Raw genomic sequence first — 131,756 nt, forward strand, 5'->3', positions numbered from 1 at the left:
TTTTCTCCCAGTTTTGTCCATTTCTGTTTTATGTATTTGGGGGCACCGTTGTTAGGTGAATATATATACTTGCCATATCTTCCTGATGAATCCTTTCATCATTATCAAATGCCCTACTTTAGTATCTTTTGTTTGTTTAAAAGCCTATTTTTTTCTGGTATTAATATAACCATTTAGCTTTTTTATGGTTGTTATTTGCATTTCTCTTACATCATTTTATTTCCAACCCACTTCTACCTTTGAGTCTAAAGTGTATCTTCTATGAATAGCAGATAGTTATCTCGTTTTTAAATCCAGTCTGACAATTTCTGCCTTTTGATTAGATTGTTTAACTCATTCACACTTAATGTTATTATGTATATAAGTTGGAACCACTGTTTTCTGAATACCAAATCTTCCTTTTGTTCAGTTCCTCACTTTGAATTTTTTTTCATTTGCAGGAGAGCTGCTTCCAGTAAATTTCTTATGGCTATATGTGGATAATACCTTTTCTGAGTTTTTGAAAAACTGAAAAATTTGTCTTTTATTCTTATGCACAAACAATAGTTTGAAAGGGTATAGAATCCTAGAGTTGCAATCATTTTTCCTCAGAACTCTGTAAACTTTTTGCCATTGCCTTCTAATACTCGCTATTGAAGGGTAACAATCTAATGCATCTTTCTTTCCTCTTTAATCACATTTTAACCTATCGAACTGCTCTTACTACGTTAACACTGAGGATTTATAAAAATCCACAAAATACATCCATGTACAGACTTTTTTCCAATTAATTCTGAGGATAAATCAGGAAACCCTCTTGGCATAAAGATTTAAATATTCAGGTCAAAAAAATAAATAATTTTCAGGTCAAGTAAATTTTCATTTTTTCTTTGATTATTTTTTCTCCTCTGTCTTTCACTATATATTTTTCAAATTCCTTTTACATAAATATTGAATCATTCTATCTAGTTTGATATCTTATTTTGTCTTTCAGGATTGTTGTTTCTTTGTCCTTTTTAACCAAGTGCTAGAGGAGCTTCTTAAATAGAGCTTTTTAATTAATTTAATTGTGCTACTCTATTTTTTCAATCATGTTTTGTACCTCCAAAAATTCCTTTTGCTTTTCTGATACTACCTTTCCCTAGTAGCCTGCTTTTACTTACATCACTGCCGTATCCTCCCCAGTCTTACTGCTGCAATACGGCTTCACGACATGGCACTTGTTTTGAATCCTCAGAGACTCACTCTGATGAACTTTTTCATGTGTCTAGAGAGCTTTCTCAGAAATAAGGTGAAGACAGTTTAATGCCAGTAGCTGAGGGAGTTTCATTAATAATTCCTCACAGTGATGAATTGTGAGACCAAAGGAAAAGGAAATTCTACATTAGACTGTTTGTTTATCTAATTGACCTCAGTTACAGAAACTTGAGATAAATATACCTCTCGTTTATGGCATATGACCACCTTCAGGCCATGAAAATCCTTCTTATTTTATTTACGCATATATATAGGTAAATAGAGTGCCTGAAGAACTATGGACAGAGGTTCGTAACATTCTACAGGAGGCAATGACCAAAATCATCCCCAGGAAAAGAAATGCAAGAAGGCAAAGTGGTTGTCTAACAAATAGCTGAGGAAAGAAGACAAGCAAAAAGCAAGAGAGAAAGATATATCCAACCAAATGCAGAGTTCCAGAGAACAGCAAGGAGAAATAAGAAAGCTTTCTTCAATGAACAATGCAAAGAAATAGAGGAAGACAATAGAATGGGAAAGACTAGAGATCTCTCAAGAAAATTGGAGGTATCAAAGGAACATTTCATGCAAGGATGGGCACAATAAAGGACAGTAAAGACCTAACAGAAGCAGAAGACATTAAGAAGAGATGGCAAGATTACACAGAAGAACTATATGAAAAAGGTCTTAATGACCCAGATAACCATGATGGTGTGGTCACTCACCTAGGGCCAGACATCCTGGAGTGTGAAGTCAAGTGGGCCTTAGGAAGCATCACTACAAACAAAGCCAGTGGAGGTGATAGAATTCCAGCTGAGCTATTTCAAATCCTAAAAGATGATGCCTGTAAAGTGCTGTACTCAGTATGTCAGCAAATTTAGAAAACTCAGCAGTGGCCACAGGACTGGAAAATGTCAGTTTTCATCCCAATCCAAAGAAGGGCAGTGCCAAAGAATGTTCAAACTACCAGACAATTGTTCTCATTTCACATGCTAGTGAGGTTATCCTTAAAATCCTTCAAAGTAGGCTTCAGCAGTATCTGAACCAAGAACTTCCAGATGTATAAGTTGAGTTTAGAAAAGGCAGAGGAACCAGAGATCAAATTGTCAACATTCATTGGATCACCATGAAAGCAAGGAATTCCAGAAAAACATCTACTTCTGCTTCATTGACTATGCAAATGCCTTTGACTCTGTGGATTACAACAAACTGTGGAAAATTCTTAAAGAGATGGGACTACTAGACCACCTTATGTGTCTCCTGAGAAACCTGTATATGGGTCAAGAAGCAACAGTTAGAAACTTACAGGGAACAATAGGCTGGATGAAAACTGGGAAAGGAGTATGTCAAGGCTGTATATTGTCACTCTGCTTATTTAACTTATATGCAGAGTACATCATGTGAAACACTGGGCTGGATGAATCATAAGCTGGAATCGAGATTGCCAGTAGAAATATCAATAACCTCAGACATGCAGATGACACCATCTTATGGCAGAAAGTGAAAAGGAACTAACACCTCTTAATGAAGGTGAAAGAGGAGAATGAAAAGCTGGCTTAAAACTCAACATTCAGAAAACTAAGATCATGGCATCTGGTCCCATCACTTCGTGGCAAATAGAAGGGGGAAAAGTGGAAGCAGTGACAGATTTTATTTTCTTGGGCTCCACAATCACTATGGACAATGACTGCAGCCATGAAAATAAAAGATGCTTGTTTTTTGGAAGAAGAGTTATGACAAACATAGACACCATATAAAAAATGAAAGACATCACTTTTCCAACAAAAGTCCATATAATCAAAGGTATGGTTTTTCCAGTAGTCATGTATGAATGTGAGAGGTGGACAATAAAGAAGGCTGAGCACTGAAGAATTGATGCTTTTGAATTGTGGTGCTGGAGAAGTCCCTTGGACTGCAAGGAAATCAAACCAGTTAATGCTAGAGGAAACCAACGCTGAATATCCATTGAAAGGACTGATGCTGAAGCTGAAACTCTAATACTTTGGCCACCTGATGCAAACAGCCAACTTGTTGGAAAAGATCCTGATGCTGGGAAAGATTGAAGGTTAAAGTAGAAGGGGGCGACAGAAGATGAGGTTGTTAGTTACTACCACCAACTCAATGGCCATGAATTTAAGCAAACTCTGGGAGATAGTGGAAGACAAAGAAGCCTGTCATCCTACAGTCTACAAGGTGGCAAAGAGTCAGACACAACTTAGCAACTGGACAGCAACAACAGCAGAGTCTAGTGTACTGCGGCTGACATGTAGAAGGCATTTCATAAACATTTGTTGAAAGAATGATCAAATCTTCAGCAAACACTGGGCAACCACGTGGAATCTATAATGAAAATGGAGGGCTGCAGCTGATCCCGCAGTTCCATCTTTTGACCCCGAGAGCGGGCACAGAGCCTGGCTGTAGATCATCGCTTCCTAACGCTAGTGGGACCAGGGGTCAAGGACTAATGTGCTCCTGCCCTGGCAGGCTTTGGACAACAGACCTAGAATCTGAGTCGGTTGAGAGCAAACACGAAGATGAAACAGGAGCTGAAGGAGTGTGTGTTGCAGTCGTGATAAATGCTGTGTTGGGGTTACTTGGAACTAGAGAGGCATTTGATAGGGACGTTGGAGGAGGGTAGAAGTCAAGGAAGACTTTTCTGGTACTTGAGAAGAGATTAATATGGATCAACTAGGTGACAAAGAGAGGGGGATATCCTATTCTTTCCTTCTTCATTTCTTTTTCTTCTCCCTCCTCTTTCTACTCTTCCAGTCCTTGTCCTAGAATTCTGAGTGTGCCAAAGTTGTGCCAAAGGAAGCCTATGTCAGTTACGGAACAAAGACCTAACAATGTGATACCTTAAATAAATTAACAGGCTTTTATTTTCACACAATAGTCCGGAGCTGCAGGATTGCACTGCCCACCCCGACGTGTGGCTTCCATGTCTGCTCCCAGGGCCAACCAGCAGGAAGGGGGAAAGAGAGGAAGAGGAGGGCAACCTACTTCCTTTTAAAAGATGTGACCTAGGGACTCCCCTGGTGGTCCAGTGGTTAAGAATCTGCCTTCCAGTGCAGGAGATGTGGGTCTGATCTCTGGATGGGGAATTAAGAGCCCACGGCAAAGCCCTAGTGACACAGCAAAGAGCTGGTGCTGGTGCTTAGTTGCTCAGTCATGTCGACTCTTTGCGACTCCATGGACTGTAGCCCGCCAGGCTCCTCTGTCCACAGGGATTCTCCAGGCAAGAATACTAGAGTGGGTTGCCATGCCCTCCTCCAGAGGATCTTCCCAACCCAGGGATCGAAGCCAGGTCTCCCGCATTGTAGGCGGATTCTTTACCAGCTGAGCCACAAGGGAAGCCCAAGAGTACTGGAGTGTGTAGCTTATCCCTTCTCTAGCGGATATTCCCAACCCAGGAACTGAAGCCAGGTCTCCTGCATTGCAGGCAGATTCTTTACCAACTGAGCTATAAGTTTACTGTCTGAGCCATCAGGGAAGCCCCAGCAAAGACCTAGTGCGGCCAAAAAAAGAAAAAAGATGTGATCTGGACATTGTATATACCACTTCTTCTTACACTCTTTCAGCCAGAAGTTAGTCATGTGACCATACCTCCTTGTAGGGAGGCTGGGAGATGCAGCCTCTGGTAGCATAGAGAAGGGATAATGCAGAACAGTTGCCTGTATCTGTTTAAGATCTGTATCTGGGTTGAGATCATTAACCCAGAGAAATCAATTCACTTCTTCAATGCCTCTTAGCACTTGATTGGGTGTTGACAGAAGTTTCACGGGCCAGAGCAGGGAACCTGGTTGGGCCCTGGCTTGGATGAGGGTCAGATCAGATCAGATCAGTCGCTCAGTCGTGTCCAACTCTTTGCAACCCCATGAATTGCAATTAACCCTAACATTGTGTTCACACTCATCTAAATAGATAAGGGAGGCAAAGGGGATTTCTTTTGATCAATTGGCCAAGCAGACAGAAGAGGATGTGTATCTTCCCAAGGCCATTCAGCAGGCCAACAAGCTCCTAACTCCCTCCCCAAAGCTCCAACTGCACAACCTTCCCCACACAGCTCAAGGCCAGGTCACTGAGCTCCAGGGCCTGTCCTCATCCACTCACCTTGGATGAAGATCAGGGAAATCCAGTTGCTAATCCATTTAACACCAAGCACATACATACTTTACACACATGACATTGAGGCACTAAAAAAAAAAAAAAAAGTTAAACAATTTGCCTAGGGCCACAAATTTGGGCCCTAGGGCTTCCTTTGTGGCTCAGCTGGTAAAGAAGCCACCTGCAACGCGGGAGACCTGAGTTCAATCCCTGAGTTGGGAAGATCCCCTGGAGAAGGGAAAGGCTACCTGGTTCCAATATTCTGGCCTGGAGAATTCCGTGGACTGTATAGTCCATGGGGTCACAAAGAATTGGATGCAACTGAGTGACGTTCACTCACAAATTTAGGGCATGGTAAAACTGACATCTGAACCCAGGTGGTCTAGCTCCAGAATCCATGATTTTAATCTGTTACATGAGACCACCCCTGCTGCAGAGAGGAGGTGGCCTCTCCCGTCCCTGTGACCTCAGGTCAGAAAGAAGCCAACCTCAGATTCAGAGCGAACAAATATGTGTTGAATGTCTCAACGTGCAGGGAAACTTTGACTCTGCCACTCGTGGAGGTTCTGAAGCAACAGACACTTAAGCCTTCCCCACTCCCCTCTCTGCCCCTTGCCCCCTGTTTGCCAGGTTCTCCTACACCAGAGCCTCGCCAGAACATCTCTGCCTCATCCTGCCCTCTGACCACCCACTGCCCACCTTCCTCCTCTTTCTCTAAGCCCAGGATGCTTCAGCCAAGACTAATCAAGTGGTCACCCAGCTCTGACCACAGCCACTTCTGTTCCGCTGGGCTGGGAGGAGGGTGAGCACAGACCAGACACACGGTCTGAGCTACTGTGTGAAGGCAGGCTCTCTGGCCTCAGCCCATGGGGAGGGTCTGGCTGCTGAAACCCCATTAGCCCAGACATGCAGGCTTGGGAGAAGGCGGTCAGGGAACACGAGAGCGGTTGTTAAGTAGAAAGCACCATGCATGTTGCCCCCATTATTCCCTTTCTGCACTGTCACTCTGACAAGCTCTGACACAGGGGCATTAATTTTTCATGCCACTCTGCCACAGACACATAGATTTGTTTGGAGCGATGACAAACGAAATGCAAATGTGGCTGGGAGCCCAGGGCTGAGATGAGGAGACCACGGGTCACACCCTGCTCTGGCCTCACCCACCTGTCCCGTGACACCTGCAGCCGCCACTTTGCATCTGCCACATCCCAGTGGCACCGAGGAGCCAAAGGTGACTGGCAAGGAGAGGGCACACAACACTCTCAGCGGGTAGCAGGCAAGTTGATTAAGAAAAATTCACTCCCTCAATACGGCTTCTGATCGCGTGTTTATCTTCATTTGAACCATCCTGGGTAGATGTGTTTTAATTGCAAGCCACTTCCATTCTTTTTCCAGAAGCAGGCAGGGCATAAATTATAAAATAAATAAATGATTAAGAAACATCTAATTATTGTTATTAGTTTCTTACTTGAAGGTACTTCTAAGCTGCTTCTTATTAAAGTCATTCATCAAGGAGCCACTGTGCCCTTTCTGGAGGCGCTGCTCCCAGGACCAACTCGAGGCTCGCTGCCTCCCGAAACCCACGCTGCTTAATAAACACGGGAATATTGATGGCTGTGAATTCCTCCCTCAGCCTAAACTCCAGCTTGATGGATTGATGCTTCCTCAACATGGCAACTATTTCTCCGGCCATTCATCAGCCCCACCACAAATACAGGTGTCAGCCCAAACAGACGTCAGCCTCTAACTGCCTCCCCCAGAGCAGACGTGGGGAGAAAGCCTGCATTTTCCCACACAGGGACCTCATCCATTTTTCATGTGCTGCAGTCCCTTGACTTATTAAATATTTATAACAATGTCATTATTTACCAAACAAGCTACCAGGCTGTGTCCGAGGTCCCCAGAGCCTGGCTCCTGCGTGTACAGAGCAGGGCTTCCCCCCGCCCCAGCACCCCTTTTTCCTCTGGAGAACCTTCTCAGTAGAGGCCATTGGGTCTGGCAGACAGGTTTCTCTGCCTTCTTGCATGAATGCCTTTGTAGGTTCTCCCCAGGCTTGCCTGGAGGGGACAGAGGGGCTGGAGGTGCGTGACCCTGCTGGAGACGGACGGATGAGGAAGCTAAGGCGCTATGAGGAGGGGACTCCCACGGGGCCCCCCTTGCCATTCCGCCATCCTTGCCATGCTGAACTCACCAATCCCCTGATCCACTCCCCACGTCACTCTCTTCTGTCTGGGACCACCATCCCAAGCTCTAATGCTTCCAGGTCATGGCAGATTATGTCTCCAGCCAAGAGACAAAGAACTCACAGGCTCCACAAGGATTAACTGAGTGCCTGCGGGTGTGGGGTGCTGCCCTAGGTGCCAGGGACATTGCAGTGTGGCAGACACCAGGCTCTCTCCCCAGCACTCACTACCTCCCCTAAGCTGCTTCTCTGCTGGAGCCCGCCCTCCCACACCTCCCCCCAACACTGGCTGGAAATGGTGGTTAGTCACTTCCTTAGCTTTCCCTGTAGTTTGGCCATGGGCAGGTAACTAAGATCCTGGTCAATGGATCTGAGGGGAGGGTTTCAGAAAATGGTGACGGGTGGGGCGGGGGGCGGGGGGGGCGGGGCGGCGGATATGAGAAACATTCCCCTCCCTGCACTCTGGTAGAGAAAGGCCCCATCTTTCTCCGCTGGATGTTGTCACTGAAGGCCAAATCTGAGGACCTGCTGAGAATGGCAGAGAGAACAGCCTTGGTCCAGGCTGAGGCACTGAGCCAGCCCTGCACTTTTCTGCTTCTGACCTTCTTATTAAGTGAGGTTTTTACCATGTCTTTCTTTCACCACTAGAGTACCCCCATGGCCTCCCTGGGGGCTCAGTGGTGAAGAATCCACCTGCCAATGCAGGAGATGCGAGTGCCGTCCCTGGTCTGGGAAGATCCCACGTGCTATGGAGCAACTAAACCTGTGTGCCACAACTACTGAGCCTGTGCTCTAGAGACCAGGAGCCGCAACGACTGAAGCCTGCGTGCCCTACAGGCTTGCTCCACAGCAAGAGAAGCCACTGCAGTAAGAAGCCTGTGTGCCACAGCCAGAGAGCAGCCCCTGCTCGCTGCAACTAGAAAAAAGCCCACACAGCAAAGACCCAGTACAGCCAAAAAATTAAAAAAAAGAAACCTTCCTTACAAAAAAGAAAAAGAATACCTCTGCAATAAAAAAGTTGTTGCAGGTGAGATCCACTGGTGGATGCTGAAATTAGTGGGCCACAGGAGGAGAGACGGGACAGTTGCATGACCTAACGTTACCTCCCCAAGACATTTATTAAGTCCATAGGGAAAAACAGCACCTTTACAGTGGAGAAACCCAGAAGACATCACCTTAACCAAATGGCCAGTGTTTTACCACCACCAGTAAAAGGACATTATCAGTCACCTTCTCCCTCTGATACGTTGCTTTTGGAATATTGTTGCCAAACAATGAAAAATCTCAATCTGACCATGACAAAGCATGAAACAAATCCAAACTGAGACACATGCTATATAATAACAGGTTAATACTCTTCAAAATTGTTAAGGTTGTGAAAGAGTGAGTGAAAGTCGCTCAGTTGTGTCCGACTCTTTGCGACCCCATAGACTATATAATCCATGGAATTCTCTAGGCCAGAATACTGGAGTAGGTAGCCTTCCCCTTCTCCAGGGGATCTTCCCAACCCAGGGATCGAACCCAGGTCTTCCCACATTGCTGGCGGATTCTTTACCAGCTGAGCCACAAGGGAAGCCCAAGAATACTGGAGTGGGTAGCCTATCCCTTCTCCAGTGGATCTTCCCAACCCAGGAATCAAACCAGGGTCTCCTGCATTGCAAGCAGATTCTTTACCAACTGCACTATCAGGGAAGCCCCTTGTGAAAGAGTCAGGTCTGTTAATTTGGAGGAACTAAGGGGACACGTCACTTCAACGTAACATGGGATCTCGGATTGGTTTCTGGAACAGGAAAAAAAAGACATTAGTGGAAAAACTGGTAAGATTCAGATAAAGTCTGTAGTTTAGTTGATAACATTAAACCAATATTAATTTTGAGTTTTAATAAGTATTTTGGTTCTGCAGTATGCCGACATTAGGGGAAGCTAGCGAGGAATAGCAGCGGCTGTGCTTTACTGGAGCAGCCATGAAGAGAGACCCCACGTCCAAGGTAACAGAAACCCAAGTAAGACGGTAGGTGTTGCAGGAGGGCATCAGAGGGCAGACACACTGAAACCATACTCACAGAAAACTAGCCTGCCGGGAGCCAGCACGGGAGTCCCCACCCATGACAAGGCCATGTGGGAGAGTTCTGGTGGGCAAGGCGAGCCAGAATTCGAGGGGTGCCCCTCTGGGCCTGCCTGAGCGTCTACCCCAAAACCAGAGTCTGTTTTACTATTTTACAACTTTCACCAACTCTTCTAACATTAACGGGGGGCTATCCCCGACCACCTTTCTCTGTAAGAAAATCAACTTAAAACTCTAGTTAATAAGTCTCCTGGACATAATAGGAGTGTTTCAATTCAAACTCCTCTGATGACTTTCTAGCTTGCCTGACAGGTTTGTTCAGATTCACAGCCTCCCAACCACAAGAGGCACGGGAAGCTTAAGATATTCTAACAAGGCAGAGCTTCTCAGAGAATAGAACTAGTAGAGGATTTCTTTGTTGAGCTAATGCTTGCTGCCAAGTTTCCATATCCCTTACCTACTGTGTCCCTGGGAGTGTATTGATTAATATAGTTGGTGTATAGCATTAAGCAGTAGCTTTAATGTTTGTAACCTTGGACCCTTGAGTTAATTCTTTTCTTGTTATAGCCCACCACACTTTTGCCCTATAGGAATGCAACTTTATCTAACGCTTTCGGAGGGTGGCGCCTGACTTTAGAATAATCACCTTTAGAGAAAAATAAGTTTTCTGAAGAAAGGGTCATAAAATGTTAACAGGCCTCCTGGCCAGAAGATGACGTAAATCACCTAAAGCTTTTGCATATGATAAGTTTGCAGAAAGAAAGGCTGGCTTCGATAAAGATCAAAGACTGCTGACCTTGCATGACTCCACACCACCCACCCACCCACCCTGCCCATTATCCTCTATGCACAACTTAAGGTATAAAAACTACTTTGGAAAATAAAGTGCAGGCCTTGTTCACTGAAGCTTGGTCTCCCCATATCGTTCTTTCTCTTTCCTTTTCCTGTTCAGGCTGATTCCATGGAGCGCAGGAGCTCTCTGCGTTCACTTTCCTGCCTGGGCTTCTAAGACCCACTCAAGAAGGTGCCTAAGGTGGGGCACCTTCCTCGATTCGAGAGGGCACCTGTGGCCTACGTGAACAGAGCAAGTCCCGTGCTGGGGCTTTATTGGCTTTCTGTGTAAACCAAGGAATATCAACCTCTTTTCTTTCCTCTATTTTCTTAACTGCAAAATTCTTTCCTTATCTCTTTATCTATTCTTTCACCGAAGTCGTCCTCCTGAGGGAATCCCTGGATCCAGCAGGGGCTGGACCCCGGCACTACCCAATCAGATCACACGAACCGCTGCTGCTGCTGCTAAGTCGCTTCAGTCGTGTCCAGCTCTGTGTGACCCCATAGATGGCAGCCCTCTAACTCAATGAAACTAAGTCATGCCGTGTGCGGCCACCCAAGACAGGCAGGTCATGGTGGAGAGGTCTGACAGAATGTGGTCCACTGGAGAAAGGAATGGCAAACCACTTCAGTATTCTTGCCTTGAGAACCCCATGAACAGTATGAAAAGGCAAAATGATAGGATACTTAAAGAGGAACTCCCCAGGTTGGTATGGGTAAACTCCAGGAGTTGGTGATGGACAGGGAGGCCTGGCGTCCTGCGATTCATGGGGTCACAAAGAGTCGGACACGACTGAGCGACTGAACTGAAAGTGAAATGAGGGAGGAATATATGGGAATCCTCTGAGCTATTTCTACAACTTTTCTATGAGTCTAAAATTAATTTTTAAGTTTCAAAAAATTAAACCAATGACACTCTCCTAAACTGTGTTTCCAAAAAGTAGCAATTTCCCCACTTCTGGAATTCGCTGTAGTAAAAATTTACTCAGAGATTCCACACAAAAGAGGATTTTATACAGTGTAGAAGGATTCCTCATCTAGTAACTGCATTACTAAATGCAGTTGTATAGGTTGATTATAAAATTTCCTTAATAATAGTATAGAGTATTGAAGTAATAATGAAAAAAAAGACAAGTTTTGAAGTAGTGGGGTATGTTTGTACCCACGATGTACCACGTAGACTGGTGTGATTGTTAGGTAAGTTATTTATTCTCTCTGCACCTCAGCATACATGCATATAACACTGAACTGCTGCTGCTGCTGCTGCTAAGTCACTTCAGTCGTGTCCAACTCTGTACGACCCCATGGATGGCAGCCCACCAGGCTCCCCCGTCCCTGGGATTCTCCAGGCAAGAACACTGGAGTGGGTTGCCATTTCCTTCTTCAATGCATGAAAGTGAAAAGTGAAAGTGAAGTCGCTTAGACGTGTCTGACTCTTCACCACCCCATGGACTGGAGCCTACGAGGCTCCTCTGTTCATGGGATTTTACAGGCAAGAGTACTGGAGTAGGGTGCCATTGCCTTCTCCGAACTAGCACAGTCTAATTTGGTTGTACACTTTGTTCCTTAGAGCTGAAAACACACAAAATAACATAAGTAACAGCAAAGACAAAGACTCAGCTTTCACGGTGACTATATTCTGCTCGGGAAGACTCATGATAAATTAGTGCCAGTGAAGAAATAAGTAAGAATATCACAGACTGGGATGTGCTATGAAAATACAATAGGCTAATGAAATAAAGAATGAAAAGAATTAAAGAAATGAATATAGAGGTATTCATTTTAAAAAATGACTGCACACTCAGCTGACAATGACTCTGGATGTGGGACTCCATTTGGGAAGAGAAAGGACTTGCCATATGGACATGCAAGGGAAGAACATTCCTGGCAGAGGAAACAGCCAGTGCCAAGGCCTTGTGGTCAAGACACTCAGGTGGCTTCTATGCCTGCAGTGAAGGAGAGTGACATAAGACAGGATTGGAGACGTGGACAGATTTATTTAAGAGGCTGATGCAGAAGCTCAGTCAGGAGACTATAGTGACCTGAAGTCAGATGTCATCAGTGGAAAGAAAGGTGGGCAGATTCAGTACATAATTGGGGTTGATTTTGTAGACAGTGATTGTAGCCATGAAATCAAAAGACACGTGCTCCTTGGAAGAAAAGCTATGTCAAACCTAGACAGCATATTAAAAAGCAGAGACATCACTTTGCCAACAAAGATTCGCATAGTCAAAGCTAAGGTTTTTCCAGTAGTCATGTACAGATGTGAGTTGAACCATAAAGAAGGCTGAGCACCAAAGAACTGATGCTATTGAACTGTGGTGCTCGAGAAGACTCTTGAGAGTCCTTCAGACAGCAAGGAGATCAAACCAGTCAATCCTAAAGGAAATCAACCCTGAATATTCATTGGAAGGACTGATGTTGAAGCTAAAGTTCCAATATTTTGGCTGCGTGATGCAAAGAGCCAATTCATTGGAGAATACCCTAATGCTAGGAAAGACTGAGGAGAGGAGAAGCGGGTGACAGAGGATGAGATGGTTGGATGGCATCACTGACTCAATGGACATGAGTTTGAGCAAACTTTGGGAGATGGTGAAGGACAGGGAAACCTGGCGTGCTGCAGTCCATGGGGTTGCAAAGAGTCGAACACAACTTAGCAACTGAAAACAACCAGGCTTAGACAGGGCTTGCAGATGGATTAGATGTAAAGATAGGGTCTGAGGGGAAAAGCAGACTCAAGGATGGATCCCTGGTTTCTGGACTGATCACCTGGAGTGGATGGTGATGCCATTTACTGAGCCCTAGAAGCAGATGGAAAAATGGGTCAGAAGCAATATTTAAAGAAATAATGCCTGAAAACTTTCTCAAGTCTGATTCATGAAGTGCAGGATAGAAACAAACCAAAAAATAACCCCACACCAGGCCCAACGTGATGAAACTGAAGAAAAACAAAGAGAGGCATCTTCATTTAGAAAATAAATACCCACCTTCAAAGGAACTGACTTATCTATAAAAGCAAAAGACCATGGAATGAAAATGCAAGAAAATAACTTCCAACATAGAATTCTATCCCCACTGAAAATACCCTTCAAAAGCAAAGGCAAAATAAAGACATTTCCAATCACATAAACACTAAGAGAATGCATCATTAGCATGGGCTTAAAAAAGAAACACAAAAGGAATTCTTCAGGAAGAAGGAAATTGACCAAAGAAGGAACACTGAAATGCAGGAAGGAAAGAAGAGCGATGGAGTGTAAATATCTTGGTAAGTCTAAGTGAATACTGGATTCTCGTATCAATTATGATAATGTCAGTGAGGACTTCCTTGGTGGCACAGTGGATGAGAATCCGCCTGCCAATGCAAGGGGCACAGGTTCGATCCCTGGTCTGGGAAGATCCCACATGCCAAGGAGCAACTGAGCTACAACTACTAAGCCTGTGCTCTAGAGCCCGGGTGCCACAACTACTGAGCCTGCCCACTGCAACTAGAGAGGAGCCCCTGCCCCCTGCTACTACAGAAAAGTCCACCCCAAAGCAACAAAGGCCCAGCGCAGCCAAAAATAAATAAATGCAAAAACAGGATAGAAAAATAAAATAATAGTAATGTTAGTTGTATAAGTTATATATACAGCCATCTCTCAGGATCATGGGAGATTGGTTCCAGGACCCCCACCTCCGCCTCGTGAATACCAAAATCCAAGGATGCTCAAGTCCAAGGATGGCATAGTACTGTCAGTCCTCCATATTCACAGGTCCCCCATCTGTGGATTCAACCAATCACGGTGTAGAACCCACAGAAGGGAGGGCTGACTGCATATATATGTTAAATACACATTGAATCTGAATACACAACAAATAGCAAATAGCAGAGAGGGTAAAATGGGGTTAAAGTGTTCTAAAACCCTGAAGGGGTAAAAATTACTAGTTTTTCTTACACTCTGAAAAATCAAGAATGCATATTGAAATCACAAGGATAACCACTGAAAGAAGAGCAAAAGAATGAATAACAGAAGTGAAAACTGGAGTTTAAAAAATGGTTGATTGATCTAAAAGAAAGAAGGGGAAAAGAAATACAAAACAGATGGTGTAAAACTAAATACACTAGTGATCATATTAAAAGTAAATAAACCAAGCACACCAATTAAGCCTCCCAACCATCATATAGATACTGTTGGCAACAGCTTACAGGTAAAGAATTTGAGGCACAGAGAACTAAGCTGCCCAAGATTGTCCAGCTAGGAAGTCATGGTACCAGGGTTCACACCTAGCAGCCTGCCCCCGAGGCCTGAGCACGCCACCTCCTCTCTGTTCACCCAACACTGCTTTAGGTCAGCCCTGCCACAGGACTCTACCCAGATGCCTGTAACAAGTTCCTAACCAGGGCTTGCTGGTGCCACATCGTTGCCATGGTGACCATGCTAAGTCACAAAGTAGATCTCATCTCTCCTCCAAATTAAAATCTCTTCCTGGATTCTCATTTACTTCACGACAAATGCACATGGTCATAAAAGGTCCTTCCAGATGAAGCCTCTGGCAAACTCCCTCCCCCTTCATCCACTGCTTCCTGCTTTCCTGCCCTACATTCCAGGAAGACCAGACTCCTGGGATTTCCAGAAAGCACAAGCAGTTTCCCCAGCCTGGGATGCTCCGATGCAGTTATGCTTCTATGCCTGCTCCTCTGTAGAGGTCCCCTGAAGGGCTCCTCCCCATCCTGTGCCACGCCCCGTGCTGAATGCTTAGGGCATCTTTCCCGTTTAATTCCATGAAGTACCATCACTTTTCATCTTCTAGACAGAAAGCCAAATGCAGAAAGGCTAAGTGGATTATCCAAGCAAATCCACTCCTCCAGTTGGTAAATATTTACTTAGTAACTACTTAGTAGTTACTTACTTGTGCCTGACACTCTCCTAGGTGGTGGGAAAAGAACAGAACAAACAGCCCTGCCCTCCTGTGAGCACACAAACTATTTTAGGTATACACACTGTATCCCACACACAGCTCTAATGGTAAAGAACCCGCCTGCCAACGCAGGAGACCCAGGTTTGATGCTTGGGTGGGGAAGATCCCCTGGAGGAGGGCACGGCAACCCACTCCAGTACTCTTGCCTGGAGAACCCATGTGGACAGAAGAGCCTGGTGGGCTACTGTCTGTAGGGCCATGGAGTCAGACATGACTAGAGCGAGCTGGCACACACACGACTGTATGTTGCATATATAATGTACAGATAGTGGCTGTTGGTACTAAGGGACATGAAGCAAAGTAGGGAGGAGGGAGAGAATGTGAAGCTGGCTGCACTGTTTTAAAAGGTGGCCAGGGCACACCTAGCTAAGAGGCTGACATCTGATGAAAGACATTAGGAGATAAGGGAGTGAGCCGTGGGGCATCGCAAGAGAAAAGGCTTCTGAGCACAATAGCAGGAAGTGGCTGGAGATGGGGTGGGAATGTGGAGGTGCCTTGAGGGAGGAGAAGCAGAAAGTATATGCTGAAATCTTCATTATCTATCCACCAACCTGACCCCGACTAGACAGCGAGTTCCTCGGAGAACGGTCCTATCTCCAGACAGGAGGCGTTGCTAAACAAAGAAAAGTGAAAGTGAAGTCACTCAGTTGTGCCCTACCCTTTGGGACCCCATGGGCTGTAGACTGCCAGGCTCCTCCGTCCATGAGATTTTCCAGGCAAGAATACTGGAGTGGTTTGCTGTTTCCTTCTCCAGGGGATCTTCCCGATCCAGGAATCGAACCTGGGTCTCCCACACTGCAGGCATACTCTTTACCATCTGAGCCACCAGGGAAGCTTGGACTTTAATTTTGAATCAGACAATTAAAGGGGCGCTTTCCCCGACACACCCTTTTATGGATCTGGAATCCTGAGGCTGGGGCTGACCACACAGCATCATCGCCCACCCTGTGCCTTCCCTTCCCTGCTCTCTGGAGATGAGGACTCTGACACAACGCCCCTCTGTCCTGAGAACTGGATCTGTACACTGCGGGCCTCTGTGAAACCTTCCTAAACCAAGGAAAGCTACAGGAGAGCCTGCCGGCAGCAGGGAGGCCCAATTCTGACCGCAACACTGGTTTCACTCATGTTGTCTTCCCACTTTCTTAAAGAAAAACTGAGCTGTTTTAAATCCAAACAGCAAGTCAAACTAATGTCAGCCTCCTGCACATGCTAAGAAACGGGGTACCAAGCTGATGGGTTACGCAGCATCAGACAAAAACCTGTCTGGGAGAGGAGAGCTCTGGTCCTCTGTGCGGAAATGTGGGGAGGGGGTGAGAAACACGGCTGAGGCCAGACCAAGTCAGGACTGAGCTGCAGAGGGTTCTAAATGAGTAAGACCCAAACCACCCAGAGGGCACACCTACCAAATAACCCGTCTCAGACAGAGAACAGAGCCACGAAAAGAAAACCCGAGACGTCCACCTGGGAGAATTCAGGAGGTGCCAGGGAAGAAGAAAGGGCATCCTTGGGGCTGAGGGGTGGAGGGTGGCTTCAAGCCACACCCTGTGGAGTGACAGTGACCTGGAATCAGTCATGGGACCCACAGGAATACGTGGGCCAGGGAGAGGGAATTTATCAGGCCTTTGCTTCTTCCAGGAAGACCGACACAGAAGGGAAACGTGGGGAGATACTGATCATTCAAATATTTGAAAATCATCTTCCAAATTCTAAGGAGACAGTGATCTTTCAATACTCGCCTTATTATCAAAATGACTACAGCATCTATGTATTTTACAACATGTGAACATTTTCAGACATAAAGACGCCTCTCAAATGATCAGTGTACTACATGGTTACACTCTCCCCTACAACCTAAAGCGCAATCTTACCAGTTAAAATTAGGTTTATGGTGCTGTACTTTAGGTTTTATGGTTCATTCATCCTTGGTTAGGAACAGCCTAACCCTAACCCTAAACCATAATGCTGTGCCATAGGAAAATAAGATCTGTCCTGTGGTCTATATCCAACAATTGTTAGGAAAAATAATGGCTGGTGGTACTTATCTAAATTGAAACCCCTGTCCACTTACAATGCTCCTCAACTCATATCAAATAAGCATTCCCACATAGGCTATGAACCTGAAGGACGGACTTGTAAAACACCTTTGATAATGGTGATCTCTAGTGCCCCCAAGTGGTCGTAAGTGATGTGACATCCTCAATAGGGAGTCATCCTGAGAGGTGGCAAAATCTTTGCCATCGGGGCATTTTTATCACAACAGGATGGCTGAAAAAGAAGGTATCAAGGGCAAGAGGGTCCAGAAAATATGGTTCCTTTTATACCGCTGTCACCTCCTATCATAAAATCTTGGTAGAAGAGAGAAAAAATACAAAAGTTTGAAAGCCCACTGGAATTGAGTTAAAATGTGAGTTTTTATCTACTTCCATGGCCCAGGAAAAACTGCCTCTTGAAGGAAACGGCTGCATTTACTCTTGGTTATGAAGATTAAATAAGCATGGATGTGATTTTTTTTTTTTTTTGCTTTAAAATGTTACTTACAAAATGTATGTATCCTTCTGTAACTTGTTTTCACTTAATACTACAACTTTAAAGCATTTTGTATACATCAGCATAATACAAGTACCTGTTTAATTTCCAAAGTTAGTTAACACCAAAAAAAAAAAAAAAAGTTAACACCAAAAATGTGGAGGTTGGCAAGGGGAGAAAGAGGAATATGGCTTGAAGAGGGCATCATGTAATAAATTTATTATATTTCATTACATTTTTCCACTTTTCTCTTAAATTCCAACTGTATACTATATAATCAACTGCTGTTCCAGAAATAAAACATTTTAAACATAAAAATATAAATTTTGCTTCTTAAAAGTGCATACACTTTGAATAATAAAACATACAAATAAATAACAGAAGTCAGTGACACATCTCATGCACTTGTTCTAAAATAATTTAAAATGTATGATACACTTTGTTTCCAGCCTCAAGGAAAGACATCCTGCCTTCCATATTACTGTACAACTAAAAAAGAAAATCATACACAAATCACTATGAATGGTGCATGACCACCACCAAAGCATTTTGTTATACAGTGATATGACATGCAGCTTTTAAGACAACTATAGAAATTCCACTGTAAAAACTTAAGAGTTCAATCAAGAAACTGCTTTTGTAATGGGGCTTGAATTCAATTTTAACCAGTGGTGAGAGGCACAGTTGGTGAGCAAAACCAAAGGGAACATAAATGCATATTTGAAAGGCCTACAAAGAGAACTTCAGCTCCAGAAACACAGTAACTGCTTCCCATTTGGTATAATGACACCTCACCATTTAGAATAGCACCTAGGGGATTTCATATTGCATTTTCACCATTACAACAGGTATCACTGCTCAGAGCAGCCTTTCTAAAGGAGCATTTCCAACTTGGGTTTTTACTTCTAACTTATTCCTTGAAATGTTGAAAACCTCCAGTAAACTGTGTTTTCTTTTTCTGTAGGCAAAATCATGCTTAACAGGAAGAAACCACCTGAGAAGCACAGCAGCTTATTTTGAATATATTCATAGTGCATTCAGCCCACCACAGATTAAAACTAAATTTCATTCGCCTCCATAGGTAACATGTACTGCCAAATTTTTGGATGCATATTCATTTTTTTAGTTACATGAAAAAAATACTGAGGGTTACTCACCCACCCACCCCCCAAAAAAACCCAAATAAAATGCTTCACATTCATTAAAAAAAAAAAAAAAATCCTGAAACTACATTCTGGATAGTGAGAGAGTGAGCTAAATATTCCTTAACAGGAAATTGGGCAGCAGCCTCAGGTTTGCTACTATAACTATTACAGGTGACCATGGTCTATCAGAATCAGGGACAGGTTTTGCAAAGCCACTGGAGGCTTTACTTTAGCATTTTCTAACTCAAAGTGACCGTCCTGCTCCCTGCCAAGGTCTGGCCCTGCTGTGGCCTCCGGCGGAGAGGCTGTGGGAAGGAGGCAAGCCCCACGCGACACCAACTGCTCCAGTGAACTAAAGACCCCCAGCTCCCACCAGACGGGCAAGGGCTGAGGCACACGATGCTCCAAGCTCCTCACATCAGAAAGGCACCCCCCCCTTATCTCAAACAGGAGGTTGATCAGTAACTCTTTTTTTTTTTTTTCCCTTGTCTCTCCAAAGCAACAGAGGACTCTGAGTCATTTGTGAATACTTCACACGGCAGTGATTCTCGCCATAGTTCTCACCAAAGGGAAGGTGTATCACAGTGCTTCTCAATTCTGCAAATTAGAAACACTTCAGAGCTTTAAATATATTGATGGTAGCTCCTGGGACCTGCCACTACACTAATTAGATCAAAAGCTGAGGAGTGGGACTGAGGCATTTTTAAAAGTTCCCCAGACGATTCTAGTGAGCGCTGGGTATCCGAACCTCAGACAAGTTCTTCACAAGAGGCTTGATCGAATTCGGGAGAGTACGTGAGATCTGAAAAAAGCCTCCCGAGTCTGGATCTCCCTTCTCCCTCAACTGGGAAACACCAGTCTTAGACGACTGTGAGCAGCTCTAGAACCTAACCCATGGTGGATGCTACTGTACACCTCACAGCTCAGTCTCATTGTGACCAGTGGTGGGGAAAGCGCCAAAGCTTTCCAGAACAGCTCTAAGTCTCTACAAAAGTGTCTGAAAATTGTTAGCACTGTTAGGAGTCACATTCTTTCCCTGTGACCACGATAGAACCCTAGAAGATATAAAAAATTAAGATCTATAGAAAATGGCAGGTTATTTTTAGAACAAAATACTTTAGGAAAGTCTTCTGGCTAAATACAGTATATAAACCACTGTGTGTTCAACACACCCATTTCCACTCCTGCTTGCAAAATACTTATTTTACATACAATCTTGCCAATGATTAAAAAAAAAAAAAATCGGCAAAGAGAAACACATGCAAAGCAAAACAAAAAATCACATTCATGCTTTTCAATACTGATTATAGAATTACAAATCCAAAAATAGAGCTCCATAATCTAAGAGATGTCTTCTTTTTTTCAAACTTACACTGAGTGTAAGTAGTCTGTATTTTTTCTTAGTTGTTTGCATAGGTAGTAAGAGCATGCTTTCTGGGTTAGACGGAGGCCATGCAAAATTATTTCCATTACTTGGGGGAAAAAAAATGATTGGTCATGCTCAAAATGCAGATGCAAAAACACTTTGAGAGTTGATCAAAAGTCAGTATGGACTGTTCATTTGAATAAAAGCATGGGATTTCCCCCCGAAAATATGGAGTTAGCAATAACATTACCCTTTAAGAAATTGAAGACAGACAGCCTGCACAGTAACAGCTATTTTTTGTGTTTATGTTTATGATATAGGCACTGGTTTGTCCGCAAATTTGCTCTTCTCAATTCCAAGTAATACAAAGTTCAGTGTGCCTCATAGAACACGTTTTATTGAAACTGTGCTTGTGATTTGCATACTATCTCAAAAATCCAACCCGGAAACACTAATAATCTTTGCATCCAATAATTATTATAACCTACACAGGAAAACAGTATCTCCAGCTGCTCAGTAATTTGTCAGAATGAAATTTAACGTCGGATGTCAATCTACTTTTTAAAACACGTTTATTTGAAATAGATGAGCTTTGTTCACAGCTCTTCTGTTCCTTTTTTTATAAAGGCTGCCACTTCTGTTTCCTTTACATTCTGTCCTGTTTTCTTCACGATAGGTTATTTTAGAGGGATGACCATTTTTCTCCCCACCCACCCACAGAAATCCCCACATCCACCTCACACAAATGCAAATGACCAAATTCTAATGAAGAGTGACTTCAGATCGGATTTCCAACCACTAAGTAGTAGAGACAGCACAGTCTGAAACAGAGGATGTGACAGTAAAGTATCTCCAAAGATGAAGAAGGGCACTTTTGGTTTCCAGCACAGAACAGACTTGTTCAAGAGGCCCACAGGCCTCGGCCGATCACCAGGATCCACCTGATCTTTCTGCTTGGAAGGACTGGCACCCCTGGTTCATCAGCTGTGCTCCCAGGGATCCTCAGCTACAGCAAACTCCTGAAGCTCTCAGCTTGCCTTTACAAGCAAAGCAGGCCCTCAACGAATGTTTGCGGAATGAATGATGAAAGGAGGATTACAGAAGAGGTCGCGGCAGCCTCACAGACAATAACAGTATTTTGCTGCACCACAAACACCCCCACACTCATTTCTATTGGTCCAGTGGAGCACTACTTCCTTTCAGTTAGGCTGCTTTTAGCATGAGAAAATACACAGCAAAGGTGGGAGATGGTCTTGAGGTGCCACGAGCTTAACAGTCTCTTTGTGCTTCCACATTGCATTAGGGGTTTTACAAAGGCAAGGTGTAGGTAGGGCTGTTGGAAGGAATGACGAGGACTCCGCGCACCCGATGTTCACAGGAAAAGAAATCAAGAATAAAGGTTTTAAAACGCAAACAAACACGACAGATGCAGCACTACTGTCAGTGGTTATTTTGTGCCTATCAGGAAATACGGCTGCTCTAATCGGGCCCACCTGGTTGTCAACCAGGAACCCAGGGCTACCATCGTCAGCAGATGATTTTTAACCCCCAAACACATATAAGCTCACTGTGCCAAACATCACTGAGAAGAGAAAAAACAGAACACCAAGTCCCTAACTCCACCAAAGAATTGAACTGAACCAAGTGTAATTTTTCTATAAGATACTTCACACCACAAAGAGCATCTCCAAACTTTTAGGCAAAACATCCTTTTTCTGTGGCTTAAAGGTTGCAACCTAATAACTAAGGATGAAATTTTCATTGCTTACCAAGATGCCTAGACAGTGCCATACTTCCTGATTATTTTTACCATTAAAATCTGAAACAGGAACTAAATTCCATAGACATACAGTTTATAGATATGCAAAGTTTATTTTTAGATCCCATGGAACTTTAATATACTTCATAGATTTGGTTTTTTTTTAATTATAAAGACACTAAACACAACAGAAAATCCATTCTTGGAGAACTCCGGAATAAAAATATTTACCACTGGGAAAATTAAATTACATTCTGTTAATGCTTAACTGTTTATATTCCCCACCTCTCCCCCCAAAAAAGTGTTATTAAAACACTGAGTAGTCCAACTATGATTCTAAGACTGTTTCAGAGCTTCAGATAAAAGATTTCAAATGAGATTTACCTATTAAATAACGATTAGAAGTTCAAATTAGACAAACACTCAATTCCAGATAATGACAACCCCACATCTGGTGCAATCTTTTTAGGAAATCAAAGTGATACTGGAAAACTCACAGTGGCTGAACACTGATGGAGCTGTCAATGTGCTGCTGGAAGCAACAAGATCAAGATGGAAGGCAGTCACAGCCCGGCAGGGGAGAGTGAGGCTGCTCTGGAGAGCCAGATGCCTGCACGGTGAGATGAGGACTCCTGGCAGAGTGGTGGAGTCAGGATCAAGCACAACAGGCTCAGAGTAAGTGGATTTCACAGAGCACTAGCCTAACTCTCACAAGGCCAGATGTGTTGTCTTAAACATGGCAGGGGTCTACAATTCCAGCTTACCCTCAACACACATGGCCTCCAGACTTGCAGGTTAACCTGCTCGTGCTCAAATTAGCAGCAAAATAAAGCAACCTACTAGAAGCATTTTCCTAGAGGTATTCATAGCAAAGAAAGGGGAAAAAAGAAAAACAGGACAGTGCAGAATCCATAGCTATGCATGTAATGTATGTTCTAGTTACTTCACACACGGCAATACTGAAAAGGGAGATTATATAAATGGATCTGTGTACAAGGTGTTCAGGAAGAACCTGAAGAGTCCATGACTTAAAAAAAAAAAAGTTAATATGTAAACGCATATAAACTTAGCATGCTCTATTTCACAGCAAAGTGACAAATGCTATTCAAAGAGAATCAGAACCATGACTCTCTTCGACATTTTTTAAAAATGGAAAAAAAAAACAAGGCTAAAAATCCCAGAACACCTCCTAAAAGCTTGAAATAATCTATATACATATCTTGCTTATCTGTGAATTTCTTGAGGTTCCCTTTTTCTCTAAACAAGAAATGGAATTTTCACTGACAATGCCAGATGAAGCAGGCTCCATCCTGCTTGTGAGTTTCACTACATCTTCAGCACAAAGAAGAAATAAATGCATTCCTGAAAAACAATCCCAGCGAAGCCTGACAGGCAGACATTATGCACATAACACTGTCACACATCGCTCGAAAATACCATCACCGGCTGCTGGCATCAGGCAACTTCTTTCCTCTCCAAGTTACAAGACGAGGAAACACAGGTGTGCGTTCTTGGGGCAGCATGGAGCTTTCAATTTCTAACATAGGAAAAAAAGCCACACCAGAGAAGGAAATGGCACAGATTTTTGCATCCAGTCTAGAATTCATTTCTTTTTTTCCAGGAATTTTCTCTAGTCCATTTCAAAACCGCAGTGACCTTAATGAGCAAATTTACAAGGGGAAAAAAAAAAATTTAACTACTAGTGACTGGCTTTCTGGCTATCCGACTTGCCATCTCTTAGAACACATCCCACAGGTCAAGACAGCTTATGGCAACGCACGTCTTTGCAGATAGGAAGGTGGTGAAAGACTTCATTTCTACCTCTAAAAACTCTCTGTGGCAGTAGGAGAAATGACAGCAACCCACAGGCCACCTTCTTTGATCCTTTCACGGATGCGCAACCGTCCTACACTAGCTGAGTATATACCTGAGAAACATTAGTGTTAAAATATTGCCCTTGACAAAGACTGGTAAGATGGGGCCAAAGTGCAGAAAGCGACAGTTTTTCCCTCGGTTTATTTCTCTGTTAAGTGTCACAGTTTATAAGAGTTCCTGGTGCCACGTGACAATCCACAGTTGACGACAAATTCCGCTCAGATGAAACGAGAGTCAAGTAATTCATCCTTCTACAGAGCACACTAGTGATAGCTTAACTGGTTTCACAGGTTTCAAATCCCTAGTGTCCAATGAAAGTCGTTAAGAGTTCTCTAGAAAGAAATATGTACAGTTACTAAAGGGACCATCCAGGGTATCATCTATAATTATTTCAGTTAGCTTGGTGTCAATGCTTTGCCTATGGCTGTTATTTGGTTCAATGGCAGAATAAGGCGACGCTTTTAACAATTTGCAATTGAATTCTCCACATACACACACGCACGCACACACACCACACAAACACACACACACACACGGCAGGCACATGACCCCCAAAAAATACAAAACAGAAGCATAAAGGGCTTTGGTGGGAGGGAAGGGGTTCTAAATAAATTAACATCTTTACAGATAAAACACTTGGACTGCAGAAGTATCACTGAGGTTTCTGAGAAGGCCGTGCAGAGGTTTGCATGCTAGAAGGTAACTTTTTGGAGGATTTCTCAGCAGACTGCCTGCACCCAGGAGACGAGGGCGCTGCAGAATCGAGCTGGGAAGTCTTGGACTTGCGAGTGGACAGCAGGGAATGTTTACCAGAAGAGGGGTCCTTGGAGGCAAGCGGCTCTTTCCCAACTGCAATGGCATTTGGCTGCTGGGAGCCTGGCGCCTGGGAGCCTTTCTCTGCCTTGTCATCCACCGCGCTCTTACAGACTGACTTGACGGACCCCCCGCCCGCCTTCTTGGACAGCAAGCTGGTCTTGCCCAGATCCGTCGACCGCCGGGTCTCCTTCTGTCTCAAGGCCGACTTGAAGAAGGACAGCCCCTTGTCCTCGGATTTGCTGTCCCTCTTCAGGCCGGCCCTCACGCTCGTGCTGGGGGAGCGCAGGCTGGCCATGGAGGAGCTCCGCACGTGCCTGCTGTCTGCCCTGCCGTCTCCGGCCCTGGCCTGGCTCACGCGCGGGGAGTTGGGTTTGGAGCTGGAGGTGACGCTGGCCCTGTCGGAAACCAGGCTGTGTCTGGAGCCCTCTCGGCTTAAGCTCCTGTCTGAAGTCCTGCTCTTCCCAGGAGGGAAGGGGCCCCTCGGGGTGGGGCCTGAGGCTTTCTTGGCAGACGTGGAGGAAGCAGTATAAGCGAGGGAAGAAGCCGACTTCTGCTTCTGGAGCGAAGGGGACGACACAGACTCGTGGGACTTGGGGGAGGACTCCTTCTTTGGGGCAGGGGCAGGGGAGGAATGCTGTCCACTGGCCCTGGAGGAAGAATCGGCTTTGCTTCGGGAGCGGGAGGGCTTTACGGACACTTTCACGGGAACGGGAGAAGAAGGGGAGGTACTGGAAAGAGAGGACTCCTGGCTGGCCAAGGCTGGTCTCCCCTTCCGCAAGCTTCGCTCTGGCTCAGAAGCGCCTTTGGCGCTGGGGGATCTCTTGGTTGTGCTCTCTGGTTTCTTTGCGAGGGAGCCTGGGTGGCTTGGGGATTTCACCTCTTTGACGGGAGAGCTGTCTACAGAATCGCTCTGATCCACATAAGCAATCTGGTTATTGTTATCAAATGGATCAGAGACGGGGGGCAAGTGATCCCCATGTGCTGAGCTTCTGCTCTGTGTGTCCGCCACGCTGGAGTTCAACTTGCGGGTGTCCGACTCGTCTCTGAACACACCTTCCATGACGGCCAGAGGGGCCCGACCCACAGCCTTGTGCTCCCGCCGACTGTGACTGTCGCTCGAGTCCTGGTGGCTGCTGGACAGGTTCCTCAAGCTACCGAAGCAGGAGATGGAGACCTTGTCATCCATGGCCTCCCCGATCTTCTCCAGGGTGGATGCAGAGGTGTGAATTGGAGAGTCCCCTGAGTAGCGGGAAGGGGAACTGGAGCGCATCTGCAGCTTGGCAGACAGGGACCAGGAAGGCCGCATGCAGTTTTCATTGACGGCCAAGGGGCTGGTGACAGACGGTCTGGATGACAAGCTCTGGCGCTGGACACTTCTCACGAACGGACGAGTTGAGAAGCCTCCTGAATGCAGCAAAGAGATTACCGTTAAGCCAAGCCAACAAGATGTGCTAGTAACATCTACAGAACAAAGGCGGCCAGCATCAGGGGATGACGGGAGTGTGACCTTCAGAGCCAGTGCGTCTGGGGTCAGTGAGTCATCACGCGATTTTAACTTTTCTGAGCCTTCACCTATAAAATAGGGGCATTCTAACTTGGGGACCGGCAAAGCACCTTCTTGCTCAACATCAGGGCTCAGCAGACTTTTCCTCTAACGGCCAAGACAGTAAATATTTTAGGCTTCGTGGGGCAGCTGTTCAACTCTGTCACCTTAGTGCAAAAGCAGCCACAGGCAACAAATAAACAAACAGGCATGGTTGTGTTCCAACAAAACTTTTTTTTGTTAACAAATAAAGACAGGGGCCATATTTTGGCCTGTGGGCCATAATTTCCTGACCCTTGTAACTCACAGAGCTACTAGGAGAATGAAATAAAATCTTCAAAGTCCTGTGCCCAGCAAGGTACCTGACGTTGCACACTGCTCAATAAACGTGAGCTACTTCATTTACGGCTTCTTCATCTTACTAAGGACACTGGGGCCCACAGCAGTGAGGTCCGTGCCCATGACCACACAGGTAATTAGAGGCAGAGCCAGCACCAGAACCACAACCCCTTCCCCCAACTCAACATCACAGGCAGGCGGGCTGTGATCGCTGACTGTGAAAGCCATCAGTGGAAGGAACTAGAGACAACACGCTTCTACCCTGAGTGCCTTAAAACTTTCAAGAAAAATATTCATGATTAGAGCAGTAAGTGACTTTGAACTTCCAAAGAAAATATTCTAAATGAAATTCTCCACACACTTGCTACTGGAGCTGTGGTATCAATACAACTCCGTCTGGATGAGACCCTGAGAGACAGGCCCTGGTCCGTGGGCACCACCCAGCACGACTGTATGATGATGACCCTGAAGAGATATCGATTCCCCCGACTCCACTATTTAAACAGACTGGGCGCAAACCATATCTAGGCTCCCTGTTGAAACAACAGTGAGCTCGAAGTTTAAAGGCTTTGCTGAAAACCACCTCCAAATAATAAACAAGCCAAGGGGCACTGCCAGTTTTTCACAAAATGTCAGGAGTGCCAGCCAGGAGCTTGGTGGTTACAGCCCAAGACTCTTACGCTACAGAAGACGACGCAACAGTTGGAAGAAGGGGCAGAGCTGGAGGTGAGACGGAGCTCTCCACGTCAGGCCTTCCTCCCGACTCCGGTTTTCTTCCTGCAGTTTTCGTTCAGGTTTACCATCACCCCTAGCAAGCAGCACTTTACTAGAAGCGATGGAAATGCCGCCCACAGACTGACTGAGCCCTGCCGGGGTGAGTCACCGGGCTCGTTGTATCCCACAGAGGCTGAGCTCACCCTCTCCCCCTCCCAACGCTCAGGACTCCAGCTGCCTCATCGCCTCCCCCCAGCTTGGGTCCCGGGTGGAGCGGGGGGCTGTGTTGCCACTAGTCCAGCAGGAGCTGAAGGCAAAAACACCAGAGCTCAATTTTTATCAGCTCTGCCAAGCTTGCATACTGTGACTGTTTCCCAAATTCCCCAAAACAGCTTTATGCAAAGGCAATGGCTTCTGTTCTAGCTGCTCCTGCACTCCCCAAGCACACACCACAAGTCCCTCCAGGGAGGCAGTGTGGTGGGAAGGTGAGAAGCCGAGCAAGTCAGGCGCTCCCACACCAGGCCCCGCATAGCAGCTCATCCCCAGGCAGCCTCCCGCAAAACCCTCAGCAAATTGCAAGCTCGCTGAGTCCCCTCATAGCTACTCTGAAGAGTTTAAAAAGCACTCTGATTAAACTGTACCAGTTACTGTACAGTTAAAGCTCTAGCCTCCACGTTTACACTTTAAAAGTGAAAAACGACAGTGGAAGGAAAAAGTCCTGGATCCCAGACGAGAAGCAAAAGGCCCGGTGATATAAAAGGTTACGTGCGATGGTGACCACAGCCTCGCAGGCCCCTCACTGTCACCCACTTTTATGTCCCCCCACTTCCTTCTTGGGACTTGGCTCCTCAACACGAGGAAGCCTGTGCGCGTGTCCACGAGTCACTGTTTCGGAAATCTGTCACCGAAACCCAGACCCACCGTCGTCTTCACTCCTCTCCCCGGTCATCTCCACAGACTCTGACAGCGAGGCCAGGGAGGTGCGTCTGGAGGAAGCCGCAGAGGTCACGCTGGCTTGCTTGCTCCCCGGGAGTCGGCTCACCCAGTGTTCGCACAAGGAGGAACTCGTGGAGCCTGCAGGAAAGGAAGCGGGCACCGAGGTCAGGCCAGAAGCCCGGGGACCTCACTGCCGGGCCAGCGCTAACTCCCAGACCCCACACCATGCCCACTCGAATGCCCCCTGTGAGGATGAAAAAGAGGGCAGACTCCCACTCACGTCTGCAGCTGTAAAATCCAAGTACAGGAATGGACACTTCATAAAGCAAAGTCTTAAGTGCCGGCAACAGAATGAACAGACACAACTGTTCATACCTTCCATCCACCCTATACACGTTTACTGAGCACGACAGCCCAGAGAGCGTTCTAAGCACCTGCAGTAATACTCCAGACAGAGAGACGAAAGCAAGCAGCGGTGTACTGTTACTTTCTTGGCCTTTGGTGAAATTTTTAAATCATTTAAACCACAGTCTTAATATACAACAAGCAAGCACACATACACAGGGCCACGTGCCGTTCTGTCTTCTCTGTTCCAGGAAGGCCCTTAAATATGAGTTAGGACAATAGAAGCCACTCCTGAGATGGACAGCGTGCAGCAGCATGACTATCTCGAGGACACCTCAAGGGGGTGTCAGGTCCGAGCACATCTCAAACTCTGGAAAGCACTGCGGGACGGCACTAGAGCCCTGGAGTTCCCGCCTTCCGTGAACGAAGAGAGCAGCTACAGACTGAGTGCTGTACTGCGTGGGGCGTGATGCACCAGGGGTCTCTCTGCCTCAGCGATGCTTCCTTTGAGCGGCTTCCGGCTTATCCCTCACAAGCTTCGAGGGGTGCAGGGATGAATAACTGCTCACACACGGCCACGTCCCACAACTCTGTCCTATTCTCTCAACTGCAACGTGGCACTAAGACGCCTTCTCCCCGTCTGGATTCTGTGTGGCTGCATCAAGTGTGGATACTGTTCTTGTGTTTGTTTAACACAACAGAGTAGATCTCCTCAAACTAAACCCAAGCCCTCTAAGATTAGTACAGCCTTCAATCCTTCCCCTAACAGAACAGGCCAACCTTACTGGAAAAAAAGAATAATTTGTAACGGTGCTTTACCCTTTGCAAAGGGCTTTAACCCAAGTTCACCTGATCTGCTGGACACAACGACCTCATGAGACAGGTAGCATTATTACACCCATGTTACGGCTGACAAATACGTGGCTTAGATGGGACATGCTCCACGATAACCCGAGCAAGGGGTGGCAAAGTCAAGTCTGGTTCTGCTTCCAAATCACGCGGTCCCTCTACTCTGCAAGCGCCTGGTGGTGCTCTTCAGCTCCCTCGCTCACTGACTCCACAAGTAAACACACGATTGTGCTCTGAGCTGGGCTCCACTCTACCTCCATGCCAACTCCTGGTATCACAGTTGCTTGCGCATTCCAGCCCCGTTTCCTTGACTGCAACCATTCTGCCTTCCAGATTAAATGCAAATGTGACAATTAACCTGATCCAACCAGCAGAATCAGAGGACCTTCTGGAGAAGTCCTCTGGATCATCAAGCACCACCTTCTGTTCTCAGAAAAACCGCACCTGGAGTGGAATGGCCTTACCCGCCACCGAGCTGTTGGCCGACCACGACGGTATAGCCGTCCGCCTCTGGTAGAAGAGGATGTACGCCGTCTGCGTGCAGACCTCATCTTCCGACAGCTGCTGCACGTCACTGTCGTCGAAGCAGTACCAGAGACCGTCCACGGAGTTCTTGCAGAACGCTGCCAAAGAGAGCCCACCAGCCATCAGTACTGGGGTGGCCACCCTGGCCGCTCCGCTCCACCCACAGACACTGTTTCCTTGCCTCACATAATTCAATAACTTTTTAAGGTCGCAGGTAGTAATGCAGAGAAAGCGTTAAAAAAAAAAAAGCCAAATTCCAAATCATACACAGGCAAGATGTTTCATGAAATTCCAACCTATTCCAAATGGATGAAATTCTACTTAATCTTAGAAAATGAGTATTTAGTTAAACCAATGGCTTTCAGACAGAAATGCTTTTGCCCCAGGGGACACGTGGTAATGAATGGAGACCTTTTTGACTGTCTCAACTTGGGGGGCGGCAGGGCAGGTAGGATACTAGTGATGAGTCGGGGGTAGAGACCAGGGCTGCTGCTGAACATGCTACCGTGCACAGGACAGCCCCACAATGAAGAGTCACCAGCAAACATGCTAATGTGCCAGGACTGAGCAGCTCTGTTTTAAGGATGCTGTAACATTTTAGTCTTTCGGGAACTAGAAATAATGATATTAATAATAGCAGCAGCTAATACTTGTTTAACACTTGTCATGTATCTCATTTGATCCTATGAAATTTGTTCTATTATTACTCCCATTTTACAGAGGCTCAAAACGATTAACCCGCCTGCCCAAGACCACACAGCTGGTAAAGCAGGGGGCCGAGTTCGTTTCAGAATTATCTAGTCCTTGAGCTTGTTCTTAGACCCCCACCCTACCCTGCCTCCCTCAGAGGCAGCAGAACGGTGCCTCATGGAAGTCCCCAGGCAAACTGAGAACGGGGGCTCGTGAATGCATGCGGCCTTCTCTCCAGATCAAATTCTAAGCCTGAGATAAGAATCAAGAGCGCTGAAGCACCAGCAAGGACAGACAGACACAGCTTACTGTGCTGGGAATCGATCAGGGAGTGTGATGAGCTGGATCCGGAAAGCTGTGTGCGTACCAGTGCTTTCTGACTTACTGGGGTGGGCATAAATGAGTGCTACAATATTTGGCTGAACGCCGGGACGGACTCAGTAGGGCCCCGGGGGCAGGACACATAAGGTCCCCGAGTGGCACCAGGAGTGACAGCCTTGACAGGCCACAACCACTGGGTAAGTGTGGACTCCGAGGAGATGAAAGGGACCCGGCGAGGCAGGGCTACACCAGACAGTGCCAACAAAGAAGAGCAGGTGAAGAATCTATGACTGCAGGGTAGGAAGGCGTCTGCAGCTGTGGACTCACTGGAACCAGAGGGGAAAGGCAAATGGAGCTGGTAAAACAGCAACTGTTTGGTCAGCGGCGCGGTCAGGCTTGATGCGCTATGGCCCAGCTGGAGAGGGGATGCGGTTCGGGAGTGGGAGAAGGGGTGGGAGGAAAACGGTACAGAGGAGCGTGCCTGAGAGAAGGTGGCTGAGCAACCGTGTACCAGCTCCAGTCTGCTTCTCCTCGGGATGCTCTGTCCTCAGCCACAGCATGGAAACTCTCAGGGGCTCACCAACGGGTTAATGATGTATTTATAAAATAAGTCTGTGTGCTTTTCTTCCCAGCGCTGTTTTCTAAATTGTTTTCTAGACCAGTGCTATGCAAATTGTGTCTCACAGACTGGTGCCAGTCCAAAAGAGAAGCACCAAAACGGGGTAAGCATTTAAAAACATTCATAGTAGTCTGATGTTTTTATTGCGTTTTTGTGTAAGTTCTGGCTCGCGAAGGATTGGAAATTTTGAAAAAGATTTAAGAAATCTTTTAAAAGGTTCTTCATTGCAGATCGTTTAAGCAGCGCTGTTCTAGAATCACTACAAGTCAGGCTTACATATACCATGTAACTATAGGCAGAACCAGTGCAAAATAACACATTAAAATAAACATTCCAAGTGAAAGCTCAGAAGTAATATCTTTAACTTAACAATGCTCAAGTACTTAAATGTTCTTATGAGAAAAGCAGTGGTATGGTCTAAGCATGGGAAGTAAAGTAAGTCAAGTCAAGTCACTCAGTCGTGTCCGACTCTTTGCGACCCCATGGACTATAGCCCACTAGGCTTCTCCGTCCATGGGATTTTCCAGGCAAGAATACTGGAGTGGGTTGCCATTTCCTTCTCCAGGAGGTCTTCCTGACCCAGGGATTGAACCCGGGTCTCCCGCATTGTAGGCAGACGCTTTACCATCTAAGCATGGGAAAGGGGAAATAAATGCAGAAAATATCTGAGTCACTCCTAGGTACCAGGCCCCAAGAAGCAGACATGAGCACTTTCAGCTCCCTTGCATGGCCACCAGGTTAGAATAAGGTTCTTCACCTAAGGTCACAGAGCTAGGAGGTGTGTCTGGCTTCTAGCCCACACTCCTCTAACTAATTGTACTGCCTCCAAGGTAGCTATGGTTTCCAGGCACTTTCCAGTCTGTTCCATAAACAGAGCAACACTGTCCTATTTCCTCAACATTTTCTAGCTAGAAACCACACAACATGCTTGTCCATATTTTCCTGAGAAACAGTCTTCCACATTGAAGATTCTTTACCAAAGCTGAAGCTACACAAACACCAACCAGGGATGCTGGACAAAGTATTACTTCACCAGCTAATGAGTGAAATTAAATTCCCTCTAAGTCCCTTTCAATTCTCAGAGTCCCTGAGTATATAACTCTGTGACTTAGTATCAAAGAATGGAGATATGACCAGGAATGCCCCAAGAGGAAAAATCCAACTAGATACACAAAGTGGTTCCCATAGAATATAAATATAAAATATGTAAGATACAAAATCTAGTATTAAAATCTGCCTTTAATAGATTTTTCAGTAGATCCTCTATCTCCTTCTTCTCCTATAAAGTGCTTCCTAGGGCAAAGTAGAGGCCATCCAAAGCGCTCCACTGAGATACACTCCAGGTTCCATCATTCCTTTCACAAGTGACTGCAGCTTGCGGCATCTAAATATTGAAAGAATTTGAACTTAATGGGTTTCAAGAACAAAAGATTGTGTCCAGTCACACTCAAGCTCTTGCCTCCTGGAGGAAGAGCAAGTTAAGAGAGGAAGTGTGCAAGGCCAAGGAGGGGGTCTAGGACCCGACAGGCTCATTCACCGTGTTATGGGGCTAACTGCCAGGGAGGAGTCTCAGAAAGCCTGAAAGACCAACCGGCAGGGCCAACCCTCCTCTACCTCCCCCCACGTTTACGAACCAACAGCACCCTGTTGGGGCCCGTGGTGGAAACCACTGAATTGAGGATGCAAGAAAGTCCCAGAGAAGTGTTTCTGCCAAACAGGCTGAGTGGGAAGGACATAGAAACCCGAGTCCTGGCCACCTATACATCAAGTTCCCCCATACACAAATGTCCAGGCAAGAAGCCCCCAATATACGTGCCTCCCCAGCATGCATGCATGCCCTGAACCCCATCACTCCATTTCTGAGACTCAATCTCAAAGAGATACAGAATTAACACAGAGAAAAGGGGACGATGCACAAAGATATTCACCAGTGTCATCTTCAAAGGACATGGTTATATATCAGACTAGAGTTTCATCATCAGAATATCCTGCAGTCATTAAAAATAACGTTTACCAAAAGTTAAGTGTCTGCCCCGTGAGAGTAGGTGGCAGGTTACTAATCGCAGCTTCCCCTGACCCTCCAGGAAGGGGGTGCTCTGGCCACTCTCTTCTCGTGGCCCCTGTTCTACCCACAGTCCACACTTCAATCACAGAACCTAATACACACTTCGCTCTTTCATATTACGTGTGCCTACGCTGTCCCAACCACTTGTTTACACTCTTGGAAGACAGAGGCTGAGATTTTTTTCGTTTCCAACATGTCTCTGATATGTTATGGCCCATGGCAAGCAAGAAACAGAGGAGGTGCTCCATAGCGGTTCACCTGTACAGAGCACATCAGCACAAACCACAACAGTATAAAGTAACGGCCAAAACGTACAGAAAACATTGGAGGTTAACACCACTTATCGAAATGTTGCCTACTTACAATGGGATATTATTCAGCCTTAAAAAAGAAGGACATTTTGACACACAGTACAACATGGGTGACTCCTGAATACATTACGCTAAGTGAAGTAAGCCAGACACAAAAGGACAAATACTGTATGATTCACTTACACGAGGTACCCAGAGTAATCAGTTTCATAGAAAGAACGGTGGCTGCCAGGGATGGGGGAGGGGTCAACAGGGAGTTACTGCTTAATGGATGCAGGGTTTCAATTTGGGAAGATGAAAGAAACTCGAGATGGACAGTGGTCATGACTGCACGAAGATATGAATGAACTTAATGACGCTGAACTGTATGCTTGCTGCTAAGTCACTTCAGTCATGTCCGACTCTGTGCGACCCCATAGACGGCAGCCCACCAGGCTCCCCCGTCCCTGGGATTCTCCAGGCAAGAACACTGGAGGGGGTTGCCATTTCCTTCTCCAATGCAGGAAAGTGAAAAGTGAAAGTGAAGTCGCTCAGTCGAGTCCGACTCTTAGCGACCCCATGGACTGCAGCCTACCAGGCTCTGCCGTCCATGGGATTTTCCAGGCAAGAGTACTGGAGTGGGGTGCCATTGCCTTCTCCAGAACCGTATTCTTAAAAATAGTTAAAAAGGAAAATTCTGTTGTGTGTTATTTATCACAGTTTCTAAAAATTTTTTTTTTTCTTTTAAAGTTTTTGGCCATGCCACAGAGATGTGGGCTCTTAGTTCCCCAACCAGGGACTGAACTCTCACCCCCTACAGTGGAAGTGCAAAGTCTTGATCTCTGGACTCCAGGGAACTCCCACCACCATTTTCTGAGTAATAATCTCAGGGATTATTTTGGAGCGGCATCCTCATGGGTTGATGGTACTATTCTTTTTGCCTCTTTCTAGTCTCTAAATTTCAAGACGAGCACTACTGCTTTGACAAATCAAAAAAATTAATTTGAACACAAAGCAAAAAGAAAACCCCTTACAAGTCACTTTAAAGACACTATTAAAAAAAAGTGGTCCACAACCACTCCAAATCAGGGAGATGCTAGGCCCTGAAGGAAGCAGAGCAGAACCTTAAATGGGGCTGTGCAGGTGAGGTCAAGAAGGCAAGTCCTGGGTGAGCCAAATGAGGCCACCCCTCTGCACAGGCCACCACTCTCCCTGCTCGGGTCAGAGCCTGACCAGATGAGGCCAGGGAACAGAGAGCTGGAAGGTGAAAGCTGCCCTCGTGGTCGGCACACTTCCCGCTGGAAGAGAAAGCAAGGTTCTAAAGCACAGCCACCCTGTCGCAAGCACAACACGTCGGGGGGATCGTCAGCACAGGCGCCCGGCCTCTCGCGCTGCAGACCTGTGTAGTGCCCCCCTTGCATGGTGCCATGATGATTGCACACGGCATACAGGTCATAGATGTAGTCCTCAGGGTCCCTCCCGAGTCCGTAGGGCCGTCTCCATGGAGACCAGTGGGATGGCAGACTCCAGCTGCTCTGGCTTCGCTTAACCACGTGAGGTGTCATGTCCAGGCCGGTCAAAGGGAACTTGACCATGTTCTGAAGTTTCATACGCTTGTCTCCTTCCTGTTGCAAGAAGAAAAACAAGTCCTGATGGCACATTCATGCGAGCAGAGGGTAGGCCAGTTCAGCGTGAAAGGCAGACTCTATTGGCTAAAGTAGGTTTGAGTTTCCTATCTGATGTTTCCAAAGACATACGACACAGGGAACAGATTAATACTGTTAACTACTGGGGTTGGCCAAAAAGTTCATTCACATTTTCCCGTAAGATGCCATAGACTAACCTGAACGAACTTTCTGGCCAACCCAATACCTGGAGGGTTTTAATATCACCAAAAATGGAACCCACGATTAACTACATGTAAGAGGATAATGAGCTTTCTGGTCCTTACCTAATAAAAGTTTTTAACGTGCAAAATGACAATTTCCGGTGGTTCATCCAGAGGCATGAAAAGGAATGGAGTAACAACATATGTCAAGGGACAGCATGGTGTTGGCACCAAACTCACGGAACAGGGCCTCTTCCCGGCCCTTCCTCCAGGAAGTACATTCAAAGTTAACAGTGACTCAGCTTGCTACATTCACTGAGCTGACAACCTTAGGCAACCTGGAAATCTTGCCATCAGATGAAAGATATCTACTGAATGTTTCCTGTGTCTATAGTGAAAGTCACTCAGTCATGTCCATGGAATTCTCCAGGCCAGAATATTGGAGTGGGTAGCCTTTCCCTTCTCCAGGGGATCTTCCCAACCCAGGGATCAAACCCAGGTCTTCCACATTGCAGGCGGATTCTTTACCAATTGAGCCATAAGGGAAGCCCTCCTGTGTCTATGGGGGCTTTAAAAAAATGAATCAGGTATAGATAATGCCAATTCTAAGGGAAAAAAAAAGTTTCTAAGAGAAAGGCAGGCGGTCCTGCAGGATCAGGCTAAAGAACCTGGATCCTGCTCTGTAGTCAAGGGGGAAGCTTGGGGAGGAAGCTTGGGGGAAGTCAAGGGGACGCTCTGAGGCAGGACATGATGTCATCAGAGCTGCCATGAAGTAGTGCCCAAAATGTGCTCCAGAGGGAAGAGCAGCGTAGGTTACAAAACCAATAAAAAGACACCGCAACTGCAACCTGCTGGGAAGGAGCAGAAAGTTGGAACTGGCAGGATGACAGCAAGAATGGGGAGAAGAGGACACATCCAGAAGGAAGTGGGGAGGACAACCAAGCCCAGGTGTTAGAGACAAGAAAGAATAGCCAAAGATGACACTACAGTTTTGAGCTGGGGCGCTGGAGGCGTGACTATATGTCTTCAAAAGAAACAGAAAGCAAAGGACATCAGTCTGTGTGTGTGGAAAGAGACAGAGGGCTGGGCAAACCCTCAACAGGCCGTCCACCCGCAGACCCCAATGGAGGCGTGCAGCTGGGACACTCAAGGCAAATGCTCACTCCTCACTAGCACAGGGGCTGGACTCCAAACCTCCATGCACTAAGCCCCGCCCCGGCGACCTTGTGTGCGCCCCCAACATCTTCACTTCATCAGCGAATCTTAGCCATCTCCCAATCTATCCGGGTCTCTCCACCTCCGCTGCCGCAACTCCAATGCCAGCCATCAGCCGGGCCTGCCCTGGATAAACGGCCTCCTTCAGACCTCCCTGTCTGCATCCTTGTAGCCTCTCTTCAAATCACGCCTTTGGTCATGTTGCTTCAGTGGTTCAGAACCCCACTCTGCCTACCAGGCTTGGATGGCCAGCCACAGCCGGCCTCTTCTACTTCAACTCTCGCCTTTCTCCCTGACCCCCCGGACCTCCAGCCACACTGGCCTCGGCTCTCAGCCCCCTGCCCTGCTCTGCACCCGCTGTGTCCAGGCACTATGTGCGTGCCCCTCCCTCACCTGCTGCAGGCCTCCTGCTGATCTTTCAGATCCACACGTTCTTGCAGCCAGGCTCAGAGACTCCTCCAGCATCTACCTTTCATTTACCTCCCTTACAAGGGGGCCGCCCAGGACAGCTCTAACCTCAGGAACAGACAGCCTTTTTGGGAAAACTGACTCACAAAGCCATACAATGCAAAGCAGATTTTCTTCGTATACATGTATGACTCATCTCCCCAACTGTACAACAGCTCCTTGGAAGCAGGACAACACCCGTTATTAATTTAGGTAGAAAAAGAATTCTTCCCGCCCCCAGAGAGGAGCTCAATTTTTTTTTAATCCCAAGGCACACTTACATGAGCACAACATTTACAAATCTAAAGCAAATCCTCAGGAACAAAGTAAAATATCTGCCGTATGAACTAAAATGGTTGGGATTCAAAGGTCACAGGACACTTGAACTTTGCTTTGGGAAAGAACAAAACAGGGCCCCAAACACAGGGAAAATGTGGGTCTGTAACAACACAAGATCGTGGGCTCTCACGGGGACACCAGAGAACCATCCCCAACAGCCCGCCAGTAGGAGGCGTAAGACACCTGGTCACAGCGCTCTTCCCTGGGCCAGAGGCTCTCCTTACCTGTCGAAATCTCTTCAGATGGATAATCAGCACGTCGGGCAGAGTCCAGAGGCTCAATGTAATGCTGCCTTGTTGCAGCTGCTTACAGTGCGGGCACCGCCAGGCGTCGTCAGGGGCGAGCTGGAAACAAGGAGCACGACGCTGTTAGCGACATTTAAGCAGGACCCCTAGAGGAGAAAGCCTTGTCTCCTCACTTCTGGGCCAAGGCATGGCACAACTCTGAATCCCTCTACAAACTACGTTTAATGGGAGTCAATGGAAAAACACAATCAAAGGGCTACGGTTGGCACCCAAACACTGGCTGAATAGCTGCTGCTGCTGTTGTTGTTCACTCGCTAAGTTGTGTCCGACTCTGTGGCCCCATGGACTGCAGCACGCCAGGGTTCCCTGTCCTTCACCAGCTCCCGGAGTTTGCTCAAACTCAGGTCCATTGAGTCGGTGATGCTATGTAGCCATCTCATCCTCTGTTGCCCTGTTCTCCTTTTACCTTCAATCTTTCCCAGCACCAGGGTCTTTTCCAATGATTTCTGAATAGACTCTCTCAAAAAGGAACGACCAATGAGGTAAATCCTATAGAAAGATGTTAAATGTCACAGAAGCTCGTCATACTCCCAAACTCGTCACCTTTCTGTCAATACAGTTCCCCTTTCTCCTCCTGTGTGTCCTACCCCAGCAAATATCACTACCACCTGTTAAGAGCAGAACACAGGAGTCATCCCAAAGCCTCAAATCCTTCCCTCTTCCTCCACTCGTCCATCCAAGATAACACCCCTCTAACATTCCTCACACCTGTCTCCTTCCTTCTCCATCCCCCTCAACCCAGCTTAATTCAAAGTCCTCATTCACTCTTATCCCTTCTTCCTCTAGTCTCTTATCTCTTAATTGTTCTTCCTCCCCCAAACATCAAACTGCTCCAGACAATCCTCCCCCTCCTGCTTACCACCAAGATCTTTCTCAACACCAGTCTGAGGCCTCAAATCCCGGGTGTCCCATCTGCAGGGAAGGATTTCAGGAAGGGGACATAGAAGTGCTAACAGGACATGTCTGGTGAGAGAGGTTTTTTAAATTTCATTCTGGATTTCAGAAGATGCCTCAGATCTGGAACCATTAACATGATGAAGTGAGGGCAGCCATGGGAACAGAACAGATAGCCATGCCCTCTGAGATGTCAGAGAAGCCAAGGACAGAACCTGGGGCGATGCATATTTTTAAGGGAAACAAAGATTGAGAAATCACCGAAAGCTGAGGATACAGTCAGAAACTCAGGCAAGTCAGCAGCATTTCTTTCATGCAGACCAAGTTAAGAGTGGCAAGAACAGGCTGGTTATCAGAACCACATCCCATGGAAAGAACTGAATGCAGACTGAGCAAAGGCCACTGAACTGAGCCCAGGAGGGGCCCAAAGAATCCTGGACAGCTGTCAGAAAGCCAAATCAGAGAGATGACGAGGGATCTGGGAGGGAGGAAGGAGAACGCGCTGAAACCACTAATGATCAAGTTGGGCAGAAAAGAAGAGAAAGACTGGCAGGACAGCCTGAAGGGGAAGCAGAGGTCAGGGGATTTCTTTCATGAGAGGAAGACCCAGCTGTGTGTGCAGGAAAGATGTGGAGGGACAGGCGTCTGAGTGGCTGGAGCTGAGTGAGAACGCTAGACAGGAGGGACCTATGCTGTCATCTGACAAGTCCACATCTTGGCAACATGCAAACTGTCCACCTAAGTACATGGCCACCCAGCCCAGCACTCCTGGTAAAGAAGCAGGCTGTTTGTTTTTTCATTTTCAACACATCGTGAACAGATACTCTTTTATAAGATACAGCAAGAACGTCATGACAATGTCCAATAGTTTTGATAGTTTCTACAGCAACGCTCTGTTCCTGTACTGAGCGCATCATAAACTGCCACAAAGCTGCCAGGTCTATGGAGCACAGCTGGAGCACGGCCGGCCTCACGAACTCCTGGCAGGGAAGGCGCTGGCTCAGGAGGCAGCTGCTCCACTTTCAGTCTGTTATAGAGTTCGTCCTCAGATTAAGATGAAATTACTCTCCCTGCAATTTCCAGTCTCTAATTCTGCTTTTTAGTTAAAAGAAGTCCAAATCCTCATCCACAAGATGAAATGGATGAAAATACCTATCAGATCTTCACTTTAGGTCTCCTTTGTCAAAACACATTCAGCCGTGCCAGGATTTCCAGATGCACCATCCACAATCCACACTCTCTGCCTGTGCCCCTCGATGTCAGTCTCTTAACAGTGAACATCCAAGGTGATGAGGAGAGAAGGGCTGTCACCACCTGAGACCTGGACACTGTTTCCAAAGCATCCTTAGGCGGCCAACAGCACTGACATTCGCAAATGCTGTTGACCATCACTACTGAGCTTGCAGACAGCCTGACCCCAAAATTATCACCACGCAGCCTAAGTTTGACCTGCTCCTCTTTCCTATCTGAACTGTTATTTCTGGACCCAATGACTGAGCTTCCCAAGGAACACTCACTCATTCATTGCAGGATATATTTATTGAAAGCCTTCTATGGAAGTGCTGGACCCTGCAGTACTTGCTAGGGTTATTTTACGACCAGGACAAAGTCTCTTACCTGCCATGCCCCACCACATCGGCCTCATTTCTGTTTCTCAACCTTTCTTCTACCCCACGGCCTTAGCTTCTTTATTTACTTGTTTATCCCCACTACACTGTAACAGCCTGAGGGCAAAAATGCTGTCTGTCTTGGTCCCTGCTATAACCCCAGGCCAACCACAGGACCTGGCACATAGTATGCACTCAACAAACAGGTACTGAATGAACAAATCCTGATTACAAGATCAGTGAGATGTTTTGTAGAATACCAATGTTGTCATCTGGGCTTCCCTGATAGCTCAGTTGGTAAAGAATCCGCCTGCAATGCAGGAGACTTGGTTCAATTCGTTGTCATCTAGTGAAAGTGAAAGTGAAGTTATGTCCAACTCTTTGCGACCCCATGGACTATAGCCCACCAGGCTCCTCTGTCCATGGGATTTTCCAGGCAATAGTACTGGAATGGATTGCCATTTCATTCTCCAGGGGATCTTCCCAACCCAGGGATTGAACCCGGGTCTCCCGCATTGTAGACAGATGCTTTACCGTCTGAGCCACCAGGGAAGTCCCCATCTAGTAGATCTGCCCAACTTTAAGCTTTGCTGCTGCTACGTCACTTCAGTCGAATCCGACTCTGTGTGACCCCATGGATGGCCTCCCACCAGGCTCCTCTGTCCCTGGGATTCTCCAGGCAAGAACACTGGAGTGGGTTGCCATTCCCTTCTCCAATGCATGAAAGTGAAAAGTGAAAGTGAAGTCACTCAGTCGTGTCCGACTCTTAGCGACCTCATGGACTGCAGCCTACCAGGCTCCTCCGTCCATGGGACGTTCCAGGCAAGAGTACTGGAGTGGGGTGCCATTGCCTTCTCCGACTTTAAGCTTTGAACATCTCCCCCACCCCCAAAAAAAGGTAAATAGGATAAGGGGCTACACAGAGCATGTAATCAGTCAGGTTCAATGTCAATCGTTTTATATACGCCTAAGATTAATATGTCTAATGAAAAAATAGTAAAGGAACTAGCTATTAACTGAGTGGAGGAGAAAAGGCTTAGTAAGAAGATGAAAACTATTTTCAAACATCTGAAGGATAAACAAGTAGAAGAAAACGAAGACCCGTTCTCAATTGTTCTTAATGACCTGAGAGTTTGCCTGTGCGTTGTAGCAACTGAGGATGTATTTCAAGGTAACATCAGTCACCATCAGAGATATCCAAAGAAATAGTGTCTCTGACAAACGGCAGCTGGACAATCATCTATTTGAAATTAGCAGAAGAACTCAATCATTAGAAAAAAGCTTTAAAGTCCCCTCCAACTCTGAAATTCCATGATTCCCTACATGCAAGAATGAGTAGTAACAATCAGTAGTTGGAATTATGATCCTAAACATCAACTCAAAATCAGATGAACTCTAAGTGCTCTCATCAAGGTTTCTCAAGGTGTCTAAACCTGAAAAGGCTTAAAAACCACACAGCACTGTTGCATGGTGAGCAGCAAGAGTGCTTCAGTTCCTTGGTTCTGACTGCTACTGTAATGTCTGTTCTTTTCCTCTACACTGAAAGGGCTATTTATGTATCCTTTTAAAAGTATTGAGAAAGTCAGCACACTATATTAGCTGCATGAAAGGGTATGAATGATCCAGAATATCCCTCCATAAATTTGCTTTATCATGAACTACAGTCGCACCTAACTAAAGATCTCCAAGTTAGTGGTAGTTTTCTAACTGTGTGTTTAATACAGGGTTTTGATTCCAGAATAATAACAGAAGGATTTTTACAAAACTGCAAAGGAAAAGGCACTTTAGCTTTGTCAACGAATCAAAATACACAAAGAGATGGACAGGGAAACACTGACACGGCCAAAACATCTCTATATACTAAGATTCATGCTAAACTTGCTGATGTTTTAACAGAAGCAGCAGTAGATTCCTCTTGGTCATTAACAAAAAAGATAAACACAGTGACCCCTTCATGGTTGAGATCATGGAGATGAAACATAAACCTGAAACTATGTAAGCTTAACCAGAGGTCTTGTTTTGGACGATGGGACATGCCATCCTGACGTGGAAAAAGAAAAGAAAAAGATGCATATATCCTTATATGCTATGTGCCATTAGAATACAAAAAATCAGAAGTGAATTCTGGCTTTTTAAAAATAAGAGTGCAGGGGAGAGAGAAATTAGTAAAGGCTGAAAGAAAATTCACTAAAGATGGAGTTTTAAAAGTAATAAAACTTTACAAAATAGTGTGGCTGTGACTTAAAGGGTGTACTATTGTTAATCAAAAGGGAACTGACTCCTTTGCCTTAAATGCTCTTGCAAAAGAAGGCCGAGTAGCTTTGCACAGAGCTAAGAGCAAGGTGGAAAAGCTGACTCTGGCCTGTGGTGGGGTAGCTCTAAATTCTTTTGATGACCTGAATCCTGACTGTTTGGGACATGCTGAACTTGTCCATGACTACACACTGGGAGAAGACAAGTTCGCCTTTATTGAGAAATGCAACATCTGTGACATTACCGGTCAAAGGACAAAATAAGCACACACTCATGCAAATCAAAGAGGCAATAAAAGATGGCTGGAGGGCTGTTACAAAGGCTGTCGATGATGGCTGTGTCACCCCCAGTGCTGGTGCAGCGGGCGTGGCAATGGCAGATGACAGCCTTGATTGTGTACAAGTCCAGTGTGTAAGGGGCAGGGCCCAACTCGGGAGTCCAAGTATTGCTGATGAATTGCTCACTATTCACGAGGTTCCTGCTCAGAACTTGGGTTTTGACCTTCAGGAAACACCAGTTTAGGTTCAACCAGAATATTCAGAATCAGGTCAGTTTGTGGGTGCGGACTTGAACGCAGACGAGTCAATGGAAGGCATATGAGATGACTGCTATGTAAAGAATCAGCTTCATCACTCCTGCACTGTAACTGCCACCAACATTCTCCTGGTTGATGAGTTTATGAGAGCTGAGATGTCTCCTCTAAAAGGAAAGTAGAACTGAAGCTTCCCTTATATCATCTGAATCATGAAGACTCTATAGAGTGATCCTAAGAATATAGGTATGGAATTTTGATCCAAGCCTCAAATGAAAGGAATTTTCTTTTTTCATTTGAAAAAATAAGACAACACCGGCACCTATTCAAATTCTGAAGTTTTGAAATTACAGTGTATTTTAAACTGCTCTGAATTATACACACATACAGCAGGCTATATTTATCCAATGAACAGGATGTTTAGCTTAACTTAGTTATATAAAAATGTTAGATAAGCATATGTTATCTACCTTGCTATTAAATATTCCTGTTGAAAACACACACACAGTCAAGGGTCCCATCCACTCTCTCAATTACCGAATCCCTATAACCTGCAAAGCACCATGCTAAGTGGTCTAAACCATGCTGTTCTACACTGTGCAGATTTACATCTGTATCTACACTGTCCAAAGCAAGAGCAACCAGCCACAGTGTTTCCTGAGCCCGTGAAATGAATTTTCAATTTTAATTAATTTTAATAAGTCCTGGCATCTATGTTCTCACTACCAAAAAGTTGAGAACCACTGATCTAGTTACAAAGGAAAATAATTTAATGTCAAAGTTAAAACAAAAAAATAACTTAATCATTAACCATTAAAGAGGAGGGAAAAAAAGAACTATACAAAGGTTTGTGTCTAGAGCATTTTTTTCCAGAAATTCCAGAAATTTATACTGCTTTTTGTTAAAGTCGTAAAAGGATTAACACTAAGATGCACATCACATGTGCAGAACCTACATAAACGCAACCACTTCCTGAGGCCTTCTCGGGCGTAACCTGTCCTTCTCCAGGGCCATCCCACCCTGGTGCCTCCCTACTACCCCCATCACCCAACGGACGCTGCCCACCCTTACCCGCTCCTCTTTGGTGTAGAGTTGGAAACACTGGGATAAAGTGCAGGTCTGAGGCTGGTGGTGACGCTCCTTCTGCAGCCGGACGCTCTCTGCATCAGGGATATACTCATCCTCAGTATTTACAAACAAACTGCAATGAGGGGCGGAAGAGCATGTGCCAGGCGGTCAGGCGAAACTGACACAAGAACAAAATTAACGGCTTCACGGCACGACTCTAACTCAAAACTGAAAAGATCACTATGTAAGAGAGCAAAGGGGCAATCCAACTCTTCTAGGATCCAAAACGTTCTTGAAAAGTTCTCAATCTAAAACATCATTTTCAAGAAATAATTTGCAGTTGGTTTTTCTGGGCCTGGCCACACACTATGCTGATTAATTCATATATTCTTATCCTTTTGTATTAAAGGGCATGCCTTTGGTGTAACTTGCTAGAGTTAATGGGCCTGTAATAATAATCAAAGTAATTTGAATATATACCTTCTGTCTCATTAGCAGTAAATAAATGTTCTAAGATTTGGGGATCCAGACAACAGAATGTATAGGAGAGAAATAACACATTGCTTAAATAAAGGATTAGCAACACACTTGGATAGTTAGCTAAAGAAAAGAGAGGTTTGTGTTTCAGCTAATTTGAAAGCTCAAACGTATGCTATTAAAATAACCATCAAGACAACTGACTATATAAACACTAAGTCAGAAAATACTTACAAATCTTTTGTCTCCTTGTCCCATTCTACTACTAATTTCACGTGAGCAGTACCGCCTGGTCCACAAGATTTTAGTGCCCTATAGGATAGAGAAGAGAGTCACACATTACTTTCTAAATAAATGATTTTAATTAAATATTCAAACCGTCTGAAATTAGTGTGATTGCTGAAAATCTTTGTCATTGGTTCCCATCAGAAAAGGTTTTATAACCTCATATTTAATGATCTGACTACAACTGGACTGAAAAATCCTTAAATTAAAATATTCAACATGGAAATAAAGATACGGCAAGAAATTTAGTACCACACTATAAGGGTTATCCATGTAACTCTTAGAGGGTATGACCTTTCCAATTTTTGTCTAATTTTTCATCAAACCAGAGACTAGACAACAACCTCTTTGAGAACCAAGTCTGCCTCTCTCCACCTCCCTCCATACACCGTGGCTGGTCCCGGGACTGTGCCCACACCGATGTAAACTGTGCCTTCCTGCAAGGGACCCCTCAAGTTTTACCTCATTTATTGCCCCTGAGCTCCTTGGCTCCTCAGTCATCTTCTGAAACACTCAGCATTAACAGTCAATATTACTTCTCAAGTACTTTTTATTTTTTGCAATGTTTTAGATCATTATATAATCTATTAACTCTAATTTCTAAAGCCAAACAGTGAATTCCTTTCGAACAGAACTATGTTGTATACTTTTTTGGAATCCTGAAATGCAGGCACTTCAATATTTATTGGAAAAGGCATTATAATAGAGGCAGTACTGTGTTTTATATGTATCCATATATGTGTAGTGTGTCTATGTACACATATGTCTATTATTTTATTAATACAGTAGAGTGTTGCAAGAGGACAGAAGTGTATAGAAAGCACAGAAGTAGCACGGGGAGAGACTAATTCTGGGGGCAAACAGGGGGAGGGGACAGTGTGAAGAGAGGCCAAAGGGAAGGAATTATCAACAGAGAGGCTGCATGTGGGAAGGCGCATGTAAACCCGTGCTGTTACGTTCAATCAACCCTCAGCACTTTGATGCTGCCGAAGGTCTGAGACAGTGGGGAGAAGGATGAGGCCTGACAGAACAGAAGCAGTCAGGGTTGAAACTGTAGAGAAACTGGGCTTATCATTTAAGGATTTCAAGGAGGAAACTGTTATGATTAGAATTCTACTTTGGAAAACTTCAGTCATGGTGAATATGCAAGTGTAATTCATCTATCATCCTGAGACTTAGACCAATTTAGTTTCCTAACATAAGTATTCTAGGTTTTCCTGATTCTAAAAATGATCATAAGACATATCCCACTCAAATATGAATCAAAAGTAAAGTAAGGGTTTACTTTCTAAATGAGCCTGAAGAACCTACCACTCTTCTACGGAAATTACATCAGACATCACTAGAAATTTACACACAAGCATACCTGAAATCCTAGAAGGTAATTTTTTTTTTTTACCTTTCTACTGTCGGGTGGCACAGAGGTTGCTCCTCCTGGGGCAGCAAGTACGTTATTCCCACAACACTGACCACACGCAAACTGAACGGACACACCTGCATCAAACGGCAAAGGCGAGTCAGGTTGGGTTTCTCCTCCAGGGCATGCGATTCACAGGGGCATTTCCCAACCAGGTTAGCGGGAAAGCAAACTGTTCTACAAAACACTTCTCTGCGATATTCCGTGAGGCTGCCGAGCCACTCTAACATACTTTATATATGACTGACCCAAATGCAATTTACATATCAAATGTTATGCAAGACAAGTAACATGCTGCTTTAGCTTAACATTAAGTTTTCCACAGATACCTTAACAAAGTAGTCAAAATTTTGAAAATATATAGTTTGTCTACAAAATCTCTCTCTCTACAAAAGCGGATCACGTGCTAAACTTTATTAGACAAACGTAAAGGAATACCCGGCAGTTCACAGAAAACCTTGCAAGAGCCAGCTCCCTTCATAAAATGAGGGATAAGTTCTCAGTCTGGAAAACCTGAATGTAGATTCTGCTAAGGAGCTTTTCTCCGGGGCTCCCGAACACTCCAGCACAGTGGCTAGTCTTCCCTAAGGTCAAAGGTCTGAACTCCCCATCTCACTGTGGTGACTGTTTCTGCAGGGGGTACACACACGCTGTTCTGGAGTGTCAAAAGGCTTACACACCTGAATGCAAACTGTGGGCCTCAGGAAGTACTTCATCTTCTCCAAGATTTCCTTCTGCAGAAGGTCCCATGCTATTGTCTTCTCTAAGTGCAGCACAAAAGGAAGTCCAAATCTGACATACATAAACAACTGTCATCACCTTAAAAAGTATGACAATTCTCTCAATACTGTAACTCCTTTTTCACGATCTTTTTAAATAGAATCACAACACAATTAGTTTTAGGGCAGTTTTCAAAAGAAAGCAAATAGGAAATTTAACACTCTTAAGTGGATGAAAAGAGTCAGAAGAGAAACTGAGATTTGTAAATGAAATTTAACAACTTATACACCAAAATGCTTCCAAAAAAGTATGGTACCATGATATTAGGTAGTAAGATGACAGAATTAGTGGAGACAGTGAGGAAGGCAGGTGGGTGTGGACGTGTGTCTGGCAAATAACATGGATCAAACGCGTAAGGGGTTAGGTGCCAGAGGAATAGACAGAGAGGGCTGGGAGGTCTAGCAGGGACGGCCATATCCTGGTGGTCTGACGAGGAAGACACTGGCAAGCAAGTGACACTAAAAGTCAGCTCTAGTCAAGGGGAGAAGCCACGTGGCCCCTGCCAGGTTTCCTATCCCAAGCTGAACTCACAGGTGTTAGAGAATGAGAGATAGAGCTGTGGTTCTCAGCCATGCGTACAGGCTGGTATCAGCAAGGGAACTTTAAAATACAGTGATGCCCATGAGATTCTGCTGTAATCACTCTGGTCTGTGGTTTAAGTACTGAGACTGTTTTAGGGCACCCCCCCCCCAGGTAGTTCTAAGATGCAGCCACGGTGGGGAGCACTGGTCTAGCCTTAACTCTCACCCAAGCCTCAGCCATTGATCTACTTGCTGTTGCCCTGAATGCATCCAATTCACACCCTGAACAGGCAGTCAATTCCCTCAGCCTGGAAAAGCCTTGTCACTCTTAAGCTATTTCCTACTCAACCATATAAGGACTCAGTGGCACCTGTGGCTGCATTCCCTGAGCTCTGTGGACCAAGCACTGCTGCTGCTGCTGCTGCTGCTAAGTCGCTTCAGTCGTGTCCGACTCTGTGCGACCCCATAGATGGCAGCCCACCAGGCTTCCCCGTCCCTGGGATTCTCCAGGCACTACTGCATTGCAAATACCACCTGCTTATTCTGCCTCCACCAACAGACTGTGTTATCTGATAGCAGGCACTATGACTGACTTATCTCACTAGCCCAAAGAGCCGATGCCTAGAAAACAGTAGATGCTGAATGAATGAATGAACAAATGAATACACAGACTGACCCTGACTTAGGCCAAAGCAGAGGTGCTAATGTCACTGAGAAACCTGCTCCTAACAAGTACCAGTTTATTCACAGTAGTACTCAACAGTAAGCCTACCTGCCTAAAAACAACTGTGATGTGAAATACATTATAAGCATGATGTGTAAATCGGCAGCCATATTGTTCATATGACGATGTCTCTACTTTTAAGAGACCAGCATCATGAAAGGGATTCCATAAGTCCTTTATTTTATATAAATCTGATGAGCTGCCTTTCCTTCTGTCCTTAAACATGCCAAGCTCCTCCTAATCTCAGCATCTTTTCAAAAAAATTTTTATTCCAGTATAGTTAATTAACAATGTTGTGTTTCAGGTGTACAGCAAAATGAGTCAGTTTTACATATGCATATATCCACTCGGTTTTGAATCCTTTTCCCACATAGGCTAGAGTATTGAGTAGAACTCTGTGTTACACAGTAGGTCCTTATTAGCTATCTATTTTATAAACATATTGATAGTTGTATGTGTATGTCAATCCCAATCTCCCAATTTATTCCTCCCCTTCCCTTTCAGCCAGTAATACCTGGAGAAAACCCTAATCCAAAAAGATGCATGCACCCCAATATTCATTGCAGCACATCTGCAATAGCCAAGAATGGAAGCAATTTAAATGTCCATGGACTGGATAAAGATGTAGTATATGCATACAATGGAATATTACTCAGCCATAATCTCAGCACCTTTGTACTCAATGTCCCCTCTTCATGCGATCCTTTCCCCAGAGGCTCACATAGCTCACAACTTCTCACTTGGCTTGGCCCAGCTACCGCCTCCTCAGGGAGGCCCTCCCTCACTTTCCTCATTAATGTAGTTTTGCCAGATGGCACCCCACTCCAGTACTCTTGCCTGGAAAATCCCATGGACGGAGGAGCCTGGTGGGCTGCAGTCCACGGGGTGGCTAAGAGTCGGACACGACTGAGTGACTTCACTTTCACTTTTCACTTTCATGCATTGGAGAAGGAAATGGCAGCCCACTCCAGTATTATTGCCTGGAGAATCCCAGGGACGGGGGAGCCTGGTGGGCTGCCGTCTATGGGGTCGCACAGAGTCGGACACGACTGAAGCGACTTAGCAGCAGCAGCCAGACCCCCACCAGTGCATTCTATCATACCAGCATGTTTTAATATCTTCAAAGTAACAGTGACTGTCTGAAATTAAATGCTTACTTGTCTTTAGTGGCTCTGTCCTAACTAGGTTGCAAGCACCAAGAGAACACAGATCCTGCTGTACCCCTAGTGTTTAGAATAGTGCCCAACACACAACAAACACTGGCTAATGAACATCATAAATATACAAATCAACACATTTTGCATTTATGTTATTTTCCATTCTTAAATAAGAAACTTATTTCAAAGCAACATTTTAAAAGGTTAATATAAATGCTACTCTAATATTAGAAACACTGTATCCTTCCTCCCTGAAACACATCCATATGTTGTTATTACTCAAGTTACATTACTAGTGTGATAAAGTTACTTTAAAAAGACAAGTCTAAAACTCCCATAAATCCTTAGAGAGGGAAACAGATTTAACAGAGATTTCTAACTTCCAAATGTCTGACTAAATACAGCTGAATGAATAGTGGTGCCATTTGCCGAGACAGGAAATGATGGGAGGGGTCAGGTTTATAGGCAAAGACAATGAGTTCAGCTTGGAACACAAGACTGAGGTGCACATGCCATCCAAGCAGCTTGGTTAAGATTTTTTTTTAAGCTGTAAAGAAAGTAGCTGGATACAGGTCTAGAAGTCTAGAGCTCCAGGAGGATCTTGAGCTGAAAATACAGATAAGAAATGTGCCCCTGAAAACTATGTGAGCTTGAAAGCCATCCTAACTCAGATCTTATCATCCTAATTTTATATTCTCCCCGTGTCAACCCCTCAGATCAGGTCAACTTATACACATGCTCTTCCTAAAATATCAGAATCAAAAATTAAGTACTCAAGAGTAAGGATTTTTTAATCCCTACTTTATAAAATATTTGAAAATGTTAGGCTTTTAAAGTCTCAATACTCATTGGAAAGTAAGTTGCTTGTCACCTTTTCCCTTGCTGCCCCGTGCAGGCTCGGTTACAGACTAACAGAACGATCTTGTCGCTTCCTGCTCTTGAGGGGGGCAAGTCCGCTTTCCCCTGCTTTGCTGCGGCTTGTGTAGAAGACAGTCTACAGTGATCCAAGCCAAACTTCAAGTGGTTTAGGTTGTTGTTTAAGTGAATTCCTAAAATAAAATGAAAACTTACTTTATCTCTTCAAATGTCTTTATTATTTCATTATAAAAAATTTACGCATCAGAGAAGTTAAGTTGTCATTATGTTATTTACACTGCAACTGAATGAGGAACAAATGATTGACTTTGAGATTACTCATCCAGCCCTTAAAAAAATTCTTGGCATCCATTATATCATTTAAACTAGCCTTACCTACCTTAAAAACTGAAAATTAAAATGATTCACTCCAGTGAATATTGGTTTTAGAATGGCAAGTCTGCAGGATGACCCTCCAGGACAGACTTAAAATGAGTCCATACAACCAGCAACCAAATTTTTTTTAATAAAGACAAGTATATGTGGAACAATCTTCAATATTCCAAAGGTAGTTCCTTTTCTTTGATTTAGACCCAGGCGTCTAAGGCTCACAGCCATTATAGAACTTTAATCAACTAGACTGGATTGACCTACAATAAAGTGAACAAAAATATATGTTTGACAGGCACAGTGCTGGCCTGTGCAGGTCTTCAAAATCCAGGTCTTCGAACATGCCACAAGGCAGAGCTATCTGTCAATCAGAGGTGCTAAGGAATTTAGCATCTAGCCAAGGTCTTACACTTAGCTCAATAACTGCTCATTTCCTTAATCCTCTGGAAGGATAGCCTAAGGAAATGATACACCAACTGGAGAAAAGAAGCCCTCCACTGCCACCACACCAAAGAAATAACAGTATTACCAGAAGGAGAATAAAATAAAAGCTGCTTTACACAAAGGTATTCATGGCAAAACTCCAGCAATAAGCTAAATACCCAGCAGTAAGCATTCAACAAATTTATTTTGGTATTAACTATGCATTTGTTGAATCTAGTTAATACCAAAATAAATTCCAAATTAATTAGAGAACATAGAAACTAGAAATAAGGAAGAATTGAATCTTCACCAAGCTAGTAGAGGAAAGAAAACCTTTTAAGCTTAAATACCATAAAGAAATCACAAAAGAGCAGCAGGTTTCACTTCATAACCATTTTAAACTTTGGTATGAGAAAATACTGAATTTGAGACAATTAATGGGCTCATTTCCTAGGTTCTTAGCAGAGGTAAGGTTGGGAAGACCTATTCTGCTAAAAGTGATCAGGATTCCTAATGAGATGAGAGGAAACACTCAGCTGCTGAAAAATCAAGCTCCACATTCAAAGTCTAGGCCCACCATTACCAGCTGTGTGACCTGGGCCCCTGACCTTACCTCTCTACGTCTCAGCTCCCTCCCCTGTAAAATGGGGAAAAGAATAGCCTCGCAGGCATCAACGAAATACTGATGAGGCCTTTGTAAAGAGCAGAAGCTTACCAAATTCACTAAGTGCTATACTCTTCCAACAAAGGCACTTATATAACCATGGACCTCACCAAATTCACTTATAAATAGAAACAGTGTTAACCCTAAGCAACTGGGAGATGAAGGGGGATTTGGGGATAGGCTCTGACCATGTATTAGGAATTATACTCATCTTTCTCGGTACAGAAAGATGAAGCAAAATACAGTCCCAGCTACAAAGAATTTCACAGTGTGGTAGGAAGGACAGAGAAGAAACCAGCATTTCCACACAACACGCTAGTGTCAGAGATTAGCAGAAGCCACACTGGAACACGGAAGAGCAGGAGTCAGTCAGCCAATCTGGGGTTGGGGAAGTGAGGACAGGCTTTCAGCATTTTACTATAATGCAATTAAAATTAGAAAACAATTAAAAAAAAAAAAAAGCATATGCCTGAAAATAAAGAGAGAAAACTGGATCCTAAGCTGGCAGTGGGGAAAGCTGAGCAACCCACAATACAGAATCACCACAGGTTCAGAGACTAAAGGCCCCAGAGACCTGTGGAAGCAGAGCTGAAAGAAAAGAGGAACAAGAGAATCGCCAACAGGGGCGCCAAGGCGGCTCAACAGCAAAGAAAAATCTCTGCAACAAATGGTACCGGAGCTACTGAACATTCACACGCAAAAGAATGGCACTTCACACCACACACAAAGATTAACTTCAAAAGAATCTAAGACGTAAATCTAAGAGCTAAAACTTTCTTAGAAGAAAACAGATAAATCTTCATGGTCTTGGCTTTAGTGTTGGATTCTTGGAAACGACATCAAAAGCAAAAGCAACAAAAGAAGGAAAAGAAAAACTAGACTTCATCAAAATTAAGGACTTTTATGCCTCAAAAGATAGTATCAAGGAAGTGAAAAGATAACCCACAGAATGGGAGGAAATATCTGCATCATGTATCTGACAAGGGTCTAGTACCCAGCAAACATAAAGAACACATAACTCAAAAACAAAAAGGTAAGCAAGCCAAGTTTAAAGGAGGGAAAGGTCTTGAATAGACATTTCTCTAAAGAAGAAATGGCCTAACGCTGCATGAAAAGATGACCAACATCATTTATCATTAGGAAAATGCAAATAAAAAATCACAATGACGTATCACCTCACACTCACCAGGATGGCTAAAATAACAACTATTGGTAAGAATGTGGAGAAACTGTAACCTTCATATATTGCTGGTGGAAGGAAAAAATGATGCAGTTTCTATTAAAAACCGTCTGGCAATTTCTCAGAAAGTTAAACACAGAATTATCATATGACCCCGCATTTACACTTCTAGGTATATACCCCCCCCAAAAAAACTGAAAATAGGTATTCAAACAAATACTTGTACACGAACGGTCACAGCAGCACTACTTCATAAAAGACAAAAGGTGGAAATTCAAATGCCCATCGACAGACGAATGGATCGAGGAAATGTGGTATATACACATAACAGAATAATATTCAGTCATAAAAAGAACTGAAGGACTGATGTATGCTATAATGGATGAACCTGGAAACATTATGCTAAGTGAAAGAGACAAGTCACAAAAGGCCACGTATTACATGATTCCACTCATATGAACATCTAGACTAAAAAAATCTACAGAGACAGAAAGCAGAACAGTGGCTGCTTAGGACGAGTGGGATGAGGAGATCGGAATGTGTGCTTAGGGGAGACAGAGAAGGTGTTAATGAGAGCTGCAGAAATGAATTTTCAGCAGAGCAAACAGGAGGGAAAGTATAAAAGCATGTGGCATGTTCAAGAAATAAAGAGTAAATCTGGATAGGGTACATGGAAAGAAGATGGAATATATTAGGTTGGTGCAAACATAATTAAGGGTTTGTAGCATGAATTTGCAAGAAGGCAATGGCAACCCACTCCAGCACTCTTGCCTGGCAGATCCCATGGACGGAGAAGCCTGGTAGGCTACAGTCCATGGGGTCGCTAAGAGTCGGGCATGACTGAGCGACTTCACTTTCACTTTTCACTTTCATGCACTGGAGGAGGAAATGGCAACCCACTCCAGTGGGCCTGGTGGGCTGCCGTCTATGGGGTCGCACAGAGTTGGACATGACTGAAGTGACTTAGCAGCAGCAGCCAACAGCAGCATGAATTTTAAATCATTATAACTAGGCTCAAACATATCTTTATTAGTCAAAATAGGAACCATTATAATCAACACATTTTGCCAACAAGAAATAAGTTTGTTTATTCTTGTAGCATAAAAACTCTTGGAAAGCATTTTCCGCATCCTGTTGGTTGTGGAAGCATTTTCCCTGCAAACAGCTGTTGAGATGCTTGTCGAGTGGTAGCTGGTTGGCGAGAGGTCAAGTGAATGTGGTGGATGAGGCAAAAGTTTGTAGACCAATTCGTTCAACTTTTGAAGCGTTGGTTGTGCAAAGTGTGGTCAGTTGTTGCTGTGGAGAAGAACTGGGCCCTTTCTGTTGACCAATACTGGCTGCAGGGATTGTAGCTTTCATCAACTGCTGGGCATACTTCTCAGATGTACTGGTTTCGCCGGGATTCAAAAAGCTCAAGTGGCTCAGATGGGCAGCAGACCACCACACAGTGACCATGACCTTTTTTTGGAGCAAGTTTGGCCTTGGGAAGTGCTTTGGAGCTTCTTCTCAGTCCAACCACTGAGCTGGCTGGTCGTCACCAGCTGTCATTTACAATCCACTTTTCGTCGTAAGTCACAATCTGATCAAGAAATGGCTCGTTATTGCTGTGTAGAATAAGAGAAGACAATACTTCAAAACGATGTTTTTGATTTCCAGGCAGCTCATGAGGTACCCACTTATTGCACTTTTTCACCTTTCCAATTTGCTTCATATGCTCAATGACCATAGAATGGTCAACACTGAGTTCTTCAGCAACTTCTCATGTAGTCGTAAGAAGATCAGCTTTGATGATGGCTCTCAATCGTCACTGTCAACTTCCGATGGCTGACCACCAGGCTCATCTTCTAGGCTCTCATCCTCTTTGCGAAACACCTTGAACCACTACTGCACTATTCATTTGTTAGCAGTTCCTGGGCCAAATGTGCTGTTGGTGTTGCAAATTGTCTCTGCTGCTTTACAACCCATTTTGACCTCAAATAAGAAAATTGCTAAAATTTGCTTTTTGTCTAACATGCTTTCCATAGTCTAAAATAAATATAAAATAAACAGCAAACAAAAAAACACAAAGCAAGAAACACATATTAAAATGATGTATAAAGTAACCACCACATTTATTTAGAATGTATTCCAATTTATCAAATGGCCAGTTTCAACAATGCAAAAACTGTGGTTACTGTTGCACCAACCTAATAGTAGAGAGGCTAGAAAAAAAGCAAAGCATTCATCCAAGATATTTAGATTTAAATGCAGACAAAAGGGACCAGGCATTCTTCCAAGGTATTTAGATTTAACTGCAGACAAAGGGGAACCACTGGGACATCAATAAGCATGTAACATGATCAGAACTCTATGTAAGAATAAGCCTGGTAGCACTGTGAAGAAATAATTGAACAGGAGAAAGCCCAGGGGTAAAGAAATTTCTAGAAAAGCCCAGTTGAGACTGGTCTACACTGTGTCAGCAGCAGTAGAATGAACAGGAAAACTACAGAGTATTTGATCAGTTATGAATTTAAGTCAAAATCCAAGAGAAAAGTGCTTGGGCCAAGCTTGGGTGAGAAGGAGGACAGTGATACTCCACAGAAAAAACCCAAGAGGAGCAAGAAAGAAATGCTCAGTGTGAGATGGCCGTGGGCTCCAAGCAGAGATTCCAGTGGGCCGCTGAAAGTTAGGGTACGCAACCAGAAGATAAGTAGGGGCTAGAGGAGAGTTTAGTTCTAAAAATCACCAGTGCAAAAAACTGGTAAGACTGGGTAGAGCAGCAGCTCTCCAACTCTCACCTGCACCAGAATCACCTGTTAACTGACTGCCGGGCTCTGCCCCCAGCGTCTGTCACTCAGTAGGTCTGGAGGGGCACCTAAGAATTTACATTTCTCATCAGTTCCCAGGTGACACTGATGCCTTGACAACCACTGGAGTAGAGTAAAAAGAACAGAAGCCCTAGGAGCTGAAGAACCTAAGGCCAGGAACAAAGTTCTTTTCAAGAATTACCTTCTTCCAGGGAAATATGTAACCTAAAATGGATACCATCATAAAAAGATATGTTAAGTGTATTTCACCACAATTTCAAAAAATTATACCATCATACAATAAGCTAAAAGAGTAGACAGTTGTTAAACCTGCAAACCCAGGTGGTATTATGGAAACAGATGCTCATTTACCTCTTTGACTGAGAATTCCTTCAGGCCTAAATATTTCTGGAGTCTCAAAGGCAAAAATGCAGTCACTTTCATGGACTGTTTCCAGGTCGTCTGTGTCACAAAAGGAACGATGGAACCCATCATAGTACATTTCTGTTAACACAATCTAAAAACGGGAAAAATGCAAATAGTTGGGTAACTGGAAAGTCAGTAAGAATTGATCTCCTAATCCAGCTGTGAACTTCTCCAGATCAGCAGGCCTGCAGGGGAGTTGAGGGCTTGGAAACATCTCATCACGCCCGGGCGATCTGCCTTTAATAAGAGAATCTTGGAAGCACAATATCCTCTGTGGTTTTATAACAACAAACTGATTTCAGAGTGCTGGGGCACTAAATCCAGCTTTGGTGAAGAGAGTCAGCGCTTACAAAGTCTAAAGCCCTTGTTTCACAGGGAGAAGAAACTAAAGAGAGATGGAGTGACTTGCCTAAGGTTATACAACTATCCAGCCTCATAGCAATAAGAGTCTACATCTGATTCTGAGATTTTCTACCATTAAATTTTCTTCTTTTCAGATTAAAAAATGTCAAATAACCATGGAGATTTGTATTGGAAAAAAAAGTAAATCGACTCAAATGCCCAACAAAAGGAACTAGTTAACTATACTATAGTTCTACTGGAATTATAAAGTTCTTTCAAAGAATAAGCTACATATATTTGCACTAACATGGAAAGATCTCCTAAGTAAATAGTGAAAGTCAGAAAAGAAAAGTATGAGTACACGGTTCCATTTTCATAAAATAGTAAATAAAGTATATGCACAAGACAAAATATAAATGAATATACAACACAGTATTAAAGTTAATAAGCCTTAGTTCTAAGATCCTAATACAAGGTACTTTCACTTTTACTAACTTTTATTAAGCTTCTGAAATGGCTGACTACTTCATAAAAAAAGAAAAATAAAAGATGGGGAAAAAGACAATGGAGACACGTAGAGACCTCATGACATGCTCAGCAGCCCCGTCCAGTGAAAAAGTACTGGGCCAGGCCTCAAGAGGTTTCAGTTCCGGCCTGCCACCAACCAGCCCCGTGACCCTGAACAAGTCACATGGTTTCTCTGGGCCTCCTTCAGATGAGGAGGTTGGACTGGGCTCCTAAGGCCCCCTCTACTATCACAAATATACTAGGAGTCAGTGAGGTGAAAAGGGCTTGGTGGCATAGTCCACAATCCAGGAAAAACAGTCCTCTCGCATTTTTCTTCTAACGATTTTAATGAACACACTGTCTTCCTGCAGGTGAACACGCAAGTACACTTCACTTTCTCCAGCAAGCTGAGGTCAAAACAAATCTGTAATTATATCACCCACTTAAACAATGCAAAAAGAGCTAGACAGCACTGGAGGCTTTAAAGATACAACCAGATTAGCCTCAGACACACACCGAAGCCTCCCTCTCTCTCTCTCCCCTCATCTTGAATTTACAACAAAAAGAAAGAATGAACGAGCATTTCAAAGTAAGGAAAATCACGAACATTTTATCAATCTTCGAGGACTTGGCCTATGAAAATATGAAATACTTGCTGCATCAGGGCAACACTGCTGGTGGTATCTGTTTTACTGCAATACTTCCCAGATGAGGTCACAGGAGGCCAAAATACAAAACACCTTCATTATTTACATGATTACATAGCAGCATTCAGAAGTTATCTAGCGAAAAGCCATTCAGCCACTGAATCATCTTTCCTTGGTAAATATTAAATAGGGAATTTTTTACCCCAATAAAACTCTTAACAGTGAATTGAGTAAAAGAGGTATGTAAAAGTATGTCAAGTCACAAACAGGCCAAATTATTCTGGGTCAATACAACTGTGTATCAAATATTCACTCAAAAAAGAAAGGTGGGGGGTTGGAGGGGGTTACAACTTTCCTTTCTCTTATCTAAACAAGGTAAAACACTCTAATCAGAAAATAAACCACACTGACCCCTGTACGTACAGTACTAGCAATAGGCTCATTCTTTTCACCATAATGGGAAGGAATTTTCAAGAACAACTGGCTGGGTTTTCTAAGCCTCTCTGACCTTCAAATACCACAGGATGCTCTTCCTGTGGCCCACATGAGCATCCACAGAATGATTTAAGGTGGTGGTGGTTTAATTAATTATACTCTATAAACAAAGCTGAAAGAAGGTCTTGGTGTAAAGTCACAGCTTTTCCTTTTAAATATATATATACACAATTAAATGAAGAATTAAAAGTTTTTGTGTGTATTTTTCTCCTTTGGATCTTGATGTTTTTATCTTTCCTTTAACAGTAGAAGCAACATAGTTTTAAATTTCTATCCAATCATGTTTGACTGAGAACTGTTAAAAAAAAAGTTCCAGAAGAAGAGAAAGCAACATTTTTGTGGCTCGTATGTCATCGGCCTTAGCAAGCTTATTACCTGATCAGTGGGGATCTTTGTTTCCACGGACACTGCTTCCCGAAGTCTGGCGACAGTCCCAGACAGAGGCACGGCCACGCCAACCCGCATGCAGTGAGAGCATTTCCCCTGATACACTACGGTGACATAGAGAGGCCTGTGCAGATCAAAGTCAGATCTTCTTATTAGTCGCTTACTTCAACTAAAATGAACGAGCAAAACAACTTTGACATAAAATCAACAACACTAAAGCAAACCCACACCTTCAGCTGGACCTATGCAGAACTATCCAGCGATAATCAATAACTCGAGAGAACTGGCTCACAATGGTGGAGGAGATGGACGTGTGCCCACAGACTCCTGTGAGAGCACCAAAGAATGCTTTGGAAAGGGCAGTATTTATAAAACAACCATACAGCGTACCAATACTTGGTCCTGTGCTTTGCGGTTTCTTTAAAACAGCCTAACTCCTAGAAATTTTGAGGAACAGTTCAAATAAAACAGCTAATTTAAAAGTGTAACGCAAGGTCTCTAGAGGCTCTAGGAGGCACTCGACAACCTTCTCCAGCTCCCATACTATAGGTGGACGACCAGCTGAACAGAGTACAACCAGACCAACCAAAAAGACTTGCCTGTCCCGTGTACCTGTCGACCCTACTGGCTCAGACTGGCATTTATAAATTTCTGCAAGGCCTTAATAATGCCTGTATTCAATTTATCACTAATGCTATTACTTGTCTAAATACATAAGAAGCCCCAATAGAGGCGGCTACGGAAGAAAAGGAACATATAGGAACACAGTTTTAATTTGATTAACTCTGTTCTTACCTTGTGTGGGGTAGAGGAATTGGCAAAGAAATGCAGAGGAAAGGATCAAAAGTGTTGCTCTGCTTCTGACAATGAGGACACGTCAAAGAAGATCTTCAAAAGTAAGAATGTAAGACACTCCCATTAAGATCACCTCGAACTATATAAGCAGACAACATAAGGGAAATTTAATTTGCTCATACCTGTATTGGGCTTGAAAAAGTTCTTGTACAAAAGTGCTACAGACAGGAAAAGATGGTCCCTCAGGCATCATATCAGTCTCTGATGGTGGCTAAAAAAAAAAATAAAGTACAACTTCACAGACTAGAAGCCCCAGGTCTTGACTGATGATGTCACAAATGTCCCAGACCTCCTTTACCAGATCTGCATCAGATCCAGATGTTTCAGGGAAAGGCATCTGCTCAAGGAACCAGAACACAGCTGCCAGGACGTGGGTCACATGGACTCATGGCCTCACAAGGCTCTCCCAGACACAGCACTTGTCCGTCTCGCCACACCATCCAGGCCCTTGGGCAGTCCTTCCCCCCGAGCGCTGCAATCCTCCTCCAGCACTCAACAGGCTCCCTCCAACCTCATCCAGGGAATAATCTCAACCATTCAAAAGTACCAATTCCTGCCTAAAGGGAATTTGCTCTCTAGCACCTATTAGCTCTGCTGCCTACTTAGGCCTAATCATTCTACTCACATTTTACCTAAGCTTTTCATCCCCCTCCCCGCCACCACAGTTAGTTACTGAGCATCGGGTACCACGTGCAGAGAGCGCTGCAAAAGGCATAAGGATACAAAGAGAGGTAAGACACAGCGCCTGATCTTGGGTGCGTCTCTGTCTGGAGGGAGAGGCAGCCACAAGCGCACAGTCATACGGCAGTACAGAATGTTCAGGGACAAAGGCCCTTGAATCAGAATGATCTGACAGCTCACCAAAACTAGAAATTTAAAATTTGAGGTACAGAATAGAATTATCAAAAGTTTTTTAAAGCTATGAGAGGAGAACAACACTTTCACTTTATTTCCATTACATAAACCATTTTGTCTGTCATATTAAGACTACATTAAAAAAAAAAACTGATAATGAATCACTGATTTTCAGTAAGAAGATTCTAAGGGTTCAGTTCCGACACTCAAATCTAATCCTAACAGCAGAGACATCCATACATTTCCTCTTTGATTGTGTGGAGATCACATTCCAGTGATCTACAGACTATGTCTCACTGGAATAGAAGGCAAATTTTTGCTTTAAAGACAGTTTAAAGACAGTTTACTGAGTTTAATGTCAGTCTAAAGGTATACAGGCACATGTGTCCCCTCTCGTGAATGTAAGCTCCTTGGAGACAGTGACTCTCGTTCCTGACAACTGCCAGCAGCGGTGGTGGTGGCGGCGGCGGCGCAGGGGGAGACAACCTCTAAGTATCCACAAAACTCAGTCAATTTCACAGTATTAACTAAATACAAACTGCTACAACTACTCAGAAGAGGTTTGGAAGAATTTGCACTCACTCCTTCCTCCATTCAGCTCAGCACTCCCTGACTGCCCCGGGGGCGTGCCCTTACCTTCAGAGGAGGCTGGCCACTCTGCTTCACAGCGTGATTGAGGTCTTCGTGAACTCGGTCCAAAAGCCACAGGAGAAACTCCTGGGCATCGTGCTGGGAATTTCCCCGATACTGCAGTGCATTCTTTGACACAATACTCTACACGGGTAGATAAATCAGAATGAATAGTGAGTTTCTGGCTTTAAAGATAAAGCATCCATAATCCCAAAGAGGAATGCAAGATCTCAAGGGTGTTAGTGAGTACTTCCTGTAAAGACAGTAAATATGAAACCAGACAGTCATAAAAGCCCCACCTGTGCACCAAAAACTTTTAAATGCACTGACCCAACAATCCTACTTTTAGGAACATGGATCTAAAGGAAACCATCAAAACAGCATGCTAAGACTTTTAATAGAAAAAAAATTCACTTCTAATTCACTAATAGAAAAAAAAAAAACATGGTTAAAACCTGAACATCTTAAATATAAGAACTGTTACAAATACCAAATCATTGTTAACTTGCAACTAATATGTTATATGCCAATTATAACTTCAATTTTTTAAAAAGTAAAAGAAAAAATGAGAATTGGTAAAAGTATTACAGTGTTGGATGATAAGCCAAAGTATAAAATAAGTCCACATAAGGTAAATGACTGAGTAAATAAGTAGGAAGAGACAAATCTCCCTTAAAGAAGAATTCTAAATAATGTGTCAAGAATCTCTCCTCCAGGAGCTGGACCTTAACCCCCACAACCCACCCCTACCACCTTGAATATGGACCATGACAGTGACCTGCTTCCAAAGATTCTAGTCTTTGCAAAGGAGTAGCCAGTGAAAGGCTGCAGGTAAAGCAGTGAAGTAAAATTAAGATCACGGGCTCTGAAGCATATAGCCTGAATTCAATCTCTGTCCTGCCGCTCACTATTGGTGAGGCCGGGCCTACTTTGCTCCAAAGTAAAAAGGATAATAAATGTTTAGTGTGATGGTTAAGTGTGAATACATGCAAAACATTTCACAAATAAGTGACATATAGCAAGCACTCAAATGTGAGCTATCAGTAATGGATTTGAAAGCAGGGAGAAAGAAGGGGGACAACTGCACAAAGGAAGCACAGTCAGAAGACAAATGAAGCGACGAGACGAGAATACGGGTCTAAGCTAAGTTTGTGAGGGCAAATTGGAGAGAGATTTCAAAACTGGGGCAGCAGAATTGATAAGACTTGTGACCTAATGAGGGTTTCCCAGGTGGTGCAAGTGGTAAAGAACCCGCCTGCCAATGCAGGAGACACAGGAGTCGTGGGCTTTGATCCCTGGGTCAGGAAGATCCCCTGGAGGACAGCACAGCAACCCACTCCAGTATTCTTGCCTGGAGAATCCCATGGAGAGAGGAGCCTGGACAGCTACAGTCCGTAGGGTCACAAAGAGTTGGACACGACTGAAGTGACTTGGCACACACAAGCACGTGACCTAACGAATGTGCAAAATGAGGAAGGAGGCATTAGAGTCATTCACGTGTCTTTATCTGGATGATGGGCCACTGCTGGTTCCCTTCATCATGACAAGATTAAAAAAAAAAAAAAAAGGAATAAGTCTGGAAAAGAGAGTGATGTGTTTAGTGTATATGTGTGTATGTGTATAGTGGATTAGAATCCACTATATCTGAAGTTATCTGGAACCTCCAAATGGACATACCTGGTAAGCAACTGAAAAAAACAGGTCTTGCACTCAATGAAAGAGTCTGTGCTCAGGACAAGGATTTCAGGGTGAAGGGATGAGTGGTCCTTGAAATCATGAATATGACTGACACTGTCCAGACAAGATCATGAGAGATCCATCCGCCAGAGGACAGAATCCAGAGGACTGCTCTATTTAGGAGGTCCTTAAAGATGACCAAGAAAAGGCCATCAAAGATGTGGCAAGAAAATCAAGATAATGAAGTCCCAAGAGTCAAGAGCAGACAGCTAAGGAGAGAGTGATCAACAGTGTTAAAAGTTGAAGAATGACAAAGTAAGTCAAAGAACACCTGTCCATTGTATTTTCTAATTAAGATAATGATAACAGATGAAAAGGGATAAATCTTTAATTAGGAAGAAGAACCATCACAAACTGATGATCAAATTCAATGTGAGTAACAAAAAGATGATTTATAAAATTCGAATTTAAGGAGGAAAAAATTCAAAGGGACACAAATGAAGAGAATATGGAGGTGTCATGGGCAAAGCTCACTGACTGAATAAAGTGAACAAGGAATAGGAAGGACCCTGGTAACAAACAAGAATTTGTGTGACCTGAAGGATACCATGCGGACACCACCTCAGAAGCAGGTATAAAAAAGGGGGAGTGGGTGTGGGTAAAGACATCACTGCACTACAGAACTCACCCAGAGGTCTGACACCACCCAGTCACCGAATCTAATTCTTTCTTTCTCAGTCTTCATTTTCCTCAATCCCCCCGTAGCATTTCATATACTTCACATCTTACTCCATTTTGAAATGGTTTGGCTTGTGGCCATAATTATTTTCTCATTTAGCAGAATCAAAACTAGAGTCATTGTGATGGACAGTGGAAGAATGTGATCCACAGAAGAAGGAGACCTCCTAGCAAAGAAACATGAATCAGTTAAAGAAGAAAGAAAGAAAAGGAATCAGCAGCAGCAGCAGGTGAGCCTGCAGCTGGCTCAGGCGGGAAGAGAAACCCACGAGTGATGGCGCTACACTGGGTGATACGCAGAGGAAACCCGGACGACACCAGGTTCTTCGCTTCTGACTTCAGTGGATAAAGAAACTGGGAACAGAGGAAGAGACGGGGGGCTGCGGCACTTTGAACAGGTTAAGTCTGAGGGACTCACAGGATCCCCAATGAGGAGAGGTCTGGTGCTCAGGGAAAAGATCTGAGCTGGTAAGTTCAATCAGAGCACGTACACTTATCCCGTGAAAGTGTCAGTCACTCAGTCGTGTCCGACTCTTTGCAACCCCATGGACTGTAGCCCTCCAGGCTCCTCTGGCCATGGGATTCTCCAGGCAAGAATACTGGAGTGGGTTGTTATTCCCTTCTCCAGGGGGATCTTCCCGACTCAGGGATCGAACCTGGGTCTCCCATGTTGCAGGCATGGTCTTTACCATCTGAGCCACAGGGAAGACATCCTATCCTATGAGCATGGAAGAAATAATCCAGGGAACATTTAATGAGAAAAGGTGGGCAGCTGGGACCAAATATCATAGAACGGACAAGTCCCAGAAAAGAAGCCCAAGAAGATGATCAGATGGAGCAGCCAGAAGAGAGTGGCACCACACAAGCTGAGGGAGAAGAAACCCTAAAGGAGATGGAAACAACTCAAACCACCGAAGGAAAGCCAAGTACGACAAACACAGAGGGGGACACTTCAGAACAGCAAATTGAGAGACTGATTCCTGCTCCATTTCAGTGACACAGATCAGAGAGGGTCAAGGAGAAGAAAAGGTAAGGCAACTGAACAGTATCAAGAATACCACTCTTTGTATCCAAGAAGCTTCATTATAAAAGGAAGGAAGAAAGCTGCTCTAGTTCTCCAGAGGGGGCACTTACGGGATGGAGGGACTTAAGTGCTGAGGGAAGAAGCTAACAGAAAGGACATACTTGAAGCAAGGATTCTCCAAAAAGGGGAGAAGGAAGGACTCAGAAAAGAGGCAGAGGAATTGCCTTAAACAGGAGTGGGGAGAGACAGCAGAGGAGGCAAGGATAGTTACGGATTCAGAGACGTTATAGACAGGGCGGCACGGAACGTTGTTTTTGTTTTGTGGAGGAAGCAGAGGCCAACTGCCAAGAGGAACTTTTAGGTTCAGCAGGGATAAAGACAAGCCTCCTGGCATATAGATGAGGCACACAAAATGCTGGCAGCATAACCAGCTTCTGCTCAAGACCCTCTCCTTTATTTACTTCCAAAGTAGAGGAGGGGTAGTTCCCAGCATATGCGTTCTAAGAGACAAATTAGCAGAAATAAAACGCTTCTCTATGTGTCAAAACAGATATTTTATGCACAGTGTCCATCAAATTCAGGGTGGGGACAACATTCAATTCTTTATCAAGATTGCATGAAACTTGATTTACGCTTCCTGCCATTATCACTTCGACTCATCCAGCACTTCTCCAATCGCTGCGTAAAAGGTGCCGTGCTGAAGCTGCTCAGCAAGATTCTTGTTGGGCACGACTCGACAAGCAACAGCCCTCTCTAACTACAGCCAAAACTGCTCTAGGGCCAAGCCCATCCTAAATCACTGCATCTCAAATTAAAGGGGATTTTACAGGAAACCTCACTGAACAAACACAACATAAAGGCTCCTTTCCCCCTTCACAGTGGTGACTTCTTCCCACTGCAGAGACCCAAGGGACTGCTGGGACCATTTCACTTCTTCCCCAGACAAACCAAAACACAGAATAATCTAGTAACCATCCTTTGATGTGTGTTACAGAAGAAGAAACACAATAGGGGTCAAGGAGCCTGGGCTCCAGCACGGCTCTGCCCCACACCGCTGGCTATCTCGGGGAACTCACTGAAGCTGACTGCTGGTCACACAATGAAGCAGTTGAGCTGCACCAGCAGAGAGACCCTGGCATCTCACATCTTCACCCAAACTCTGCCCCTAGAATACCAGCAAGTGATTTGGTTTTTCTTTGGGGCCTCATCTGACACTGTTTTGGTTTGTCTTTTATCATTTTTTTTCCTAATTAAGTCTTAGTTTATTTGATGTCATAAAATTAATCCTTCTCTAGTTTTGCAGGTTTTTTAAAAGTTGATTATCACTAGAATATGTCATCTGTAAATATTTCTACCATCTGAGAAATCACATAAATTTGCCACTTCTATGACAGAGTATGAACCTTCTTAAAATTAACCTTACACATCTGTGTCTACTTTGCAGAATCTGGGTATGAGGCTGATTTGTAAAAACATTAAACTGGAAACTGCTGCTTTAAATATTTATGTACCACTATAAATAAATCTAACCATCACTCCTATTTTTCATTCTAGAAGATCCCTAACATCTAGTTACTAAACAATGAGTAAAAGTCAAAACACATTTTTAGGGCCTTCAAACCTCTTAAAAATTTTCTTCACCCTTCAAATAAAACCTTAAGGTCTAGAACTACAGAGAATGTTTTTTCTCCCTTAAAGGGGGGGAAAAATGAGTTGGAAGCATGGCCCAGAAAAGAAAAAGAATGAAGTCTATCCAATTGGAGTTAAAAAAAAAAAAAATTAGACATGAGGTTCTTTCATTCCATATAGCCGTAGGACTGAAGCAGCAGAATCCTGGGCTCCAGGGAAAAGACAGTAACTGGTTTAAGACATCCTTTAACTGACTCCAAAAAGATGACAAAGCAATGGCTATTAGTGACTTCCTTCCATGGGGAATGGATGTGGCAATATCTGACATGAACGATTAGGAGTTGGCTTACTCTTTTGGAGAAAAGGTAGTTTGCCAAAACTCATCAAACCAAATCACCACTCACATTCCTTGGTTCTATGCCAGAAGGAACATAGAATTTACTTTCAGTGATTCTGGAAAAGAACAGAAAAACTTGGGAGGACAATATATTTACATTTTAAGAGAAAGATCTAAAACTGAAACTTGGTTTCTGGGCTGTGCTGGAAAGAACAGAACGATAAGCACTTGTCCTGAGAAAAGTTTCAGCTCTTATATCTGACCTTCTGGACACTTAAGCTGATGAAAAACAAACTAAAAACATAGGGGATGCAACTGGTACAAATTGATGAAAACCGTAAAAGCAGATACGACCCATTAAAAAAACAGTGACAGACAAAGTGTTCCATGCCAGGGTATAGGACACAGCCACACTCAACAGGGCTCTCTGTGACCTTCATCCAGCCCTTCCTCCTTGTGTCTTCACCTTTGGTGGGGAGGTCTATTCACATAACAGCGCAAACGAGGCAGAGAGGCCCTCAGGACTAAGCCAGCCGGGGCAACTACCACCCTTGAAAGAGACTGGACGGCCTCCATGGTCCCTACACCTGGAATGCCCTCCACTCCCACCCCCACAAGGTCTCTCTCTGCTCCCTCTCCTTCCTCAGAAAGATGGAGCTGGGACCCTGTGGAGAAGAGGAGGAAGGAGGCGACGGGAAAGGAGTTTCCTTCTAGGATGGAAAGACAACTCGGGGAGAATTGTAGAGACCACCACATACCACTTGTTCACGTGCTCACGTTTGGCCATAAGGAAGAGTGAGTTATTCTGGTACAGAGCTCCTTGATCCTTCCAGACTGACAGCCAAACAAAGCGTAGCTCAAGCACAGGTGTACCCTATGTCCAAGTCCTCAAGTTCCAAATTTAGAAACGAAAACAGATTTGGACAGCAAGGGATACTTATTGTTACCAGTTTTCAGTATTAAATTAATATATACCAGAACAACTTGGTGGCAGGGACTCACTGATGAAATAAAAATTAGGAAAGGGTTTATTATTCTTTTATAAAAGAAAAAGTTGTAATAGAAGGACTGAGAAATGGCTAGTGCATTTCAAGAAATTATAGCTAAGGCTGGAAGTATGGTCGAGAGCATTAGAGCCAGAATAAAAGAAATAGACCACAAGTGGTTCAGCTAGATGAACAATGAGCAAGATTTTTCAACAGATCATAAAGCTGTATCAATAGAAAACACAGCAGCAAGAGAACACCTTCAAGTATTTAAACACTGGTTGAATATTTCTGGTAGAAATGCAGTAGAAACAGAAAGACTGGATTCTGAATACCTGGGTTTAAGCCCAACTTTTACTTAATGTGTAGTTTTTCTGAGCCTTGACTATCTTTTCTGCAAAACGGGGATGATAATACTTTTTTAAATTTACCATTGTGAGGCTTTCATGAAATCACAAAAGCACTTTAAACTCTAAATACCTATCATCATGTAAGTTTTAAAAGTCAAGAAAAAAGCAAAGAATTAGCCTATGGTATAGTATAATCCTGGAAAATGCCAAAGAAAAAGAGAAGGAAATACCTAAGGCACTGGCTCTTGACCCATGGCGGTACAATAGAATCACCTGGGAAAATTTATTCAACAAATAAAAACCGTAAGTGGCAGCAGCCATAGGATAATGGTGGGGCCTGTTCATCAACAGTTTTGTTTTTCAAATGTGATTTAACAATTCTATTTCTAATGTGAAGCCAAGACTGAGAAAGAGCATGCCATGCTAAAAAAAACACTAAATTTTCAGTCCCAAAAGCATTAAAAACTTACAGGAGGCTCTTCTGTCCTAACTGCATTATATCAATTACTGCATTTTATTCAAAACACCAGGATACATAATCTCATATCTGTCTCTACCACTAGACTGCTCGGGGATGTCTTATTCAATATTATTTCCTAGAAACCTAGCAAATACAGTATGTGACACAAAGAATAATAACAAGTTAATACTAGAGAGCCTTTAATGTATCAGGCTTTGTACTAATTGTTTTATAGGTGTTATTTCCTATAAAAATTAATCCCCAGAAATTCCCTAGGCTGTTAAGTACAATATTAACATCATTATTTACAGACAAAAAACCTTGGGCTCAGTAAAGTAACTTGTCCAATGTTATCACTATTCTCCAACCTCATATGATTAAAGTGAAAGTCGCTCAGTCCTGTCCAACTCTTTGCAACCCCGTGGACTACACAGTCCATGGAATTCTCCAGGCCAGAGTACTGGAGTGGGTAACCTTTCCCTTCTCCAGGGGATCTTCCCAACCCAGGGACTAAACCCAGGTCTCCCACATTGCAAGTGGATTCTTTACTAGCTGAGCCACCAGGGAAGCCCACATATGATTAAAATGGCCTTGAAACATTTTTGCCCATTATTATTTTTTCCAATGAATGGTTTCTTCCCTTATACAACTCAGGATCATGTAGGGTTTACGGTTCTTCATTCTGAGCGCCAGTCTCAATGCAGACAAAACACGCGCAGGAGACTGACCTCCAGTTGCACCAAGCCTGAGGCTTCTGGGAGCTTCTTTGCTTTTAAATAAATCTGTATTAATCAGTGTCTGTTTTGTTCTAATTAGCATTTTTTTCCTATGACTGAAATATGGCCCAGAAACAAAAATGCAGTCTATCTAATTGAAATGTTATTATTTAAGGAGTAAGGAGGAATTCGGACTATGTCAGCAGATCAGCTTGCAGCATGTGAAGAAATATGCCCTGCCTGAGAATCCCCGGTTGCTACAGAAAGCAAACCCGAGAGTCGACCATCTGCCCTGGGAGAGCTGCATCTGTCTGTCGATAGCAAATATAAAGGAAAGCGTTCACCTTATAACGCTCAGGCTGGTCTGCTGATGGAGATGATTCTGATGTCGTCATTCCATCCGTCCTAGGACCCTCTAACTGGCCAAGCCGAGCCAACTCCAAAGTCAACTTGGGTCACCAAAATGTGTTTATGCATCCGATCAACTAACTCAAGAAACTCAAGTGTCTTGTTTTTAGTCTCCTCGACATTTTCCTACACAATCTAAGATTCTTCCCAACTATAGTAAAATAGAACTTTTTAAAAAACTTAACAAAAAAAGAAGAAGAAGAAGGAAGAGGGAGAATTTTAGCTAACTATCAACACAATCAAAAAAGGAAACACCCAAGCCCTGATGTGACTAAAAGGTCATCATATGGGAAATGCAATCATCTTTAACAGCTAAAATTCAAAACAGGGACTTCCCTAGTGGTAGAGTGGAGGCGAATCCATCTGCCAGTGAAGAGGACACAGGTCTGACCTCTGGTCTGGGAAGATTCCGTACGCTATGGGCAACTAAACCGGGCAAGCCACAACTACTGAGCCCCTGTGCCGACAGCTATGGAAGCTCACGGGCCCTGAGTCCATGCTCCACAGTAAGAGAAGCCACAGCTGAGAAGCCTGCACACTGCAACTAGAGAGGGGCGCCCGCTCAGAACCAGAGAAAGCCCTCTCGCAGCAACAGAGACCCAGCACAACCAAAATAAATCAATGCACTCAAAACAGAAACTGGAAAAGCCATCTAAATATCCAAGAAGTTACTATATATTTCTCCTGCAGAACATTACAAACGTTTCAAAGTTTTAGAAAATACAAAAATGTAAATATATAATAAAATTAAGTAGAAAGAAGATACAAAACTACATATGAGTTTGATTTCAAACTCTGAAAAAACATTTTTTAAAGACCTTTTAGCTTTTTATCCTTGTAAATATAAAGGAGCAAGTTTGGAATGATTTTTCCTTTACATATTTCACTGCTTTCCACATTTTCTAAATGAATTTGTTGATAACGATAACCAAGTGGTACACAGGGTGATCTTAGTACACCCTAGTATTTTGGCCAAGGAACCAACTCTCATTCACAGAAAGGGCTGGCAAGAAAAAAAAAAAACACACCAACAACAAAACAAACACAGACCTTACTTCTAGCTGAGGTTTTGGCCCCAAATCCCTGACAGTCAGGCTGCACTATGCTAAGAATTTTTTTCTCGGCTAGACAGATCTTGGGAGTTTTAAATTAAAGTTTCCTGCCTTATTAATCATAAACCCAAAACCAAAATCAACCTTTGGATCTTACCAGTGGGGGTAAAAGCAACCAGGACCAAGGAAAAATGAGGGAAAGAGAAAGGAAAAAAAAGAATTTATGCCTCCAGCCACCCACCAGGGGCCTTTTTAGGCCTCCGGGCTTGCGGGGTGGGAGGTGAAAGCTCAGCTCTAGGAAGAGAAAAAAAGAGCAGCAGCCGCAGCTTCCTGATGAAGTGGTGGGAAGACAAGGAGGCAACAGGGGCTTGGCTTACGAACTCAGCACATGGCCCTGCTCACCTTCACAGAGGCCACTGATGTTCTCAACCGAGTGTCACTCCCCTTTGGGGTGGAAGTAAAGAGACCTATGGGTTTCCCTAGTGGCTCAGTGGTGAGGAATCTGCCTGTCAATGCACGAGACAGGGGTTCGATCCCTGATCCAGGAAGATCCCCTGGAGAAGGAACTGGCAACCCACTCTAGAATTCTTGCCTGGAAATCCCCATGAACAGAGAAGTATTCTTGAACACTCCAGTATTCTTGCCTGGTATGCCATATGGTTCATGGGGTCACAGCATCGGATATGACTTAGTGACTGAACAACAACAACAAAGGGACCTACACGTAATTGGAGGTGGAACAGTGTGGGAAAGCCAAGAGTGGGGGAGGCACGCGGCCCTGAACTACTCCAAGGCCAAATAACCTTCCTCCATAATCAGTGTGTGTGTTCACTAGCAAAGTATACGTTCTCTTGACTTTGAATATGTTGGTATTTGATGATAATCAGATCTAAAATGTTTTTCACCAGACAATTTTATAAAGGGATTCAAATTATTCTGGAAATAATCTTGCTTTGAATCAATATTCTGATTGCATTTTGATAACTAAAACGTCAATTACTAGTAATCAAGAGATGTTATTCATAAGCAGAGACCCAGTAAATTTCACTATGAATTACACATTCATATTGCCATAAACCTAGAGCACTCCAAATAAATTTTAACTGGCTAAAGAGGCTTTCAAGTCACGGACCTGCCATATCACTCTCCTCCACGCCCAGCACTGTGCATGCCTGACAGCTAAGCCAGGCTGACTAGGAAGCCACACACGGCTGTAGCCTCCAGATCTGGCCAGCCTCCGCGGGTTCCTTCAACCTCACTTCGGGAAGCAGGCAGCACACAACCACCACAGGGGCAGCCTCCAGCTTATTCGGGCTCTGTGCTTTCCCGGGGAAAGTGCTAGAACCTTTCCAGTCTAGACCTGGTCTGACATGCCCCAATTTCAGCCAATGCTAGTCAGTACAGGGAGGCGTCCCCGCCTGCCAATGCAGGAGATGCCAGAGACAAGGGTTGATTCCTGGGTCGAGAAGATTCCCCTGGAGGAGGGCATGGCAACCCACTTCAGTATGCTTTCCTGGAGAATCCCACAGACAGAGGAGCCTGGCAGGCTACAGTGGATGGGGTCGCAGAGAGTCAGACATGACTGAAGGGACTCAGCACACATGCACGCACGCACAGTCGGTACAGGACTCATTCATCTACCTGTAGAACAGGAAAGCTAACTCAAAGAGTATGTGAAGACACAGAGCAAACAAAAGAAGTCTGTGAAATTCAAACCAGGTAATTCCCTAAATTCTCTCAGTGTCACTCTCATATAGGCGTCCTCCCACTTTAAAGAACAGATGGAGCTGTGTGACCTTCACTATCAATGAAGAAATGCAAATTAAAACAATACAATGCTCTTTCCCACTTATCAACTTCAGGATTTCTTTCCTGCAAAAGTGGGGTATGACAGACATTCTTACACTGCTAATGGCACAACCCTTCCAAAAATGAAGGAACAACATGATTTAAGAACCTTCAAAATAGATAATCCCTGACAGGAATTTCACTTCTAAATATCCTGAAAAAAAAGTAAAAACAAAAATTTATGCTAAAAATACGTTTGCTGCAACCAGAAACAATCCAAAAATAGGTACTAGAACCTTCATCTAAAGAGTTGTTTAAAAAAAATGACTCACATAATACAATATGAAGACAATCACACAGTGCAAAATTATAGTTTGATCTCAATTACGTTAAAACACATAAAAAAGGGGGGGAAAGTTATATGCTAAACAAATTTTACACATTTTCAATTTTCCTTTTTCAACTGTTACATATTTTCCAAGTTTTCTACAATATTTTAGATATTACACTTACCAGAAGAGAGGTTACTCATAATGAATTCTGGCGAAAGAAACCAGACACAAAAGACTCCCTACTGCAAATAAAAGCCACATGAGATACCACTTCACACCCACTAAGATAGCTATACTAGAAGACAGACAATAACAAATATTGACGAGGATGTAGAGAAGTTGGAACCCTTACACAAGGGATGGTGGGAATGTAAAATGGTGCAGATGCTGTGGAAACAGTTGGGTAGGTGCTCAAAAAGTTAAACTTGGAGTTGCCATATGACCCTGAAATTTTATTCCCAGGTATACATCCAAGAGAAATGAAAACATATTTCCACACAAAAATTTGTAGTTAAGTATTTGTGTGTGTGTGCACTCAGTCGCTCAGTTTTGTCCAACTCTCTGTAACCCCATGGACTGTAGCCCACCAGGCTCCTCTGTCCATGGGCTTTTCCAGGCAAGAATACTGCAGTACGTTGCCATTTCTTACTTCAGGGGATCTTCCTGACCCAGGGGTCGAACTCGAGTCTCTTGTGTCTCCTGCACTGGCAGGTGGATTCTTTACCACAGCCTCATTACTCATTAATAGTCAAAGAGAAGAGACAATCTAAATGTCAATCAACAAGTGTCATAAACAGAACATAGTGTATTCATATAATGGAGTATTTTTCAGCCATCATAGGGAATGAAGTTACGATTCATGGTACAACATAACTTTGAAAAGCATCAGGTTAGGTGAGAGAAGTCAAATATAAGGGCCATGTGTTGAATGATTCCATTTCTATGAAATGTTCAGAATAGGAAAACCAGATTAGTGAACATTTAGCACTGGGAGGTTGGGGGCAATGAACAATGACTGCTAATCGATATGGGGTTTCTTTGGGGATAATAAAAACCTCCTAAAATTGAGATGCTAGATGCACAACTCAGTGAATATATTCAAAATCACTGAATTCTATCTACACTTTATGGGCAAGTACACAGTATATAAATTATATCTCAGTAAAGTGTCTTTAATAAAAACATATTTTTATTTCACTTATAGTAAAATTCAAAATCAGGCAAAACTAATCAATGTTGTTAGAAGCCAGGAAAGTGGTTACCTTTGGGGAAGAGGGAGGGGATAGGTTTTGGGAGGGGCCAAAAAAGGGAGCTTCTGGACAGCTAGTGACAACCCATTTCCTGATCTGGTTGATAATATCACTTTCAGTTCAGTCAGTTCAGTCGGGTCCAACTCTTTGTGACCCCATGGACCACAGCACGCCAGGCTTCCCTGTCCATCACCAACTTCCAGAACTTGCTCAAACTCATGTCCATCCAGTCGGTGATGCCATCCAACCATCTCATCCTCTGTCATCCCCTTCTCCTCCTGCCTTCAGTCTTTCCCAGCATCAGGGTCTTGTCAAACGAGTCAGCTGTTCACATCAGGTGGCCAAAGTATAGGAGCTTCAGCTTCAACATTAGTCCTTCCAAAGAATATTCAGGACTGATTTCCTTTAGGATTGACTGGTTTGATCTCCCTGCAGTCCAAGGGACCCTCGAGTCTTCTCCAACACCACAGGTCAAAAGCATCAATTCTTTGGCGCTCAGCTTTATGGTCCAACTCTCACATCCATACATGACTACTGGAAAAACCATAGCTTTGACTAGATGGACCTTGGTCGATAAGGTAATGTGTCTGTTTTTTAATATGCTGTCTAGGTTGGTCATAACTTCTCTTCCAAGGAGTAAGCGTCTTTTAATTTCACGGCTGCAATCACCATCTGCAGTGATTTTGGAGCCTAAGAAAATAAAGTCTCTCACTGTTTCCACTGTTTCCCCATTTAACTGCCATGAAGTGATGGAACCAGATGCCATGATCTTCATTTTTTGTATGCTGAGTTTTAAGCCAGCTTTTTCATTCTCCTCTTTCAGTTTCATCAAGATGCCCTTTAGTTCCTCTTCACTTTCTGCCATAAGGGTGGTATCATCTGCATATCTGAGGTTATTGACATTTCTCCTGGCAATCTTGATTCCAGCTTGTGCTTCATCCAGCCTGGCATTTCAAAAGATGTACTCTGCATATAAGTTAAATAAGCAAGGTAACAATATACAACCTTGACATCCTCCTTTCCCAATTTGGAACCAGTCCGCTGTTCCACGTCTGGTTCTAACTGTTGTTTCTTGGCCTGCATACAGATTTCTCAGGAGGCAGGTAAGGTGGTCTTGTATTCCCATCTCTTGAAGAATTTTCCAGTTTGTTGTGATCCACATGGTCAAAAGCTTTAGCGTACTCAATGAAGTAGATGTTTTTCTGAACTCTTTTGCTTTTTCAATGATCCAATGGATGCTGGCAATTTGATCTCTGGTTCCTCTGCCTTTTCTAGATCCAGTTTGAACATCTGGAAGTTCTCAGTTCACATACTGTTGAATCCTAGCTTGGTGAATTTTCAGCATTACTTTGTTAGTGTGTGAAATAAGGGCAATTGTGTGGTAGTCTGAACATTGTTTGGCATTGCCTTTCTTTGGGATTGGAATAAAAACTGACCTTTTCCAGTCGTGTAGCCACTGCTGAGTTTTCCAAATTTGCTGCCATACTGAGTGCAGCACCATCACAGCATCATCTTTTAGGATTTGAAATAGTTCAGCTGGAATTTCATCACCTCCACTAGCTTTTTCCATAGAGATGCTTCCTAAGGCCCACTTGACTTCGTACTCCAGGATGTCTGGCTCTAGGGCAGTGATCACACCATTGTGGTTATCTGAGTCATTAAGATCTTTTTTGTATAGTTCTTCTATGTATTCTTGCCACCTCTTAATATCTTCTGCTTCTGTTAGGTCCATACCATTTCTGTCTTTCAATATCACTTTAGAATTTAATATTCATTGAGTTGTACACTAATGATGTTATGCATTTTTCCGTATGTATGCCATACTTCACTAAAAAGGTTTTTTTTTAATGACTTCAAAAAGGAAATACTAAGATTTCTTAATTTAGCCAGATCCCAGGCCCTAATGCAGAATATTTAGTGTTACTTGAGTCCATTCTATTTATCTGGTTAGTTAACTAAAAGCAGATTAGAAACTGTAAGACACAGGAATGAGGAAGGGGAATGTACAGATGCCCAGGATAAAGTAAAACCGGATAAAGCAAGAGAAAACTAAGGAAGGACCGTGACAGAGGATGAAAGAGAGCAAGAAGGAGTATTACCAAAAGCAGAAGAAAGAATTCAAACAATCTAAGCAATTCTGGACCCTTTATCAATTCCCGCACAGTCCCACTGTCCCCAAAGATATCTCCATGTTACAGAAGAGTGCAACAGATGAAGTCATAATACTCTAAATCACCAGAGAGTAAACAATGTCCAGGACTCCCTCCCTGAAAAAGTGAGTATGTAAAACATGCTATCAAGCCATTTATCAAAAAGGGAAAACTTAACCTTTTAAAGACTTGATATTTAAATAATTATCCAGGAAATAACCTACATAAAACACTTACTCCCTCAAAAAGTCAGATGAATGGGTTATTACTATTACTCAAAAAAGATCATAGGGTGACAACAAAATGTTGCAGAATATATCACACAGAGAGAGTCCCTCTGGGGAACAGACACTTCAGCGAATCATCCAGCATTGTTACACTGGAGATTTAAATATCACGCCTTCAAAAACGACCCACAATTCAAGAGGTCAGCACACATCATCAAAGGTGAGCTCAAAACAATCAGAGTCACAAGGCCAGACCCAGAGAAAATTTTATGTGGAACACATTTATTTTTCCTCAGCACTTAACTATAGTGGCCTTTTGAAGAAGTCTCCACATCTTCTTCCTTGTTGTTGTTCAGTCACTCAGTTGTGTCTGACTCTTTGCGACCCCATGGACTACAGCACACCAGGCTTCCCTGTCCTTCACTATCTCCTGGAGTTTGCTCAAACTCATGTCCTTTGAATCAGTGACGCCATCCGACCATCTCATCTTCTGTCATCCCCTTCTCATTATGCCATCAATCTTTCCCAGCATCCGGGTTTTTTCTACTGAGTTGGCTCCTCACATCAGGTGGCCAAAGTATGCCAGCGGAATGATCAGGGTTGATTTCCTTTAGGATTCACTGATTTGATCTCCTTGCTATCCAAGGGACTCTCAAGAGTCTTCTCCAGACCACAGTTGGAAAGCATCAACATCTTCTTCCTACCAAGCTCCCTTTCCCATGGAAGCAACAGTTAGAACTGGACATGGAACAACAGACTGGTTCCAAATAGGAAAAGGAGTACGTCAAGGCTGTATATTGTCACCCTGCTTATTTAACTTATATGCAGAGTACATCATGAGAAACGCTGGACTGGAAAAAACACAAGCTGGAATCAAGATTGCCGGGAGAAATATCAATAACCTCAAATATGCAGATAACAACACCCTTATGGCAGAAAGTGAAGAGGAACTAAAAAGCCTCTTGATGAAAGTGAAAATGGAGAGTGAAAAAGTTGGCTTAAAGCTCAACATTCAGAAACTGAAGATCATGGCATCTGGTCCCATCACTTCATGGGAAATAGATGGGGAAACAGTGGAAACAGTGTCAGACTTTATTTTTTGGAGCTCCAAAATCACTGCAGATGGTGACTGCAGCCATGAAATTAAAAGATGCTTACTCCTTGGAAGGCAAGTTATGACCAACCTAGACAGCATATTGAAAAGCAGAGACATTACTTTGCCAACAAAGGTTTGTCTAGTCAAGGCTATGGTTTTTCCAGTGGTCACATATGGATGCGAGAGTTGGACTGTGAAGAAGGCTGAGTGCCGAAGAATTGATGCTTTTGACCTGTGGTGTTGGAGAAGACTCTTGAGAGTCCCTTGACTGCAAGGAGACCCAACCAGTCCATTCTGAAGGAGATCAGCCCTGGGATTTCTTTGGAAGGACTGATGCTGAGGCTGAAACTCCAGTACTTTGGCCACCTCATGCGAAGAGTTGACTCATTGTAAAAGACTGATGCTGAGAGGGATTGGGGGCAGGAGGAGAAGGGGACGACAGAGGATGAGATGGCTGGATGGCATCACCGACTCGATGGACTTGAGTCTGAGTGAACTCCGCGAGTTGGTGATGGACAGGGAGGCCTGGCGTGCTGCAATTCAAGGGGTCGCAAAGAGTCGGACGTGACTGAGCGACTGAAGTGAACTGAGGCTTGCTTTCACAAGCTGGGTTGGTGGGGTTTTCCTGCTAAAGTGTTTCCATCACTCAGGTGTAAAGGAACCAAAGGTTGTTAAACACCACAGTCTGTGAGACTGATACGATCACATGGCAACAAAAAGGAAAATAAGGAAGCTGAGGCTCAGTGCTTACCCCAACATCTCAACCATACCAGGATTCTGACTAAACTCAAAATCCATGGGTTCATAGATTTTTCTAAAGGAAAGGAGTAGGGACCTCCCTGGCAATCCAGTGGTTAAGACTTCGTGCTTCCAATGCAGGGAGCACAGGTTTGATCCCTGGTTGGAAAACTGAAAAAAAAGAAAGAAGCAGACCTGTACCCTGGCTGCCCTTACCCTCCTCCCAGCACTGACCTCGGACACTGAAGCCGGAGAGAGACGTCAGAAAGCGGGTGGGGCGGTAACTACAGCCTAACCAGCTGCCTGACGTCACAATAAAGGCTCAAAGGGCAGCGACCAACAGGTCTCTAACTCAGCTAACCCTTCCTCCTGCTGGATATGAGATAAAAAGCTGCCAATGCTCCTCGATCTCTCCTGCCTGCAGGGAAATGAGGCTACCCTCCTTCCTTCCTGTCACTATTAAAATCCTGAAATCATTAACTAGTAGCTATTTCCCATGAGCTGTTGCTTTTAAAGGCATTTTCTTTAGCTATCCTACTTTATTATAACTTTCATAAAAGACTCTAAAATGAGGGACAATTACCAAGCTGTCACTGCACTGTCAAAAAGGAACTCTTATTTTAGGGTAACATTAAATAATGTTTCAAGTAAACATATCATTATAATATGCTGGGACCACCTCTAATCAGGAAAAAGATTCTTTCTACCAATGTGTTCTTATCCAGTTATAGAGAGCTATTGACCTCAAAGAAAAGGCTGAATTTCCTTTCCTACAGTTTAAAAACAGTCCTTTCTCTGCTCCCATTATTGCTCAAAGCAGAGAAGATACAAAAGTGAGTCCCCTGCTCATTCACTCTCTCATGAATATACACATGAAGGACAGCACCTGACACTATGGGAATAACGAGAATTAGAGGATGAAAGGTCTGGAGAAACGCCTGTTTCTTCATCCACAAAACAGAAAAAAATATGTATATCCACCTTACACTGTTAGGAGTACACAAAATAACCCGCTATGCAGGGCAACTGCTAAGCACCCATGTTACCTACAAGAAGAAAACAAGATAAAGAAAATCATGTATGTATGTGTTAACATTTATTTAAGTCAGAGAGATTATGAATACACATATTTGCTTCTACTAAAACACTGAAAGAATAAACCATAAAATTTACAGAGGAAGGGAATAGAATACAGTCATCAGAAACTAGACTTCTTTGATATTTGGCAAAACTAATACAATATTGTAAAGTTTAAAAATAAAATAAAAAAAAAAAAAAGAAACTAGACTTTTTTGAACAGATCTTGCTTTGTATATCTGACTCAGGCAAATGAATTTTATTTTTTATATAATTACACAACAAAACTAAATTCTAAAAAACAATTCCTCAAAACCAAAAGCAGAAAGAACAAATGAATGTACATATCACATTGGTGACTAAGTCACACTTGAGAACTATTCCAAGAAACTTTAAAACAAAAATATGACTGCACAGTCCTAGTAGGACATATCCTAGGGACAAAAATTAAACTTTTAAATATTCATCCTGTTTGGTGCTAATATTGAGATTATTGTGATGAGACTATAAATGCATTGTGAGATAATGTAAACAAGAATTTACACTAGGGTTAAGAATACGATTTTCAGCTTAGGAGAAATATAGACATACGATCAATGAGGTTAAATAAAAACCCTGAATTCCTGAATGAAATTCAGTTCAGTTCAGTTCAGTTGCTCAGTCGTGTCTGACTCTTTGCGACCCCATGAATCGCAGCACACCAGGCCTCCCTGTCCATCACCATCTCCCGGAGTTCACCCAACTCATGTGCATTGAGTCGGTGATGCCATCCAGCCATCTCATCCTCTGTCATCCCCTTCTCCTCCTGCCCCCAATCCCTCCCAGCAGCAGGGTTTTTTCCAGTGAGTCAGCTCTTCACATGAGGTGGCCAAAGTATTGGAGTTTCAGCCTCAGCATCAGTCCTTCCAAAGAAATCCCAGGACTGATCTCCTTTAGAATGGACTGGTTGGATCTCCTTGCAGTCCAAGGGACTCTCAAAGAGCCTTCTACAACACTACACTTCAAAAGCATCAATTCTTTGGCACTCAGCTTTCTTCACAGTCCAACTCCCACATCCATACATGACTACTGGAAAAACCATAGCTTTGACTAGACAGACCTTTGTTGGTAAAATAATATCTCTGCTTTTTAATATGCTATCTAGGTTGGTCATAACTTTCCTTCCAAGGAGTAAACGTCTTTTAATTTCATGGCTGCAGTCACCATCTGCAGTGATTTTGGAGCTCCAAAAAATAGTCTGACACTGTTTCCACTGTTTCCCCATCTATTTCCCATGAAGTGATGGGGCCAGATGCCATGATCTAAGTTTTCTGAATGTTGAGCTTTAAACCAACTTTTTCACTCTCTTCTTTCACTTTTATCAAGAATGAAATTATCAATATGAATTCTTGACTTATAAATCACACGTTTCCTCACTCTGTCTACTGAGACCCAGGAAACCAGGTAGACCCCTATGGCCTCGACTGTGGCCTCTCAGAACCATCTGCTACTAAAAGGAACTAAGTCTCCTTAAAGAAATGACTGATTCCACATCTGGAGCAGGAAACATATAAGATAAGCCTGGAAAATCTTAACTTCCTGTATTTTGGGTTGACATCACAGACTACTAGTATAGTGCCAAAAGGACTCGGTAGGCAACTTATCCCAATGGCCAAAAACAGGACAAGTTGGGCATAATAAGGTTAATAACTGACTCAGTCCAGTTCAGTTGCTCAGCTGTATCCAACTCTTTGTGACCCCCATGGACTGCAGCACTCCAGCTTCCCTATCCATCCACAACTCCTGGAGCTTGCTCAAACTCATGTCCATCGACTCAGTGACGCCATCCAACCATCTCATCCTCTGTCGTCCCCATCTCCTCCTGCCAGTCTTTCCCAGCCTCAGAGTCTTTTCCAATGAATCAGCCCTTCGCATCAGATGGCCGAAGAATTGATGCTTTCGAACTGTGGTGTTGGAGAAGACTCTTGAGAGTCCCTTGGACTACAAGGAGATCCAACCAGTCCATCCTAAAGGAGATCAGTCCTGGGTGTTCTTTGGAAGGACTGATGCTAAAGCTGAAACTCCAATACTTGGGCCACCTCATCGGAAGTATTGGAGCTTCAGCTTCAATATCAGTCCTTCCAATGAATATTCAGGACTGATCTCCTTTAGGATGGACTAGTTTCATCTCCTTGCCATCCAAGGGACTCTCAAGAGTCTCCAACACCACAGTTCAAAAGCATCAATTCTTCTGGCACTCAGCTTTCTTTATGGTCTAACTCTCACATCTGTACATGACTACTGGAAAAACCATAGCTTTGACTATACACACCTTTCAAACATGTATCTAACTCCACACAGTTACAACAACAAAAAACCCACTAATTATTTTGAAAACTAGAAAATAAGGGGGGAAACCCACCAAATATTTATCTTGTCTTTCTTCTCAAAAGTTACTTTGAAGTAACCAAACCACTGACAAGGGCAAGAGTCTCTACAGAAGTATTCCAGAGACATGTTAAAATTAAAACCGCCATTTTTCAACCCTTAATGAACGAATGGACCAAGGACCAACCATCAGTGACTGCTAACTTTGAGAGGGACACAACCAGATAGGACAGGCTTCCTGATGGAGCTGATAACATAACTGCATGTCTACTGAGCAACATTTTTCTTTTTTCTCTTTTTATTTATTTTTTTTTTTGGTTTTGTGAGGCTCAGTTTCTTAAATTCCTGAGAACCAGACAGCTTTGCCTTGCTCTTAAAGTCAAAATTAACATAACACTTTTCAGAAACTAGCTTTACCAGAAAAAAATAAGCCTCTAGATCTAACTACCGTTTTACATGAAAAGCATAGACTATATTTTCACTGAAACTAAAGGAATAAACAAACAAAATCAGACCCTGAGAAGCTGCACAGCAGTGCTCTTCAAAGTGTGGTCCACAGACAGGTGCAGAATTCAAAGTAAGCATTAGAAACTTTATAACAAATTTTTTTATGCGCCTGGTATGCCTTTTTCCTGGAAAATTTTGTACTTCTCTCACCTTGGGCTGGTGAAAAAAAGTTTAAATGCAAAGCTAAGAAACTTATACATTTTGTATACAAAAGAAAAACTAAAGGCAACTTTTGAAAACAGAAATAATGTAATTAAAGATAACCTTAAAGATTAATCTGGCAGCAATAAAAACTGTCAACAGGACAGACTTTAGAAATGGGAAAGGGTAATTTGGGTGTCCACAGACTTGGAATGAGCACCTTCTACTTCTGGAATACTTACAATACTTACTTTACATCTTTTCCTTTAACTTCATAAAAACCACCCAAGACTTGAGTCCTGGCTCTGCTACTTACTAGCACTGAAGCCCTGTATCCTAATGTTTTAAATGGAATAGCAATAAGGGCATTTCCTGACCAGTCCTACGCAGTCTTCTGAAGCGTGAACTGTTTGTTTGTGGACACACTGCTTGCTACCATCCAAGCTCAACAACTGGAGGGAAGAAGCAACAGATGTCGGGTGACTGGCCAGTTCCTCTAGGAACTGCCACAATTCGTGGCATAAAACAATGGTTTCTAAACAGAGAAAGATCACAATCAAACAAAAAAACAAGATATCCCGATGTGCTCCACTACAAACATTGTTTGTGAAACATAAAAGGTCATTTGAGGAACAGCCAATGAACAACTAATTAGCAGAACAAACAAGAATCATTTTGAAGGAAAAAGCTACAGAGGACAGAACTTTAAATTACTCCGTTTTGAATGGTTTCTTTTCCATGACTATATATAAAAGGTTTTTTTGTGGAAATCATGAGGTCATTGTTTTCCAGTCTTCACTATAGGAAACAGCTGTGGAGAAGGGCACAGAGCTCACTGTCCCATTCAGCAGCCCCGCACTGTGACGAGCGCACAGATGGCCACAGGAAGAATCCACCGAACCACACACCAATAACAAAACAGAAGTGGCAGAGGCAACCGCAACACTCTACACCCCACCAAGGAAGACAGAAAACAGCTAGCTCGGGACAAGCATCTGCAGTATTACATCTGTATCAATTTCAGAGAGATTTCCAATTCAGACCACATCAGCGCCTTTCTACATGGGTCACTGAAAACTTAAGGTGATTCAATTTATGTCCCCGCCTGATAGATGACAGACATTCAACAAATGTAAAACCACCACACGAGACTTCCTAGGGCTCTTATGCTCACTGATGCTGAAGCTGAAACTCCAATACTATGTGAACTGTCTAAAACTGAACTTACCCATCCACCTGCAGAATGGTTTTCCACTGGGCTTTCAGTCTTGAAAAGCACCGTCCTAAGGCGCACTTACAAATCATCCACTTTATCTTCATCTCTCCATCTCTCTACCCTTCATGTTAAGCTGCCAAACACTGTCAACTCTGCTTTAATGTGCATTTTTTTAATATGTTCAAAAGTTAGAGGAAAGGAGCAGGAGACAAGGAATGAGAAATAAACTGAATGCAACCCAGTCTATTATGGGGTATGTAACTCTCCCTTACAAGACCACCTGGGCCTCTGGTGAAACCTGTCCAATAATAAAAATACACTGAGATGAGGCAGTTCATTCCGTTTTCAGACAACTTGCTCAAAAAATTCTGTATACTGAGGTATACCACCCCCTTCTCCAATTTCTCCCCTTCTCTCTCAAGGCCTAAAGCCTAAGTGTTAACTCACAGTCCTCAGAGGTCTGGCCCATCTGTGTACAACAGAAATGACCCATCACCGGCACCTCGATGTTTACAGCTGAGGCGGGTCTGCAAGCTGTCCTTCCTTGCTGAGGCGCTTTCAGTTCAGATTAACCAAGCACCTCCAAGAGGTGCTGGGCAAGACAGACTCGCTGCCCTAGAGGGTCTCGCAGTGGCGTGGAGGAGACAGACATGAACAGGTTTAGGAAACAGAATCCTCTTGCCTCTGAGAGGAAATTTTTCTACCCTTTTGACAGTTATGCAATATGAGGATTATCTGATCCTTGGAAGAATGTATGACTAAATTCATCCAATTCTGTTATCTTCTGGGGGAACAGGCAGTTCTTTTAATAACTATTTCAATTTCTCCCTCAGTTATCAGTCAGCCAGGTTTTCTTACTGTAACATTATTATTAGTTTGTTTTGTTTAAAGTTGTGGATTTTATCAGTGACAGGCAGACATCCAGCAAAAACGGTTTTTTCCCCCAAATTAATGTAGATACTTTACCCTAAAATTCACACAGGATTAGTTTCTGAAACTTGACAAAAATGATTCAAAAATCTTTCTGGAGAACTTGTAAAGAGCAAGATAACACTTCTTACCCAATAAACTCAGTACTTCTCTGCACTGGTTTTAATCATGTCTATTATTGCAGAACAAAAATAAATGTTCCACAGTGGGAGGGAAAAAAGAATAGCATGAAAAGAACAAGCAACAACAATGCCATGTGGTACCAATAAAAGTACTGATGAAACAGAATACAGAATTCAAAAATAGACCATAAAACTCTAAATACGGAGAAGACTTCTATAAATAAGCAGGGTGATAATAAGGTTGGGGTAACAATACCAGTTAACACTCACTAGCATTGACGACATGTCAGGCCCTCGGCCAAGTTTTTCTCTTGTTTTTTTTTTTTTTTTAAAATGAGGTAGATATATTCTTATCCACATTTAACAAATGAGGAAACTAAGCCCAGAGTTAAGTGCTCGAGGTCCCGTAGCTAGTAAGTGGTGCAGCCATGACTGAAACACAGGCTCTCTGGCTCCTCAGTCCAGGTTCTCAACCACTCACTACACTATATAAGATGGGAAATCTCAAACCTGAAAATAAATCCCCACTTTCCACATGCACTAAACTAAACCAAACCCCAAACTACTGGAAGAGAAATATTTCAGAACATAATGGAAAAAACAAAAAATAAAATAGAAAAATTATCCTGTATGAAAGCGTAACTTTTCAGCTATATAGTAACAAAAACAATAAGGAAAAAGGACAGGTTCAAAAACATTAAAACCTTCTGTAATATACAAAAGTAACAAAACTAAAAGAGCAATAGACTGAGAGAAGTGTCTGTATCAAATGTCTCAAGGTTTATGAAGGTGTTGCCTTACACACATTACACTATTCTATAAAGAGCTATTATAAAGTTTCCCAAAAGAACCTTCAAAATCCCAAGGGGCACCATGACCATCAAGTAGGATTTATTTCTGGAATGAGGGGGGTTCAACATACGAAAATCAGTCAATGTAATACACCACATCAATAGCTCAGTTGGTAAAGAATCCACCTGCAATGCAGGAGACCCCGGTTCAATTCCTGGGTCAGGAAGATCCTCTGGAGAAGGCATAGGCTACCCACTCCAGTATTCTTGGGCTTTCCTTATGGCTCAGCTAATAAAGAATCCGCCTGCAATGTGGGAGACCTGGGTTCGATCCCTGGGTTGGGAAGATCTCCTGGAGAAGGGAAAGGCTACCCACTCCAGTATTCTGGCCTGGAGAATTCCATGGACACTACTGAGCAACTTCACTTCACTTCAAAATGCCACATCAATAGAATGAAAGAAAACTACCACACAATCATCTCAATTGATTCAGAGACAGCACATGACAAAACTCAACACTCTCCCATGACAAAGACACTCAAACTAAGAAGAAAACTTAATGTGATAAAACCAGTATCTAAAAAGTGCACAGCTAACGTCACACTCAATTGTGAAACACTGAAAGCCTTTCCCCTGAGATGAAGAAACAAGACAAGGATGCCCATTTTCACCACCTCTATTAAATAGAATATTGGAATTTCTAGCCAGAACAACTAGGCAAGAAAGTGGAAGGGGGAATAAATTAAGAGCCTGGGATTGGCAGTTACAAACAGATAAATAACAAGATCCTATTGTATAGCACAGAGAACTATATTCAATATCTTATAGTAAACTATAATGAAAAGGAAATGAAAAAGAACATATATATGTAACAACCACTTTGCTGTACACCAGAAACTAAAGTAAATCAACTAAGCTTTATTTAAAAAAAATATATATATATAAAAGGTATCCTAACTAGAGAGAAAGATAAAATTCTGTTTGCAAAGAAAATGATCTTATATGTAGAAAATCCTGAGGATTCACAGAAGACTGAGACAGCTAATAGATGAATTCAGCAAAGTGCAGGATATAATATCAACATTAAAAAAAAATTAGTTCCATTTCTATACACTAGCAATGAACAATCCAAAAAGGAAACTATGAAAACAGTTTCAAGTATATAACAACATCAAAAAGGATAAAATAATTAGGAATAAATTTAACCAAGGATGTGAAAAACTTATACATTGAAAACTGTAAACCTTAAGTGACAAAAATTAAAGACAACATATTTATAAAAGACACTGCAGTTCATGGATTGAAAGAATAGTGTTGTGATACTGATTCTACACAAAGCAACCTACAGACTTCAGTGCAATCCCTATAACAATCCCACTGCCATTTTCTGCAAAAATAAAAGCCTATTCTGAAGTTCATATGGAATCTTCAGGGACTCCAAAGCCAAAACAATCTTGAAAAAGAAGAACAAATCTGAAGGACTCAAACTTCTGATTTCAAAACCTACTACACAGCTGCAGTAAAGAAAACAGTGTGCTGAAAAACTGATAGGAAACAAAGACAGATATACAGATGGATGGGACAGAACAGAGAGCCCAGAAATAAACCCTCATCTATACAACTGGTTTTTCACAAGGGCCCCAAGACCATTCAACAAAGAAAAAACAGTAGTCCTTCCAACAATGGTGCTGGGAAAACTAAATACCCACAGACAAAAGAACCTTACACCATATACAAAGGTTAATTCAAAATGCGTCAAAGGTCTAAATATAAGAGCTAAAATATACAATTTTTAGTAGAAAACAGGGAAAACTTCATGACATTAAATTTGGCAATGATTACTTGGATACGATGCCAAAAGCAAAGGTAACAAAAGAAAAAACAAAGATGAACTGGACTTCATCACAATTAAAAACTTTGTACACCAAGGGACAGTTATTAAGAGAGTGAAACAACCCACAGAATGGGAGAAAATACTTGCTAATCATATATCATGAGGGATTAACATCCATAATATATAAAGAACTCCTACAACTCAACAATAACAACAATCCAGTTTAAAAATGAGGAAAGTCCTTGGACAGACACTTCTCCAAAGAAGATATACAAATGCCAAGAAGCACTTGATAAGATAATCCAAGTCAATAGTTAAGTCATTAATGACTAATGATCCTTAGTCATTCAGTTCAGTTCACTTCAGTTCAGTTGCTCAGTCATGTCCGACTCTTTGCAACCCCATGAATCACAGCACGCCAGGCCTCCCTGTCCATCACCAACTCCCGGAGTTCACCCAAACTCAAGTCCATCAAGTTGGTGATGGCATCCAGCCATCTCATCCTCTGTCGTCCCCTTCTCCTCCTGCCTGCAATCCCTCCCAGCAGCAGGGTCTTTTCCAATGAGCCAACTCTTCATGTGAGGTGGACAAAGTATTGGGAGTTTCAGCTTTAGCATCAGTCTTTCCAATGAACACCCAGGACTGATCTCCTTTAGCATGGACTGGTTGGATCTCCCTGCAGTCCAAGGAACTCTCAGGAGTCTTCTCCAACACCACACTTCAAAAGCATCAATTCTTCGGCGCTCAGCTTTCTTCACAGTCCAACTCTCACATCCATACATGACCACTGGAAAAACCATAGCCTTGACTAGACGGACCTTTGTTGGCAAAGTAAGGTCAGAGACTTACTTTTTAATATGCTGTCTAGGTTGGAGAAGGAAATGGCAACCCACTCCAGTATTCTTGCCTGAAAAATCCCATGGACGGAGGAGCCTGGTGGGCTACAGTCCAAGGGGTCCACTGAGCGACTTCACTTCACTTCAGGTTGGTCATAACTTTCCTTCCAAGGAGTAAGCATCTTTTAATTTCATGGCTGCAGTCACCATCTGCAGTGATTTTGGAGTCCAAAAAAATAAAGTCTGACACTGCTTCCACTGTTTCCCCATCTACTTCCCATGAAGTGATGGGACCGGATGCCATGATCTTCATTTTCTGAATGTTGAGCTTTAAGCCAACCTTTTCACTCTCCTCTTTCACTTTCATCAAGAGGCTTTTTAGTTCCTCTTCACTTTCTGCCATAAGGGTGGTGTCATCTGCATATATGAGGTTACTGATATTTCTCCCAGCAATCCTGGTTCCAGCTTGTGCTTCTTCCAGTCCAGCGTTTCTCATGATGTACTCTGCATGTAAGTTAAATAAGCAGGGTGACAATATACAGCCCTGACGTACTCCTTTTCCTATTTGGAAAAAGTCTGTTGTTCCATGTCCAGTTCTAACTGTTGCTTCCTGACCTATATAGGTTTCTCAAGAGGCAGGTCAGGTGGTCTGGTATTCCCATCTCTTACAGAATTTTCCACAGTTTATTGTGGAAAGTCAAAGGCTTTGGCATAGTCAATAAAGCAGAAATAGATGTTTTTCTGGAACTCTCTTGCTTTTTCTATGATCCAGCAGATGTTGGCAATTTGATCTCTGGTTCCTCTGCCTTTTCTAAAATGCGGTTGAACATCAGGAAGTTCACGGTTCATGTGTTGCTGAAGCCTGACTTGGAGAATTTTGAGCATTACCTTACTAGCGTGTGAGATGAGTCAACTGTGTGGTAGTTTGAGCATTCTTTGGCATTGCCTTTCTTTGGGATTGGAATGAAAACTGACCTTTTCCAGTCCTGTGGCCACTGCTGAGTTTTCCAAACTTGCTGGCATATTGAGTGCAGCACTTTCACAGCATCATCTTTCAGGATTTGAAATAGCTCAACTGGAATTCCATCACCTCCACTAGCTTTGTTCGTAGCGATGCTTTCTAAGGGCCACTTGACTTCACATTCCAGGATGTCTGGCTCTAGGTGAGTGATCACACCACTGTGATTATCTTGATCGTGAAGATCTTTTTTGTACAGTTCTTCTGTGTATTCTTGCCACCTCTTCTTAATATCTTCTGCTTCTGTTAGGTCCATACCATTTCTGTCCTTTATCGAGCCCATCTTTGCATGAAATGTTCCCTTGGTAGCTCTAATTTTCTTGAAGAGATCTCTAGTCTTTCCTGTTCTGTTGTTTTCCTCTATTTCTTTGCATTCATCGCTGAGGAAGGCTTTTTTATCTCTCCTTGCTATTCTTTGGAACTCTGCATTCAGATGTTTATATCTTTCCTTTTCTCCTTTGCTTTTTGCTTCTCTTCTTTTCTTCTTTTCGCAGCTATTTGTAAGGCCTCCTCAGACAGCTTTTTTGCATTTCTTTTCCATGGGGATGGTCTTGATCCCTGTCTCCTGTACAATGTCATGAACCTCCATCCATAGTTCATCAGGTACTCTATCAGATTTAGTCCCTTCAATCTATTTCTCACTTCCACTGTAGTCACAAGGGATTTGATTTAGGTCATAGAGAAATGCAAATAAAAACAACAATTAGGTAACACTTCACACACGCATAACATGGTTATTTGAAAAAAAATGGAAAACAGCAAGTGTTGGCAAGGATGTGGAGAAATTGGAACCTTCATGCTTTGCTGGTGGCGATGTACAAAGGTGTGGTCACCGCGGGAAACAGTTTTACAGTTTCTCAAAAAGGGGGTTGAAAACAGTCAGACACAGCTGAGTAACTTTCATTTTCACAGGGCAAATTGCCCAATAAAAGAGGACTGGATGATTAAATTATTACTTAGCAGTATGACACCGTATGTATCATTAAACTTTAAACAGTGTAACGACTACAATTTAGAAACATGGGGAAAAGTTTTATAGATTGCATGAAAAAAAAAAAATCATAATCCAAAGCAGCTTGGCCAGAAGCTACGTAAAATGTGTACCATATACGTAGACAAGTACAAAATGTAGACAAGTACAAAAATGTAGACTGATGGCACTTCAAGGCAATGTGTTCAGTAAGTAGAGTGAGAACATGAATGTTATCATCACACTGCCCTGAGTTGAAGTTCAAGTTCTGTCCCTGGGAACATGTAGAGAACCAAACTACATCAAGGTCAGAGATCTAACCTTGCCTAAAGCATTACTCAGTGACCTGCTCCCCACCCATCCACCACCCTACCCTTCTGCTCCAACCACACTAGACCTTGAAATTTTTTGAATAAACCAAGTTGTTTGAGGTTCTAAGTCTTTGAACATGATGGGTTTTCCACCCTGTTTCCAACAGGCCTTTCCCACCTCTCCCTTTATCCACCAAGTGGATTCCTACCAAATCCTTCCAGACTCAGCCCAGGGGGCATGTCTTCAGTCCCCCACCACTCTCAGATTCCCCTTTTAGGTTTGCACGGCACTTCTGTATACACCTCTATCACAACACTCATCCAAACCTACTGCAATTGATTCTTTACCCCTGCCTTCCCTTCTAGACCCAGAATTCCCTACAGGCATGGACCATCTCACTCATCCTCGTACAGCCCGGTGCCTCCCAACACAGGACCAGCCCAAGCAATGTGCTCAATAAATCTGCAGGCTTAATGAATTATGTCTACAATACTTCAACCTGAATTTGACTCTTAATGGATATAAACTGATGTTTCTGCAGCTCCGTACAGAGCTGTATTCAGGGCTAAGAGCAGGAAGTCAACCAAAATAAGACAAGCTTCATGACTCAGCTTTCTTGGTTTTCCGCCTATCTCTCTGCCCCTTTAACAAGTCCAACAAGTCCTTCCCTCCTCCTATCCCCTTATTTTTAGTTTCCCCCAAGGGGCTGGCTGTGGGCTTCTGACTACACACTCAATACTCCTGGCTTTAGTTATCACCTCTATGCAGCTGAATTCAAGCTATCAAGATTCCTTCTTCGATATCCCATGACCCCAACCCCACATGTTCAAATTACAGTCATGATCTTCTCTGCCCTCAGTGCCCCTTTTTGGACTGCTCCATCTCTGCCAGCGCTCCCCTTACTGTCTCCATCACCCAGGTCTGACCCTGGTGTTTCCTTTGCCTCTCCATCTCTTAGCTGGTGTTAATCGCTCAGTCGTGTCACACTCTGTATTTTAAAGAAATGCAGCCTGCCAGGCTCCTCTGTCCATGGCATTCTCTAGGCAAGAATACTGGAGAGGGCAGCCAGTCCCTTCTCCAGGGGATCTTCTGGACCCAGGGATCAAACCCAGGTCTCCTGCACTGCAGGTGGATTCTTTACCATTTGAGCCACCACGGAAGCCCTAATGGAGTCTCCTTAATGATGTCACGACATCCTCCAAAATGTCTCTGGATTCACCCTTTCCTCCACCTCACGTGGCTTCTGTGACTGCCTTCTCCAAACCCTTACCTTCTCCTCCATTGTATTCAATTTTGCTCACCATCAGACCCATTTTTCTGAAACCTCTTTTTCCATCAAACCAGAGTCTGCCCAGCTCAAGAAGCCTCCACTGAATCACTGCTGACTACTGCCTCAAGGCTAAATAGTTGTGGCAGGCTTTCATGGCCACACCTAATCTCTCCCCTTTCACCTCCTCAGCCATCTACAGTTAATTCCCCTTGTCACCCAATCAGTGGTTCTCAACCAGGGGCAATTTTGCCCCCCAGGGGACATCTGGCAAAGTCTGGAGACAGTTTAGATTGTCACGACTGGGGTGGGGGCAGGAGAGTACTACCTGCGCCTAGTGGGGAGAGGACCGGTACGCTGCTCAGCATCCTGCAACACCAGGACAGCCCCCACAGCAAAGACTCACCCAGCCAATAATGCCAGGTATGTCAACAGGGCCAAGGCTGGGAAAACCGCTCCAAACCCCAGGCCCCTGCAGCAGAGAGCCCAGGGCCTCCTTACCCCAGACGCTGTGCCTTTACTCAGATTATTCCCCAACAGTCTGAAATGGCATCTCTCTCTCCTTTAATGGACCAAGCTTTATTTATCTTCAAATCCCATTTCTAAGCTACTTCCCACAGTTTTAAATATCACCTACAGACCAATGAGTCCCAAATCTTTATCTCTAGCCAGCCCCGATCTTCTGAACACCAGACTCCCTTATCCACCTGCCAACTAGACACCTCTCGAGTGTCCTATTTAACCCATCTGAAACTGAACTCCAGAGCTGCTGCTCCTCAAGTAAGTGCACAGCACCAGTAATCACCCTGCTGCTCAAAACAAATACCAGGGACTTACCCTGACTGCTCCCCTCTGCCTCAGCGCCTTCCCTGGAATCAATCCTTTAGCAAGTCCCGTCGAGTCTACCTCCAGATACATCTCAACTCCACCTGGTTCTCCATCCTATGCCCCACCGGTAGGTAGCTTTACCTTCGCAAAGCCTCCTAACTGGCCTCCCTGCTTCCAGTCTGTGTTAACTATTCAGACTCAGAACGTGATCACTTTACATTTCAAGATCATGCCAGAACTCTGCTTAAAATCTGCAACAGCTCCCCACTGCTCTTAGAATCAAACCTAATCCTTTCCTCTTGCCCTACAAGGGGGTCCTATAGGCCCCACCTCTGCACACCCAGCCCCCTTTTCCAGCTTCATCTATCAGATGCCCCACCCAGCTCTCTAAGCCATGAAAAAGGCCTGTCAAGACTTTCAAATGTACCCCCAGCCCTGCCCCTGCAGGGCCTTTTGAATACATTTTAATCTCCCTACCTGGTCATTACTCTCTCTCATACACCTTAGCTTTATCTTCTTAGCTCTAATTATTTTACTTTTGTATTTATTTTTGGTTGTGCTTGGTCTACGCTGCTGTGTGAGAGCTCTCTCTAGCTGCAGTGAGCAGGGGTTGCTCTCTAGATGCACTCACTGGGGTGCCTCTCCTGCTGCAGAGCACAGGCTCTAGAGCACACAGGTTTCTGGACCTGCAGTTCCCAGGCTCCAGAGGAGACTCAACAGACACGGTGCACAGGCATAGTTGCTCCGCTGCACGTAGGATCTTCCTGGAACAGGGATCAAACTTGTATCCTCTGCACTGGCAGGCGGACTCTGAACCACTGAACCACCAGGGAAGTCCTCTAATAAATTTTAAATTTCACATTTACCAGTGTGTGCTGATGAATACATCTGCCTCCTCTGTAACAATAATAGTTTCAGGAAGGAATGGACCATGGGATCCGGCACCCTTTTTTACATTACTACGCTGTTTGGTTTACCCCTATATACCCAATGACTGGGGCTCCCAGGTGGCTCAGTGGTATAGAATCTGCCTGCTAATGCAGGATATGAGGGTTCCATCCCTGGGTCAGAAAGATCCCCTGAAGAAAGAAACAGCAACCCACAACAGTACTCTTGCCTGGATAATCACATGGACAGAGGAGCCTGGCTCCAGTCCATGGAGTCGCAGAGAGTCAGACACAACAGAACATGCACGTGTACCCAATGACTAGCGCAGCATGTGACATGAGTTAGGAGCTCCATACATTCATACATTCGCAGAAGCTTAACAGCCGGCAATGAATGAATGAATCTTCTACTTACACTTCTGCTCACCACAATTTCACCATTCTCTGAACCGCCCCACAAACTTTACCAGTCAATACAATTTTTTAAAAATTTCCCTATAATACTGGTAAGGTCTCTGATGGCTAGAACTCTGTCCCAGAATCCTCACACTTAATCCTCTATTCCCAACCCCTCCCCTAAACCAGTCCCTTTGTACACAATAACTGCTCAGTAAACATGGTGTAAGTCAGCAAATTCCACAGCTGCCCTGTGTATCTCTGTTCCCCAACTAGTCGTCTTTACGCTTTCCTTGCACTTTCTCATGAAGCTGCACACATCAGCTGGGCATGTACTGGAGAGAGAGCCACATGCTGAAGAAGCGTGGAGAATAGGCATACCCAGAGAACAAGCCTGACCCACGTGAAAGAAAGTAAGTTTGAAAATTAATGAATAGGGCAGCCACTTGTAAGAGGAAGCATATGTCAGGGGCGAGGCCCTAGCATGTAGCATGGATGGGTCAGTCTTGTCCTGCACAGGCTTTGACTGGGCAGTCTGGAGAGGGCCATCATCGGTGTAAACGCACGTTTCCTCTGTCTCAGCAACACCACAGCCAAGACTTACTCCTTAGAAAGGGAGACTAGATCCATGGTGAAGGACTGGCTAGACTGGCTAAAAACTATACAACCAAAACACATGAGTGGGCTTCCATTGTGTGTGCCAGCCATGAAGTTATGTCCGGCTCTTTTCAAGCCCATGGACCCGCTACAGCGGGCCAGGCTCCTCTGTCCATGGAATTCTCCAGGCAAGAACACTGGAGTGGATTGCTGTGCCCTCCTCCAGGGGATCTTCCTGACCCAGGGATTGAACTCAGGTCTCCCGCACTGCAGGCAGATTTTTTACCATCTGAGCCACCAGGGCATCTATACAACTGTTAAAAAGAATAACAAGGAGCTGGATGTTATTAACAAAAGACAATAAAAGCTATGCTATCTGTGATATAATTTCAAGTCCAGGATAGGGACATAGAGGAAAGTAAGCTGCAGGACTCTATGGGGACTGCGAGCCCATCCACCAGAAGATGTGTCTGTTATATGCATTTAAATGGTCTGAGAGGCCAATTTTTTAAGGAAGACTTCCAAAAGTACCGAAGCCTCAGGAGCAAGAGCACATGCATACAGCTAGCTGCAGCTGACCTTATTTTCACTACGATTTGGCACTGCAAGCTTAGAGGGAAAAAATGCTACATGTTTCAGCATGTCCACCCGGCCTGTTGGTACATTTTACGTTGAGACCTGTTGTTTCAGTGGCTGTGCTGATAAAGAGACACAGAACCAGAGCTCCGACCGGCATGGGGGGTGGCGGGTGGTGATAAACTCGCAGTCAGAACTCTCCCCCAGCCTCTAGCCAGCAGGTGAGCCTCAGTCTCCTCACCCAGAAAGGCTGAGGATCCCTCACACCTCACCCGAGTCTTCTTCCAAGTCTACAATTTGATGACAATCTCAGTGCCTTTCTCCTTCAAAGCTTTGGAATTCATAAACAGAGGTGACCGCGTTTGACAGACAAGGAAACAGGCCAGGAAGAGACAGTCTTTCTATTTAATACTGACATAAATCGGAAGGTGATCAACACAATTTCATTTTGTTTCCTACTTTTCAAATCAATTTGAGGGACACCCTGAAGTCAGATTACTTCTTAGGAACCACTGTGAGATGTCAAGGTACTAAACCACTCCATACAACCAGGAAAACTTTCACCATAGGTCTGTACATAAAACCAGAGCTCCCTAGTATAAGTCTGTGACAAAGTAAGTTGTGAATCTGAGCCAGTGAAGCCTGATGGCTAGCTTGTCTGCCACTACTCATTTATACACATACACTCCATTTGCAACCATTTATACACATATACTCCCTTTGTAACCCAAGAACTCTCACTAATAAATAAGCACTACCAGGCACCAAAGTTCAAGGGGAAAAATGTAGGAGAGAAAATTCGATTCATCAATTACTTTTTGTTTTACAGCAGATTTGGAAGGAGTCCCCCATAGTTCTTTTATCAGTAGATCACTCTGTTCCAGTTGTTCTTTGGAAGCACAATTTGAAAACTGCTGCTATAAAACCTATCTTTGTTACTTGAAAGATGACCATCCGCCTTTCACTTACTGCAAAAGGGCAGTGAGTACTAGAAATCAGAGAGCATCTGTACAAACCTGGAACACCCAAGTGAGCATCCTATGAAAGTTAGGACAATACACTTATTTTCTCTTAGAACACTGAGCACTCAAGTTTCAAAATGATTTACTTACCCTCACAGTTTTACTAAGAAGACAGTGATCCAAGGATCCTGCCAGTAAAGTCTAACTTTTACTCTAGAGCTGCAGCAAACAGAGAAGAAAAAGTAACAAGACAACATTAAAGGCTGGGAAAGGAAGGAAAACTTGCACTAAGGAAATTCAAAATACTTCTCCAACAGTTTCTTAACCTCAGCACTATTAACATGTGGGGCTGGATAATCCTTTTTGAGGGATACTGTCCTACATGTTGTATGATGTGTGTGTTTGTGTGTGCTCATTCATGTCTAACTTTTTGCCATCCCATGGACTGTAGCCCAGGAGAAGGCAATGGCACCCCACTCCAGTACTCTTGCCTGGAGAATCCCATGGATGGAGGAGCCTGGAAGGCTGAAGTCCATGGGGTCGCTGAGGGTGGGACACGACTGAGCGACTTCACTTTCACTTTTCACTTTCATGAATTGGAAAAGGAAATGGCAACCCACTCCAGTGTTCTTGCCTGGAGAACCCCAGGGACGGGGGAGCCTGATGGGCTGCCGTCTCTGGGGTCGCACAGAGTCGGACACGACTGACGTGACTTAGCAGCAGCAGCACCAGGACTGTAGCCTGCCAGACTCCTCTATCCACAGAATTTTTCAAGCAAGAATACTGGAGTGGTTGCTGCTTCCTACTCCAGGGGCTCCTTCTGACCCATGGATTGAACCTGTGTCTCTCGTGTCTCCTGCACTGGCAGGTGGATTCTTTACCACTGAGCCACCTGGGAAACCCATGTTGTATGACAGCCCCAAACCTGGAATCACCCCATTAGTTGCCAGCAGCAGCCCCACCCCAGCTGTGACACCCAAGTATGGGTCTCCAGACATCACCAAATGTCCCCAGGACTGGGGGGACAGGGGAGGCAGAAGTGCCCTGGCTGAGAACCACTACTGTAAGAGCAGGAGAAAAATGTCTGCGCAAAAAGAGAAAAAGATATAAGTGGCTGCTAGAGAAGTTTCTTAAAGCTTACCAAGATTGGACCACTCAACTTCTTTCATTCTGGAAAATGAAAATCCAACCTTAACAACCATCCAGCTTACCCAAAACCAAAAATCTGTTTTCCTGGCAAGCTCCTAAGGCTGAAATCAATGTAGTTAGACTCCTAATTGAAAATCTTACAAACAAAATTGTTAGTAACTTGAAATCGTAAGTCAACAAAAATACATTCAAAGACATATTAAGCATTTTTTTTTGCGCTCGCAAGGCAAATTATCTCAAGATGGTAAATTGTTTTTTATCTCCTCTGTCAACTGGTAGTGGCTGCCTGGAACCCAGAATTCAGCAGGATTCTGAATGTGAGTTCGAGAGAAACGAATCGGCCTCAAACAGCGATGTCTGCCACCAACAGGTGAGGGGGGCGTGGTGACTGGTATGTCAGCATCCACTGGCTTCCTGTTCCACGGTCTTTGTTTTTCACAGGTGCAGAGTCTTCCGCAAGTGAGAGTGCCTGGCATGAGGCAGGTGAGGCACTTTGGTAGGCCGCCTAAGAGAAAACCCCCTCCTTTACTCCTCTCTTCTATTAAGCCAGGAAAATCACATTCCACCTTCCTGCCTCCATGGCAGCCAGGGGCAGTCAAGCAACATGATTATAGTTAATGAGATGTCAGCAGAAGCCTGTGGAGGGGGCTTCTGGAGGAACTTTTATTTCCCTAATGACTTCCTGCCTTGCCTGGGTAGAATGCCCTGAGGTGACAAACATTAAGGAAAAACAGCCAGTAAGAACAACAGAATGGAAACACAGAAGCGGTCTGGGTTCTAAGTGGGCCCATAAAGTCACTGCACCACCTGAGAACCACCTAGCTCTAGACTTTTCACAGGTGAGCTAATTCAGCATCTTTATTGCGTAAGGCAAGGGCTTCCCTGGTAGCTCAATTGGTTAAGAATCTGCCTGCAATGCAGGAGACCCTGGTTCGATTTCTAGGTCGGGAAGATCCCCTGGAGAAGGGATAGGCTAACCACTCCAGTATTCTTGGGCTTGCCTGGTGACTCAGACGGTCAAGAATTCGCCTGTAATGCGGGAGACCTGGGTTCAATCCCTGGGTTGGGAAGATACCCTAGACGTGGGCATGGCAACCCACTCTAGTATTCTTGTCTGGAGAATCCCCATGGACACATGAGTTTGTGCAAGCTCCGGGAGGTGCTGATAGACAAGGAAGCCTGGCAGGCTGTAGTCCATGGGGTAGCAAAGAGCCAGATACAACTGAGCAACTAAGCACAGCACACACTGCTTAAGGAACCCTCATTGGGGTTCGCTCTTTCTAGGCTAAACGCATTCCTAACTCACTGAATGAATGCATGCAAAGTGAAATCTACTACGGGCTCAGAAGATTACATTTTTTTAAAATAGGGTCTCTAAGAATCTGTTCAACTTTGCCAAAGCATACTTTTCCAGAATTATTGACCCATTTCTGTGATCGCTTCTTAATGGATAAAAAAGTGAACACAACCTCTTAAAAAGCAATGAAAATGTTCACATACAAAAACGCTGTATAAGTTGATTTTCACATTTTGGAATAGAAAACCAAATTTAAGACACTGGGCCATGACCTTGCAAAGTTGGCAACTGCTGTGGCTACTTTCAGGCACATGCAAAAAGAAAAAGACTGATAGTAGCTGGTGGGCTGGCGTTCCCTCCTATTTTCTTATTTTGAGATCTCTGACATGAATCTCTTTTTTTTCCAGTCCCTATCCCTGTCAAGTATTTCCATTCAAATTTCCAAGATCAAATAGCGACCACTTTTTTTTAAGTAAAACAGGGTAGAGAAACATAAATAAAATGTAAGTAAAATGTATTAAAAGAGGAGGAGAATGTTGTTCCAAAGCAAGAAAGTAGGTCCTCAACCAAGAGCTGATTCCTTAGATAGCTGACCCTTTTATATTTTAATCAAATCATTTGCTTAAATAGATGTATTTTAGAAAGAAACTTCATAGCACCAACGGAAAGCCAGTACCATCTGCCACAAATAGAAGACAAATGTAAAACAAATCCAATGAAAACATATTCAATTCTAGCTACTGTTGCCTACTCAAGTCTTTAAACTGGAAGCTTGTTCTGTTATTTAAAAAAAAAAAAAGGATGGGGGAGTGAGCAAGAACTGTTAAAGACGTGCTATCACCAAGCTGAGACTTTCTCTTTGGCATGATCAAAAAAGAAAGAGAACAGAAAAAGAATTAACTTTCTTACTGTGTGCTTTCCTTCTATTTACATCCGTTTCTCACCTGAATCCCAAATCATCCCAACAATCCCAAATCATCTTTCCCTTTTGCTTAGAATAAGAATCCATTTCCTATTACAGCCTAAATGATCCTACACCATCTGGCCCCAGCCCTCCACTCACTCTGCTCTCGGCTCTCACACACCCAAAAGATCCAAGGGCCACATCGAGCCCACTGCCTGTTTCTGTACAGCCCACGAGCGAAGAATAGTTTGTAGAGATGAATATTTGCAATCAATTTGATGACAGGGAACATTAATTTTGAACTCCAATTAAGCTAATCATTGTCCTCTCCGGAAAAAAAAAAAAAAAAAAAGTCCCATTCTTTTCCTTGGTAGAGCTGTATCACAAAATACTGTATTCAATTATCATGTTTTTTTATTTTAGGCAGTTAAAAAAAAAAAAAAAGAGTAGAAATGTGTTTTCTGTTGTTATATAAGTAACTACCTCCTATCCCTGATTTTGCATTTTGACCAGCAGAGCCTAAAACACTTGCTATGTAGCCCTTTACAGAAAAAGTGCGCCCATCCCAAAGCTACCCTCTCGATCAAGTGCACCAAGTTCTTTCCCATCTCAGGACGTCCGCACTTTCCTTATTCCTGGGAACGGCTCTCCCCGGAGCTCCTCAAGGAGGGCTCTCCCTGTGGTTACTCAAGTCTCAGAAAGTCACTTCCTCCTAGAAGTCGCCCTAATCCTTTCCCCTTCCCATGTAATGTACCCCGCCAGCACATGAGTCACATCGCCAGCTTGTACCTCCTTCAAACCACTATCTGACATTACCTCGTTAACTTATTAATAATAAAACTTTTTAATAATAAAAATAATAATGGCAGCACTCATAGTACTACACACAATGGAAACACTTTACGTACCAGGTTGAAGCCTATAAAACTGCCAATCTGTAAGACAGAACGGTCAACAATGGGTAACTTCATAGGGTTCAACCCAACAAACCAACTTGTAAGCAGCTCACAACCCAACATACCAACTTGTAAGCCGCTCACAACCATCTATGAAGTAAGTACCAGAGCAGAAAACTGTGGCCCAGAGAGGCTGAGAAACCTGCCCGAGGTCAACCGCTTGTAGTGGCAAAACAAGGATCTATCTGAACCCAAGCTCAACATTCCCATCCCCAAGAATATAAATTTCCAGGAAACCGGACGGTCTTGCCCATTGTTCCATCCTTCCCCTGGGCCCACCGCACGCAGCAAGCCCTTAAATGCGCGATGAATCAATGAGTGAACGGCTCTCCTTGCAATCCGCACCATATGCCCGGACTCGCGCCCACTCCTCTTTCTTTAGGCACCCAGAGCATCAGTCCTTCGGCCGCGACGGAAGCGGGGAAGGAAGCCCTGAGCGGGCGGCTGCCCAAGGGCTCACCTTGAAGTCGCGGCTGTGCTGCGGGGTGTACTCCAAGGTCCAGAGGGCCCGCACCAGGTGCGCCAGCTGCTCGGTGACCTCGCCCTGGCCCTGCTCGCCGCGGCCCGCGGGCTGCTCGGGGTCAGGCGAGGGCTCGGGCCGCCCCGCCCGGTACTGGCCGAGCGCCAGGTACTCGGCGAAGAGCTCCGTGTTGCTGAGACACTGCAGCGTGGCGTTCATGAAGCACGTGTTGCCGTGGTTCCGGAGCCCCGCCACCCCGGGCACCGGCTCCGCGGCGCAGGCGGGCGGAGCGGGCGAGGCGGGAGGCGGCGGGCACGGCGGCGGCGGCGTGGGCGCGGCGGCCGGCCCGGGCGGGAAGCAGCTGCGGAGGCCACCGCGGTCCGGGGCGGCGCCCTCGGAGCTAAGGTGCGAAAGCGTGGACAGCGTCTTGAGGACGCGGCTCATGAAGCTGCCCACCGAGCGCGCCGACGAGGGCGAGGAGGGCGCGGCCGGCCCGGGGCCCCCGGCGCCGCCGCTGCCGCCCGCGCGGCCGCTCCGGAACAGCCGCTTGCTGAAGGAGCGCTTCTCCTTCCCGCCCGCCGCCGCCGCCGGCGGCCCGGGCCCGGGCGCCGTTACCTTGGACATGGCGGTGGCCGCCGACGCTCATCACCGCGCCCGCCCGCCCGGCCCGCGGCCCCGCCACGGCCGCCGCCGCATCCCGCCGCGCCGCGCCTCACCGGGCCGGGGGACTTGATGCCCCACACACCTCAGAGCGCCGCCGAGCAAGCCAGCGAGCCAGCTAGCCAGCCGCGGCCGGCGGGGCGGGCGGGTGCGCGCGAGATCCGCCCAGCTGGGTCGCTCACGTGACCCGCCTCCAGGGCTGCCCGCCCTGCGCTGAAGCCGCTGCGGCCGCCATGTTGACTGAGGGAACGGAGCTGCCTCCTCAGTCAAATGCAATGACTGGCGGCTCCGGGCGCGGTCCTTCTGCATGAAGCCCGAGAGAGGCCATGTCTAGTGTGGGCAAGGTCCAGGCGCCGCCGGGGAGCGCTCGGCTCGCGCAGCGTGGTGGACCCTCGGGGCGGGTCTCGGTCTTGGCTGCTGTGATGGTGAAGGCCTTGGGAAAGTGGATGGATGAGAATGCCGCTTCTTAACTAGATCCTGAAAGAGCTGATGGACATGGTCCTGACGGATCCTGGGCAAGCCAGCCCCGCCCGGCTCCCGAGGGACCCCGACCGTCTGCATGCCCCTCGAACGCCATCGCAGAGCCTAACACCTTTCGGCAGGCATGTCTTACGGCGCCACTTACCTTTCTTCCCAGACCCCGTTGAACTCTATATGCCAGGCACCATGCTAGACACTGGGAGTACGACGTGTGAAGCTAACACGGTTTCTGCTTGCTCTCTTATTAGTGGGTGCTGAGAGTAGCTGCTGTTACAAGCATTGTGCTAAGCAGTGCAGTATCTCCTTCAATCTTCCATTCAGTTGCTTTGAGATTGTTGTTGTTGTTCAGTCAGTAAGTCGTGCCTGACTCTATGTGACCCCATGGACTGCAAAAGGGACCAGACTTCCCTGTCCTTCATTATCTCCCGAAGTTGCTCAAATTCATGTCCATTGGTTGGATGGTGTTGCCATCCAACCATCTCATCCTCTGTTGTCCCCTTTGAGTTTGGTAGAGTCTTAACCCATTTCAAACCCAAGTATGTTCCAAAGCCCCTAGACTTGACCTCTAAACAAAAGGTCACAGACACAAATATCAGAAGGGCATATCAGTGAGTAAAGAATTTTGGCGTTTCAATCATCATATTGACCATTACTACTTTAAGTGACTTAACTCAGTGTTGGAGAGAATATAAGAAACGGTGGGGACACTGGCAAATTGCAAATCAACATCCTTCTAAAGGGGTGACTGCCACTCACCTCCAGCCAGTTGTTTCCATGCAGAAATGAGGGCTCAGATCATATGATTCTTTAAAGGAAGGTGAAAAGTCTACTTTTAAAATTAAAAAAAAAAAAAAAAAAAAAAAGCAGAGTCATTACTTTGCCAACAAAGGACCATCTAGTCAAAGCTATGATTTTTCTAGTAGTCATGTATGGATGTGAGAGTTGGACTATAAAGAAAGCTGAACACCAAGGAATTGATGCTTTAGAACTGTGGTGTTGGAGAAGACGCTTGAGAGTCCCTTGGACAGCAAGGAAATCAAACCTGTCAATCCTAAAGGAAATCAGTCCTAAGCATTCATTGGAAGGACTGATGCTGAACTCCAATCCTTTGGCCACCTGATGCAAAGAACTGACTCACTGGAAAAGACCCTGATGCTGGGAAAGATTGAAGGCAGGAGGCGACGGGGACGACAGAGGATGAGATGGTTGGATGACATCACTGACTTGATGGAGGTGGGTTTGAGCAAGCTCCAGGAGTCAGTGATAGACAGGGAAGCCTGGCGTGCTGCAGTTCTTGCGGTCCCAAAGAGTCAGACACGACTGAGTGACTGAACTGAATAATAGTGCTATGAATAATCATACACAGGTTTTTGTGTGAACACTTGTTTTCATTTCTCTGGGATAATATCCAGGAATGCATTTGCTGGATCACATAATAAGTGTATGTTTAGCTTTTTATCCAGAGTGACTGTACCCTTTTACCTGCCCACCAGCAATATATGAGAACAAGTTTCTCCACATTCTTGCCTGTATTTGGTACCGTCACTGTTTTTCCTTTTAACTGTTTTAATAGGTGTGTATCTCATTGTCCTCCTACCTGGTACTGCTGAATATCTTTTCAGGTGCCTATTTGCCATCCTGGGTGAAATGTTTCCATGTGTCTTGTCCATTTTCTATGTAGATTGTTTTTTTACTTTAAAAATATATATATATAAAGGAAAAAAACAATGCAAAAAAAAAGTACATCTTTGTGATGCCCAGTACACTGGTTTATGACCTCTGTAGATTCTCCTCTTTGCTAACTCTTCGCCCGAGTCCTGATTACTGCAGAAGGGAGAAATCAGGAAAAGGAGAGCCTGTCCCTTCGTAAAACCTAAATCCCACTTTACACCATGTTTTGGAGTAAATGGCTTTTGCCTCTGACCTCCCACGAGTATTAAGCAGGACTCGTATGGTGACACTCAGTGGGTTCTTCGCACTAGTCCCCCTAGTCCCCAAATCACCTCCATTCCCACTGCATCTTGAGCTCATCTGGACATCAGGAAGAAAGCAGTCTGATCCTTCATACTAAAGTGTGAACACAATAGCCCTCAAACCAGGGAGGGACCAAAAATGAGGGGGGAAGTAGCTTGTGGTGGAATTTCAAGCAGTTTGACAACATTGTATCACAATATTGGGCCAGTATGTTGAAGGTTTGTTTGCTTGCTTGCTTGTTTCTAGTATATGGGAGTGGTCTTGGTGTTTTGGTCTCTGTAGATGTCAATCTAACTTGGAAGTTAGGTTACTTCCCTATGCTGCTGCTTTGGTTTTTTATTTTAAAGCACATCTCCATTTTGAACTCACGTGCATAGCACAAATCACACTTGCTCAAAATTTGCAAAAGACTGTCAGCTTTTAAGGCAGGGACTAGCTCTGTTTTATTGACCATAGATACCCAGCACTGACCATGGTTCTAATAAATGTTTGGTTGAATGAATAAACTACTTTAGAATGAAACTGAGCATAGCAACAGCTTTTCATCCCTCACATCTTATGCCCTGAGCCCAGCTCTAATTTCAGCCACAGCTATAAACTGTGTAAGTCATTGCCATGTGACAGCACACACACACACACACACACACACACCCCAACCACCACACTTCAGACACCTGCTGTTCCTTTGTTTGTCTGCTTGAGAGGTCTCCCTAAAGCCAGGGAACTCGCAAGGTGGAGTTGAATTAATAAGCCTTCTTCCCCTGAGCAGGGGCAACCTTCAACCAGTGGGAACTACCTGCTGGTGGGAAAACACCCCCGCCTCCCATCCTCTGAATGGGCAGCTGTGGGGTGCATCCAACAGAGTTCTTCAGAGTCTCCAGCAAGATTGAGCCCAATTGTCCTCCATATTAGCTGGTTCCGTGAGGCTCCCTTTTCTGGATTTGTTTACTTCCCCGTCTCACTCTTCCTAATCTCACAGTCCTGCTTCCGGAATCAGCTCCCAAACAGACTATTTGCACCCAGGTCTTTGTCTCAGGCTCTAATCTAAGGGGAACCCGAACTGAGACACTGAGCTACTTTAAATAGAGCTGGAGAATTCATACCCAAGACAGCTCCGGAATTGGTCCAGACTGGATTGCTGCAAACAACCATTGGCCTTCTCCACCAATGAACTTTGTCCACGTGACTGTCCTGAGAGTTGCTTTCCGGAACATCATCTCTTCCTTTACTGCCATGCATGCCTAGCAGACTGTGAGTACTAACGAGTTCTTTTTTTCAGTGTATAAAACGGAGAGTAGTCAAAGACCAGAGGAAGTGTACCACCTGCCCCCCTTCTTTATACTGCATTCTTGGGCAAAATGCGACACTTTGCCTGGGCCCTCCTTTTGGTTCTCCTTGCTTGTCCGACCACTTGGAATCCCATGGCTGTCACGTGCTTTGAAGAAATCAGGGAACCATAGCACCTCCTTTGGAGAAGGCAGTGACACCCCACTCCAGTACTCTTGCCTGGAAAATCCCATGGATAGAGGAGCCTGGTAGGCTGCACCCCATGGGGTCACTAAGAATCAGACACGACTGAGCGACTTCACTTTCACTTTTCACTTTCACGCATTGGAGAGGGAAATGGCAACCCACTCCAGTGTTCTTGCCTGGAGAATCCCAGGGACGGGGGAGCCTGGTGGGCTGCTGTCTATGGGATCGCAGAGTTGGACACGACTGAAGCGACTTAGCAGCAGCAGCAGCAGCGGCTCTATAGTCTACAAAAGATCTGGTGGTGGCAGTGCCTGGAATGGTGGCGGTGAGTGTCCAGCTGACTGCTCTAGTGGCAAGTTCTTACTGGAATCTGCCTCCCTGCATTTCTGCCCAAGCCTGTTTCTCCAGTTCTGTTGATTCTGTAAGCTAAGCTGATAGGCTTCCTATAAATTTCTTCCTTGCTGAAACTAACCATTATCAGCTTCCATTGTTTGCAACCAAAAAATGAGTAGTTGTGCCTTTTTATCAGCAATTTGTATTTTTGCTGCTGTGATTTACCTGGATGCATTTTTTGCCTATTTTTCTTTGGTGTTTTAATAAATAGTCATTAGTGAAAGCCCTTTGTATATGAGTTATTCCTTAGTCTATGCAATTTCGTTTGGTTATTTATCTTTTACCATCTTTGCAGTGTTTTTATATCAAATAGTGAGTTTAAATTACCTTATCTAAGTTAGATTGATCAGTTATTGCTCTAAAGATGTCTAAGTTTTTTACATGCTTAGGAACACTAAAATCAAAAGATTACTCATCTGTGTTTTCATTTAGTACTTTACGGTTTCTATTTTTTTCCTTTTTCTTAGTTGTAATGTTGGCTCCATCTGGAATTTATTTTTGTATAAGAAATGAGGTAAGGATCTTGCCTTTTCTCCCACCCACATGGCTAGCCAGTTGTCCAAGTACCATTTTTTTTTATGATCTTTGAAATATCACTTTTTATCACATGTCAAACTCCATATACATGTAGGGTTTTAAAAAAATTCTCTTCTCAGGACATCCTTAGTGGTCCAGTGGCTAAGCCTCCATGCTCCCAGTGCAGGTTCAATTCCCAGTCAGGGAACTAGATCTCACATGCCTCACTAAGCATTTGCCTGCTGCAACTAAAAAAAAAATCTCACATATCATGACGGAGACCCAGTGCATTTAAATTTTTAAAATTCTCTTCTTGTTGAGGTGTCTTTATATTCCATGATAATATAGATACAGAATGTATTGAAATATTTGGTAGGGTAATATCTCCTAGTATTTTATTGTTTGTTCACTTATTCTCTCAAATGAATGTAATTATTTGGGGGGTTAATTTATATAGGTTAATTTAGAGGGAAATTGACATTATCATAATATTTATCATCTTTCCTGAGAATAAAATATATCTTTTAGAAGTTAGACAAGGGCTCTCAGAGTACTAGTTTCCTTCCATAGGTTTGCATAACATTAAGAAGTTTGTACCTGTTTGTTGCTATTATGAATAGGATATTTTTGTGCCATTATATTTTCTGCTTTTCATCTCTAGGGAAAAATTATTTTTGTAACCATCCATCTTGATGTACTTTAGTTGTTTCTGATAATTTTCAACTGATTCTCTTGGGCTTTTCAGGAATTCATATCAGTGCATGAAATAATAACCTGGCCTCTTCCTTTAAAATATTTGTACCTCATCTTTTCCTTTCTCTTGTCTAATTGCCCTTCTAGAACTCTGTTAAGTAATAGCAATGAGAGTGGGAAAGCCTGCATTGTTCCTGACATTATGCTTCACCATTAAGCATGATGCTTGCTTTTGGTTTGAGATATATATTATTTATTGCATTAAAGTGGTATCCATTTATTTCTACTTCAGAAAAAGTTATTATCAGAAATGGGTCTTGAAGCTTACCAAATGCCTCTGGGCATCCACAGAAATGAGCATATGCTGTTTTTACCTTTGACCTGTATACCCATCAAAAGTTCTTAGTAGCAAACAATACAAACTACTTTCAGCTAACTTAAAAAAGAGGGGCTTCCCTGGTAGCTCAGTTGGTAAAGAATCTGCCTGCAATGCAGGAGACCCTGGTTCAATTCCTGGGTCAGGAAGATCTGCTGGAGAAGGGATAGGCTACCCACTCCAGTATTCTTGGGCTTTCCTGGTGGCTCAGCTGGGAAAGATCAGATCATATCAGTCGCTCAGTCATGTCCAACTCTTTGCGACCCCATGAACTGCAGCACGCCAGGCCTCCCTGTCCATCACCAACTCCCAGAGTTCATTCAGACTCACGTCCATCGAGTCAGTGATGCCATCCAGCCATCTCATCCTCTGTCGTCCCCTTCTCCTCTTGCCCCCAATCCCTCCCAGCATCAGAGTCTTTTCCAATGAGTCAACTCTTCGCATGAGGTGGCCAAAGTACTGGAGTTTCAGCTTTAGCATCATTCCTTCCAAAGAAATCCCAGGGCTGGTGAAAATGAGTATACTACCCAAAGCAATTTATAGATTCAATGCAATCCCTATCAAGCTACCAACAGTATTCTTCACAGAGCTAGAACAAATAATTTCACAATTTGTATGGAAATACAAAAAACCTCGAATAACCAAAGCGATCTTGAGAAAGAAGAATGGAACTGGAGGAATCAACCTACCTGACTTCAGGCTCTACTAGAAAGCCACAGTTATTAAGACAGTATGGTACTGGCACAAAGACAGAAATATAGATCAATGGAATAAAATAGAAAGCCCAGAGATAAATCCACGCACATATGGACCCCTTATCTTTGACAAAGGAGGCAAGAATATACAATGGATTAAAGACAATCTCTTTAACAAGTGGTGCTGGGAAATCTGGTCAACCACTTGTAAAAGAAGGAAACTAGAACACTTTCTAACACCATACACAAAAATAAACTCAAAATGGATTAAAGATCTAAATGTAAGACCAGAAACTATAAAACTCCTAGAGGAGAATGTAGGCAAAACACTCTCCGACATATATCACAGCAGGATCCTCTATGACCCACCTCCCAGAATATTGGAAATAAAAGCAAAAATAAACAAATGGGACCTAATTAATCTTAAAAGCTTCTGCACAACAAAGGAAACTATTAGCAAGGTGAAAAGACAGCCTTCAGAATGGGAGAAAATAATAGCAAATGAAGCAACTGACAAACAACTAATCTCAAAAATATACAAGCAACTCCTACAGCTCAACTCCAGAAAAATAAATGACCCAATCAAAAAATGGGCCAAAGAACTAAATAGACATTTCTCCAAAGAAGACATACAGATGGCTAACAAACACATGAAAAGATGCTCAACATCACTCATTATCAGAGAAATGCAAATCAAAACCACTATGAGGTACCATTTCACACCAGTCAGAATGGCTGCGATCCAAAAGTCTACAAATAATAAATGCTGGAGAGGGTGTGGAGAAAAGGGAACCCTCTTACACTGTTGGTGGGAATGCAAACTAGTACAGCCACTATGGAGAACAGTGTGGAGATTCCTTAAAAAACTGGAAATAGAACTGCCTTATGATCCAGCAATCCCACTGCTGGGCATACACACTGAGGAAACCAGAAGGGAAAGAGACACGTGTACCCCAATGTTCATCGCAGCACTGTTTATAATAGCCAGGACATGAAAGCAACCTAGATGTCCATCAGCAGATGAATGGGTAAGAAAGCTGTGGTACATATACACAATGGAGTCTTACTCAGCCATTAAAAAGAATACATTTGAATCAGTTCTAATGAGGTGGATGAAACTGGAGCCTATTATACAGAGTGAAGTAAGCCAGAAAGAAAAACACCAATACAGTATACTAACGCATATATATGGAATTTAGAAAGATGGTAACAGTAACCCTGTGTACGAGACAGCAAAAGAGACACTGATGTATTCAACAGTCTTATGGACTCTGTGGGAGAGGGAGAGGGTGGGAAGATTTGGGAGAATGGCATTGAAACGTGTAAAATATCATGTATGAAATGAGTTGCCAGTCCAGGTTCCATGCACGATATTGGATGCTTGGGGCTAGTGCACTGGGACGACCCAGAGGGATGGTATGGGGAGGGAGGAGGGAGGAGGGTTCAGGATGGGGAACACGTGTATACCTGTGGCGGATTCATTTTGATATTTGGCAAAACTAATACAATTATGTAAAGTTTAAAAATAAAATAAAATGTAAAAAAAAAAAAAAAAGGAAATCCCAGGGCTGATCTCCTTCAGAATGGATTGGTTGGATCTCCAAGGGACTCTCAAGAGTCTTCTCCAACACCACAGTTCAGAAGCATCGATTCTTCGGCACTCAGCCTTCTTCACAGTCCAACTCTCACATCCATACATGACCACAGGAAAAACCATAGCCTTGACTAGACGAACCTTTGTTGGCAAAGTAATGTCTCTGCTTTTCAATATGCTATCTAGGTTGGTCATAACTTTCCTTCCAAGGAGCAAGCGTCTTTTAATTTCACGGCTGCAGTCACCATCTGCACTGATTTTGGAGCCCAGAAAAATAAAGTCTGACACTGTTTCCACTGTTTCCCCATCTATTTCCCATGAAGTTATGGGATCGGATGCGTCTCCTGAATTGGCAGGTGGATTCTTTACTCTCTGAGCCACCTGGGAAGTCCTGGTTCTGCTATACCAGATACAAACAATCCTGAATAATTTCTGATTGTCTTGAACTTTTGCTATCATATCTTGAAAATTCTAAGCCTGAAGTGAAAGTATCCATTTGGCTGGGTTAAATCCTACGTCTGATTACTAGCTCCTGGAAATTAGGAAGAGGACCGTATCTTCCTACAGCTTCCATAGTGGGATAAAGAGCTGCCTTCTGTTCATCTTGAGATTTCCTCCAAAAGGAGGACTACTCAAATCTAGGCAGCAAAAGTGACAGATGTCCACTGTAACCTACTCATGGTATGTCTTGCTGACAGCATTAAATATCTTGCTTTATCTACTTGCTACTATTTTACATAGAATTTTAAATCTATTTTTGTAAGAAAGCCAGCCTGCAGTCTGTGTATGTGTGTGTGTGGACTATCCTGGTCAGGTTTCACCTTTACCAGCTTAAAAAAAAAAAAAAAAAAACAACCACGAAGCAGCTTTACTTTCCTTAGGCTCTGAAACAATTTAAATGATGTGTTTGTTTTCAAAGGTTTTAAGAATTCTCCCATTTACTCTCTGGATCTAGTAGGGTGGAGAGTTCTTTGAAATAGTTTTTAGTTTCCATCCATTAATATTGCTCTGTGTAGATGAATGGATAAAGAAGATGTAATGCATATATACTCACCCACTAAAAAAGAGCAAAATAATGCATTTGCAGCAACATGGAGACAGCCAGATATTATCATACTAAGGGAAGTAAGAAAGAGAAAGACAAATACCGTATGATATCACTTACAAGTGGAATCTAAAATATAATACAAATAAACCCATCTATTAAACAGAAACAGAATCACAGACATTGAGTTACAGACTGATGGTTGCTAAGGGTGAGGGGGTTGGGGAAGGATGGAGTGAGATATTGGAATTAGCAGATGTAAGCTTTTATATATAGAATGGATAAACAACAAGATCTTACTGTAAAGCACAAAGGAATATATTCAATATCTATAATAAACCATTTGAAAAGGAATATTTTGAAAAGAATGTATATATCCATATAATTGAATGAGTTTGCTGTACAGCAGTAATTAACACAGCATTGTAAATCAACTATACTTCAAAAAAATATTGGTCTGTCTAAATTTTCTTCTCTTGAATAATTAATTTTAGTCATTTTATTTTGCTAGAAAATCACACTTGTTTTCCAATTTCCTAGCATAGTCTTACAAAGATTATCTTAAGAGTCTTTTTTTTTTTTTTTTTTTTTGGCTCAGAACCATGGAACCTCCATTTGTGACTCTCTTATCACTGGTGTGTGGCAATGGCCTCCACTGCCCCAGTCCTTCTTTGCCCAGACAGTCGCTAAGCTCCAGGGTTGTGGCAGGCACTATTAGTGCCCCACCCAGATGCACGGGATGCTTTGGCCCTTTCTGTGTGCCAGTCCCCCCACCTGTGTGCTCTGCCCTGAATGGCTGCACCTGGGACTCTCTTCTGACCTCTGCCTTCGGGTTACCGTCCCTGCCCCATCTGCATGCATAGAGAGAGGACGTGCCTGGAGCCAGGATGGCCCTTAGCCAGTGACTGTTGAGTGCAGCAGTATGGAAGCCAGCTTTTCTGCCTTCATCATCATGAATTCTGAGACATAACTTACATCCAAAGTTACCTGCAGGGTTAGGATGAAAGTGCCCGTTCCAGGTTGGTTTTTTTAAGTCACTAAGTCCGACATTTTTGCGACCCCATGGACCATAGCACACAAGGCTCCTTTGTCCATTTGGCTTTCCCAGGCAACAATACAGGAGTGGGTTGTCATTTCCTCCTCCAGGAGATCTTCCCAACTCAGGGATCCAACCTGAGTCTCCTGCATTGGTAGGTGGATTCTTTACTACTGAGCCACCAAGGAAACCCACCCTTTCTGAGACCATGCTCCAAATCCCATCTTTGCTCCATGTCTTCCTTTTCCATGACCTGATCCCTCATACCTTATGAGTTTCTTGTAAGAGCCCTTCCTCAAAAACTTAGACGTGAGTTCTCATCTCTGGTCTGGTTCTGGGGAACTGGCTTAAAGCAAAGATAATTTGACTTATTCCCTGCCTTTAAAGACTGACATACCATCCAATAAATTATACGATAACACCTGGACATCGTCATGGACATACCTGTGACAGCAGAGAGGAAGTTAATAATTCAATTGGGAGGAGAAAGTAAAACAGAGCACACAGAAAGTGTTAGGCAATCTGGGTTGTTCGTTGTTGTTGTTGTTGTTTTTGTCAGACCCACAGCATGTGGGGGCTTAGTTACCCAATGAGGGATTCAACTTGCACCCCCTGCATTGGAAGCATGGAGCCATAACCACTGGACTGCCAGGGAAGTTCCGCAAACCTGGGTTTTTAAGGATGAATAGGAATTGGACAGATAGGAAATACAGTGTGAAGATGGGGTGTTACAAGCAGAGATAAAAGTAGCCAAAAACTTACCATTACAAGCAACACCTGGCTCCTATGCTTTAGGAATTCAGAATATAGTGAATGAAGTCGGGAAGCCAAACAGGTCACAGACAAAATGCTGAGGAGGGTGTGGTGAAAAGGATTCCTACTGTTGTTGAGAAGGTAAATTGGTACAGCCACTATGGAGAACAGTAAGCAGATTCCTTAAAAAACTAAAAATAGAGCTATCATATGACCCAGCAATCCCATTCCTAGACATAGATCTGGGGAAATCAATAATTTGAAGGATGCATTCATCCTGATTATTCATTGCAGCAGTACTTACAATAGCCAGGACATAGAAGTAACCTAAATGTCTATTGGCATAGAAATGGATAAAGAAGCTGTGGTATATATGTGATACGTAGTGTATATATATAATGGAATATTACTTGGCCATAAAAACAAATAATGCCATTTGCAGAGACACAGATAGATGTAAAGATTGTCATACAGAGTGAAGTATTAGATTGATGCATTGCTATGAACAAAGCTAGTGGAAGTGATGGAATTCCAGCTGAGCTATTTAAAATCCTAAAAGATGATGCTCTTAAAGTGCTGTACTCAATATGTTAGCAAATCTGGAAAATTCAGCAATGGCCACAAGACTGGAAAAGGTCAGTTCTCATTTCAATCCTAAGAAGGTCAATACCAAAGAATATTCAAATTACCATACAATTACGTTCATTTGACATGCTAGCTAGGTAATGCTCAAAAATCCCTCAACCTAGACTTCAACAGTACATGAGCTGAGAACTTCCAAATGTACAAGTTGGATTTAGAAAAGGCAGAGGAACCAGAGATCAAATTGCCAACATCTGCTGGATTATCAGAGAAGGCAATGGCAACCCACTCCAGTACTCTTGCTTGGAAAAATCCCATGGACCAAGGAGCCTGGTAGGCTGCAGTCCATGGGCTCGCTAAGAGTTGGACACGACTGAGCGACTTCCCTTTCACTTTTCACTGTCACACATTGGAGAAGGAAATGGCAACCCACTCCAGTGTTCTTGCCTGGCAAATCCCAGGGATGGTGGAGCCTGGTGGGCTGTCATCTATGGGGTCGCACAGAGTCAGACATGACTGAAGTGACTTAGCAGCAGCAGCAGCTGGATCATAGAAAAAGCAAGGAAATTCCAGAAAAACATCTGCTTCATTGACTATGCTAAAGTCTTTGACTGTGTGGATCACAACAAACTGTGGAAAAATCTTAAAGAGATGGGAACATCAGACCACCTTACCTGCATCCTGATAAATGTGCATGCAGGTCAGGAAGCAACAGTTAGAACCAGACATGGAACAATGGACTGCTTCAAAATTAGGAAAGGAGTATGTCAAGACTGTATATCATCACTCTGTTTCTTTAACTTATATGCAGAGTACGCTATGTGAAATTCCAGGCTGGTTGAAGCACAAGCTGGAATCAAGATTGCCAGGAGAAATATCAATAACCTCAGATATACAGATGATATCACTCTAATGGCAGAAAGTAAGGAGGAACGAAAGAGCCTCTTGATAAAGGTGAAAGAGGAGAGTTAAAAAGCTGGCTTAAAAGTCAACATTCAAAAAATTAATATCATGGCATCCAGTCCCATCACTTTATGGCAAATAAATGGGGGAAAAAATGAAAACAGAGGCAGATTTTATTTTCTTGGGCTCCAAAATCACTGCAGATGGTGACTGCAGCCATGAAATCAAAAGATGCTTGCTCCTTGAAAGGAAAACTGTGACAAACCTAGATAGTGTATGAAAGAGCAGAGACATCATTTTGTCAACAAAGGTCTGTAGAGTCAAAGTGATGGTTTTTCCAATAGTCATGTATAGATGTGAGAACTAGATGATGAAGAAGGCTGAGCACCAAAGAATTGATGCTTTTGAATTGTGGTGCTGCAGAAGACGCTAGAGAGTCCCTTGGACTGCAAGGAGATCAAACCAGTCAATCCTAAAGGAAATCAACCCTGAATATTCATTGCAAGCACTGATGCTGAAGCTGAAGCTCCAGCTTTGGTCACCTAGGTGAAGAGTCAACTCATTAGAAAAGACCATGATGCTGGGAAAGATTGAGGGCAGGAGGAGAAGGCGGTAACAGAGGATGAGTTGATTGCATGGCATCATCAACTCAATGGACATGAGTTTGAGCAAACTCCAGGAGATAGTGAGAGACAGGGAAGCCTGGCGTGCTGCAGTCCATGGGGTTGCAGAGTCTGACTCGACTCAGCGACTGAACAACAACAACAAACATAATTAGTTTTCGACAGGGAATTTCAAATCATTGTAACTAGGCTCAAGCACATCTTTATTAATTAAAAAAGGTCATGGTCACACGTGTAATGACACAAAGGCATGAAAAGTCTTCATGTGTCAAGGAAATGCAAGTTCAAGGTAGCTCTACCGACTCAGAAATACATGATAAGAAAGTATGTTCCTGTTACTCATTTCCTTTTGAAAGGAAAAGTCTCCCCATGGTACTAGTACATTTTGTAAACCCCTCCACCACTTGCTAATCTCTTTCTTTCTCTCCCTTTTGAAACAAGTTCAGAGCCTTCAGCAGGCAGCACAGTTCGGGTAGTTTGTGGTTCTTATTCCACACGCTCTTTGAGAACCTCGCTATTCCCCATCAAGGGTGGAATCTACGTCCCCTCCCTTTTGAAACCTGATGACTTTTGTGACAGCCTTGACTAAGAGAGTTCAGCAGAAGTGAAACTATGTGACTCTGAGGCCATATCATAAAAGCTATATACCTTCCTCTTGTCTCTCTCTCTCTCTCAGAATGCTCACCCTGGGAACCCAGCCACCATGCTGTGAGGAAGCCCAAGCCACACTGGCAGGGTCACATGGAAAGTGGTCATGCCTGAGACCCTGAGCCCTGGGCCTTGGCTGAACTCCAGCTGGCAGCCAGCACCAATTTGCCAGCCACATAAGTGAGCACTCAGAAAAGGGTCCCCCACCCTTCTGTCCTTCCACCCATTGAGACACATGGAACAAAGACAAGTCTTACCTGCCAAGCCCTGCCCAGACTACAGATTCACAAGCAAAATAAATTGTTATGTGGTTTTAATCCATTAAGTTGTGGGGTGATTTGTTATGATTGGATAACTGAACACCTGTCTAGATAGATTTCAATTGCATCATTTTGTTTTCCTCCATTTGTTTTTACATTCACTTTCTGTTTGTGGCAACACTAATTTTCTACTTGCTGCAATGATATGAGGTTTTCTTTTTAAGCGCATGTACTTCTTGAGTGTGGGCTAGACTTAATGACTTGCTTCCAAAGAACAAAATGTGGGAAAGGGAAAATAGTAAATTTGTGATGGAGAGACCCGGCAGACACTTCCTAAACCAAGTGATGAAGGTTAACACCACTCAGATAAGTCATGTTGATATCAAGTAATGCTTTGTATTACTCAGGATACTAGAGAATCATAACCAATAAGTAGGATGTGTGTGTGTGTGTGTCTGTGTGTGTGTGTGGAGGGAGATGAGGGGAGAGAAAGGGAATAAAGAAAATAAAAAAGATATAAACCTACAAAAGAGAGGTTAAGATATGTAAACATATAGCTTATTCACTTTGGTGTATAGCATAAACTAACACAACATTGCAATGCAATTATACTCTAACTAGAAAAAAAAAAAAACAAGAGCATACAGTCAGTGATAGACTGTGTAAATCAAAGTTCCATCAGAAGAACAGAAGCCACTCTGAGTGTTTTGATTGGGAAGTGGAAATGTAGCAGTTGCCCCACCAATGTAAGGCTGGGGAACACAGGACAGGCAAGCCATTGTCATCAACCTCACCCCTTGGCACAAAAGTGAGTGAATCTCTGGAACAATCTGACAGCTCTGTGCATCCCAAAGGCAGGGCCGGGCATAGGGTGGAACAAGTGAGACAGTCACCTTGGACACCAGCTTTAAGAGGGTACCAAAACACTCATGTATTAGGGGGTCGCCAGAGAAACAGAACCAATGGAATAGATATGTGTGTATAAGAAGATTTATTGTTGGATTTGCCTCACATGGTTGCGGAGGCTGAAAAGTCCTGCAATCTGCTGTCTGTGAGCCAGAGAACCAGGAAAGTTGGTGGCATGATTCAGTTTGAGTCCAAATGCTGGAGAATCTCAGGGGCCAATGGTTTAACTCCCAGTCTAAATCTGAAGGCCCAAGAACCAGGGTGCTGATGTCCAAGGGCAGGAGACGTTAAATAGCCTGGCTCAAGCAAAAAAATATCCAGGTTACCCTTCCTCCACCTTTTTGTTCCAATCAGGTCCTTGATGGAGTGGGTGATGCCCAACTGCCCTGGTAAGGTGGATCTTTACTCAGTCTACTGATTTAAATGCTAATCCTTACGGGCACACCCAGAAATCATGTTTTACCAGCTACCTGGGCAGCTCTTAGCCCAGTCAACTTGACACTTAAAATTAACCATCACAACTCATTTAGCAAAATGAAGAGTGTTTTTTTACCATATTTTTTTTAAAAGCCAAACAATGCAAGAAAAAAAAATCTATCATGAGTAAAATGTCAAAATTTCACAACAGAATTTTTTTTTAATTTTTTTTCATCAAAAACATTTTAACAGAAAACATCTGGTCCTGCATTTACACAATCCTGCCTTGCCCACTTCACCCTCTTCCCAGCCCTGCTCAGTAGCTCTGGGAGGACCTGCAGTCTGCTCAGCTACCCATAATATTAAGAGGAGTGATTTATTGTCCCTACCAGGAAGATACTGAGAACTTCATGTCTACTGTCAGCTCACCCGTCTGCCCATAAATGTTGACAGAGAATAGCAATTTCTCTTTTATCTTCTGAATTCTTTGTTGGTACCTCTCGTGAGCAAACATTATGAAAGTGATTCTTGGAAATGTAATTCTAGGTTTCTTCCCTGTGGTGCAGAGGAAACCATAAAAGAGAGGTGGTGCTGTCAAGTTACTAACAGATAACCCAGCAGAGAGATGTGAGGATGTTTCAATAGCTGTAAATCAGGTAAAGCTATTAGCAGAACTGAGAAATACCATGGCGCTAGTGGTAAAGAAGTGAAAGTGAAGTCGCTGAGTCGAGTCTGACTCTTTGTGACCCCATGGACTGTATAGCCTACCAGGTTCCTCCATCCGTGGGATTTTCCAGGCAAGAGTACTGGAGTGGGTTGCCATTTCCTTCTCCAAGTGGTAAAGAACGCGCCTGCCAGTGCAGGAGATGGGAGACACAGGAGAGCTGTAGGTTCAGTCCCTAGGTCTGGAAGATCCCCTGGAGAAGGGCATGGCAACCCACTCCAGTGTTCTTGCCTGGAGAATCCCATCAACAGAGGAGCCTAGTGGACTATAGTCCATAGGGTCACAAAGAGTCAGATACAACTGAAGCAACTTCACGCACACACACCTCTGGGCTTCCCTGGTAGCTCAGGTGGTAAAGAATCTGCCTGCAGATGTAAGAGACCTGGGTTCAATCCCTGGGTTAGGAAGATCCCCTGGAGGAGGAAATGGCAACCCTCTCCAGTATTCTTGCCTGGAAAATCCCATGAACAGAAGAGCCTGGCGGATTACAGTCCATGGGGTCACAAAGAGTCAGACACGACTGAGCACACATGCATTAAAGAGAGGAAGAAAACAATAAGCAAACGAAACTGCCGAATCTTAGAGATTCTACAGTTCTACAAGCTCAGTGTTATGGGTTGAATTGCCCCTCTCCTCACTTCCTAAGTCCTAACCCCAGGACTTCAGAATGTGACCATACTTAGAGATAGGCTCTTTAAAGAGGTAATTAAGTTTGAACAAGATCTTTAGGGTAAGCCCTAGTCCAATACAGCTGATATCCTTGTAAGAAGCGATTAGGACACAGACACACGAAGGGAAGATCATGTGAAGGCACAGGGAGAAGACAGCCACCTATAAGCCAAGGAGAGAGACCTCAGAAGAAACCAACCCCACCAACACCTTGATCCTGGACTTCCAGCCTCCAAAAATGTGAGAAAATAAATGTCTGTTGTTCAAGCCCTCCAGCCTGGGGTAATTTGTTGTACCAGCCCTAGCAAACTAATAGAGTTAGGGTTGAGGGGCATCAGACATAACAAAAGATGGGGTAAAGCATGGGGCGTAAGGACTTCCCTGGTAGCTCAGGTGGTAAAGAATCCACCTGCAATGTGGTAGACCTGGGTTCAGTCCCTCTGTTGGGAAGATCCTCTGGAGAAGGGAACGTTGACCTACTTCATTCTTCTGGTCTGGAAGATTCCATGGTCTATTCCATGGGCTCACAAAGAGTTGGACACGCCTGAGTGACTTTCACATGGGGCTTAAAATAGAGATCCTGGATGAAGACTGTGTATTTAGATCCTTAGGTACCCTCACTTATCACTCACAGTCAAAGCAAAGATGCTTCTAGCTCCAACTTTCAGCATGAAGTATATTTGACAAAGACATTAAACAAGAGAGATTCCAAATTCAGAGAAACAAGGCCCAGTACAGGGCAGGCAAGAGGAACTCTTCTGAGAAGTAGGGAACCACATAAGAGACAGCCACCTAAAAACTGTGAAACCATCCCTAACCTAACCCACTTTTGGTCCCAGACTGGTACAGGGGACCATCAGCAGGAAATTAGCATGCTTTTTTAGAGAAGAAGGGCTCTGAAAAAGCTCTGCATGCAGTGACCTTGGGGAGTCTGACACAAAGGGCTGGTAGATTCCTACCCAACATGGAAGCCCTCTGAGTTGACAAGTCACACCTCACATTCACAACTCTTTAATACCTTACTGTTAAAGGTAAATAGCTCAGGGATCTCCCTGGTGGTACAGTGAATAAGAATTTGTCTGCCAATGCAAGGGATCCAGGTTATCCCTGGTCCAGGAGGATTCCACATGCCACAGAGCAGCTGAGTCCATGCACCACAACTGCTGAGCCTGAGTCACAACTAAAGCCTGTGTTCCTAGCGCTCTGCAATAAGAGAAGCCACCACAATGAAGAAGCCTGGGCAGGTCAACCAACAGTAGCCCCCACTCGCCAAAATTAGAGAAAGCCTGTGCACATCAATGAAGATCCAGCGCAGCCAAAAATTTAAAAATTCATTTTAAAAACATTTTTTATTTTATTTATTTTTATAAATTTTATTTTATTATTTAACTTTACAATATTGTATTGGTTTTGCCATATATCAACATGAATCTGCCACAGGTATACCTGTGTTCCCCATCCTGAACCGTCCTCCCTCCTCCCTCCCCATACCATCCCTCTGGGTCATCCCAGTGCACCAGCTCCAAGCATCCAGTATCGTGCATCGAACCTGGGCTGGCGACTCGTTTCATATATGATATTATACATGTTTCAATGCCATTCTCCCAAATCATCCCACCCTCTCCCTCTCCCACAGAGTCCATAAGACTGTTCTATACATCTGTGTCTCTTTTGCTGTCTCGCATACAGGGTTATCGTTACCATCTTTCTAAATTCCATATATATGCGTTAGTATACTGTATTGGTGTTTTTCTTTCTGGCTTACTTCACTCTGTATAATAGGCTCCAGTTTCATCCACCTCATTAGAACTGATTCAAATGTATTCTTTTTAATGGCTGAGTAAGACTCCATTGTGTATATGTACCACAGCTTTCTTACCCATTCATCTGCTGATGGACATCTAGGTTGCTTCCATGTCCTGGCTATTATAAACAGTGCTGCAATGAACATTGGGGTACACGTGTCTCTTTCAATTCTGGTTTCCTCAGTGTGTGCCCAGAAGTGGGATTCCTGGGTCATAAGGCAGTTCTATTTCCAGTTTTTTAAGGAATCTCCACACTGTTCTCCATAGTGGCTGTACTAGTTTGCATTCCCACCAATAGTGTAAGAGGGTTCCCTTTTCTCCTCATCCTCTCCAGCATTTATTGCTTGTAGACTTTTGGATCGCAGCCATTCTGACTGGCATGAAATGGTACCTCATAGTGGTTTTGATTTGCATTTCTCTGATAATGAGTGATGTTGAGCATCTTTTCATGTGTTTGTTAGCCATCTGTATGTCTTCTTTGGAGAAATGTCTATTTAGTTCTTTGGCCCATCTTTTGATTGGGTCATTTATTTTTCTGGAATTGAGCTGTAGGAGTTGCTTGTATATTTTTGAGATTAGTTGTTTGTCAGTTGCTTCATTTGCTATTATTTTCTCCCATTCTGAAGGCTGTCTTTTCACCTTGCTTATAGTTTCCTTTGTTGTGCAGAAGCTTTTAAGTTTAATTAGGTCCCATTTGTTTATTTTTGCTTTTATTTCCAATATTCTGGGAGGTGGGTCATAGAGGATCCTGCTGTGATGTATGTCGGAGAGTGTTTTGCCTATGTTCTCCTCTAGGAGTTTTATAGTTTCTGGTCTTACATTTAGATCTTTAATCCATTTTGAGTTTATTTTTGTGTATGGTGTTAGAAAATGTTCTAGTTTCATTGTTTTACAAGTGGTTGACCAGTTTTCCCAGCACCACTTGTTAAAGAGATTGTCTTTAATCCATTGTATATTCTTGCCTCCTTTGTCAAAGATAAGGTGACCATAGGTAAAAACATTTTTTAAATAGATAAATAATTCAGGATCATCAGACATGTAAGTAGGATATTTTCCTTCCTTTGGAGGGAATTGAGACAAAGCGGAGAGCTAAAGAAAAAAATGTTTAAATTGCACTTAACATACTCAAAGAGATAAGAAAAGATATTGCATCTATGAAACAATAACATGATTTTTTTTAATTAGAATATAAATTACTTTGGGGAATTAAAGTTTTGGTAATTTTAAAACTTAACATAAGTGTTGGAAGATAAAGTTGCAGAAATTTCCTAGGAAGTTGAATTGTTACCAAACAAGACTCTGTGGGGCCTTCTTGAGACAAACCCTTCCCCCATATTCTCTGCTTTAGCTCCTTTCTGAAGTAGCTAGATAATAGTATTAATATCGGATGCCAATTTCCTGAATTGTTTTACAGAGGTGGAAACTCCCACCAAATGGAAGATATTAACTTCTTGATGACCATGAACACATAGCCTCCTGAAGCCTAAGGGCTGATAATGTTCACCCCTGTGACCTCACCCAGTAACATCATCCCACCATCACCCAATCAGAGAATTGTGTATGAGCTGATCACAGACTCTGGGACATCCCTCCCTCACCTGTTCTTTAAAAATGCTTTGCTGATATCCTTTAAGGAGTTTGGGGTTTAGGGGGCTAGTTCAGAAGGATTAAAATTACAGGCCAGCATGGAGTAATATTTACATACGCCAAATAACACAAAACACTGAGTTAAAGTGTCCCTAATTGTCCCTTAGAAGGAAATCTAAAAAAGTGTGAATATATGTATACAGATAACTGACACCCTTTGCTGTTCGGCAGAAACTCACACACACTGTAAAGCAACTATAAGCCAATAAAAATTTAAAAAACAACAATAAAAAAAAAAGACTGTCCATTAGCCATATTGAGAGGCTGGTAAGAATACCCAGTGATTTAGCATGAAGATGCTAAATATATGGTTGTCAGTGCCAGTTGACTACCTAATATCTATTCTCCCCTTATGATTTTTTCTCCTTTAAATGTTTTATTTATTTATTTTTTGGCTATACTGCATCTTCATTGCTGCGTGTGGGCTTTCTCTAGTTGCCTTGAGCAGCGGCTACTCTCTAGCTGTGGTGCACAGGCTTCTCATGGTGGTGGCTTCTCTTGTTGCAGAGCACAGGCTCTAGGGTGTGGGCCTTTGGTAGTTGCAGCTCATGGGCTTGAGAGCACAGGCTCAGTAGTTTTGGTGCAAGGGCTTAGTTGCTCCACGGCAAGTGGGATCTTCCTGGATCAGGGATTAAATCCATGTCTACCACACCAGCAGGCAGATTTTTTGCTGTTGTTTTTTAACCACTGAGTAACCAAGGAAGCCCTCCCTTCATGATATAACAATAAAATTCTGATTTTGGGGGGATTAGCAATGAACCTGGTTTAAAAATACCATTTTCACCTCCAGAAAGTAGCCAGATAGCATTCTCATGCCTAATGTCTCGGTAGAGATTTCTTGGAAGAGTTTTCTCTACCAATCTAGGTGCTCACCCTTCCACATTGTCACTTCCTTCTTCCACCCAGGAAAGTATATTCCAGACCAAGAGATGAAGAGGTCATCTTTCAACCCTGAGATCCTAAAGATGATGGAGTCAAAGAAAACAGAAGGCTGGATCTTGACACCCTTGAGAAGTTGTATTAACTCCTAGGTACTGGTAACACAAGCAGAAAATGAAATTTAAAATAAAATCACTTATGACAAAACCCATCAAATACCTGGGAATAAATCAGACAAGAAACATAAGACCTCTACACTAAAAACTACAAAATACAGTTGAAAGAAATTAAGAAAATCCAAATAAAGGAAAGGATATACCAAATTCACAGTTAGACTCAATATTGTAATGTCAATTTTGTCAATTGTAATGACAAAATTGTAATTACATTATCATTACAATGTCAATTGTAATGTCAATTTCTCAATATTATAATTCTCTTAAAATTGGTCTATAGATTCAACACATTCCCTATCAAAATCACAGCAAGATTTCTTCACAGAATTTGACAAGCTAACTCTGAATTTTATAAGAACATGCAAAAGACCTAGAATTACCAAAAACACCTTGAAGAATGAGGCTTTACACCACCAGAGTAATTATGAACTTTCTATAATTAGCTTGTTTGCATTACTTCATTGTTATCTGCTCTTTATCATTCCTTCCTTCTACTTTCTTTGGGTTTTACTTTGCTGTTCTTCTTCTAGCTTCTTGAGATGGTAGCATAGAGTGTTGATTTTCAGATAGTCTTTAAAAATTTTTTTAACTTTTTACTTTGAAATAATAATACAAGGGACTTCTCTGGTGATCCGGTGGCTACGACTCTGTGCCCCCAGTGAAGACAGCGGCGTTTGATCCCTGGTCAAGGAACTAGATCCTCATGTTGCAACTAAAGATCTCACGTGCTGACACAAAGATTGATAATTCCACGCACCACAACTAAGACCCGACACAGCCAAATAAGTAAATATATTTATATTTTCCAAAAGAAATAATGCCTGAAAGTACAAGACTTACAAGGAGTTGTAAAACTAGTACATAGAGTTCCTTGATCCCTTTGGTCAGCTTCGACCTATGATTACGTCTTATAGAACTAAAGTGCAATATCAAAACCGGGAAACTGATATTGGTACATCGTTGAATGACCACAAACCTCATTTGGTTTTCAATGAGCTTCAAATGTGCTCATTTGTATATGTGAGAGGAGGGAATTCTGTGCAGTTCAGTCCCATGGGTAGACTTAAGTGACCATGCTACGATAAAGACACAGAACTGGTCTACCACCACAGAACAACTCGTTCCCACTGCCCAGCTATATTCCCACTCACCCTCTCTTACCCCCATCCCTGCTTCTTAGCAACCATCAGTCTGTCCTCCTTTTCCATAGTTTTGTCAATTGAGAATGCTATATAAATGGGATCCTCTAATGTATGATCTTTTGAAATTAGATTTGTGCATTAAACGTAATGCCCTTGAGATCCACCCACGTTGTTACATTTGTCAACATTCATTCTTTTATTACTGAGGGCGAGTCCACTGTATGGATGTATCACTTTGTTTAACCATTCACTTTCTGAAGAACTTTTGAGTTAGTCCCAGTTTTTGACTCTTACAAATAGAGCTGTAATGAATGTTTCCATTAAGATATTTGTCTGGACATAAGCTTTCGTTTCTCTGGGGAAAATGCCCAAGGATGTGATTGCTAAGCTTTATGGTAAGTGCACATTTGGTTTTATAAGGAACTGCCAAACTGTTTTCCAGAGTACCAGTTTACATTGCCACCAGCAATGTATGAGAGATCCAGTTTCTCTGCATCTTCGCCAAGAAGTATTCTTTTAAAATACACGCATTAGAGTTACACATTTCCATCTGAGCACTGCTTTGGTTGGATTTTCGAGACTCAGTTGTTTAAGCCACTGTTAATCAGTTCTTCTAATACTCAAAGCTGAATGAAATCTTAATCAGTTCTGCCCTGTGCAACTCCAGGGGGCCGTTATTAACCTCATGGTCTAGAGTTTTGTAATAAGCACTAGCAATTCTGAAATGAGTGTAAAATAGGTTAACTGATTACAATACAGGTTGACGATTTGTCTTCAAAAACCAATAAAATATACAATTAGAAAAAAAAAATGAAAGCTTCTAGTATACATCTAGAATTCAGTTAGGAGGAACAAACCTGATTTAAATGGAGTGGCCATGAAAGACTTGCTGGAAAGGTGAATTTTGAGCAAAGCTCAAAGCAGTGAAGCAATGAGCTAGGAAAGATTAGGAAGACGGGCATTTCAGGCAGAGGGGAGCACAAATGCAAAGGCTTTGAGATACATATGTGTCTGGGTTCTTTGAGAAACAGTGATGCTGAGGGCAGTTTGGAAGCGAGTGAATGAGCAGAAAGTAGTGGGATATGAGGTCAGTATGGTAATGGTTTTAGTGACACTAAAGCATGCAGGGATCCAGGAAAGACCATATGGGAGGCTATAAAGCTGACCTCAATATGTTTAAAAGGATTGAAATCATATGTCATATGTTCTCCGACCACAGTTGAGTGAAATTAGAGATCAGTAACAGAAATAAATGTGGGAAATTCACACATGAATTGTGGAAAATGAAGTGTGGAAATTAAACAAGACACTTAAAATTTTTTTCTTTTATTTGGCTGTGCTGGGTCTTAGTTGCAATGGATGGGATCTCTAGTTGTGGCACGTGAACTCTTAGTTGAAGCCTGTGGTATCTAGTTCCCTGACTAGAAATTGAAACCAGGCCCCCTGCATTGGAAGCACAGAGTCTAGCCGCTGTACCATTAGGAAAGTCCCAACAAGACACTTCTAAATAACTAATGATCAAGAAGAAACCACAAGGAAAATTAGAAAGTACTCTGAGATGAGTGAAAATGAAGACACAACATATCAAAAATTATGGGACGTAGCTCAAGTAGTTCTTAGAGGAAAATGTATAGCCTTAAACACCCATATTAAAAAAAAAAAGAAAGATATCAATTCAAGGGCTTCCCAGATGGTTCAGTGGTGAAGAATCTGCCTGCCAATGCAGGAGACACAAGAGAGGTGGGCTCAATCCCTGGGTCAGGAAAATCCCCTGGAGGAGGAAATGTCAACCCGCTCCAGTATTCTTGCCTGGAAAATTCCATGGACAGAGGAGCCTAGTGGTTAACAGCCCATGGGGTCCATAGAGTCAGACATGATTGAGCACGCACACACACACACACACACACATCAAATCAGTAATCTAACTTTCCACCCTAAGACACAGAAAATGGAGAGCAAACTAAATCACGGAGAGCCATACGGGATTTGGTGTCTATAACTTTTGAGTACCTTTTGTATCCTGAGATGGTTAATTTTATGTATCAACTTGACTGGGCTAAGGGATGCCCACACACCTGATAAAACATGATTTCTGAGTAAGCTTTCTGAGACATTAGCATTTGAAGCAGTAGCCCAAGTAAAGACCATCCTCACCAGGGTAGGCAGGCATCATTTAATCTGCTGAGGACCCAAACAGAAGGACAAGAAAGAGGAGGGGGGGTTTTCTCTCTTCTTGAGCTGGGATGTCCATCTTCTCTGCCTTTGAGCACCCATGCTGTAAACAACTACTGTTTTTGGAGCCTATTTAGTGCCAGTTTTTCACACTTTTGTGCCTTTTGTTGGTGATCTTGCTGTTTAAGATGGCCTCCAAGTGTAGTGCTGATGTGCTGTCCACTGTTCCTACCCACGAGAAGGCTGTGATGTGCCTTTCAAAGAAAATATGTGCGTTAGATAAGCTTTGTTCATGCATGAGGCATATGCCATAGGTGAACAATGTCCATCAATGCTGATGAACTAACTATATATATATATAATATTTTATATATTTATTTATTTATTTGGGCTGTGTCAGATCTTAGTTGCTGCACATAGGCTCTTCATTGCAATGCGTGGGCTCCAGAGTGCACAGGCTCAGTAGTTTTGGCATGCAGACTCTCTAGCTGTGGTGTGTGGGCTTACTTGCCCCACTGAATGTTGGATCTTAGTTCCCCAACCAGGGATAGAATCCATGTACATTGTCTTGGAAAGCAGATTCTCAACCACTGGACCACCAGGGAAGCCCCAACAATATATATTAAATAAGATATTTTAAAACAAAAACACACATTTTTAAAATGTATTTATTGATCAGTTGATGAATACACTGTGACCAGAGGCTCACAGGAACTTAGCTCTCAGTTTCTCCTAAGAGTAATGGTTCAGTATTTGCTAATTCAGTGTTTGTGATGACTTCGTAATTTCAAGTGCAAATATCAAGAAAAACTCTACATTTTTAGTTCTAAAGGTAATCTGACTGTGACATCTCTTATCAGTCATGTGCTGGCTAGAGGAGGTCACTCACTATTTCATTCTTCTTGCAGTTTCCATCTCAAAGCTGCAAGTGGCATTTTGGGGGAGAGGAACATATCATAAGAGACCTCCTGCATACAGGGAGAACCCACAACTGCACCCATAGCTGCTGTCCATGGTGCTGATCATCTAAAGAAAGCGTGCTGCAAGAGAAGAAGCATCAGAAAAATCATTATGAAATTTGCATGAGTAAACCTAAGGATCCTGTCTTCTACTCCTCCACGATCAAACAGAATAGGTTTCCAAAACTGGGTAAGTGAGCATGCATGATTAGAGACTCCTGATCCCATCCTTGTAACATCAACGTAACATCCACAAGTACTGAGGAACACAGTACTAGAGCCACAGGAAACCTGGAAAGAGCCAAAGTTGGGAGCAGACTTAATGATTACCATGGAGTTCCCACACTTAGCCAATCCTGTGCTACTGAGGACTAAGCCCTAGTATCAGTTTAACCAAGCCTTCTAAATCACTTCAGATTCTCCTCTAACTCTCCAGAAGATTTAAGATCTCCTGGTATTTCTCATGACTGGCTTCTTGAGTCCCCAAACCTTGAACCTCTAAAACTCAGAATCTTTGCAGACTCTGCATTACAAAAACTTTCAAAAAGCAGAAGCAAATTTTAGATAAATTGATACAACAGAGAAGACAGTGTTTCACTGAGACAGTAATCAAGAGCAAGTGCCAAAGAAGGGGAAATGGGGGAAATTATGGAAGATTCACTGTTTTGAAACCCAGAATTTACCTGAATTTTGCTTTTGGGAAAACAACCACTGTCTCACTCTCAAACCATGTGTTTTGGGTAAAGATGATTCCAAACCTAAGCATGTGATCCAAGCCTAAGCCTGTCAATGCATTCTCTATTCTAATCACAGCTTTCAGGTAGAGGTTGGGATATGCTTCAAACAAGGTAATAAAGCCTAATTAGGACAATTCAGTAGTCATGTATGGATGTGAGAGTTGGACCATAAAATGGCTGAGCACCAAATAATTGATGCTTTTGAATTGTGGTGTTGGAGAAGACTCTTGAGAGTCCTTTGGGCTGCAAGGAGTTCCTTAGTCAATCCTAAAGGAAATCAACCCTGAATGTTCATTGGAAGCACTGATGCTGAAGCTGAAACTCCAATACTTTGGCCACCTGATGAGAAGAGCCAACTGATTGGAAAAGACACTGATGCTGGGAAAGATTGAAGGCAGGAGGAGAAGGGGATGACAGAGGATGAGATGGTTGGGTGGCATCACTGACTCAATGGACATAAGTTTGAGCAAACTCTGGGAGATGGTGATGGACAGGGAAGTCTGGCATGATGAAGTCCGTGGGGTCACAAAGAGTCAGGCATGACTGAGTGACTGAACAACAAGGACAATTCAAAACAAATTCTACAATCTATTCTGGAGCCACAAGTCTTCCTGGACTCAGTTATGTACATTAGAGACTGGAGCTAATGCAATCCTCTTATGATCAAACTGGACAGAAAATGGCATGAACACTGAGAAAGTAGAGCCAAGACTTAATCATAGAAAAAACAGGTCCTGGTGACATCTTTTTGTGTGTGTGACATCTTTCGAATCCAGGCTTATGCTAAGCTGAAACCAAATTCCTCAGTATATGAGATGATTTGTTCCATCTTAAAACTACACTAGTTGAGAGTTGTTTGTTTCAGATACTTTCAAAATACAGAGTTCTACTTAGATTACAAATAAGTACTAGAAGTGGACTAAAATATTTTAGGTGATGTATGATAAAATGTGAAATTCACGAAGGCCAAGATACAGGGCAGTGAAAACCCTTTTGACATAGCTAGTAAGTTGGTAAGCCTTTTCTCCTGTTAGCAAAATGCTTATTAAATTCTCTTAAGGGGAAGGTTTTTATCACCTGGCTCAGGAAGCACACATTTCCTGAACAAATGATGGCCAGAGAGAAAAATGCTGTGGTTGGTGTTGAAGTGGGGGGGGCCCTACCAGAATCATATGGCTATAAGCTAGGGGAAGATGATTTCCCAAAGGAAAATACAGGCTCTGTTGCCAGTAGAAAGTGGAATGGATTCCATGCGGGCAGGAGAAATAGATTCCATCAAGAACTCTCCTGAAATAGTTGTCTTGTAAATGCTTTCAATAAGTCCCCTCATAAGCATGTCTCTTGAGCCTTAAAGAATCTGATTAACAAAATAATGTTTCTTATACTAGAAAATGATGCTAACTTTTGTTAAAAGCATTTATGTCCCTTGGAGAAAAAAATGTCATAGAAAATTAATGTAACCAGATTTGCATTTCTTTATTATTATGAAAAGTAATGCCATTGGCCCAAGGTAAGTCAATGTGCAGAAACAGTATTCAGGTCACGGGAAGCTAGGGTTGGATTAAGAAATAAGAATGATTGTTGTGTGTGTGCGTGTGTGTGCACGCACACACGTGTGCATGTGTGCTTAGTCACTCAGTCATGTCCCAATTCTTTGCAACCTCATGGACAGTAACCCACCAGGATCCTCTGTCCATGGCGATTCTCCAGGCAAGAATACTGGAGTGGGTTGCCATGCCCTCCTCCAGGGGATCTTCACAACCCAAGGATTGAACCCAGGTCTTCCACATTGCAGGTGGATTCTTTATTGTCTGAGCCACTAGGGAAGCCCTGATTGTCTATTATGTCACCACTTTTCATGAGCTCAAGTTGTGGAAGATGGCCCTCACTGGAGTGATTTGACATAAAAATAATGTTCCCCAGAAAGTTTGTAGATCCTGCATCTGCTACTGGATATGGAATACACTTACTTTAAGGAGCAGAAGATGGCATTACCCTAACCAAGTAGATTGTTGGTTGAAACTCCTTTGATTTCTAGTGAGAGAAACTGAACTCAAAATATCTTAAGCACAATAGCCAATGTATTAACTAACACGACTGAAAAATTTAGGAGGTAAACCCAGCTTTGGGTTGTGCTAGGTCCTGAGACTCACATGTTATCATCAGGGCTGGAACACCTTCCATCTCTTAGCTCTCCTTTTCTTTATTCTGGCATTGCTTCCAGGTCTCATGTGATTTTCCCAGCACTTCTTAGACTACACAGTCCTTTCTGCTACTAGCTCCAACAGTAAAGAAAGTTCTCCATTTCCGTCTTTCAGAAAACATCCTGGGTAGGCCTGACCCTCACTGGATTGAATTGGGGCCCATACCCACTCCTGAACAAAACACTGTGACCTGTATGGTAAGATAAGCTGATTGGCCAGGCCCAGAGCCAGAGGTGGGATCAACCCAGCTTGAACCACAGTTCAAGTATTAGGAAAGGCAGCTGAGTTGTTCTCCAAAGGAAATTCAGGATGTCCCCAGAACAAGAGGAAATAAATGTTGATTAAAAAATAGAAGAAACAGATGACCACTACACCTGTGCTTTGGGCAAGCAAATTTATAAAATCTGTGCATTTAAGGGACAATGTGTGTGCATGCATGCTCAGTTGGCTCAGTCATGTCCAATTCTGTGTGACTCTATAGACTGTAACACACCAGGCTCCTCTTTCCATTGGATTCTCCAAGGCAAGAATACTGGGGTGGGTTTCCATGCCCTCCTCCAGGTGATCTTCCCGACCCAGGGGTTGAAGCAGTGTCTCCTGCATCTCCTGCATTGCAGGCAGATTCTTTTAACCACTGAGCCACTGGGGAAGCCCAGGGGACAGTGTAGTAGTACCATTAGTCACTCAGTCATGTTTGACTCTTCGAGACCCCATGAACTATAGTCCAACCAGGATCATTTGTCCATGGAATTCTCCAGGCAAAAATACGGGAGTGGATTGCCATTCCCTTCTCCAAGAGATCTTCCAAACCCAGGGACTGAACCTAGGTCTACCTGCATTGTAGGCAGATTCTTTGCCATCTGAGCCACGAGGGAAGCAGGCATCAAGGAAGCAGGGGAGTCTTATCTAAATGTATCTTTTCCTAAGTGGCCTGGAAGTAGTACTACTAACTCAAAAGGAAGTGTTGGTTCACTTCATTTTAGGATTTCTTCTTTACTCGTAACCACACGCTCTGAAAATTGCCCATTCTCCCACAGTGGTGGACATCCGCTGTCATGTTTAATCTTACTCTCATGCTGCTGGCTTATTGGACATGAAGACACCTGACCCCCAAAATCTAGGTCATTGACATAATAGTGGACAATCAAATTCTTCATGGGCTCCCCTGAGACTGAGAGGGGTTGGGAAACTCCAAAAAAAGCCCACAAAATCCTCCTGCTGAGAGATCCAGAAAGTTCCTGGTTCCCATTCTCCTGAAGCCTTATTTATGTTTCTTTGGATCCTATTTAAAAGACTTCTGCCTGCATCATTTAATAATTTCTTGGTTTTGCTGATACTAATTTAAATCTATTTCTGTTCACTGAAACAGTGACTTTACTGAGACTAATTCCACTCACAAGTTTTCCAGTACCATTGAGAAAGGAGTAGCTGGTTTTGAGCGTAAGCAATTTCACTCTTCTCTGAACTTGGCCCCTATGGTCGCATTTTCCAGGCTCCAAGCTCTGGCTACTGAGCCTGACACTAGTCCCAATAGTCCTGAGATGCTTGGGTCATTCAAAGCTTCTGTATGAGTGAAGTTATACCAGTTATCAATTGCCACATCAATGTTGAATGACTGGTGCAGCTGGAATCAGCTGGGGAGGGGAGGAAGTGTGACAGTCCTCCTGATCTTGATTGGGCCTGTCATATCGAAAAATAACAAAGGAAGGGGGTATGAGGCATTTGGGATGATAGGAAACACTGTGATTTAAAATAGGGCAACCAGGGAAGTTGTAGCCGATAGAATAATAATAATTCAAAAACTTGAAGGAGGCAAGGGGATAATCCATGGAATTATCTGAATGACTCTGTGTGTGTGTGTGTGTGTGTGTGTGTGTGTGTGTGTGTGTG

The 131,756-nt window shown here is 43.5% G+C and overlaps 1 protein-coding gene, 1 long non-coding RNA gene and 1 pseudogene across 3 annotated transcripts; 2 read left to right on the plus strand and 1 right to left on the minus strand.

Moving 5' to 3' along the window:
• Nucleotides 1–18,071: 18,071 nt before the first annotated feature.
• USP31 (ubiquitin specific peptidase 31) lies at nt 18,072–101,541 on the minus strand. 2 transcript variants are annotated; one of them, XM_002698023.4, is made up of 16 exons: nt 100,726–101,541; nt 61,374–61,511; nt 60,005–60,093; nt 59,823–59,915; nt 59,016–59,151; nt 56,596–56,740; nt 50,797–50,974; nt 47,424–47,535; nt 46,726–46,820; nt 45,276–45,353; nt 44,568–44,697; nt 38,130–38,249; nt 35,476–35,701; nt 30,031–30,189; nt 28,358–28,510; nt 18,072–26,244 (listed from the first exon to the last, which is right to left on the minus strand). In XM_002698023.4, the coding sequence occupies exons 1-16, from the start codon at nt 101,347–101,349 to the stop codon at nt 24,677–24,679; spliced, it is 4,044 nt and encodes a 1,347-aa protein (XP_002698069.2). In that variant the 5' UTR covers nt 101,350–101,541; the 3' UTR covers nt 18,072–24,676. The 2 variants fall into 2 exon arrangements, with proteins under 2 accessions (XP_002698069.2, XP_024841191.1); XM_024985423.2 differs by lacking the exon at nt 100,726–101,541 and adding an exon at nt 91,717–96,627.
• On the plus strand, nt 39,571–43,678 carry LOC107131817 (T-complex protein 1 subunit zeta-like; annotated as a pseudogene).
• Nucleotides 101,456–115,490, plus strand: LOC104975866 (uncharacterized). The gene is made up of 2 exons (XR_815407.4): nt 101,456–105,637; nt 115,198–115,490. It is a non-coding gene; the product is annotated as an uncharacterized lncRNA (long non-coding RNA).
• Nucleotides 115,491–131,756: the final 16,266 nt, after the last annotated feature.

The sequence above is a fragment of the Bos taurus genome, chromosome 25, assembly GCF_002263795.3.
Source record: "Bos taurus isolate L1 Dominette 01449 registration number 42190680 breed Hereford chromosome 25, ARS-UCD2.0, whole genome shotgun sequence".
NCBI classification, from domain to species: Eukaryota; Metazoa; Chordata; class Mammalia; order Artiodactyla; family Bovidae; genus Bos; species Bos taurus.

What these genes read in the sequence shown, in the direction of transcription:
- USP31 (XM_002698023.4), bottom strand. Translation starts at nt 101,349, where the DNA reads ATGTCCAAGGTAACGGCGCCCGGGCCCGGGCCGCCGGCGGCGGCGGCG. An exon ending in CAAAGATCCCCACTGATCAG is followed by an intron (nt 56,741 to 59,015) that starts GTAATAAGCTTG and finishes TCCCGTTTTTAG; the next exon opens with ATTGTGTTAACAGAAATGTA. An exon ending in ACGGGGCAGCAAGGGAAAAG is followed by an intron (nt 47,536 to 50,796) that starts GTGACAAGCAAC and finishes TATGTATGTCAG; the next exon opens with ATTTGGACTTCCTTTTGTGC.